This window comes from Salminus brasiliensis, chromosome 1 (genome assembly GCF_030463535.1).
Source record: "Salminus brasiliensis chromosome 1, fSalBra1.hap2, whole genome shotgun sequence".
Lineage (NCBI taxonomy): Eukaryota > Metazoa > Chordata > Actinopteri > Characiformes > Bryconidae > Salminus > Salminus brasiliensis.
Window position 1 is genome coordinate 21,762,809 of NC_132878.1, and position 131,364 is coordinate 21,894,172.

General features: G+C 40.3%; 8 protein-coding genes across 10 annotated transcripts; 5 read left to right on the forward strand and 3 right to left on the reverse strand.

Annotated features, from left to right (window-relative positions):
- Positions 1-2,974: 2,974 nt before the first annotated feature.
- mis12 (MIS12 kinetochore complex component) lies at positions 2,975-6,669 on the reverse strand. The gene is made up of 2 exons (XM_072693903.1): positions 6,438-6,669; positions 2,975-4,784 (listed from the first exon to the last, which is right to left on the reverse strand). The coding sequence occupies exons 1-2, from the start codon at positions 6,463-6,465 to the stop codon at positions 4,150-4,152; spliced, it is 663 nt and encodes a 220-aa protein (XP_072550004.1). The 5' UTR covers positions 6,466-6,669; the 3' UTR covers positions 2,975-4,149.
- Positions 6,670-7,382: 713 nt separating this feature from the next.
- Positions 7,383-12,085, forward strand: derl2 (derlin 2). Its single transcript, XM_072674375.1, has 7 exons — positions 7,383-7,523; positions 9,508-9,573; positions 9,665-9,738; positions 9,865-9,958; positions 10,567-10,762; positions 10,932-11,022; positions 11,612-12,085. The coding sequence occupies exons 1-7, from the start codon at positions 7,431-7,433 to the stop codon at positions 11,715-11,717; spliced, it is 720 nt and encodes a 239-aa protein (XP_072530476.1). The 5' UTR covers positions 7,383-7,430; the 3' UTR covers positions 11,718-12,085.
- A 95-nt stretch (positions 12,086-12,180) lies between these two features.
- Positions 12,181-23,184, reverse strand: LOC140574173 (uncharacterized). Of its 2 annotated transcripts, none has more exons than XM_072693925.1 (7): positions 23,081-23,184; positions 22,403-22,556; positions 22,200-22,309; positions 19,473-19,530; positions 17,569-17,645; positions 16,875-17,045; positions 12,181-14,191 (listed from the first exon to the last, which is right to left on the reverse strand). In XM_072693925.1, the coding sequence occupies exons 3-7, from the start codon at positions 22,306-22,308 to the stop codon at positions 14,010-14,012; spliced, it is 597 nt and encodes a 198-aa protein (XP_072550026.1). In that variant the 5' UTR covers position 22,309; positions 22,403-22,556; positions 23,081-23,184; the 3' UTR covers positions 12,181-14,009. The 2 variants fall into 2 exon arrangements, with proteins under 2 accessions (XP_072550026.1, XP_072550017.1); XM_072693916.1 differs by having other exon boundaries at positions 22,200-22,312.
- A 3,979-nt stretch (positions 23,185-27,163) lies between these two features.
- On the forward strand, positions 27,164-52,088 carry rabep1 (rabaptin, RAB GTPase binding effector protein 1). Of its 2 annotated transcripts, XM_072674388.1 has the most exons (19): positions 27,164-27,311; positions 33,553-33,681; positions 33,880-34,083; positions 34,691-34,851; positions 36,127-36,246; positions 36,791-36,926; positions 37,285-37,463; positions 38,303-38,413; positions 38,726-39,190; positions 40,061-40,165; positions 40,444-40,560; positions 41,125-41,223; positions 42,207-42,347; positions 43,937-44,126; positions 44,879-44,890; positions 46,256-46,311; positions 47,123-47,221; positions 47,888-48,004; positions 49,122-52,088. In XM_072674388.1, exons 1-19 carry the CDS (start codon positions 27,266-27,268, stop codon positions 49,221-49,223), a joined length of 2,589 nt encoding a protein of 862 aa, XP_072530489.1. In that variant the 5' UTR covers positions 27,164-27,265; the 3' UTR covers positions 49,224-52,088. The 2 variants fall into 2 exon arrangements, with proteins under 2 accessions (XP_072530489.1, XP_072530496.1); XM_072674395.1 differs by lacking the exon at positions 44,879-44,890.
- A 3,162-nt stretch (positions 52,089-55,250) lies between these two features.
- On the reverse strand, positions 55,251-68,838 carry nup88 (nucleoporin 88). The gene is made up of 17 exons (XM_072674406.1): positions 68,605-68,838; positions 66,975-67,144; positions 66,702-66,827; positions 65,774-65,860; positions 65,521-65,697; positions 64,317-64,497; positions 63,834-63,984; positions 62,714-62,812; positions 62,439-62,529; positions 62,085-62,189; positions 61,745-61,903; positions 61,356-61,481; positions 59,832-59,897; positions 58,375-58,455; positions 57,390-57,516; positions 56,925-57,046; positions 55,251-55,638 (listed from the first exon to the last, which is right to left on the reverse strand). Exons 1-17 carry the CDS (start codon positions 68,836-68,838, stop codon positions 55,575-55,577), a joined length of 2,166 nt encoding a protein of 721 aa, XP_072530507.1. The 3' UTR covers positions 55,251-55,574.
- Positions 68,839-70,962: 2,124 nt separating this feature from the next.
- vps37d (VPS37D subunit of ESCRT-I) lies at positions 70,963-95,856 on the forward strand. Its single transcript, XM_072674428.1, has 4 exons — positions 70,963-71,200; positions 80,885-81,056; positions 88,386-88,468; positions 94,150-95,856. Exons 1-4 carry the CDS (start codon positions 71,078-71,080, stop codon positions 94,648-94,650), a joined length of 879 nt encoding a protein of 292 aa, XP_072530529.1. The 5' UTR covers positions 70,963-71,077; the 3' UTR covers positions 94,651-95,856.
- Positions 95,857-108,918: 13,062 nt separating this feature from the next.
- On the forward strand, positions 108,919-111,750 carry prkrip1 (PRKR interacting protein 1). The gene is made up of 6 exons (XM_072693936.1): positions 108,919-109,087; positions 109,257-109,335; positions 109,738-109,838; positions 110,524-110,609; positions 111,212-111,276; positions 111,379-111,750. The coding sequence occupies exons 1-6, from the start codon at positions 108,956-108,958 to the stop codon at positions 111,471-111,473; spliced, it is 558 nt and encodes a 185-aa protein (XP_072550037.1). The 5' UTR covers positions 108,919-108,955; the 3' UTR covers positions 111,474-111,750.
- A 5,590-nt stretch (positions 111,751-117,340) lies between these two features.
- On the forward strand, positions 117,341-122,123 carry upk3b (uroplakin 3b). Its single transcript, XM_072693948.1, has 6 exons — positions 117,341-117,401; positions 119,346-119,510; positions 119,750-119,978; positions 120,134-120,216; positions 120,307-120,436; positions 121,168-122,123. The coding sequence occupies exons 1-6, from the start codon at positions 117,341-117,343 to the stop codon at positions 121,382-121,384; spliced, it is 885 nt and encodes a 294-aa protein (XP_072550049.1). The 3' UTR covers positions 121,385-122,123.
- The last annotated feature ends 9,241 nt before the right edge of the window (positions 122,124-131,364 follow it).

Sequence of the window (131,364 nt, forward strand, 5' to 3'; positions counted from 1 at the left end):
AAATTTGATGCTGCATTCATAACATTCAATACTTCAACTCTAATCTTCATCCTTCCCACCTCAAAGTGTTTACGAAACATGAACTGTTTGAAGTGAGGGGAAAAATGGATGCTCAGCCATTGTGGGCGTATAAAAAGCTCATAACAAGCTCAGTTCTATGTTATTAGTGTTTTGTTAATTTTAGAAGTGGATGCAGGCTAAGGCAGTTCACTGCTAATATAGCATGGTGAAATAACATGAAAGCAGTTTAATTACAAATCCTGCGCAGAACAACTTAAAGGGGCATTTATTCTTAAAAATTCAATTACCGAGATGTAAACAAAGTCGTTCAGAGTGGATTGGTGTGAAATGGCTAATTGTAGAGAAAAATACAGATTTGTTTGTTGGTGGTGAAGGTAATCATGGGTTTGCAATGGCCACAACACAAATACAGCCATTTTATGTGTTATCCAAAACCATCAATTAATCTATTTATATGAAGTATTGTAAAATTCAGCTACTTGTTTTTTTTCCTTCATGGTGGATTTCGCAGTGCTCTGGCCCCTGCAACAGCTCACAGCAACCACATTGTATAGCCTAGCTCTGTTTTTACCACTGTAACATTGTTTTTCAATTTGGCCCATTAAACCCATTATTCTCCCAAAGTGGTCGTTAAGTTACTGCTTTGCAGCTTGGACTGAGGCTAAAAAGGCTTTTGCTATCAGGGTGTATGTAAATATAGGAGGAGTAAGTATTAATGAGTCAAAACTGTTACGTAAGTCTAGGGGTTTTGGCATTGGCATGTTTTATAGCCCTGTTTTGGTTGCCAGATTTCTTTTCAATAAAGGGACAACAGTGTTTGAGGTTTAAGCTATGCCACCTCCATGTTTAACTATGCCAAGGTAAATACAGTTTTACATTCCAGGGCACCAGACGTCTGCGCCCCTTCACCACTGTGGACAATTCTGACTGGGTTATTGTCTCTAACATCGAGCATTTCACACCAAAACACAGTGTTAATGACTGTGTTTATATATGAACTGTTTAAAGTTGCAGAAAAGTACAGGAATATCTTTTTAAGCTCACAAATATATAACAATATAGGAATATTATAGGAATTCCTGTGCAATTAGTGATACCACACACACATACCATTTAAAGTACAGTACAAAAGAAACCTAAAAGTCTGCCTAAAAAGCTTTTAACGGGTCATTACTTATTGTATCATGGACGCCACACTGTTGACATTGCATCATGGAACTGGAACCTAGACAAGACAAAGCTGTTGTGAATGTCAGTCTGACCAAGTTTTAATTCTGAGTAAGAGGGTCGTTCAACTAGATTTCTCCAACATGAGTCGAAAACCAGTTCCCTCTTGGTGCATTCTGGCTTCGAGGTGGCTGCTAATCGTTTCAGCTGTGCTTTACTTTTGTCCATTTGTAGATAACAGTGTCAGAAACAACACAAACAGGACTGTGTCAGATTACGTGGCTAACTGACACTGTTCAAGACAATGATTTAGACAGGCAGTTTGCACAGTACAATTTACCAGTACAATTTATGTCCAAATGTTTGTGGACACCCCTTTGAATGGGTGCATTCAGCTACTTGTAAAGTTGTGTCCATTGCTGACACAGATGTGCAAATGTATATATACAGCTTGTCTAGTCCCTGTAGAGAAATATTGCAGAGAGAATAGGACTCTGGAGCAGATAAACATGAACCTATTGGCACCATGCCCAATGCCAGGCGTGGGCTAGAGGGGTATAAAGCCCCCCAGCATTAAGCTGTGGAGCACTGGAGCTGTGTTCATGGAATGATGATGGTGATCCAGCTAATATTTTTAGGAAGAGTTTCAGAGTTGGAGATGAGGTGGGATGGTGATCATCCAATATCCTGACCTCACTAATGTTCTCATCGCAGAATTCTTCAAAATCTAGTAGAAAGACCTAGACCTGGATACTCCAACAAAAGCATGATCAGCTATCTGTACTACCCTTGAATTTGCAAGAAACAATGAATGAGCAGGAGTCCCAATACGTTTGTCCACACAGCGTTTGATACAAGCTTTCGTCAGCATATGTAGCTTGTCAGCTTCCTTAGTCTTGCAGCTCCAGTGCAAATCTAAAGAAGCCACCTTCAGACACCAAACATATCTTGCCTTATGACCTACTTTTGGGGGAGAACTGATTTAAATCATCACACACCTACGCTAGCCACACTGTCCATCACCTCTGTCATCATCTATCTTAGCCCTCCCATCATCAGCCATGCTATTTTTAAGATCAACCCAAGCCCCTCGCTTGTAGCCCGCTAGTGATGTGACTGTGTGTGAAGATAAGAGTTCTTTATCGATGGACCTGACAGTGTGACTGAAGGTGGTGGCAGTTTGCACATGGTGTGTGTGTGTGAGAGTGTGTGTGTGCTTGGCATGCTGTCCGAACTGCGACACCTCTATCCAGAAAAGCTGGTACCAAGCAAGCCCCTGCTGTTCAGGCTGGGTCTTTAATGAGAGAGATGAAAGAGGAAGACAGACAGCCAGGCTGCTAACTGGGAAGGGGGGGGGGGGTTCTGTCATTCGCTCCACCCGACCCCTTACAGCGCCCACCCCCTTCCTTCCCCGCCCTCTCTAAGCCAGCCCAGCAAGTCCAAATTCACTGCTCGCCGTCTTCCATTGATCACAGTGTTACTCATTCTGTTTGTATTTAGCTCTTGATGTGAAGACATACCGGCCAGAAGCTATACATGCACTTCACTGTAGTGCAGGAGTCTTATCTGAATTACTAGAAACAGACTTCATTCATTCATTCCATCTCCTTTCATACGGTCTTCATGAACGTCCCGAATTGCAGCGCAGCTTCCAGCAGTAGTTGGAGTAGTTGGACACACTTGTCAGGTCATTTCACAAAATTTTATAAATTTTCACCCCAAACAATCAATTGGCAAACAGCCCACTCATTATTTTGATTTTGGAGAGCTGTGCTGCGGTTGCTTCTTACTTTTCATGTAGTGGTTTATTTGAATTCATGCTTGTTTCACAATGCATTGAAGGATTTAAAATGTCAGTTCATCCCATTAAAGAGCTAACAATGTTATTTACATGGCAACTTGTGCAATCTTAAGGTTTCAAAAAGATAAATTAATAATAAAAAAAAAAAAAGGTAATCAATTTTGGCCCTTAAAAAACTCTAATCAGTGAATCCCCATCTATGAATTTTTCCAATAAAATCGAGACGTTCCACATTTGAATAATACAGTCAAGGACATGCTTTAAAAAGCATTGTTTAGTAAAGGCACCAGTATTTAGTATTGCACCGGGCATTACGCTCATGACAACTCTAGGTTAAATGTTTACACGGTTACTTTCAATGATAAAGAAACTATGTATATGGTTCTTCACAGCACACTTTTAAAATAGGCCTATATATAACTAATAGAGTGTACCATGGTTTTCTAGTACAAGTTTCTAGTAGTATGTTTCCTAGTACAACAGCTACTACAGCACATGTCCAGTAGCCCCTAATAAAGGTATCCTAAACACACTTACATACACCCATTACAAATGATAAAACATTTTATTGGTTTAAGAATATGACAAGTGAATAACTACTGACTGTTAACTTAAATCATCCAATAAAAGTATGTTGCAGTACAAAATGCTTTCTCCTTCAGGCTACAGGAAAGGAACAGTCAAACAGAACTGACCCTTATTTACACCATGAGACCTCTGACCGTGAACAAGAAAGAGAGCCCATAGGTTTGGACTTTGGGAAATTTACTCTCATCCAGTGCAGAACTCATTGCGCTGAACTTCAAAGTAACAGAATCTATGAAGAGTGCGCACTCAGAATAGCCAATGAATGTATGTGTGTGTGTGTGTGTGTGTGCGGGGGTGAATTGCTTGACCGCATTTCAAATGCCAGCGAGGAATGCCATTGCTTACAAATGCGATGCTTTGCCATGGACAGCTCTCGGCATGTCGATGTCTGACTTCCAGTCTGAGAAGGTAACAAAAGCAGACTGCCCACTGGCTCCACCTTGTGGATGGACCATGCCACTACACAAACCAGCACAGTTTCAAAATCTCAAGATGAGCCAAGTGTGTACAACGCCTGTACAGACAATATGCGGCTTCTATCAACAACAAAGGCACAAGAGAATACACGATGCTCACACTTCGTCTAGAGATTTGCTCTTCTTCCTGATCTTCCCCATAATGCTCTGCAGTTGGTTCACAGTCTCAATCATATGCCGAAAACTCTCATGCACGCCTCCCATGCCTTCCTGTTTCCAGGACAAGCGCAGCTCCTCGATCCATCTCAGCACCTCGTCCAGCTGCTCCCGTGTCTGTCTCTGCTCCTCCAGTTCAGCCAGCAGCGCTTGTTTGGCGCACACTTCTGCCTGGTAAGAACGCTGCAGGTCTGTGATCGAAGCCTCCAGCTTTAAAAGCTGTTCCTTGCTCTGCGGATATTTCCTGTGGGGCTCATCTTCAGGCAGCAGGACGCTTTCAGGGACAGAGAGAACGCTGTTCACCAGCAGGGTTTCCATGCGACTGGACAGCTTCTTAAAGCGCTCCTGCAGGAACCGGAGCAGCTTCTGCGTGCATTCTCTGGTTTTAAGCTGAAGCTCCTCAGGTGGATCCTTCCCTTGGGACAGCTTCCGGACAAACACAGACTCCACGATCGCCAGCATCTCGTACATGCAGTCCTGGAAGGCGCTGTTCACCCTCATCATGCAGGTCTGCGGAGTGAAGCCAAAGAACTGTGCCTCGTACAGCTTGAGAGATTCAGAGGAAAAGGTCCCCACTGCGAAAGGAAAGGGAAATTGAAAAACACCATCTGATGTAACAGAAATAGAGGAAGCACTTTATTGGTGCTATATACAATCATCCACAAAAGGCTTTCCACTGATGTTAGGGACACCTTCCCCAGCCAATCTATTACCACGGTTCTATATGGGAGCAGTGCCTTTATTAAAGTACCCTTGAAGAACCACTTTGTGGATTTTGAAAACTAATAATAATAAAAAAAAGGAAAGTGACAATATATAACAATAAATATATTACCTAATGATCTTTATTTTAATTGACTCACATTAGATGTGAGATCATTTCATGATGAATGGACCAAGACAAACACTCCACAATTATTTCGATTTTTTTTTCTCAATAAGAGGAAATATTAGTTTTTGCTCTCTCCTGTAAAGATATCATCTGCCACAAAACATTCATTTCTGCAATGTGAATATTTATATAATTGTATTTTTAATATAGTTCTTAGTTACATATCTTATAGAATAAACAGTTAATGAACAGTTTCTACCCACAGGCTGTCAGGCTTCTGAAGATCTTCTTAGATTAACCTGCCTATATAAACATTTCTACATAATTGCCTCCTGTTTATGTGGTGTATATTTTTCTGTATGGCAGTATCTTTCAGTTATTTAGCTTATGTAAATATACCCACTATTTTATTTTTACAGATTTTATTTTGTTGTTATGTTTGCACTATTTTTACTACCCATATATATTATGCTTGCCCTCTGTAGAGTGATTATCTGAGCCTCACCCCAAGACATGATGTGCAAATGATCGATAAACTTGAAACTAGAAATCCGCTCCGCCCCAGTTGGTCCACCTTTTGCTCTGTGCCCATGCATTAGAGACCAGTATGACAACCAGTGCTTTAGCCAGCACGTGGCATTGTCCCATTCTACGAACAGGGCTTTCCCAAGGAGTTTATACAAGCTGTGTGCACAACTAAACACTGTCTCAGCAATGGGTGTAGCACCTTAAACTAGCTGAATTCATCAAGCAGAAGGAGGACCTGGTTACTTTTGGACAAAGTCCCCTTGTCCATACTCTCATGAAGAAAAGAGCTGTGCTTGGCCTCGTTTAACTGGAGGACATGGGCGTGGCTCCACAGGGAGAGTGGTTTCCCAGACCCAGGTTGAGCCAGGTTAAGCCTTCTCAAAAGAAAATAATAAAGTATGCTACTGCAGGGCATACAGATTGGGTAGAAATTGGTTCTTTGCAATTCCAGGCATTAAATAACCCGGAAAAATAACAGGACTGTTTGAATAAGATGATGAACGGAACAGCTGACTAACAAAGTTACTGAAAGAAACTGCTCTGCTCTGCACGTTTGGACCCAAACTAAGTTTTAAATGCACACATTAAAATAACAGCAAATAGCATTTCTAAAGCATTCTAATTCTCACAGACGTGTTTCTTCACACAGCAGTAATCTAGCTAGCTAAATCTTTGTGTATTTCAGTCTGTCAGAAAACCAGCTGAGAGAAGTGGTCCGGCGCCGCTGCTCTGTCAGCTCTCTGAGCAGTGAGGACCAGCAGGAAGACGCACCGCTCCTCGTATATGACTGTTATTGTCTAACACAGACACTGAACCGAGGAAAACACCAACATAACACCAACACAAACTAGTTAGTAAAGCTCCTCACCATCGCTACTACCTCCGTTCTCCGCCATTTCCAAAGCCCGCGCTCAAAGCTGTCTTTTTTTTCCTCCGGCACTGAAGAGGAGCACAGACAGGCTCCCTCTACTGGTCTGGAGGTTCACTACTCGCCTCATGGGCTGCATTTCAGCCCTAAGTAGGGCAGCACAGCAACTACATGCTCCCTATGTAGGGCACTACACAGCCCCAAGACTCAGCAAAAATACTTTTCAGGTCGTCAGTGCCCAGGGGTCAGTGTTTAACTGTGGTGATCCCCCCCCCACCCAAACTTGGGCCCTTTTTACATGAGCAGCGTTTACATGAGACTTCCGCCGCTGTGTGGAGCAGATGGCTCCGAACAATAACAACAGGACTTAGCTAGCTAGACCCCACAGTAGTGAGCATGCATGGCAAAATACAGTATTTTGCAGTAGTGTCAAACAACAAAAACACATTATCAGCCCCAAATCAAGGTTAGTAATCAGTACGAGACTCTTACAAAGATAACAAACAAACAAACATTGGGAACATTTCAGTGGTCAGCCCTGGACACACCGCTGTACACTATAGCTAGCTAGTTCACTGCGTAGTCTGCTTCCCCTTTAAGGGTGCATTCTTATCACCATAATAGTAACCTTTTTCATTTTAATTGAATTGAATTTTAATTATTTAATTTATTCCAACTCAGATTAAAACCCTTAACTACTTGCGTGATCGCCTGGTTAGTTTACTGAACACGCATTTTCTCCAAATGGGACACGCCCTATCAATCCCCAGTGTATTAAAAATAGGACTTTATATTTGAATATGTGAAACCACAAATGTACACATTTTCATATTTAAGGTGTACGCGGACCAATAGAAGAATGCCCTATTCCAGTTGTGCCCGGGCGAATCAGATTTTGACACTTCCAGGTTTAGCTAGGCGGTGCTGTCTGCGCTGCTCTGTGTAACGACGTGTCGCCCCAGTGCCGGAAGCCTCACCAGAGTCGGTCCAAAAATGGCTTACCAGACATTCCAGCAGGAATACTTACAGATTCCCGTGGTTACGAGGACATATACGACCGCCTGTGTGCTTACCACGGCGGCGGTGGTGAGTAAAAGACCAGCCTTGGTGAAATGTCTGACATTTGGTTCCAGCGTTAGTCGACGTTTCCAGTCGCTTTAGCTGTGCTAGGTTAGCTAGCGAGGGGAGGTTAGCTCGTAGCTCAGCAGTAAGCTGAGTTAGCTGTAAGTTGCAGCAGGACGGTGTGCCGCTGGGCTGGAGAAAGCCAGCTGTGTGTCACCTATTCAGTTAAAGCTAGGAGGGATTTGCTAAATTAGGAATAACCATTACACTGAGCTCCGCGCTGGGCTAGCCAGCTGTTGTTCCCCTTGACATTACGATGGCAAGCGAGCAGAGCTGCCGAGTCAGTGTGTTTACTGTTTAGCTATAGCTCAGCTGCCAGACAGGCAGACAGACATACAGCAGTTTATGGATGATTCTGGACTTCATCTGGGACATCACAGCTGCTGTGAGTAATTTAGAGGTTTATTTGAATGATTTAAAGTGAAAATAACTTGGACTGGACTGTACTTAGACCTGAGATGACATTGTTTACAGGTGTTAACTATTAGTTTTGCTCAGTTACATGTGCAGGACCACAGGTTCGATGGCTTTGTACCCTTCTCAGTGTCTCTGAATGATTCATTTGTTTGCTATTAGACCGGCCACTTCACCGTTTCTACAATCACTGTCTATTTTATCTGCTCAGCTTACCATACAGGAGCTCTGAGTAGTTCTACAATTACAGACTGTAGTCCATCTGTTTCTCTGCTTACTTTATTAGCCTCCTTTCACCCTGTTCTTCAATGGTCAGGACCCCACAGGGCCACCACAAAGCAGGTGTTAATTCTGTGGTGGGTCATTCTCAGCACTGCACTGCACGAGTGGACTGAGAAGAGTCCACCAACCAGCGATATCCAGCCAACAGCGTCCTGTGGGCAACGTCCCGTTATCACTGATGAAGGACTAGAGGATGACCAGCACAAACTGTGCAGCAACTTTACGTCTACCACCAGCGGATGCTCCATCAGTATCCAGGAGTACCAGCGCAGCACACACTAACACCTCACTACCACCATGTCAGCATCACTGCAGTGCTGAGAATGACCCACCACCCAAGTACTACCTGCTCTGTGGGGTCCTGACTATCAGGACAAGAACAAGGTGAAAAGAGGCTAACAAAGTATGCAGAAAAATAGATGGACCACAGACTGTAATTATAGAACTACAAAGTGGTCCAATATGGTCAGTGGAGCTGATATAATCGACAGTGTGTATAAGCTAGGAGGTGGTTTTAATAAACTGGCTGGTCGAGTGTGTATGTGAGGAAAATAATCTACATTATACTCAGTTACACTTTAGTCAGTAACATTTAGTTTCAGTTTCTCTCACCTCTCATATTGAAGCATCTTAGACCGAAAGGATCCAAAAGAGAAGACTGGAGCCTAATGAAGTCCCTATATATATATATATATATATATATATATATATATATATATATATATATATATATATATATATATATATATATATAGCTGTAGATCTTTAAGTTACTCAGTGTTATTCCACTCGTTTTAAATAAATCTTTACATGGACTTCAGTCATTTTGTCATTAGGATAGTAGTTTTTTGAGTATGAATGTGTTCTACTCTACGCAGATTCGATTATTTACTTGATTGTCTAGATTTTCCCCATTGAATCCAATGATGGATTTACACTGAGTATCTCTTACTATTCTGAGTATCTTTTACTATTTTATTTTAGACCAACAGATCCAAAAAGAACAGAGCCTAATACACTTAAGGTTTCTTTATGCTATAATAGACCTGCAGAAAAACTGCAGTAATGTTATTCAGAACTCTTTTACCCGATACTTTTGTAGCTAAGCCAGCCCTTATTTGCATCAACCTCGTCAGTCATATTTTCATTAGGTATCATTGCTGTGATTGGTTATGGATTTAGAACTCAGTATTTACTAAATTGATTCAAGAAGAATACCTGACTACCCTGTCCCACCCTTTCTTCCCCACAGCAATTAGAACTTATTACACCTTTCCAGCTGTACTTCAACCCAGATTTAATATTAAAGCACTACCAGGTAAGTGTGCCTCTATATCCAAAGATGAAAGTTTTTGCTAATTGATGTTAAATGACATTAAAGAACATGCCTCTTCTTCATTTCTTTGCAGGTATGGCGGCTTGTGACCAACTTTCTGTTTTTTGGTCCAGTTGGCTTCAATTTCTTATTCAATATGATATTTTTGTATCCTTCAAGAGCTGTCCAGATTAAATGAAGGAAGTTGCAGTCTTTCTTATGTATGCTTTCGGCTTTATATGTTTCATATTCAATATTTTGTGTTTGCCAGAGTCCTTGACTTTTCTCTCACAGATACCGATATTGTCGAATGCTGGAGGAAGGCTCTTTCAGAGGCAGAACCGCTGACTTTGTCTTCATGTTCCTCTTTGGTGGCCTTCTCATGACTGTATCCTTGATTTCCTCCAACCAGAAAGGATGTGGGTTTAATCCTTCAGTGCTGAAATCAGGCTTGCTTTACTAAAGGTGTGTCCAGCTTCAGTAGTAGATGGACAGATTACAGCATATTGTGTTGATTCCTAAACTCGAACACACCTCATTTAACTCAGTTGATTGTTACAAATATGCCAGTATCCATTCATTTATCCAATCATACCGTTACTGTCAAAGCATTACTAAATCTGTCCAGAATAGCAACTTTAAAGAAGAAGGGAATATATTCTACCTTTTAACTCTAAATTTGTTGATTAATTATACAAAGCCATTTAAATATCCACTTTGAGAGGGATGATAAAAATAAGCGTGTTTTCCAAAATGTATCAGCTGCAGACATATCATGTAAACCAGGTTTAATGGGAGTGTTTTTAAGCAGGGAAGTCTCAAAACATTGGCCCTCCAAGACCAGAACCTAACACTTCTAGTGTACTCTAGTGTGACTGAGGATTAAGCCATGTTGAAAGCCACTAGTGTACCTTATCTTCTTTTCCCTCTTGTCCCCTTACTCCAGTACATTTGCCCAAATGTTGTCCATATTTTTGTTTCTTAACGAATTTGTAGATATTTGGCATGTTTGTGAGCCTTGTGTTCCTGGGCCAGGCTTTCACCATCATGCTGGTGTACGTATGGAGCAGACGCAACCCCAACGTACGCATGAATTTCTTCGGCCTTCTTAACTTCCAAGCCCCTTTTCTGCCATGGGTACTCATGGGATTCTCTCTGCTGCTGGGCAACTCTATCATTGTGGACCTTTTAGGTATATATTCTAATGTTGTTACTGTCAAACTTGTTTATGCTGCTAGCCACAGTTTAACACTGACTGAAGTATTTTATTAATGATACACTTCATCCTGGTCTAAAACCATGATGTGACGTGTAATAATAATGATGTATAATAATAATATGCCATTCTTATATGCAAACAGGTATTGCAGTGGGACATGTGTATTTCTTCTTGGAGGATGTGTTTCCCAATCAGCCAGGTGGTGGCAGATGGCTAAGAACTCCTTCCTTTCTGTAAGTTGCTTTTAGTCTCAAAAGAGTTGCCAATTCTATGCCGGTTTATGTTGTCATTACAATCATTGGCCATTTTACCCAATATGCTTTCAATACAATGCACTTTAGGTACACAATTTCATTTTATAGGTTTCAGTTACATACAATAACCCACCTACTGCTGTCCTAGTCACTAATGGAAATGGCAGCCATATCCATTCAGAATGATAAAGTGTAGTTTATAATTTGTGGTTGTTTGTAGTCTGGATGCTAAATATTTGGATGTTAAAATCACTATGAACTTTTTTTTAATATACTTAGCTTTTAGTAGAAGTTGTGTTTAAAGGCTGAATCTTAAATGTTTGTGAATGTTAACACTCAAATTCAAATTAATAAATAAATTTCCATATTATGAAAAAAGATTTGACAACTTCTCTCCAAACTGCTTGTTAAAAGCACATATTCAAACATATTAAACCAGATAAAATATGGGATGAAATATGTGGGCTTTGGCATTTAAAAAAATAAATGATGAAAAGAAGGACACAGACTTGTGTTCTAGACTTAAAGCCTCAGCTCATTTGAACTTCAACCTGTATTCTTTCCACAGGAAAATGCTCTTTGACACACCAGAGGAAGATCCAAACTACAACCCACTCCCCGAAGAGCGTCCTGGTGGGTTTGCCTGGGGCGAGGGCCAGCGGCTTGGGGGCTAAACTTAACGCCTCTCCTCTATGGACACGCACTCAAAGAGCAAAAGGGGGGGTGAAGAGGACATTTTTCAACTCATTTCTCTCGTGCTGTAAGAAAAGACTGGCACACCATGGCAGTCCATTGTTCCCCTCCGGCTGCTCGCGACCCCCCCACCCCCCGGACTGAAGCTCGTACTGCGGATATAGGATTGGTACAGAACTGAACTTTTCAGCGCTGTTGCTCTTGCCCTTTTTTGTCGTGTTGTGCAACAGTGATCACTAATGTGGAGCTCGTGCAAAAAGAGCCTGATTGACAGAGACCAGGGCGAGTGTACTTTTACTTTTTTAAGAAATATATAATAAATGTATATAAAATGTGCAAGTATTTCAGACTGCTGGTTTTGGGTTTTTCTTTTCTTCTTCTTTCTGACGGAATATCCGCACTCTTAAAAATAAACGTTCTTGGCTGAAAGGGACGCAGAAACAGTTTTATGTTCATACATTTATTTATTTATTTTACTCTTTAAACCACAAAAGTAGTTTGTTCATGGCATTACAGAACTGTTTGGACATCTTTATTTCAATGCCTGTAGGGTTTCTTGCTGTCCATCAACAAGTAGTTTCAAGATGTTTATCAAGCATTAAGCTGTTGAATCAGAATAATGAATCAGAATCATTACATGTATGTCTGTAATTAGCATGTATCACAAGATTTATTACTTTAAATGCTAGTTCCTCCCTGGGTTCTTCCCAGGCCCATTTTCTTACGCAAACAAGCCATAAAACAACCGAGACCCAGAGTGAAAATGCAGCCCCATGGTGTAGTAACACATATTTACCCTTGGGGGAGCTGTCCAACCAGTTAATCACTCTACACAAGTCCTTCATTAAAGCAGACACATGGTGCAGAAAAGAAGCTCATGGCTACTACGTCCAAAAAGAGCATGAATCTCTGAACTGATCGTCTCGTATATTGGTTATATAGATGAATTTAAATTTTCCAGCATATGCTGGTAATACATTGTGGATAGGTTTGAGCAGAGCATTTCACACAAACTCATCAAGTCCCTGTCATTTATTTGAATGTGCTAAAGTGTAGCTTTGGTGCTGAGGAGATACATGCTTCTCAGCACAGTGTACATAAAAGAAGAAGCCAGATAAATACTTAAAAGCCTTGTCACATTTCTGAGATTATTCATCTCCAGTCAAAATGCTGCGTAGTCCGAGGAATGAATTAAACGGACTAGTCATCTAATTTACATTGGACTGGAAAAATCTTGACTAGGTTTTATTCCAGCTCCAACATTCCTAATGCCAAGTGTTGGCTGGAGGGGATATTCCCCCTTCCCCAGCATTGGGCTGTTTAGCAAGGGAACTGTAATCTCTGGAGTGATTGAGCTTCATCACATACCGTCAGGTTGAGCTGAAGTGGCATTTGTGCTGCAGTACTGACTTGACTAATACTTTTATGGTTGAATGCAATCAAAACCTCATGGCACCTCATGGCACCTCATGGCACCTCATGTTCCAGTGTTCTAGTGTAAATCCCTCCTGCAAGAGTAGAGGCTGTTACGGCAGTAAAGGGAGAGAAGTGAGCTGGGAACTTTGGGGAAAACGTTGGATGGGCAAGCGTCTTTTGGACGAGGGTTGTAGCTCTACCCAGCTGGGTTACAATCAAGACTATGTTCATTTCTGTTCTTCAAAAAGTGAGTCATTTCTCTTACATTGCATTACATACAAGCAATGACCCTCATTTCAATCACTGTAATCTCTATCCAGTCATTTTCAGTGTATCCTTACAATCCTTACAATTACCAACCCAATAATGCCCTATTCATTCAGTGCAACATAAGGTATATCCAGTCTGGCTACAAAAAAATGAAGTCCTGCACTGTCTTCATGTATCCTCTTCAGAAATAACATTGTTATATAACGATTTGCTTTTCGACACCCCCCCCCCCACACACACACACACTTCCCTTAACCACCTCTCAAAAATGTCCCATAGCTGAGAACCATTCCCTTCTTGATTGCGTTACCAAGGAGGCCTACGAGTGGCTTCATTACTATTTCTACCTCCCACCATGCTGCTCCTTCACTTGGTTCAGTGTATTTCATATAAAACTGCTCTGATTTGATGCATTTCAATAAGCAACTCAGTTCAAGCATGAAAAACATCCCAAAAATAAAACTGAGTATGCTGCAGTCTCATGGAAAGTCAAAGTTCAAAGTCAAAGTTCTGTGCAGGATCTTAAAATGATCAGTTTCTAGATGTGCAGATTTATTGTATGAAAGTGCAAAAAAAAGCTTCCTTTATCATCCCACATCATCGTAGTCCTCGCTGGCGTCTAGTTCGCCAATGTCGTCGTAGCTGGCCAGGCTTTCACGACTGCAGTTTGGAGTGTTGAGGAGTTCTGGCTGCTGCTGGAAGGCAGGTGGATCCTCATCAAGCTCCAGGTAATCGGGCAGAGACGCTACGTCCTCGTAACTCTGGGACTCTGTAAAAATGCATGAACAACAATGACCTATTATGTCCATCAACTACATTTAGCGTGACAAGCAAAAAATCCACAGAACCTGTTCTGATGAGTCTAATCCAGTGCTGGTTCATTTATTATCAAAATCATTGGACTCAAATTCTTATCCTGGGTCTAAACAGACTTTTTATTTTACCAGAGAACTACTTGGGTCTGTTTCCTGGACAGGTATCAAGTCTAGTCAGGAAAAGAGTTTTCCAATTTTCCTTGTCATGCAGATCTGACAAGCCCAGTCATTCATTTGAATGTGCTAAAGTGTAGCTACGGTACTGAGAAGAGACATGCTTCTCAGCACAGTGTGCATGAAAGAAGAAGCCAGAAAAATACTGCCTTGTCACATTTCTGAGGTTATGAATCCCCAGTGAAAATGCTGTGTAGCCCAGGTCACAAAATAAATGGACTAGTCATCCAATTTTCCTAGGATTGGAAAATCTCCAGTCTAAATGCTGTGTAGTCCAGGACTAGGCTTTATTCCAGTCTGGGAAACCAGCCGTACATCAGCCTATGATCAACAATCCCAGTGCCAGTTGTCAGCTGAAGGGGGTTTAACCCTCTCCCTTAGCGTCAGGCTGTTTAGGAACTGGAGTGATAGTGATAACAACTCCAATTCCATTCCCGTCAGGTTGAGTTGAAGTGGTATTTGTGATCCAGAACTGACTTTACTATTACTTCTATGGCTGCATGCAATCACAACTTCACAGCAATGTTCCAACATCTAGTCTAAAACCTTCCGACAAGAGTAGAGGCTGGTAACGCAGTAAAGGGGGTAAAAACTTTGGATGGGTAAGTGTCTATGTGTGTCTATTTACTGTGCTTTGTATAGTAGCTCTATCCAACATTCAGGCCTGTGGCTGTGTCCCAACTTCGTACTACACACTAGTACTGTTAGAGACATACTGTATACTCACCTTAATAGTGAGTTAGAGGTTGAGAGGTTAGTACACCAAGTATTAACGTACCAACCCATTTTCCACTAACAGGAAGTGATGGAGCTCTGCTAGTCCAACATATGTCACTGGAAGTTCTGCAGCTGCCGTCATTTTTTCTAACAATCGTTCCAGATGTGAGGCGCTCCTCCCTTTTAGTTTGGCATTGCATTGTGGGATAATAGTGTCCATCTTAAACACACTCATAAACTGACTGGTTCGGAGTATGTATGTTGAATATGTGAGTATACTCAACTTTGACTCTTTTAGCTATACTATTAGCAATAGAGATTAAGATAAGATAAGATAATTCTTTATTAGTCCCACAGTGGAGAAATTCTCAGTGTCACATCAGAAAGGGATAGCAAGACACTCAGTTACAAAAACGTAGATAAATAATTTATACTATATACACAATAGAAATGAGAATTAAAAAAGCAATAACAATATTATTTACAGATTATTGCAAATGATCTTGCACATGTGTGGGGGGGGGGTATTGCACATAGTATTTTTACATTGAGGGACCTCTGTTCCCTGAACATGTGTGTGTAGTTTAAATTAGTTTATGCAATTGGGATACACTCTATGTTCACTAATATTTCTTTAAAAAGTGAGCAACATCACTATCACACAAATGGTAAAGCAGTGTAGTGATGGATGGTAAAAAAAATGGTGCTTTGAATTTACATTAATTAAAGGACACTTCCACCACAGTAAGGTGAATTGGAATGAATATGTAGGAATATGTAAATACAACCACAGTCCAGCTCATATATGTAAACTAAGGCTCCCTTTTTACGCTTTAGGGCACTAATGAGTGTGTCGGCCATTTTTCTATGAGGGTCCTATTCGTAAAGTGGAATTCGAGTAAGATTTTGAGGACACTACAATATCCCACAATGCACTAGCAATGTATAGTAAACATCGAAACTCACATCAGCTGAATGTGGGTCAAGTCTCGTGGCTAAGAAACAGACAGTGGAGTGAAATGGAGCCACTAAATTTTGGACTTTCTTGTGTAGTTCGTTGATGGGTGGCTTATGTTTCTAAGCAACATCCAGGGCTTTAAACATGGCTCTTTACGCAAACTGTGCTGATGCATGTGGTAATGATGAGGAAGTGTCCGAATTCATTTGTGTTTCTACAGCTACGTGGTAAACGAAACAGTGCCTCCATACATAGCGCAACACTAATAAAGGGAATTCACTGTCAAAATCACTGTTCTGCCCAGCCCACTCTTAATGCAGTTTTTAGGAGTGTTTCAGTTCTGGGTGCTTTTTTTGAATGACACACAGGATAGAAAAGCCAATCAGAACAGAGGTCACTTACTCATATCTATATAAGGTCACTTTACCTTATAACACATAACCGGTTTACCTCAAGAACAAATATATAAAAAATAATGTTGGGGCCCTTTAAGATCATACTAATAGGCCTGGATTTATGATACATGTTCCCTGAATTTTATATAATGGTTATGAATTTTGCTACTAAACAACATCCTTAAATGATGTATTTAATCAAACCTAAAAAAAGGTAACAACAGTGTGAGCACACAGCTCTTTGTCACAGTAAACATCTACTCCCGACTGCAGAGCACAGTTTGTTTCTATTTGACTCAAATTCAGGGGTTCTCAACCAAGGGGACAAGGTGTCTTGCTGGGTTCTTTCTTTGCCAGCTAAAAAAGCATTCTGCACACACCATTGATCCTCACCGTTTTTGTTAAGCTCTTCAACGTCGTCATAGCTTTCACACACACTCTTCAATTCCTCTTGCTCAGACTGGATCTCACAGTGCTGGATTAAAGGCCGTGGTGGAGCTGAACTTTGAATTTCTACTTTCATGGGTTCCACTAATTTGTCCACCTCCTCATAACTGTTGGACACTGGAAAATCAGACAAGATAAGACAACAACAATTACAATAATAATAATTAGTAGTAGTAGTAGTGGTGTTATTTGTATTAATAATAACAATAATAATAATAACAAAATAACTACAATAAATGTAACTGATTATACAGAACAGCATTGATAACTGGAAATGGAAATGACTTCTGCATTCAGAACACAAGTTTGCATGCAGTCTGATTTCCCAGAACAAGCTCATGTACAACTCATCCTGTCATCATGCAATGTATATAAATATATCTTTCTAGAGCAATGAGGCGCTCTGCGAGTTGCTCTGGAGCTCCAGTTCAAAACTAAAGAAGAAAACTACGGATAACTTGGTCAGTTGAGTACGTTTTAGAAATGGGAAAGCTTGTGTCAGTGTAGATTCTCCAACCTTAAGTGAACTTGCCCAGAGGGCAAGAGGTTTCAGCTTAAACCTACAAGTGAAATGCAAGGTCAATCCAGGTTTAATCGCAATAGTTGACACCACAAGATATGCGTCAGCGTGAATCCTTACTTGACTCTGTGAGGAACTGGTCTCTTGAAGGTAGCGGGGGTGGCTTCTGCTCCACATCTGCATTTTCTGGAAACAGGCTGTGACGAAAAGATATATAAGATGTTTTTCTCATCTTTTAACGGCCAAATATCTTACCTTTTATTTTCCCCCTGATATCCAGGAATGCTATTTGTGTGCTTTTCACTCATAACTTTCCATGACTGTTTTCCAATCTTTCTTATTTGAAAAGGTTACTATTATGTTATTGTGCCTTTAAAGCAACAGTATGTAACATCTGTACATTAAAAAAACACCTTCAAAAGTAACACCTTAATATTTTGACGGTGCACTGACATATTTGGTCATATGACACTGGTCATATTTGTGTAAAGTCCGATAATATTACTTTGTCTCTCTCAGTATTTTGACTTCCAATGCTGGTTCTGTATCTCTTACTTAGCAAATGCTGAATTACACTCTCCAACCCTAAAAGATTGCACAATGCTGCTTTAAAAATGCTATATATAAATATCTCTGTTCTGATTGGCTGCCCTATATCACAGCTCATTCAAGAAGCAGTCTAAGCTGAAACCTTCTTTATAACTTGTGTGAATTTATAACACATTTTTACAAATATTTGTTGTCTTAGAGCAGTGTTGATGCTCGTACATCCACTCAGCTGCTTAACCCCTACATATTCAAAAGCTTCTGATCTGACTTTATTTAGAGGGATTTTAAAGCATTAACTCAGAATGGCTTTGAGTGAGACTCAGACAGTCAGATAGTAGCATTGGGCACTTAATTGTAAATAGTTATATATAATAGCAGCATTATGGAACATTGGTAGTTCTAGCAGATTAATTCAATTAAAGCCACCATTGTTGTAACTAGGAATAGGGAGTAAAGTTAGGACTAAGAAGGGCCTATGACTGACAGGAACCCTAAAAAATGTGAGCAAGTACATTTTGGCAGAAGTGTTAGAGCTGTGGACCCCAGTGTAATATTTTTTCATGCAGCCCAAAATCCCTGACAGCGCACCCTGAGTAGGAAGGATTTTTTGGAGGAATGCCATAGGTGAACTATTTCTGTGAAAGAGATGTAGTGTATGTTTGAAGAACCTCTTAAAGGTTTGCAGAAGTCCATTAAAAAGTTCTTTTTTAATGTAAGGGTTCTTCTTACTCTCATCTCTTTTACAAAAATGGTTTTTATATTGCATTGCTCAAAGAACCCTTTGTAGCATATTTACTTTTAAGTGTGTATGGTAAATTATCTGTTAACAGAAGTATCTACAGACAGAACATCTCCAACCTGTGGTGTTAAGCATCGATATATGCTATGTAGTGGATCTACACAGATAAGCACAACTGTAAAAGGTTTTACATGGTTTTTTTTTTTCTTTGTTATAATGCTGTTTACCTTACATGCATTATACATTCCTGGCTCGAGTGTTGCACAAGTGTACATAGCAAACAATAAAATAACTCACCTTAAATACCTTATCTTTACCCTGATAAAGTGATTTATGCCAATGTTTCTTAACCCTGGTCCTGGAGGCACCCTGCCCTGCACATATCAGCCGACTCCCTTCTTTAACACACTCCCTGGAAGTCTGAAAGGGCTTGTTAATGAGCAGATTAGTTGAATAAGGTGAGTTGGGAGTAGGGAAAGCACTAAAATGTACAGGGCAGGGTGCCTCCAGGACCATGGTTGAGAAACACTGATTTAGGCTATCCACACATATTGCCTATACTTCCTACTTTTAGCAATTCCAATATCCTACCTACAGCTACCTACAGTAGCTACAGCAGTTGTCTCTATAAATACACACTATGGTAGCACGCTTTGACAACTCAACAGAACGCTGGAAACCACAGTTGAAGAAAATGTTACATTAGTATGAGGGCACAGAGCTTTAACCAACTTACTTTTCATGACTTAAATTAGTTTGATTTGGTTTTGATCTTCGAGCACGTTGTCTAGCAACTGAAAGGGGAAGAAAAAGAAAGACAAAATTGAGTCCAGCTTCTGATACATCATGCAGTCTTGAATATAAATACACATCACAAGACCCACAAGTTCCCCTAAAATGCTTACTGCCCAAGAAGGAATTAGCGTTTATTAAATAAGTCTGTGGGTTGACATGTGGGTTGTTTTAAACAGGGCCGTTTGTTTCCAATAATAAGCACTCATCATCTACTATATCAGAAACGCCTACTTTGTACTTACACTCACTGACCTATTACAGATCCACTATTGTTGGTATACAATTACAGACTGTAGTCCTTCACAATCTGTTGTCCTTCACGGTTTGTCAGTCACCCTCTAGATTAACTTATAATTGGTCAGTTTTTGCTACAGGACCACCCGTTGACCAGATGTTAACACTGACCATTCTCAGCAGGCAGTGGTTGTGGTTGGTGCTGATGCAAATGACACAGCACTGTCTAGCACACATCAGTGTCACTGCTCATCTTGGTTAACTACCCAAAAATATCCATACCAAAACTCTGGGGGGCTCTGTGGTAAAACATTAACCATTGACAGGGCTGAGAATCACTGACACAAATTGTTAGATGAGCTGCAGGCTCATTGGTATGCAAAACACCATAAATGCCTACTTAGTACAGGCCATAATTAAGCGTGTGACCAATTGTGTGTTTTAATGAATCTGTTTTAGTTGTATTTAGTTGTATTCAGACACTTGCTGACTGAACAGTTCAAATTAAGCCAGTCTGCATCGCTTTTTACATGCATGCTTAACCTGTAAACTTTGCATATATAAATAAAAAAAAAATATATATATATACATCTGTGTGACTTCACATGTTTCAAATATACTATATAAATAGTCGTAAAAAAGTAAGAATCAGAAAAAAGGTCAGAAATACTGAAAAGCTGTAGACTGCAGAGTAAGAAAGCTGTGGAACAACAAGAATGCTGCTATAATAAACTGCAAAAGACTGACTTTGCCGTTTTAGCAATTTCCTTGTGGATGCTGTATTATCCCAGGTGGCTGCTAGGGTGTTGCCAGGGTGATTGGTTGACTGTTTCTTAACTAGTTGCTGCATTGTTGCTATGCAAGGGGCTTACAATGTGGTTGCTATGCTATCCCAATTGCTTGCTGTAACATCACACATGTTTGCAACCATGTCTTAAGAAAACTTGACTAATTCATATCCAGGCTGCCTAAGGTTTTTAAAGTGGTGATTAATCTTGAGACAGTAAATGTGAATGGCAATGATTTTAAACAAATGATTGCAATAAACAGTTTATCATTTTGCTGTTACTGACATTTAAACATGCTCTCTGTACGTTGACTACGTTGAAACCTTTTAACAGTGGTGTGCAAATCAGAATTATGAGAGGCATATTGTACCAGCCATGATTGATAAAAAGCCTACTGTCGAATTTAATTCCATTCAACTGTTTTTGTAATAGATTTTCTAACAAAGCAAAATGCTTTTTTCCAAATGCGTGTTTCTTTATGCTTTCATGTGGTAATCTATTGTATTTCCTGTTTCTCTTTTTAAAATACATGTCTATAATGCAACAGATAAAGGTGGAATACATGTAAAGTAAAGGTGCACGTATTTGTCACTGTACAGCGAAATGTGTAAATTTAACCCACCTGGTAGTGAACACACACTCACACACACACACGTGTTAGGGGCAGTGAGTACAGACACACACCCAGAGCGGTGGGCAGCCAACTCCAGCACCCGGGGAGCAGAGAGAGTAAAGGGCCTTGCTCAAGGGCCCAACAGTGGCATCTTGCCGAGCCCGGGAATTGAACCCACAACCCTGTTATTGACAGCCCGGCGCTCTAACCGCTGAGCCACCACTGCCCATGGGTAGGATTCATGCTTCAACAAGGCTGCTATTAGTGTTTTAAACTATGTTATGTCCATTTATTTAGATGACAGTGTTGGTTACAGTGTCAGAAACAATAAATCTATATGATGATTTAATCTTACAGCTTACACAGTTTGTGGCAAGTGTGTGCTGATTCAGGTATGAGCAGGTGGTCATGTTTATTACTGGTTAACTACATTAGCTACTAACAGGCATATTGCTTGAAAGTCTTACATTACTTGATGGCCAAATCTGAGGATGTCATGTCTTGTTTACTGGATGTATGCAAATATTAATATATTTAACAGCTGTGTGTGTAAATATTGCAAACCTGAATATGAGCAGTAAAAGCACCCCACTTATGTCTCAGACTTTTAATATAAGACATTTCATATCAAGATCAAATGCATTAAAATGTGTAGCTTATAGAATTTGTACATATTGTGTATTACTGTGCTATTTTATGTTTTTTTGTGCATAATATTAAGTTAAATATTACAATCAACAAACTAAAATATATATTTAAGATGTTTCCAAGCTATTATTCAATAGTTTATGAATTCTGTGTTAGTATTAACTGTGAATGATATACTGTAATTTACTATTACCTCATGATTTTTTATTTTAAAAAAAATTCTGGATACTAAAATTATTATATTTCATTCTTGATGTTCTACAACTTTTGTCATTCATTTTACATGATTCATTATCCTCTGCAGCTCTGTTCATTATTATAAATGCATTCTCAATATTTTTACACACAGGACTTATACTGAACATACCGAATAAACACCACTTACCTTGCTTACTAATACACACGTTGATTATGATGAATAGGAGGACTATTGTCAAGGTTGACACAAGTACCCCCACTATTACTAGCCAGAGGAAATTTGGTGCGTGTGCCATGCTGCTGATAAGCAAAAAAAAAAAAAAAGTACAGCTGATTACCAGCTTTCCATAAAACTTCTTAAAAACATTATCCTCATTTTACTGCACTTACCTTTATGGTCCTTCAAAGTCAGCAACCTCCATCGATAATAAGTGAGACCATTTACTGTTAGGTCTATCGCTGCTTCTATTAGTTCTCTTTTTCAGTGGTCGGCCAGTCAGCACATACTTCTCTGTGGTTTATTTTGTCCGATGAGCTGTATTTCCTGGGAGGAGAGAGCATTATGAACCTTCTTTAAAAATAGTTCTCTTTCTACAAAGCCAGTGGCAGAAACCCTGAAGTGAGTTCTGGGTATTATTTTTTTCTCAGTCATATCTCCTCTTGTGGTTTGAAAACCTCATTCTCAGTAAACCTGACACCTTACAGTCTTTCAAGTAAAATATATACTCGACAATTCAATCAAATATAGAATGCAGATTAAGCTCAAACAACGCAAAAACAGTTTTACTAAGCTTTAGTATTTTGCTTGTCTGTTGACAAGGGACACGCATGTAATACATCACTTAGGCTTTATTGTTAAGGGCCCAATCACAGTGCAGATTAGTACCAATGTACATTATAACATAATCATCTTAATGGCTAACCACAGTTAGATGATTCTAGAAAGTTAACTGTTTCACTTGTTTAGGGGATTCAGTAGACTCAGAGAGTAGACTCAGACAGTAGACTCAGAGATAGTAGAGACAGACAGTAGACACAGGCAGGTAAAAATGAAATATATGTTGTTACCTCAATATTCCGATTAAAAGTCCCCACAATCACATTTAGAAACGAGACCGCTGAGTTGATTGAGGAATCCAAGAGAACAGCAAATGAAGTTCTCTAAGTAGCTTCCCGTCAGTTTTCTTCTACTTCAACACCCACTGGCCCTCCCACGGCCTTCCTCACTGGAGGTCATTACACAGCAGAATGACCCTTGAAATCAAGTGTGTGATAGTGAAAAAGCAAATGAACGTGACAGAATGGGAGAGAGACAGAGAGACAGTACTTCTGACAAAAATAAGTGACTGTTGGCCATTGCTCAGTAACGTAACCCGGGTCCATGCTTCATACTGCACTTTACAAACACGCTTTCTAGACGGGCAGTGCATTTTTACAGAAGTGAAATTGTTGTCTTAAATGAGACACAACATGATCAGAAACATGAACTAACAAGGTACAAAAAGGTCCGTTTCCTTTCACATTAAACTGGTGTGACCCAAACACCATTCTGAAATAAACATTTTAGCCAACCAAACTGTCTGTTTTAGTTCCCCCATGTCATGCCAGGTTTATTATTTGTTCGACATGTAATTTAAATGTAAATCATATATTTTTAAACAGTGCAACTTTTCAGGGTAAAATGAAAATTGAAATATTTTTCAATCATATCAGTTACCTTTTATTTTATTATTTATAAATAATGTACAGTATTTAAGTTTGCAGTTGGAATCTATATAAGAATCTGGAGTAACTGTACTAAAAAGCAAGCAGTAAATTTGCATTTTTCTTTAAATTGTAGTCCCTAGTTTCTGTTTTGTGTATAAGTATAGTGAAACACTTGACATTTGACTATGCTTAATCTTTGTCCAGGAATCTGACACCTAAGAAAAATACTTTTGTCCTGTGCACATGTTCTCTTGAATGCCACTCGATCCTCACAGGACTGCCGAACTTAGACACGATTATACAGCTACTGACACGTAAGAAAACCACAGTAGGTTTTTGGTCTAAAATAAAATAATAAAGCTTAAAAGTGAGATGAGAGCACTGCAGGATTTTAGCATTTCTCAATAAAATGAATAGAATTTTCAAAGAAAAACAAAAATATTTTGTCCTGTAGACATATTCTCTTAAATGCCACTTGATCATCAAGAGTTAAATTATGAATAATGCTCGCAATGTATTGAAATATCCTCACAAAAATAAGATGACTGCTGAACTTAGGCACAGCTATACAGCTACTACATAAGCATATGTAAGCACTATGTAAGCATAGTGGCGACACAGTGAAGACACAACTTTAGTGATTCAGCGCTTTTCATGTACTTAAATTCTACAAATGCTGATTTGGAAAAAGGAAAATTGAGCTTCTTCTTTCTGGACTAGCATTACAGACACATGGAGCATTTCATTGTACAGTAAAATAATAAAATAATAAAAATGCAGACACTGTCTCATTAAATACATCGGCTTGAAATATCAGACAAATCTAAACATTTGTGTAATGCGGATAGTTAAATAGGTATATATGCACTAATATATCCCTGCACTAAAATATTATAAAACCAATATTTTGTAAGTGCATATATCTGTCAGCAAATATTTCCTTCATAAATATAACTCATTAAAGTGAGAAATGTGTTTTTACTAAAATGCTAACATACAGTTAAATAACTGATTTCACATCAGTGTTTGCTTCTAGACTTTATTCATTTATTTTTTTTATACTAGCATGAATATTTACAAAATTGTTCTGTTAAAGGTTGTAAAAGTGAAACAATTTATTTGCCTTTTTAATTTCTGTTACTTGTAAGACGCTAATGAGTTTAAATAAAAGAAGATCACCTTGTCATGTACGCTATTAAGGTTACTTCTCACTCTTGATAAATTAGTAAATGTTTATGTATACATGTTCTTTAACATAGCTGCATGGTTTTCAAGGTATTTAACTTCCTCCCACCATCACACAAACACACATTGCCATAGTCCTAAAACTTTGGCCTACTTAAAGGCCATTGGCCATAACATCCTAATCACTGTAGATGCCCATGTCTGCTCAGTGTCCTCTTTTTAAAAACCACAGTATAGCCACTCTTGATGTTGTATTGTATTGTTGTACTGTGTGGTAATATATATACAGTGAGTCCAAGAAGTATTTGATCCCTTGCTGATTTTCTTCGTTGGCCCACTAATAAAGACATGATCATTCTATACTTTTAATGGTAGATGTATTCTTACATGGAGAGACAGAATATTAAAAAGAAAATCCAGAAAATAAATCTAAGGAATATATATTAATTGATTTGTATTTCATGGAGTGAAATAAGTATTTGATCCCTTAGTATTCATTAGCAGTTCTGGCTTTTACAGACCAGTTAGACACTCCCAATCAACTTGTTACCTGACCTGAAGCCACCTGTTCTCACTAATCACTTGTGTGAAAAACACCTGTCCACAGAATCAGACAGATCACACAGATTTCAAGTCTCCAACATGGGTAAAACCAAAGAGCTGTCACAGGACCTCAGAGTCAGAATTGTTGACCTTCACAAAGCTGGAATGGGCTACAAAAAGATTAGTAAGGTGTTGGATGTGAAAGTAACAACTATTGGTGCAATTATCAGAAAGTTTAAAGAGTATAACATGACAATCAACAGACCTCGGCCCGGTGCTCCAAAGAAGATTTCGCCTCGTGGGGTGGCAATGATGCTGAGAACAGTCAGAAATCGTCCTGCAACCACTCGGCAGGAGTTAGCAAATGACCTGAAGGCAGCTGGGACCACAGTTTGCAAGGAAACAATTGGCAACACTTTGCGCAACAATGGATTCACATCCTGCAGTGCCCGAAAGGTACCCCTGCTGAAGAGAGCACATGTGGAGGCGCGCCTCAAGTATGCCAATGATCATTTGAAAGATGAACCAAGTTATTGGGAGAAGGTTTTGTGGTCAGACGAGACCAAAATTGAACTTTTTGGCCTCAACTCCACCCGCCATGTGTGGAGGAAGAAAAATGCTGCCTATGACCCCAAGAACACTGTGCCCACCGTCAAGCATGGAGGTGGAAGCATAATGTTTTGGGGGTGTTTCTCTGCCAAGGGTACAGGGCTACTTCACCGCATCACTGGGAAGATGGATGGAGCCATGTACCGCACAATCCTGAGGGACAACCTCCTCCCCTCTGCCAGGGATCTGAAAATGGGCCGTGGTTGGGTCTTCCAACATGATAACGACCCTAAACATACAGCAAAGGCAACAAAGGATTGGCTCAAGAAAAATCACATTAAGGTCATGGAGTGGCCCAGCCAGTCGCCAGACCTCAATCCGATCGAAAATCTATGGAGGGAGCTGAAGGTCAGAGTTGCCAAGCGACAGCCCACCAACCTTCATGATTTAGAGAGGATCTGCAAAGAAGAGTGGGCCAAAATTCCCCCTGGTGTGTGTGCTAAACTTGTGGTTAACTACAACAAACGTCTCACCGCTGTGCTTGCAAACAAAGGCTTTGCCACTAAGTATTGAGTGTGTTTGGCAAGAGGGATCAAATACTTATTTTCCTCATTGAAATACAAATTAATTAAAATATATTCTTTAAAATTATATTCTGGATTTTTGTCTTGATATTCTGTCTCTCCATGTTAGAATATATCTACCATTAAAAGTGCAGAAGGATAGTGTCTTTATTAGTGGGCCAACGAAGAAAATCAGCAAGGGATCAAATACTTCTTGGACTCACTGTATATATATATATATATATATATATATATATATATATATATATATATATATATATATATACATATATATATATATATATATATATATATATATATATATATATATATATATTCCTTGAACAATTCTGTAAATCTATTTTTTTTTGTAGTTTTTTATATTAAATTAAATTAATATAAATTTGATTAATTCTGTTATATGAATTACTTTCATTCACACATGTAAGTTTTATTCTATAAACGCAACTGCGTAAAAAAGCAGACTGCTGTTTCCAGCATTACACTTCTACACTCATGGTGTAAAGAGACACTAGCACTAGACACTTGACGAAGTCCTGAATGCGTAATACGCTCTGCGCATGCGCGCTCCATGCTGTCTCCACCATGACGTCGCGCAGTCGGCCGTAGCCCTGTTTTGTTTGGACCCTCCTTACAGCTTTTCTGCCACACAGCCGGCGAATTAAACCTCTGCCCCGGGGAAACCATGGCCGAAGAGGCCTCGGGATCCGCCCGGCCGCCTCAGCACGATGGTAAGTGGCTCTCTTAGTCGGAAGGGGTTTCATTTGGGAGGTTTTTGGCTCCTGTTTTTCACAGCTGTAGGCCCGCGGGGCCTGCGCATCCTCGGGCTCGGCGGCAACCTGCAGCCGGCTAGGAGTGAAGGTCCACTCCGCTCCCAAACGACACTTTTGTAGCACTCTTGTCACACGTTGAAGCAGTGTCCTCGCATATATAGGACATGCAGGCCTTAAATGCGGTATGCAGTGTGAAGAGGTTTGTCTGCAGTGAGCGACGTGGATTGACATGCCCCTCGTTCACATAGAGATATTAGCTGTAGCATCAGTTTGTACTGAACTGAGCATCTGGACTGAAGTGTGTGAGAGTTAGCCCGCATGCTAAAGGAGCGTCTGTACAAAAGATAGAGAGAGTAGTCAGTCAGTCAGTCAGTCAGTCCTGCTGGTGAACAGTATGGATTTTCCTGACCTAGTCGTGGTACGTGGCCGGGTTGTGTGCGTTGATGTGCTGAAGAGACTTTAGACTGATGGAGCCTGACAGGTCGAGTCACCCATGCATCACTCAGGCAAAACTAGCTAGCTATAGATATAGCTAGAGGATGTTGCTGTTTTACTCACGAGTTCTTGTGTACAACTGAGATGGGTTATACCTTAATCCGAGTGCATTTGTGTGGAAGTAAACCTGCTTTTTCCTCAGTTCAAGCAGAGTCCTTCATTTTCATTCCTCTTCATTATTTTAAAGGGTTGATCTACTGTTTCTTGGGCACCAGTATCACCAGTAGGGCTGCTGTGCTGTTGCTCTCACATCTCACTACTGTTAGCATTTGTGTAAACATTGTCTCCCAATGGTAGTAAACTGCAGTCATTGTAATTCTGTGAGTTGGGAACAGTTATACCTCATACAGGTACTTTAACTAATGTTCAAATGATTAATTCACTGTATTGTGAAAGGAAAAGCTTTAAGGCAGAGAGGTAATAAGATAAGGTACATCCCAATATGAAGAAAACAAATGTTATGTCCGCGAGAGGGACAGCTTGCTTTACTATTGATGGTGAGGATGTAGAAGTGGTGTACAGCCTTTCCCTGCTTGGTATCAATTATTAACAACAAAGCAGTCAAGAAATATGACACAGATCGGCAGTTGGCAGAGCAAAGAAGAAAGGGCTTGAGAAGATCTTTAATGGCAGCGCACTGTATCTGCAAACATACAGATATACAAAAAACTCTAGTTGTTTAGACTCATTTAGACTGTTTCTGTAGGTTATTTATGAATATGAAAACTGAACAAAAAGCAGGGCAGGGAAATGCTGACGCTGATAAAAGAATAATAATAATAGTAATACTTTTAAACATTTATATAGCACCTACCCTAGGATGATTTACAATCAGATCACTGTATGAATACCAAGATCTGTGCAGACACACCAAGTTAGAAAGAGTGACTTATTAACAGAAGACAGAAACGAAGACTAATGCATTATATTAAATAATTTAAGGGAAGGCCCTTTCAGACACAGAATGCAGTATACATAATCACAGACATTAACATAACAGATCAGGCTGAAAACCATGAAAGATTATGGAAGACTGAAGGTACTGGGAGAAAAGGAGCTGGTCTTTAAAATAAATAAAAGGAAAAATGTTCCAAAACATTGACACTGAAGGATCTCCCCATGCCCCTAAATTGGCAGTTTACAGAAGACCACAGTCAGTAAAAGGACAACAGAATGGATGGATGCAATCAAACATCCATGAGGGAGGGGGGGAGGGGAGGGGGGGGTGGAAAGAGGTCTAAGGAGTCAAGATACAGTCTCTTATATGCTCACCCGAGGTGACAACCAACTTGTTGGAACTAAATAATGGTCATAAATAGGGTGGATTTAGGCCACTCTGCACATCCATTGTTTGCTTGCAACCCAATGGCTGGTCACTTGTATTGCACAGCATACACAGCACAGAGTCTTGTACATTGCACTCTGTTATGGAGCTCATAAAGAATGCTGCTGATAGCAGTGTTTTGGTCCTGATAAGCATGACCTGCACATGTTAGGATAGCTTCTCCATGCTCATGGGGCTCACTGTCTTGACTTGCCCTTAACTTATTTTCATGTGATGCCAACGTGATGCTAGGTTTTACAACCTGTTGGATCGCAGAAAATCTGAAACCCAGCTTCTGCATGGTTTTTACTGAGCTGCCAATGCAGTCTACATGCAAGCGTGCAGCTACTGCATGTGTTTGGATTATAGGAGCCTCTTGTCAGCCTCTTATTGATGGGAACACTTTTATAAGGTAATATTAACACCTATGCTATTTAATGGTGAAACAAATGAGTGTTGTACGGTGTTTTATAATGATTTACAGTTTGATGCAAGTTTTGATACAGCAAAAGAAGACGTGCCTTATGTTAATTTTAATATTTACATTTTCATTTTGAGACCATTTAGCAATTTAAACACACTAGTAAATATATGTCTATATGTATACATGGGCTGAATGGTCTTCTTGTAAGGAAGTTGTGAACTAATCTTTAAAGAAAGAAAGGGGCGATTAGTGTCACTATTTTCCATGATTTGGATGTTGATATTGAAGGATCTAAAATTAAATTTTCTATTAGTGGTGTAACAATGCACTCAGTTTCAGTGCAACTCACTATGCTGGGTTTGCGACTTTAAATATTCTCATGACATTTTGAACAAAATTTGGATGAATAAAAAGTATGATGGTCAGTGTTGTTTAATTGATTAGTGAGACTAGAACTGAGAAATGAGAGAAGTGTGACACATAATTGGTGTGCGTTATTGGTGATGCTGGTTGACGCGGTGTTTGTACGCCCCTCGTATCAATATTTGATCATTCCTATACCATGGGAAAGGAAGATCTCCTGCAGTTGCTTTACAACAAATGCAATTATATGAAACAGCCAGCAGAAGGTTGCACACAAGTATATTTGTTGTCTTATTTTCACTCATACTAAAATATACTGAAAAAGGATTATACTAATTTCTTATTATTATGCTAATACAATGTTTTAAATGTGTCTTTGTCCTAATTACTTTCACTTGCTGTTTGCTTTCACTTTTGTCTTCGAATTTTGATTTTTTTCTGGTTCTTGTTATACTTTTATTACCTTGCCATCTACAGTTTGCACAGTTTTGCAAGTTGAACTTGATAAGAGCACCTTCTAAGTTGAAAAATGTAAATGTGGCCTAGTCTCAATGCAAATCTACAGCTGTGAAGGAGTGTGTGGATATGTTCCTTCCAGTTTTTGCCAAGGCTCAACCTACACCTGACCTAACAGATACCAGCCAGTGCTCATGGATGAGTGCTGCATGTGCTGCAGTATGTTGCTCTGTGAGCCCTGTTCTGTCACATTTTTACACAGACCTAACCCAGGTGTGTTTGGGTGTAGCCGTTTCAGTCCTGCATTTTAGATGGCAATTTTATGGTGTTGCATTGCCAGAGTGTACAGTATGGCAGTCACTCATTTCTGTAGTTTTAAATTGTTGATGCTTGACGATTTGTCTTGCACATATTGCTAATACATGCACCCTGTTTTGTGGGTTTATTTGTTTGTTTTTTTCCCTTCATGACAATAGTAAATACTGCTTCTAGAGTTAACCAAACACTAAAAACAGTGTTCTCAGCAAATACAGTAACTCTTTATACTCATACCGTTTTTCTTCATAACATAAATAAAAAATCTCTCTTCAGGTATTCTTTGGATTAGAATCGGGTTGTAGAAGCCATCTTTTCAGTTGGCTTTTTGTGGAATGCATTCTTCCCTCCACCCATACACATGCCAGTGCCACTGTCAACAACACAACTGCAAAGCATGGTAGATCCATTCCCATGCATTTGGCAAAATTAGGCAAAAACACAGTTCCTTTTTTTCCAAGTTCTATTTTGACTTCATCAGCCCTCAGCACCTGTTTTCAAAACTCATGTCTTCTCTAAATGTTCTGTAGCATGCAGACTTTTTGTGGGGTGGTTGCAGTTGAAGTTGAACTGTTTCTTTAAAGGCAATGCTGCATAGTGGAATGGTCCACTGCTCAACTAAACGCAGGTTTGGTCTTACCTGCAGTTCTCTAAGGAACTGTTCTTGACATTCCCCTGAATTGCCCTTTCTTAATATCATTACACGTAGAAACTTTGAGTCCGAGAGTTCACATAACTTTAATTGAACACATTTGATTCACCTGGCGGTTCTTAATTACTCCTGGTGACATGCCTCAGCCCTGATATACAGCAACACTTTTGCAGCAATAGGAGGTGTTTTTTGGGGGGCGGGGGGGCACATGCCACATGGATGACAAAACATTGTGATGCGTATATATTCTTATATTCACTATTTTGATTAAAAAGAAAAATGTGGATTGTCACACTAACTAACTTTCCTACACAGACAAACAGCGTTACCCACTGTAGTTTCAGTGCCTGCCAGCTGTTGCTCTACTGTAAAGAATTTTAGTGATTGAAATCAAAAGTTAACTGATGTTGGAGTTAAATAAAAATCAGGGGATTAGAATTTGAGTAACAAATCCTAGCTCATTTATTTTTTGCCAGTAACGATACTTTTAGAGCTAACTTTCAGAGAACTGCTAATGCATGAATGCACAATGTCGTTTACTGGCATGAAATTATGCTCATTTTCCACTACGCTCTGGGTTCACTTGATGGTCTCGCTAACAGGTGAAAGATTGTAAAAGTGAAAGTGCAATTGACTGAAAAAAAAACAAAAAAGTGCTATTTTTGTTCTTGTGATATTTCCTGTTTTTATGTCAGTACAGAGAAGCTGCTAACTGTACTCAATCATGATCACTAATGGGAGTTTAAGATATGAATATTCAGGAGAATATTTTGAAATTAATAATATATAATGAGTATATTTTTGACCCTGTATGTAAGGGTGTGCGAGCTTGACAGTTATATCCTGATATATTCTGGGATTCTGCCTATGCCGCCTTTTCATCCTTCAAAATGTGTTTGTAAAAGTCTTGCTCTGCGCTAGCTTGTTCTTCTTATTTATTTACTCAAAACTGAAGCATTCAAGTAAAAAAATAATTCAAAAACAACAGTGCAAGTGTTTTTTTCACATTAAATTGTAATTTAATATGAATGTATTTATATTACATTATTTTTTCATGTTATTTATCATTTGCAAAGGTAATATTTTCAAAAATTATATCATTTTACTTTATGTATGTTTAAACATCTTAACAAATTCAAGCTGTATTTCACTTAAACTGTAAATGGCTGCAGTGACTGCACTGTTTCTTATAGAAGTCTACAGGGGTCATACTTTCTGGCGCTGGCACATTTTGTCACATAATCTGATAATGGCTCTCTGTCAGAATATGTAACTGCACATAAGTAGAAATATCAGAAATTACACACTGAGCTCACAAAATACTCAGGTACGTAGGTCAAAGATTACGGTCCGGACAGGGACAGGTTTCAGCATATTGTGGGCCTTGGACTCCTGAAGTTTGTATAAATCTTTACAGAGGTTGGGTCACAGATAGTGAAATAAGTTTGTTGTCGAGCTGTTTTCAATTGCAACCGATTTTCGACATGGATTGCTGAAAGCAGTCTTTTGAGAAACAAGCCAAAACCACTTCCAAGCTAGCGAGGACTAGCCGGGTCTAGGTGTTGGTGCTTGTGTTTTGTTTTGTTTCTCTTGGCGCCGTTTGTTCTCTCCTTTTTAACTCCAGTCTTTCCTAGGCAGAACACTAGCTGTGAACTAGCTGTTGCTGTGAACTTGTAGGTTATGCTAGCGTGATGCATGCACTCCGTGCAAATGCACAGTAGTCTATCCTATCAGGCTAACGGGCGCAGTAAATACGGGAACTCTTAAGGTGTGTTTTTGAGTGGTTTCCGCAAACTGAGTGACATACTCAATAATGTCTCCTTGCACGTCGACGATACATATCGCACACTCCTACCCAACTGTGACTCTGTATTTCAGAACCACCACCCTCCCTGAAAACCTATGTATGCAATTCTTGTTTCTAAAAAAAAAAAAAAAAAAAAAAAAAGCTAACATTGCCATAATAACTGTATATACATACAAATTTACATTAGAACCATCAGTGGGACAACCATCGCATCTGCAATACTGTGTATTTGTAAAAAGAAGAAAAGTAGTTCTGTAGTTCTGGTCAAGGTCTGGTCTATGCCTCTTTTGTTGTTTTTTTATTTTTTTTTTATACCAGTGTGTATGATTGGGGCCTTAATATTGGGTACTGATGCTCGGACAGGGCTACTTCAGCAGCGTGTGGAGGCTCTGGAGCAGGAGCGGGCTGAGTTCCTGAAGCTCAAACAGCAGCTGGAGATGGAGTTCAATCAGAAACGGGCCAAGTTCAAGGAGCTCTACCTGTCTAAAGAAGGTGACTGTGTATGTCTGAGTGTTTGCCAAACTTTGTTGGATTGTCTGCCACTTATGACTAGTGACTGTTTTACTGTAATGTATACTTTACTCAGTACATTTAACTGTAGTATTGAGCTCTTGTGATCTAAGCAAATGGCTTAGGGCTGGTCTTTGGACATCTCCTTAATGCTTGTCTTTTGACCTCCTTTCCTCTCAGAGGAGCTGAAGCGGCAGGCTGCTTCTCTGGAGAATGCCCAGGCAGAGCTGAGCCATGTGCAGGCCCAGTTGGCTGAGGCTAAAGCTGAGATGGAGAACATCAAAGCTGTGGCCACCGTCTCTGAGAACACCAAGCAGGAAGCCATCGACCAGGTCAAGCAGCAGTGGCAGGAGGAGGTGGTCTCTTTACAGGCCATAATGAAAGGTAGGTTTGCGACTAAAGCCAGTTTCACATCAGGCGCAGTGTGGCGTGCTCTTTGCTGCTGCCATAATTATCATTTCACACCAGCTCGACACACATGCATTGCGAGGAGCACCAGTTTCAGTTTTATTTTCTGTATTGCTGAAATAAGCTTTATGTATTTAAGCATAGCTTTTTAAATTGGCTGTTAACAGGCTTTTGCGTGTCTTGCTTTTTTAGCTCTTTGTTTACAATATCAGGTGGCAAACAGTTTTTTGAATATAAAAATGCTTTCTTTTAACTCCAAAATGTCTTTTGTTAATGTGTTTATCCTTTTATGTTGTATATTTAGCAATAATACTGCATATATAACACTGCGTTTCGTACAGTTTCTGTCTATATACTGCTAGAATGTTGTGTAGTGCTATAGTGTAGTGAAGTGCAGCAGGTTTCTTTTATGTGGGTGGTTACTGAAATCACTCATTTTTGTGTGAAACAAGTCAAAGGTTTCAGCTTTGAGACTGGTATAGAACTCACATTGTCAGGGGACTTTGAATATTAGTTTAGACCTGGGTTTTCTCACACTGTGTGTATATATTTTTGTGATGTGTGCCTGTTTGTGTGTATCCAGACACGGTACGGGAGTATGAAGTGCAATTCCACCAGCGGATTGAGCAGGAGCGGGCCCAGTGGGCACAGTACCGTGAGGGCGCAGAGAGAGAGATCGCGGAACTCCGTCGTCGCCTGTCTGAGGGCCAGGAGGAGGAGAACCTTGAAAATGATATGAAAAAGGTCTGTCTTCTCATTCAGGTCTTAGAGATTGTTTTCTGGACACAATTTAAATAAAGCCAAAAGTTGGCCATAATCCAAAATGGATCATTCAGGGTCTACAAATTAACCTTCTAAAGCACACTTTGTCGGTGCATCCCAACAATTTACTAGTTTAATTCCGGACTCTACAGTCCGATCAGCTGTTTCCCCTGATGCTGATACTAGCTCCTCAAGTATGTGTGTATATTAAGTACTGATAAATGTTACCATTTTCCAACCTCTTTCTCTCTCACTCCTTCAGAATTAGAATTATATTCCTTTAGAATAGTTTTGTGGTGCTGCATTTCCTTAATTCATGGACAAATGACCCATGCATCTCCTAATAGAAAATCTTAAGGTTTAAACTTGTCAGATTTATATAAACCCTCATTAACCCCTGGACTAACAGTCATTGCCAACCTGGAAACCAAATCACCTAAATTATGATGAGGTTAAATCCATAGGACCTCCAGTTCATGCTTTAAAAAATGAATTGTTTGTCCAGATAAAAAGGGCAAGGTTTTATTTCTTCATGTTTTTATGTGTATTTATTGGTACACATGGCACATTCCCACAATATTAACAGTGATACTGCGATTCAAATAAAAAGTGAAAGGAAAAGAAAAATAATGAATAAATAAAATAAATCAAACTAGAATAAAGATCAAGATAAAATTGTAAGAAGTAGAACATATCCATAGACATAGCAGCACAAAGGGGCAGACTATAGAAAGTTTCATCCAGCAATTTAGAAGGGAAATTGTGGAAAAAAAACAGCTTTGGTGTCAAACCTAATGGTCAAGTACATTAATTAGGTACTCTGAAAAGGGTTTTTATATGTTTAAATGTTTTTACTACCAGACAGCATACGAGCCTCTGAATATGCAACATTTGCCTCTTTTTTAAGCCACATTTTATACATAGACAGGGTGTCTAAAAGTGCAATCTATGCCTAGGCTTTAGTGTTGGCTGAGAAACTGCCCTGAGAAAGTGTGATTTCTTGTGATATTTTTTCTTTTTTCCTTAAAACTTCTTTCTTGGGAAAGAAGGGTTTTTTTTTGCCTCTCTCTCTTTTTCTTTTCCACCACCTTATCCAAAACTCTATAATGGAGAGCTTGACCGATGTAAATTATTCCACTGAAAGCACTTTTTTAGAAATCAGTTTAACATTAGCCATATTTTTCTCAGAATAACACTGTCTTCAGTCAATGAAGAGTGATTTATTGGAAACCGCTTTGTGAATGTGTTTCCCCTAAGGCCCAGGAAGACGCAGAGAAGCTTCGTTCTGTGGTGATGCCAATGGAGCATGAAATCGCAGCGTTGAAGGCCAAGCTGACAAGCTCAGAGGACCGAGTAAAGGAACTGGAGGCCGCTAAGGTCTGCATAGCTGGCTGTGTAGAGGAACTGAAAGTCAGACTGCCTCTTTTCACAGTTTTATTATTAGATTTATTCTCTGGCTCGTTTGGTTTGTCTCGTCTTGGAGCACATGCTTGTTCTGGTGTTCTAGTGTTCTGAGAAACTTTTAAAAAATGTTCTGTTCAGTTGAAATGGGCTAATAGACAAAATGTAACTTTTGTTCAGTTCTGTGAAATGATGTACATGAATGACTGCAAGTCGATTACGAGTCTGTTGGAGTTAAGTAAAGCATTAAGCCAAACAAAGCTGTGTTCATGGATTTAAGTTGTGACAAAAGCACAGTATAATGCTCTTGATTACTGTGTGTGGATTGTAATTGGTTTTTTTGTGAAAGGCCAACTTAATTCAACATGATGATACATACCAAATTTTGGCATTCAGTATAGTTTAGCAATATTGGACAGAATTATCTAGAAACATAGCTTGGGCTATCGGTTTTATTTTTGTGATTTTTGATGATTGTAGAATATAACTGTTGGAGTATTCATGTCCTCTTCTATGACAGGTGAAGGAGCTCAACCATGTTCTGGAAGCGGAAAAGTCATGCCGGACTGACTTGGAGATGTACGTGGCTGTGCTCAATACCCAGAAATCTGTCCTCCAGGAGGATGCTGAAAAGCTACGGAAAGAGCTCCATGAAGGTACACAGCTGTTTCTTTGAAGATGCTTGCTGTTGTCTTCTTTCTTTTACCTATAATAATTAGTAAAACGATTAGTAGAAGCAATTCTAATTATTTTAGTTTAGTTAAGTATATTGTTGTTGAAATGCAGAATGCGAGTATATTCACACTAAAGCATCCTAATCTAGGTCCACCAGTTCCCAAAAGATTGGATCATAAGACCTAGCCTATAAAAATTCTGTCTATGCCTGTAATCAATTTAAAATAAGCTGCTGAATTCTAAATGCCAGGCAGCCCCAGTGCATCATAATCATCTGCAGATCAAATGTAGCTCATCCCCGGGTTTCCAGTTTGACCCAGTTGACGTGTCTCTGTACAGTTTGTCACATGCTGGAGCTGGAGAGGCAACAGCACAACCAGCTGAAGCATACCTGGCAGCGCGCCAATGACCAGTTCCTGGAGTCACAGCGACTCCTCATGCGGGACATGCAGCGCATCGAGAGCGTGCTGTCCTCTGAACAGCTGCGCCAGGTCGAGGAGATGAAGAAAAGGGACCAGGTACTGATGCCAAATGAGCTCTAACGGAGAAGAGATGATGAGGCTGATGGTGAAAGGGCACATTGAGAGGAAGCTGGGAGTATAAATAAACTGTAGCCCCTGTTTAGTGTGACACCAGCATAACCATAACAATACTTCAATTTCACAGAAACCAATATATTTACATATAGCCACTTGTTCATCTTACAGTAGTTTAGCCCTGCCCTTTCACATTGAAATTCTAATGAGTGCTTAAGACTGATCAGCTTTTTCAGTAAAACGCAATACAGGGCCATAAGGACAGAGGTTGTTTACATATATCTGTATCAAAAACAGCCTCTGTAATTCTGCAAAGTTGGAAAAAGGTCAAGTTTAAGGGAGGTTTTACTTTTGTCCTCCACACATAAAAAGCCAGTTTACATATCTGACAGTCATTTCTTTGAAACTATAAAATGTTTTGCTTTAAGCCAGTTTCATTGAATGGTGTAATTTTGAGTGGAAGCCCTATAATTGAATAATGTTCATTAATATGTAAGTATTTTCAGTTGTACCTACAGTCTGTTTCTCATATAAGAATATGCTTAAAAAGTTGCAGATGGCTGATAGATGTTCAAACGTGTCTGTTCAACAGAAAAGCTTGAATGGACTTAATGGATGCCTATTGGTAGTGTAATATACATTCTCAGATTTTAAGACTTTTGGGCAATGCTGCATTTAGTCTTTTATTTTAATGCAAGTGAACAAAGCAGCTCGCTTTTCCATGTAGTAAAGCCACACAAAAAACACAAAACCAGTCCATCACAAAGTCCTTTTCACTCACAAAAGTCACTAATTGGCATTAATAAAATGTGTTTCCAAAGGAGGAAGATGAGAAGCAGCGAATCAGTCAGGCTAAAGGAGCTGGTGAAGATGATGGACCAGAACACGCAGAGGCAGCAGAAGACTCACTTCTTGGTCTTTCCATAGAGGAGGTATCAGTTTTACACCGGTCAAACACACAAAAGTACTATTTCTGTTTGGTGTCCAAAGCTTGAAATCTTGCATAGCTAAAACGCTACCAGGAGCAATCTGGACGCTGAAAATGTCATTGTAATTTTGTCAGTTTTATAAATAAATGTCTTACAGTGTCTGAAATTAAATGCTATCTGAGACAACCAGAGTTCAGCAGAATACTAATATAAAATATGGAACAAGTGCAAAACGTAAAAAAGCCCCTCGAACATGTCTATGCTAAGCGATTATTCTTAAAACTTGCGTCCTCTGTATGTCTGTCTCACCGGCAGTCCCACCTCAACCACAGCATCCACAGCTCTTTACATTCGCTGGATGAGGACACCCCAGGCCGCCCAGACTCATCCGACCCCTACAAAGATGGTCTACGGCGTGTTCAGTCCACAGACAGCCTTGGCTCATCCGGCAGCGTCCTGCAAACCCAGGGCCTGGGTGGCCACAATCACAAAGCCAAGTCGGCCAGTAACCTGGACGAGTCCGACTTCGGCCCGCTGGTAGGGGCCGACTGTGGCGGCTTTGAGAGCCCTGACGTGTCCTCCATCACCTCACTGCAGCCCACACCCGGCCACTTTCTCCTCACAAAGGACCAGGAGAAAGCCATTAAGGCTATGACTCCGGAGCAGGAAGAGACAGCCTCCCTGCTTTCCAGCATCTCACAGTGTCCAGATTCGACATACCTGCCTCCATCTGGCTACCGCCTAGTCAGCGAGTCCGAGTGGAACCTGCTCCAGCAAGAGGTGGGGACCTTGATCTTAAGGGTGTAGAAATACATGTCTGTTCTGAAGGTTTGAGGGGGGTTATTCTTTGATTGTTACATGAAAGGTATGTGCTCCTTTCATATAAAAAAAATAATTGCTGTTTTAATGTTCAGTTAATGTTTTAATGTATAGTTATAAATAAATGAATATTTTGTATATTTTAGTATATTTATATTTATTTATTTAATTTGTAGTGTAATTTGTATATTCAGGTTTTACAAATAGTCCAACTGATAGAGTTGTTTCTTAAACTGTGAATTTCAAAGTTATGTTGTGTATTATTTTGGAACTGTATTGTTATTTAACTGTATGGTTTGTATTTTGAATTACCCCTGATCATTTTCATGTAATTACCACACAAAACATTGTTTTGCTTTTAAGGAGCATAAGGAGTCCAAATTTCACTTAGTAGTAAATCCTGTATGGACTGACAGGAACCAGTGAGATTTACAGTCATATTCATTTGTACATTCATGGTGCACACAGCCTATCACATAGTTGCCCATTAAAGCTTCAGTTTGTTTGTATTGGACTGTTTGTAGTTGCAGAAAACCACGGTGAAGGTACTATCTGCTGCTCCAGTTTGCATTTATCTTGTAATAACTTGTATATAATATAAATGATGAATGTATGGGTCCTGAGTCAGCTGTTTAAAACAATACTTGAAAGCCCTTTATTTGATGTGATTCTGCTACTAGTTGGTATACAAAAAGGTCTGACCTGCACTTGGCCTTTGTGGGCAGGACCACTAAAGTGTAAAGTGTAATCGGATAGAACAGATTTGAGCATTCTTAACTTGTCAGCTGTTTGGTTTCCCTAATGTGTGTGTGTTGTGGTTTTGGCAAGCAGCTGAAGAACGCGGGGAGGAAGTTAGGCCGACGGTGCGATATGTGTTCCAACTATGAGAAACAGCTTCAAGTCATCCAGGGGCAGGAGGCAGAGACACGAGATCAGGTCAGTCTCCTGCTTCTCTTTTGCTGGAAAAACATGCCTTTGTCCAGTAAGAGCTTCCATTTGTTTGTTTTGGACTGTTTGTAATTGCAGAGAAAAATACGGGAAAGGTAGCATCTGCAGCTCCTGTTTGCACACAGCTGTCTGCTGAACTTTTGAACATTTTTGGAAATAACTAATTTAATGACAAACAGTGGACAGAACATTTTATTATTGTTTTGCTGTTCTGTGTAAATGTCTCCATACTGGATCGAGTAACTCTGTGAGTTTTTCTGCTTTAGGTGAAGAAGTTGCAAGCTATGGTTCGACAGGTCAATGAGCAGTTGGAGAGAACGATGAAGGAGAAACAGGAGTTGGAAGACTCTGTGAAGCAGGGCAATGAGGAAACCAGTACTAAGGTATGAACAGTTTCAGCGGCTGCTGTGTGGCATCTAGTCTAAACACCAGCTCTAAGAAAAAAGATTGCACAATTGGACTGTGGGGACACATTTCCACCACTTTGTTTGTTTGCAGTGCTTTAAACCTCACAAACACACTAAACTGGAACAGACAGTCCTATTGTGTAACCCTTTTGAAGCTGGATGAGTTTTATCAGAGATTTCCACCGTTGTTTCACTACCTGCATGTTTTCCCTTTGCTTCCCCAAGATTAAAAGGCTACATAACAACTGCACTACTATCTATTGACAGGTTTTTTTTATTAATTTAGAATGCTTTGGGTCAGAACATATGTATGTCTGTAGTTACTGTAGGAATTCTAACTTTAGCCAATTACGCCCAATTACAGAAGGCCGTTCACTCAGAACTTGGTACAGTCAGACACTGTACATCACAGATTCGTACTGGATTAAAATAATGGCTCTGGGCAGAAATTTATTAAATTACACCCCTTAAGTAAAACTCAAGTAAACCTTTCAGCTCATATAAGCCTTTATTCACTCTAATTATTTTGTTGTTCTGCAGGTCACAGCACTAATGCAGAAAGTCCAGGAGTCAGAGTCTACACTGAGTGCTCTCCAGCAAGCCTTCAGCCAGGCCAAGAGGAACACTCAAGAACAGATGGTATATATGCAGACACACACACACACACACACACAAATCAAACAAATCAAACAAATCACAAAAGGAAATCTTATGGGAAACACCCTTAGTCATGCGGTGATGCCTTTTACTTTATAGCCCAATTGTCCCTGTTTGGTCATGTTTGGAGAACATGCATGATCTAATATAAATCATCCGACCTCCAGTTAGTCAGCACAGTGGACAATTGTTGGCTTTCAGTTTTTAGTAGTTCTCTTCTCTTTCTTCTGTTGTGTCTGATTGTAACCTTTAACTGTAAATGTGATTTGTGGTGTACTGGTGTACCACTGCTGTCAGTACATATTACAGACAAACACTTCTGTATAAATTCACAAAGTGCCTTTATAAAAGCAGATAGTAATAAAAGGGTTTTTTTTTTCAGACAGTAGGCTAGCTTATGTTAGCTACTAGTTTTTTTGTTTGTTTGTTTGTTTGTCCTACAAGTAGCTTTACTGCCAGCTAACATTAACCCCACCTTTTTGTTTTTGTTTTTTATCTGTTGGGCTATCTGCAAGAGAAATCCATTTATTTCCCAAATAGACCTCTGAAGACCATAGTTTAAATGCCACAAATACTATAATGGTTTTCCAAGTAATGCTTTGCCATTATAAACAGAATAAAAATAGAGTGACCGTCTCTGCTGCTGGGAGAGATACAAAATCAGCTAGGCCAGTGGAGCAAAACTTCAACTCCTTTATCCTGTAGTTTTGTTTCTTTGACAACATGTGTTGTTAGCTAACAACAGGAGAATTACAGTTATCTATGTGTAAAAGCCTGTGGATGCAGTGATATGCTTTTCATCACAGTTAAGTTCAACCTCGTGTTATGCAGAGGCAGTTGTGCGAAGACAGTTACATGCCTAAAATCAGTCACATGCCACTATTAAGGCTCTGTGACACTTTGCAATGGAAACATTTAAGTTAAAAGAAAAATGTGTGGGCTGATTGTGTATGGTTTGTTTGCAGGCTGTATTGCTGCAGTCTCGCGAACAGGTGGCTGAGGAGCTGAGCAGGCTGCAGAGGGACAATGATAGTCTACAGGGCAAACACAGGCTGCACCTCGCCCTGCAGCAACAAGAGGACTTTATCATGCCTACCACCATCCAGGTACTGCAGAACACCCCTAGAGGTAAAACTGTTTAGAGGAAGCTCTACTGCTAATCTGCAACGCATACTTTATTTTGCACTTATTTTGGCGGTTTCCAAGTTGTCGTTGTGACTTTAGTTATACCAGAGTGTCTGTTTTTATTGTGTTTCTTTATGTTTGATATATTTTTTTAATAATTATTTTTATTATTTTTTCCATGCTCGAAATATTGTTGATAAGCTGAGCCATTTTAATGCATGTCTGAAGTTTGCTTTATTATTTTTATAATGGTGTAATGACACTAATTTAGCTGACAAGTAATAGAAGCTTATAAGACATATGATCACATGCCTGCCTCAGACAATATTTTGTCCAATAATATAGTTTACTTTGATATGTCGTGCCACTGTATAAGCTAATATTATCTAAAATTTATGTGGAACATCAGCCTAATTATTAATGCCATCAACAAGTTCTAGGGCTGTCAGATGCTTGTAAAAATGTAATAAGAAAAGATAAAAAATAAAAAAGTAAATTGAGATCATTGGAATTAATCATGGTTATTTTCAATTGTTGTTGAAATTCTACCCCAAAAAAATATTTGTGCAGCCCAAACCCATTAAAAGGTAGACACAATAGTGGACACAATATGCTTCAATAACAAATTCATGTAACTGAAACAAGATAAGCATAAAAACATATTTATATTATTTCCTCACACACTTGGCATATGCAGTATGGAGCATATAATACACATTTGGGCTTGTATTGTAGAATAAGTGTAACACATTTAAGTAATGTAGTCCCATTCTGCAGTGTCCATGCATTGCTTTGAGAAGTCCTCAGAAAAATGTTCCACTGTTTATCAATATAATGGGCCGATGTAGCTGTTGGTTCTCTAGTAACGTCCAGTAAGCGCAATTGCCTTGTCAACGTTTTACAACCCGTGTCTCCTAGTGCCTGCTATGCCTCTGAAGAGAAACTATTGAGTTCTTAGAAACAATCCGATAGACAGTCGCATAGACCTTCAACCTCCACTATGCTGTGGCTGTCCGTTTAGCATTTTGCTTGAGGTTGACACCTCTATTATGTCAGTTTAGAGTATGTCAGTTTAGAGTATGTCTGTCATTATACCAGAGCTAACGCTGCTGGTGATAACTAAGCTCAGGCTGTCAGTAACTTCACACAGTCTATGCTTTTTTTGAGCAAGCTGTCTGGCAAAGTATTTAAAGTATTCAGATTCCAATTCACGAGGCCTGTCTGTCTCTAACACTATCTAACACTATCTAATTCATCTGAAGGCTAGAGTGGCATTCGTTAGCAGCTTAAACCACAAGTTAGTGCATCGGGTCTAAAATAGCTTGCATTAACAGCACTTTTTTTTTTTTTTTAACTGAGTAAAGTGAGATTGTGTCACTGCATTATGTTAACTTCAACAGCCCTAATAATTACCATTGACATTAGCTCCGGACCTGAATATGCCTTTACTTTAGGGTGAGGGAACATTTGGTCCAAAGTGTTTCTGTAAACAAGCGAACATCCTTCTAGATCAATACTTTGTTTGTCAGTAAATGAAATCCTGACAAATGAAATTTCTTTGGCTCTATAGGAACTACAGTCTTTGTTGCTGCAGTACCGGGAGGATATAGTAGCAGTGCGTACGGCAGCAGACCACCTTGAGGAGAAGCTGAAGGCAGAGATCTTGTTCTTGAAAGAGCAGATCCAAGCGGAGCAGTGTCTAAAAGAGAACATGGAGGACACACTACAGCTAGAGATTGAGGGATGCAAAGAGGAAATAGGTGAGCCATCGCCACCTTTATGTTCCTAAGCCAGGTGAGCAGGTTCTGCATCCCTGGGAGGGGGTAGTTCACATAATTATAGCCAGGTGAGATTCTAATCAGTGTGGACGTCATCTACACAGTTGTAAGGGTGGATATCCCTACCCAGAATGTTTAATTCTAAGAGATACATAGATGTCGGAAAATGGAAATGTTACATTTAATTATGGCTGTCTTTGACACAAAAACTACACAAAGGAAATAATGGGAGCTTATGAAAATTAATGAAATGTATTTTTTGGGCTGTTTACACATCTGACACATCTTGCTTTGGGAAATACCCCTCACATTAATGGATGCAGTTGTACTGAAAATGAGTAGAAGAACTACATGGACAGCTAGGGGTCTTCAAGAACTGTGCTGAAACCTTGGGCTATTACATACCCCCAAAAAACAGTTCCTATCTAGCTGAAGAGGAATGCCAGAAGCTTCAAAATCCAGTCAGAGCAAAAGGCAATGTTTGCATTGGCAGAGATGGAGAATTCCATAGTCTTGCAAAGAAAAACCTCCAGTCTTCTGGTTTTAGCTGGAGCCCAGTGTCTTCTATTGAGGTTGTGGTCAGGGTGGAGTTTGTTGAAAAGCTAAATGTTTTGTTTTGGGGTTTTTTTTGGTGCAAAAACCAAAGGAAGGATTACTTCCCTTCATCTGTTCTGATTCAAATAATTTTTTCCTCCTTTTCTCCCTCTATCTCCATTGGTTCCACTTGTGTTCAGACATCCTGGAAGGTATGATTCATTTGTGTCTAGGCTGTCTGTCTCCACTGGTAGTACTAATGCCATTTTAACCCCCACTGTAAACAGTGTAACAACATTCACGCCATGTGAGCACACTGCATTTGATAGCACCGCTTGCAATCACTGTGACCATTTACAGCTGTGTCAGTAGAAATGTACGTCTGTGTGTGTGTGTTTATAAACCATGCCTTAGTTTTTTGTTAAAACCTTGCACAGCATGTTCTCTGTTTGTGTGGTAGTCCGTCTGTCTGAATCAGTCGTGACACGGCACTGGAAACCTAAATCATTCTTCCTCAGTATGAGTAGATGTGATGGTGGCTTAATGACAGTTCCTGTGTGTGTCTAAGGATATGGTTTAAAGAAATAGATGAGCAGAAAATTCAAATATATTAAAAAATAAATTACCTCAGGTATAGTTGTTCAGCCAAGACTTTTTTTAGATTCATTTTTTAATGCTGGAGGTAATGCTAAAGGTACCTATGTCCCCTAAATTACACACGCTTGCCTCAAAATGAGCTGTTAAATAGGACCATGTCGTTCAGTGATTTTGGTGGGCATTCAGTCCTCAAACCCAGGATAAACATCCTGATTTTCTGTACAGTGGTGGCGATATGAACTATGTACACCATTTTATTTACTATTAAAAACCACCAATAAAACCTATGTGTTCTGAGTTTTGTATGTAATGGTGGTGAGAAAACGGTGATGAAGCCAGAAAAACAAGTTTTCTTTGGGTACTATTTTGCAGTCCACCATGAATGGACTTTAGGCCAACAAATGCTTTAGGCCAAAAGCTTAACTCAGAACAGTCATAAAACAGTGTCTCAGGCTTCAGGCAGCAAATTAGTAAACTATTCCTTTCTGTAACTTTGAGGAGCTTTAAATTCTTCAGACGCCTGGTTCATAACACCATCACTGTGAACAAGTCTGACTTTGTTTCTCGGAATGCTCTAAATGTCAAACAATTGAGGGACTTTTCCTTTTAAGTTATAAGACATAATTGTAAATCTTTTTATTTATTTATTTATTTATTAAAATGGACAAAAGATGCATATCTACATGTAGACTGATCGACTGCATTTGGGGTAAAGGGCAAATGTGTATAAGCTTGACTTTTCGCTGAACTAAGTCTTATGAAATGCTTAATTTCACTGTTAAATTTTACATTTTTGTGTGCCTAGGCAGCACTAACACTGAAATGTGCTAGTAAATTATTGAGTGTTGGAGAAAGGAGCTGAACCTTCTCTATCTTGAGTGCTAATGGCACTCGAAGGGAGTTCTGTGTCTACATGCTGAACATTTTGTCTGCTGTCCAATTACATCACATGCCTTTATGACTTCTGTCTCGTCCTCCAGCGTCGTTTTCTAGCCTGAAGACAGAATTGGAGCGAGTGAAGAGCGAAAAAGAACAGGTATGAAATCTTATGAAATAACTGAACTATTGTCCTCGCAAGCTGCCACATGAACTGTTGAAAGCTTGGGACAGGCTTCATGGGATCATAATTCACATAATGAGGAATAGTTGCTTGCAGGAGTTTAGAATGTGTCATTCATTTCAAATACTTATTTGATATGTGTATACAAGGTACACTGTTAAGATTAGGGATGTCCCAATCAGGTTTTTCTGCCCACCAAACTGATTTTCTTTGTGTATAGTCAATTGGCTTTATTTTTAGTAACTGTTTCTAAAATGAGAGATTTTGTACTAAAAAAAAAAAAATGTTCCACACTGCAAACCGCAAACTCTTATTTACTTTCTGTGAACGTCCTTACTGCTGCCGGCTGGGCAAAAATGTTAGTCAACGGTGCCTCGAGGATACCAGATGGCGCTCTGAACATAGTGGTTAAAACAAAGAATCAGGACTAGATTGGGATTTTAAAAAAAGCTGATACCTGATCCATTCAAATATTCCTGGATCATTATCCTGATCCACTGGATCAGATCGGGACATCCCTAAGCTAATTAGGCATATTTAATCAGCCTAGTTTAATCAGCCATATTTAACTTCAACAACATAGTCTAACAACATAGTCCATTTTCAGCTTGAAACTCAACATTGTGTAGCAACCTTAAACAAAGTATGCAAACAAAATCTCATTTGGTTGAGCAGAAACTTTGACAGCTTTTCCGGCCTCACTGCAGCTATTACAGAAGAAAGATGGCACAGTGGACAGTTGCACAGTTCTGTTTTAATTTGGCTGATCTCATGCCTTTCTGTACAGATGGAGAGCAGTTTGTCTGAGAAAAGCCAGGCATTAGAAAGTCTACAGAGCCTGAAGAGCAGCCTGGAGGAACAGCTCAAAGATGCACTCTCTAGCAAGGTATGACCAGGTGACGAGGGACCACATCAGTGTCAAGGATTGGCTCATATAATTTCACTGCAGTGATCATAGTCTGGTCCTGCTATGTAAAATTGGCTTTCTTTTGGGTTCTGTCTGTAGAGATTAGCATTTTTCATCTGATTTAAATTTAATTTTAAAATTTAAAATACATACTTATTAGCTCAGCTTGTTAAGTGGGGATTAACACTACAGTCTGCAGTGCTTTGGGTCAGTACTGGCATCTGACACATTCTTGTGTGTTGTACTCTGTCTTGCCATGATGGATATTGTTAATGTGGCTAATCATTAATAAATTTAACAAAAAAAACAGTTAACATGATTTCATTTGCATATTTCCAGCTGCCTGTTTAGTGTTTGCAGTGTTAGCTTCTTTAAATGAACTCCTTTACACTAGCTAGGTAATAATTAAGAATTTAGTGGAGTCAATAAAGCATTAAAGTAAGGGTTGTGTGTGTGTGTGTGTGTGTGTGTGTGTGTGTGTGTGTGTGTGTGTGTGTGTGTGTGTGTGTGTGTGTGTGTGTGCGTGTGTGTGCGTGGGTGCGTGTGTGCTGGGTCAACTTTCACCCTTAGGACCTGTTGTGCTAACTCCTGTCAAATTGTATGAGAAATGGATGTTAACTGGCTATGTTGTTATTGTTGCTGTAGAGCACTCTGGAGAGTCAGGTGTTCGATGAGAAGGATAAAGCACAGCGACTGCAGACGGAGCTGGATGTCAGTGAGCAGGTCCAAAGAGATTTTGTCAAGCTGTCCCAGACTCTCCAGGTAAATACGTTTATCAAACACAAGAAAATAAATGCTTTTCTGCTGGTAAACTCTGTCTTGAAACATACAGGGCTTAAAGGAATGGTTCAAACATGGAAATGGTGTAAATTTCCTTTTTTGGTGGTCCTTGAAGTTTGTTTCTTTACTATTGCACTGAAGTTTAAAGGCTTAAGAAAGTCATCAACGCTCTGCTGACTTAAGAACTTTCAGAGTTCCAGACCTCCTCTGGCATTAACATCAGCACAAAAACTCTGTACCTTGGGTTTCCACCTTGGGTGAGCAGCTGCATGCAAGCCTGTTATCACCAAGCACAGTGCCAAGCGTTGCATGAAGTGGTGTAAAGCACACCACCACTGGACTCTGGAGCAGTAGGAACGTGTTTTGTAGACTGATGAATCGTACTTCTCTATCTGGCAGTCTGCTAGATGAGTCTGCGTTTGGCGAAGGAGAACGTTACCTGCCTGACTGCATTGTGTACTGTAGAGTTTGGAGGATGAGGGATAATGCTCTGAGGTTGTTCAGGGGGTGGTTCAGGGGTTGGCCTACGCTCCTTAGTTCCAGACCAAGACATTTTGGACAACTGTATGCCTCAAACTTTGTGGAAACGTTTTTTCTGTTCCAACATGACTGTGCCCCATTGCACAAAGTGCAAAGTCAATGAGGGCATGGTTGGCTGAATCGCACATAGCCCTGACATCAATTTCACCGAACTTTGGGATGAACTAGAACAGAGATTTGGAAACCAGACCCTCTCATACATTAGTGGCTGACCTCACAAATGCTCTGGTTTCTAGATAAATGGGCAAAAATTCCCACAGACACAGCCTTCTCAGAAGAGTGAAAGCTGTTTTAGCTGGAAGGTGGAGATCAACAGTAATGGGATGTCCCAAAAGCTCCTGAAGGTGTAATGTGTCAGTGTCCCAGCACTTTTGTCCCATATATTGTAGCTAACAAGTAATGGAAGCTTGTGGTGACACAGATTCTTATTAGAAATCCTCATGAGGAAGATAGGGTAAAAAAAAAAAAACTCAAGAGGCTTACTGTTAGGTGATAGTACTGGTGTTAAGATGCAGACACATTAACAAGGACATGCTGTTTTTGTTTTTTTTCCTCTCAGGTCCAGTTGGAGAGGATCCGTCAGGCAGACTCTTTAGAAAGAATCCGGGCCATTCTTAATGACACCAACCTGACAGACATCAGCCAGCTTCCTGAGACATGATACTCTCACCTACTCTCCCTCCATTATAATTATTATTCTCTCACACACTCTCTCTTTTACACACACACACACACACACACACACACACACACACACACACACACACACACACAGTCATCCCTGCCCTTCCTCACCTCTGCAGTCCCAACACATCACAGCGTCTCCTCAGACCCTGTCGGACAGACTCTGGGACACTGGGAGTGGCCTGAGCTTTTTAAAAACACTCAATCTTTTCGCCCCAAGTGTGAATGAAGACCTGTGGCTGTGTGCCCTAGAGAAACACTACGACTATCTACTGCTGCTGTTGGAGGACATGACCTGACCATGAGTTTGACCTGAGAAATGGACAGATGTGTTTGGAGAAGCGTGGGGTGCAGCTCTTTGTTGGGGACCTTTGACAGCCTTTTAAAATTCTCCCGTTTCATTAATTTAATGAACTTAATCAGGTCAGTTGGGGTTCCATAGGTTTCATAGACGCCTAATGTTGTGACCCATTGTTGCCACAATACTTCTATTGTCTGTTTGTTTGGGGGGGTTTTGGTTGTTTTTTTTCCTTTCTGTACTTCCTCCCCCTCTCCTTGTTCCTGACCTACTTCATCACTTCCACTCCATCTGCTGAGCCTGAAGGCAGGGACTTAATGAAGGAGACAGATCCACTAGTATTTGTACATACTTTGTAAACAGAATATATATGTATATTGCATCAAGTTAAGTTAATTTGTTAAGTATGTGTGTTTCATGTCCCGACCCCCGACCCAACATTTACCTCTCCAGCCCCGTGTGCAGTCCGTGATTCATTTCATTGAAGTGTGAGTTCTTTGGCGGCGTGGTGTCAGTAATTTCTCCCTTGCCTCTGTTTCATTTTCCCTCTCTGGTGATTTTGTCTACATTCAGCAAAAATGGAGAGTGGTTCAAACCACACTGATTTCTTTACCAAGCCACTTTTTACACAAAGCAGTTGAGGATCTCTGCAAGATCTCGCTTGAAGTTGTGATTTCTTTTCTCTTATTTCAAGCAGTTGACTTGTCTTTACTGGTATTAAGTGCTGTTTTTGACAACATGGCTTTTTTTTGTTGTTTTTGCTACCTGTCTGTTTCTCCTGGGTGGTCCAGTGATATTTGGGACTACAGTCCGGTCTCGCTTTTTTGACGTCATTGACCCATGTGATGATGTTCAATGGATTTGCATTGATGCCATTGATCTCCACAATGACCAGAGAGAACTTGCTGTACGTCCGATGAGGGTACACTATGCGTTTAGCTAGCTGCTGCTATCTTCATGTCTTTTTAGTGTCCAGTGCTACTGTAAGGCTCATTGAGTTTACCATGGTAAAACAAAACAAACAAACAAAAAAAAAACAAACGTTAATCTGTGTATGTGTCTCGTGTGCAGTGCCGGATGAATGAAAACTGCATATGAAATCTTACTGAACCAAAGTTAAGTGATATGTTAACCTGAATTGTTCAGGGCAGCATATTTGAGTAGCAAAAAAAGGGTGACTGAGGGCAGTCCATTTTTGGGGGGAAATGTCAAAGACTGAAGAAGAAAAAAAAGGCAGTATGTATGTATGTGTCTTGTGGATTACGATTACTCAACATCATCTGGCTGCTTCTCAAAACACTTAACTCATGAGAAGATTTTTTTTTTTTTTTTTGGGAGAACTGAAGTGTTTTAGATTAGGTGCTATTAAATGTACTTTAGTTTCCTCAGTTTTCCTCACTGCAGTTCACATGAGGTGAAATGGCACATGGTTTTCTTACCCTGCTGATCTTGGCCAGACTGCTTAGTAATAATTTTTCCAATCTGGCAAAGTTTATTGGAAAGTCTTTTTGCATAGTGCTACTGATGTTTACTGGAAATGCAGTTGTGCTTGAAAACACAGCTGTACTTGTCCCAGAAGTGCACGGGACAACAGTTTAAAGGGCGATATTCCACTGAAAACTTTATAGTGTGGTATGTTTTTGGCTAGGGATAATGCAGCAACACTTAAAGCCAGCCACAGGTTTTCTGGAAGCATCTTTAGTGGTAATATGCTTTGTACGAATTCATGCTCTGCCCACAAGTGTACTTCTTTTAAATGAACAATTCATTGATTGGCAAGAAATCCCATTCAACCAAATGATAAACTGTAGCTCACAAGTTTTTTTTTCTGTCAAAACGAATCACTACAATGTTTAATTTCACTACAGAACATTGCGTTTGCAGTTAAAAATGCTTCACCAATACGCTTTTTTTATGTTAGGAAAGATTTCTTCATTTAAATGTTAATCGGTAGATTTTAACTGGCTTGGTGTTTTGAATATTTGCAAGAATAAAACTAAATTTAGTGTGCGCTTGCTGATTCATCCCTTAAAACCTAGACAACTAGGTAGTTATGTTTGGTTTCAGTTCTAGTCTGTGTAAACCGCATGGAATTATCAGTCATGGGAAAATGGATGAAAACGGGTCAGGTATTTATTCCACTGGATGATCATACAGATCAGATAGATTATTAGATTTCTTTGCATTTTAAGCAGTCAGGTCAAAAGTTTGAGAAACCTTTACTCTGAATGATTTTGTTGCTAAACGTTGTGTGCGCTATAATTTCTTATTCGGTCACATGGGATGTTCTAAAAGCTTGTCTAACATTGCAACCAACACTTCATTCCCAAATAACAGTTGTGGACGGAGCTTATTTCAGTCAGCTGTGATATGTGAAATTTTAACAGCTGCACAATATCAACATTGTCAGCATTGGACAGCTGTTACAGTTTGACTGATATTACAAACAGATATGTGATGTAGTGTTTCTTTAAGTCCAGAATGGCAGAATCCCTAACTGATACTGGACTACTGTACTTAATAAAACATGTTTTATTTATTTTACTCAATTGGAATCCCTTCAGAAATGTTGGATTTTCCTGTAATTTCTGTGTTGGTATTGGTGGATATATACATACAAAATATCTTATTGTAATTGGCCCACATCAGTCTATCCATATTTTGTAACCCAGTGGCCCCTAAACTGCCCTAGCCTGTGTGTTCAAGTGAAAGCTAGAATCAGCAGAGTTTATTGATGTATTGCTAATGAACATGGTGAGACGTTAAATAAGAGAGTGCAGATGTAAATAACTTTAACCCTGAGAAGCACAGAATCGGTCATCAATACTTCATTCAATGCTGCTGCTACTGCTAGTCTAAAATGGATGAATTGCTGCTGGAAAAAGATGATGTTAGCAGTGTTGTGCAACGAGGTTAAGCACTATGTGCCATTTCACCAGTTGTCTTGTTCATTTTGACCTCTACATGTGACCTTCAGGGTCAGCCTGCTCATTTTTCATCATTCGTGACACTTACAAGCACCATCTACAACCACATACATAGTCGTTTGATCGGTGGAAGTGCTGCATCTGAAAGGAGGAGCATCAGCACAAGACAATGAGTTTTTGTTTTTAACTACACTTTTCAGAACCTCCGAATACTAATGGAACTCTAAACTACATAACAGCAGAAGGTGTAGTTCTGCACATCCTCCAAGTCCTCTCCTGCAGTATAATTTACATTACAATCGACTCCATTGTACTAGCATTGTGGAGAATCTTCATCGAAACAGACCACATTAACAGTTCAGATTCCGTTCGCATGCTGTGTCGCAAATTCAGAAGCCCTTGGAAGTTTATATACTGTATTGTGTACATATCTCTGTATATATCTAATAAACCAAATTGTACTTAAAGCAGAACTGTTGTACAAATCTGTGAGACTGAATTCATTGCCAAGCTTGGTTGGGCCACATTGCTAGACAGCACCTCGAATGAGACCTCTAATAAACCAAACTTACTTAAAACAGAAGTGTTGGTTGATTCAAAGTACATAGTGGTTTTGGTTGGGCTGGTTAGAGAACAATATAGTTTATGTAGTCTCAATATACTGATGATAAAAATATATAAATAAAAAATGTCCCCTCTAAAAGTAGGGTGACCAGACGTTCTCTTTTCAGGGTGTGAGCATCAGCATTCATTTCTACAGCTGTCACACGCTGTGTGTGTGTGTGTTTGTATGTATTACAGCTTTAAACAGGCCAGAAAAAAGGTCACATCTGACATCATTCCACTCAGAATCCAGAAATGGAGATTAAATCATCTTTTCTTCATTTAAACTGGTTGAACGTGTGATTTCTACATCACCAGCACCTGTTACTGTTGCCAAATGCAAGTGCAAACTAAAGAAGCATCACAAACTCAGTGGTTTCTTACCATTTTCAAAAGGTAACATTTTGTCCAGTCAATTTCTGGAGTTTTCTCAGCTTTTTTCATGTTGTTCCAATGCAAACAAAAAATGTAAATAGCAAAGCATTTGTAATTACAACAACGAGGGTGGAGGGGTGTTAAAATTTGTGGCCATCATTGTGTGATTTGTATGGTTGTACTTTATCAGTCCCTTATAATAATAGTAAAAGATTCCCCACGATTTCATGACAGCCTTCCCTAAAATTGGATCTTTAATAAACCAAATTTTGCCTAAAGCAGAAGCTTTGGGTCGATTTTGCTCATTGTGGTCTTGGTTGGGCCAGGTCACTAGAATTGGGCAGAGGAAAAAGGGGGTGTTTATATATATATATATATATATATATATATATATATATAAGAAAAACAGACTGTTTGTATCTAAATATAAACATATGCATGCAATGGCTGAAACCACACAGCTACCTGAAGGCAGACGTAAAGGGCTATTGCAGATACTTCTGTAACAGCCCTACATGATGTTCAGCCGACATCCATGTCTGACCACATCCTGTCTCAAGAATGCTCACTCTTCTTGTGATGAGCAATGACAGTCCCTTAAGCTAAAGTAATTAACTCCACTCACTAAACACTAGAAGTTGTTACTGGTGTTCATGTAACTCGCTCTCTACTCCCTCTGTCCAGCACTACCTACAGCTTAGTAAAATAAAATCTGTCAAACTGAGCCATTCTGGATTTAGTCCTCGATACAAAAAAAAAGACTAAATGGAACCCTCCTAATAGTAACTCCACAAATAACATATCACATGATTAGATAATACATTGACCGCAAAGAATCCGGTGATAGAACAGATCTGCATAAAAGTACTTCCTTGATCGCAGTTGTAGGAAGCATCACCCTTCTGTTTTCCAAATTGCCTGTTTTATTCTCGATATGATGCCCATAAAGATTTTGAATTCTATTTAAGTTCTCTTTTCCTTGAAGACCAGGTCTTTACAGTAATGATCTGTGGACTGATGAGTCAAAACCTTGAATGCTGCAAAGAACACCTCCGTCACTGGCTGCTATCGGCATAAAAGGAGAGAAACTCATGGTGTGGTCACCATCCTCTGACCTGAACCCTATTGAGAACCTTCAGAGTATCCTCAAGTAAAAGATCTATAAAAGGTGGGAGGCAGTTCAAAACATTAAAAAAAAAAACAGCAGCTCTGGGAGTCCTTTGTTAACATGTAACTTGGCCTGATAAGATGTTTTAATTGAAATAGCTTTTGATTTCAGTAAATGTGACTCTTAATGCTCCTATTTCCACAATGACCATTTTCAGTTCTTTACAACCTATCACGTTTTAAAACCCTGTACTGCATGAGCATTTGGAACAGTGCATTTTGAGTTTATTAAATAAATAAAATCAATTTGTTACATTTATTGGAATTTAGTTGGAATAGTTTAGTGTTTAGATTTAAACAGTTGATCACCTGAAAATTATGCTGCCTGTCATTTGCATTAAGCATTTAGGAATGTCTGAGAAAAATATAATTTGCATAATAATTTGAAACACGTTGTAAGCTCAAAATAGGGAGACGCAGCTTACAAGTTACTAGACAGCCTGACACCAATAACAAACTCTTGAATTTAACTAACAATTTCTTAAAATGTTTTTTTTAAAGATTTTCTAAAGCACTATAGCAGCAGCAGCCAATACTCCGTATTTCAGTATTTGCACTGGAATGGAAACCATGATATCATGCCATAGCTAATAACAGCAGTCGTCCACCAATAATCCACAAACGACCACAAATAAAGCGTCCACAAATATACAAAACATTTTATTCTCCAAAGAGATGCACGCTTGTACACAAAACATAAAAGTTTCCTTAGACTGCTTGTTTAGAAAAGTGTCAGCTCTCCTTTTACCCTCGGATATCACCCCTAGCCACCTCCTTGCCAGTGCAAGGTAAGACACTGTGTCTTACAGCAAATTACTGTACGCTTATCAGACCACACTAGACCAAATACACATAAGCAAAATATATTTGGCAAAAGGTTCTTATATGGTCATTATAGCACAGATCTGTAATAATTTCATGAATTTAGCAAAACTTGCCAGTGATGGCTGCTGACTTTTCAGAAACTGAAATGGTTCTTGATGTCCTTGATTTGTTTCATCATATCGCCGATGTGCTCACCCCTGTTAGAGAAGGGAAAGATAGAGCGAGGTAAACACCAGAGCCACAACCACACTAACAATTTAAATAAGCAGACTGTGTACAGCATGAAAATGAACTCAATTAGTGAAAAAGCAGCTGTGCTGAACATTGACTAATTAAATGATTCGTTTTCAACCATACAGTAGAGCAGCAAGTGTCAGCAGCACAAAATTAAAATACATTCTCCTGAATTTTTTACGAGCTGGGAGGCTTTCTTTTTGGGAGGCTTCATTCTAACACTTACTACTAACCCCACTGGGTGGAGGCTGTCTTTACTTTAGCCTGGCGGTCTCTGGGAGTTTGTCATCTGCTTTAAAACTGTGATCATAACCAAGAGAGAAATTAAAATACTAAAAGTGGGCATTCCCGAATTGGTGGTCAAACATTTAATCCACAAGAGCCCAGACCCAGTTTTTATATATTGATTCAGACTAATCAATTCAGAAAAATTAACAGAGCAACTCATTGTTTCTTATTGTGACAGAGGTCACAACTACTTCAGTAAATAATTAGGTTTAATTATATTCTTATAAATAATAATAAGGTTCAAATCCAGATGTAAAATCGGGTCACAACAACAATTTCATATATGTAATATCTGATATTTTGATATTTGATTGAGGAGTTTATTAAATGAGTTGGAACAGACCTTTAGAAGCAAAAAATCTTAAGAGCTAATCAAGCACACCAACACTGTGAACATGAGGTCATGTACACACGTTCACAAACCGTCCTGTGACGCATCCAGGATGTTCGGTATGGGTCACGCAGACACTTCATAAGTTAAAGTGAAGGACAAAATGCTGTAAGAAACTTTCCACATCTTTTAAACAGTCTTTGACACATATAGGCTCTTATGGGTTAAGACAAAAATGATACAAATGATGATTTTTGTGGTAAATCTCAAGAAATACCATTCTGTGGATAGACCTTTCACTATAACCCGTTAAATTCATTTAAAATATTAATGCTACATTTTTATTTTATGCCCTGCTCTCCACACATCATTTCCATATCAAAGAAATCTTGTCTTCCAGTTTACTGGTTCTGGCACAGTTTTAACTAGAACTGTGTTGATGTAGTATATTATTATTCATGTGGAAAAGAGATGCTAATTTGAATGAAGCAAAATTCAATGCACTGCTGTCAGTGCAGCTCCTTGTCATCACAGCCTGAAAAGGACATGTTTCACTGCAAATGAATGGGGTTTATGATGGAGGTGTGTCAAGAGTAGCTGAGATTAGAATACTGATTGGAGTGCACTCACTGCTCCTTCAAGACACCCTGAATACACTTTCTCTGGTGGGCGTTCAGCGTGATGGTAGCTCGAGCCGGAGACAGGAGGCCTTTATCCATCTGCTTCGTCTGGTACTCCTTCTTCATATTGACCTACAATTCAGTACAGGAAATGTGAGGTCATGCGTTGTCTGACTGTCAAGTACTACATACTTAAAAATAACCACTGACGCTTCTTCTGGTACAAAGATAAGTTCCTCACAGACTCAGATCTTTGTACCAGTGAGAAGAGTGTGAAGAACATTTTTAAAGAATTTCCATATAATAAAACGTTTTAGGTAGAACCCTTAGAACAACAAAACCTTTACACTGTGTAGAGGTTCTTTATGGAACCAAAAATGGTTTAAGGAACGCATTGTGGCACCTTCTTTTAAGAGTGTGGAGCTGGGAAACACACAGGAAGAAAATCAACTCTCAAATGTCTAGGGCAGCTGACCTGTGTGATGGTGTTGTCTAGGTGACGGAGCTGGTCATTGATGGTCTGCAGCTCTTTCTTCATCTCCTTCTCGCTGTCGGACAGCACAGGAAGCTGATTGCGCAAGCTACCTAGCACCTGCTTCATCCTATAAAAACACAGAAACATTTTTGTTTTCCTACATAATTGCCAATTCTTACCCACTAGCTTAGACTCTCCCCATTACACAGTGCGACCATTGCGGAGAAGGAGAAGCCTTCCTCCAAGACAAGGTGTGTGGGTGTGTTTGAAGGGATCTGGTTCTTCCTTTTTTGGTGGAGAACCACAAACATAACAACCCAGCAACAAGACGCCACAACATTCAAGAGAGAAGTGAGGTAATTCTGTTGTTCTCAGAGACAACACAATCACTATATTCATGTTGGGAAAGGAAGATGCAGATGTGTTACTATGTGAAGCAAATGATGGGAGTGTGTCATCAGTGAGTTGAGTTAGGTTAGTTGTCAGCAGTTGTTTATTCTGTCAGGGTATTTTATCATTTCTTGAACACAACTTTTATTTACTTTCTGTTCTTTATAGCTTCACATTACCTTTTCTTGCAAGACCTTTTTTTCCTGGACAATTGAAGGGGATGCATTAATGCAGTATTATTATTAGTATTATTAGTATTAGTATTATTGTTATTATTATTACTACTACATTAATATACAGATAGGTATACAGAAAGATATATCGATAGATAGAGAGATAAGCTATGACTGACTGTTAGTCAGGTTAGCATTCTTAACATAATCTTCACTGAAACATAAGCTAGTTAATAATTCTGTGCAATAGGCGTGCCAAGTGATCAGCTAACTATTTTAAATTCAAAGGCGTTAAAGGGTACAGAAAGAATTAGTTCCAATAAATAAACAAACAAACAAACAAACAAACTTAATACTGAAAATGAAACACTGCAGACATTTATTTTTAGAGACATTATTTGTAAAAAGCACAAATATGGGACCTGTTCATGATGGCTTCCTGTCGATATTTGGCATCTTCATACTTATCAGCCAGCCGCTCTGCTGCCTCCCTCAGGCTCTTTCTGTAAAAAAATAAATAAACATAGCACAACATGAGCTAAACACCGCTGCGGGACTGCTGCTGGAAACACAAGACAAACGCTGGGTGAAGCAGCTCTGATGACTGCATTAAAACCAAGTGCAGTCATGCAATTTTTTTGTTTACTGCACGGTAAATGACCCACTTATTAAAAAGACCCCTGCAGCACATCAGCTTTTTATTTTTAGTTCAGTCACGTTTCTTTACACTTAGTGAAATTAGAGCATTAGACAAAAAGAGAATAGGTTATTAAAACTGAACTCATTGCTGTTACTATATGCCAACACTGACTACTTGGCCCATATGCTCTATTTGTTTGCATTATTTTATCCACGGATTAGGTCACCTTCAACTCATCCACTCACAATAGTGAGGATTTTTAAATTATAAAATAAATTTGTTTTATTAATTAAACAGGCTGCTTCATTGGCTGTGCAGTACTGAGGCTCATTCAACCTTCAGTGGGAGCTGAAAAACCTAACAGGTTTCTCCTAATTGGACAGTGTCACTGTCACACAAAAATGTCAACATTACACTTAAACTTATATAAATGAATATATAAAATCTAAATGAAATACCTGAATTCAATGATGAATAGGTGTGTCCCGATACTTTTGTCCATATGGTGTACATAAACTGTATGTTCATTGTGTGAAAACTGTTTATATATTATACACAATAATCATGCTGTTTTTGCAGATTAGTTTCCATTAATGAACTTAATGGCACCTGTTTGCTAAACAGGCCATTATGTGATTATAGCTGAGAAACCAAATGCTTCTTCTCTCCATGCTGTAGATGCAGCTCACATCTAGCCATCTAGATCATCTTGCATCTGAAGCACTTAAAGTAGATGGACATTTTTACACAACTTCAAGAAAAATAATCAAATATACCCAAAGGACATTAGTTATTGTCCCTTCAGTGAGAGCAGCTTAGATGATAGAGGTTTTATATGAATAATATGATAGTTTCCATATGGCAACAGCAAGCAACAATGGAACTGCAAGCTAAAATGAATGAAATAGCAGTAGATGAATAAACTGCAACTGCGCACCATTTCAATAACTCAAGTTGACGATTGATTTGGTCAATATCATATTTTCCACAACTTTCTGTAGTGTAAAAAGACTTGAGTTTTGAATTGTAAAAAACAGCCAATTGCAGTGTAGTAGTTTAGATTCATTGTGTGCACTGCAGATTGCAGTTTCATTATTGCATTCTCGCAGTTCCAGTAATGCATTCAACACCCCCACACGCAACACACACACACTTTTAATCATTTAGCATTTAATATGCAGGCCACTGTCTCATAGAACAATCATTGAACACATTTGTCCATGTGTATTTCGTGCCTACCGCTCCTCTCTGCACAGTGCCAGGTCCTCCAGCTGCTTGTTCTTCTGACCAGTCAGCAGTTTTACTCTGTGGCACAATCAGACAAGCATGGGCACATTAACACACGGCCATCAGAGCAACACCAAAGCAATGAGGCTTATAATTCCAACCCTGCTGTACTGAGGCTAAACAACAACAGCAGGGAAAAGCAAAACATCTGGCATTCCCAGCAAGAACAGAACCTCAATGAAACACTTTTTTCAAGCAGCATTGTTTTTAAGCAGCTTGGTGATCTCGCATGGAACGGAAATACGTATAGAATTGTATGAAATTGTGTGAAGTCAGTTGTGCTGCCTATGCCCCAGCGCATTCATCTGGACAACTGTTTTGCAGTACCTTCCTGTTTAAGGAGAGAAACAGCTAAATGCAGCATTTGGAGATCCCAAGTAACTCTGAGTTTTAAATCTTGTGTGCAGGGATTATCCATTATGCTTTCACTGCACTCATTTACACTGTGCTTTGCTCTTCAGTCCGTCAGAGTGTAAGGAAATTAATATCGCAATATATATTTATATATATTTAGCAACACAGTACAGATATTTAATAAATAGTTTACATGTCAAGATTGGTGGCAGACATTGTCTCATTTTGTGTTGTATTTAAACTCTGACCGCCAGATGGCAGTGTTGTACTCTGCCATCAGATTGCACTGTTCAGATCTGATTGGATAAAAAGTAAAACATTATGCATTGTGAATCCTACTGCCAATACACAGCCCTACAGTCCATTCGGACAGACTTTCTTTTGATACTACAATTTTGAAGTCAATGATGCTACCATTACTAGAAGTGTGAAGGCTAGCCTGTGCCTCCTCCCAGTCACATGAACCACCCCTACATCTTTTTGAACTGCTGCGAACTCAATGCCATCAGACAGTTCAACATGACTGGAAGAGAACACTAACTGTCACTTCTGTTACATCAGCTAACAGATGCCCATGTCTGATAGAATCACGCTGGGCTGTGAGAACAGGGGGTCATCTCCCGGTCTTGAATCTTCCATGGACAGGGCCAATGCTTCGACAGTGGCACTACTTGGAAGCCCTTGGGAAAATTGCAACTCGGAACGCACACCAAATTCAAAGTCCCGGTAAAGTTTCTACAGCGCTACAGCTGCACAAGACCTAGCAGAAACTGGTAAATTAGCAGAAAATACAGAGACGTGCAGATTTCAGCCGGCAAAGCTTTTGTTTTTACAGTTGTGTTTTTATCTAGACACCACAGGAGTACATTTTGCATACGATTTTAGAGCAGGCGTGGGGAACCAAGAGCTGGGGTCCAGCACGGTTTACTGGCTTCCCTGCTCTAACACACAGACTGAATCAGGTTATGCTGAAGCAGGACAATCTGGCTCATGGGTGTATATTGGAAGCAAGTTTTAAAGAGCCAAGTTTAACATTTGTAATTTGCCCTGGCAGTAATGCAGTCATAGTGCATCTTTAAACTGTACTCGGAACGCAAACATGCCAACTATTTAAGGGTGTACCTTCTCTGCATTTCTTCACGGGCCAGGTCCAGCTTGAGGATGTATTCCTCGCGGAAGACCTGTGTGGCTCTGCTCAGCAGCTGCAGACACTCTGGAGTGGGCGATGAGGTGTCTTTATCCCCTGCCCTGAAACAAACACACATTGGTCAGTGGCCTAATTTACACATTGTGGCATAAATATCGCTAAAGCCAAAATTATGATACTAATTAACAAATGACACTGAGCAGCCCAAATGTGGAACACTATGAAAATGCCATACCTGAGACAAATACAAAACATGACTTTAGGTACCTTTAGTAACTTGTAGCAGCACTTTTAAAATGAGGAGGCTGCAGGTAGTTGTATGCTATTCATTTGGAGTTTGGAGTATTTATACGTGCTGTCTTACCTCATCATCAGTGGATTGGTGGAGCTACGAGCCAGTATATTGCGGATATGCTGCTCAAATGAGTCATCAGCAAGTCCACGCAGGGGGGAGTTCCCAGACCCCTCGAGCGTCCCCACCCGGGAACACAACAGAGGAGGAGAGGGAGGACGAATGGAACTTCTGCAGAGAATCAAAACACCAGCATTTAATCCTGGTGTTATACCAAGCCCAATGCTTTTCAATTACTCTCCCATCACATTTCACGTGACCTCAGACTAATGACAATACACAATGAGATTCACAATGATATTTCTCAGATGTAATACAGAACGGATGTTGGGCTAGCATTCAGCTCACGTACAGCAGAGGGAGAAGGAGACACTCATAAGTGCTGGTGATACAGATCATGGTGGCGCCCAGAGAAAGATCAGACACGATCCAGAAACCCCGCACTGGAGCTGGCAAACTGACACACAAAAACAAGGTTGAACAAAGGTATACAAACCTTTGCACTGTGTAAAGGACAATGATCAGATTCACATTATGTCAAAAAGGGGAGATAAAACTGACTAGGTCCATTAAACGTTTGTCCTCTTTATTTCTCTAGCTTATAGGAAGTACTTTTTATGCATATTAAAAATAATACATATGTAATGTAAATATTACATTACAAGATACAATGTTATTTTATGACTACATTGTACTTCAAATCTACCTGCTGGTGAGGGGTCTGGTGCAGAGAATGTGTTCCACTATGCAGCGCTGCTCAGCTGCCAGCTCCTGCAGACTGTCTTTATCCTCCTCATCTACACATGTAAACACACACACACACAAACACCAACAATTACACAGCGCACGCATTTATGCTGACTACAGCAATTTTTCAGATTGTCTCAATAATCGTTCATCATAAAAGCAAGCCCAAACACACAGCCTTCAACAAAACCTACACCTCTACCAATCAGAATGTGTAAATAAAACAGCACTGACCTGACTGCAGAAATTTGTGGAGTTTGTTAAACCATGCCAGTCCCACGCTGTGAACGCCCGCCTCATGTGTACAGTGATACCTGTGCTGACACAGTGGATCTGGAACGCAGAAGAAACATGCAGTCAGTGGTGTGAGGACTAACATGTTTAGGGGTATTATTACTGAGTAATGGTTAAAATAAACAAATACCTTAATATTTTTGAGGGTTTTTTTTTTTTTTTTTTAGGAATTGAGCATTTTTTAAAAATTAAAGAAAAAAAAAAGATTTGTCTCAATATCACCATGTCACTGCTGCATGCATGTGCTCTGGCGTTTTTGACTCCAGTCATTGGTCAACTCTATTCAAAGCTGCAGTTTTAAAAATGTATTGCCACTGCAACTGATCCGGCTTAATAGCGAAAGACATTTATAAAAGTGCCCTAAAACCTAAAGAACGGTAAAAAGGTGGTTTTATACTGTGCAAAGCGCCAATGGCCTACCACAGCAGCACTAGCGTGATGTACGCGCACCTGAGCAGAGAACACACAGGTGCTATTTCTGGATGATGGACCGCCAGAAACAACAAAGCCAATTAACAAACAAGTGTTTTCTACTCATGTTTGTTAACCATTATTCAGAAACATTTATAAAATATGTAGTCCTTTTAGCTGCTAAATACAACAATTATTAAGCCATAAAGTCATTTGTCTGGTACCCTTATTCTACGTGGATTGAGAATGTCAGTATGAACATTTGTGTATTGGGCTTTGTGAGGCATGCACCTTCTTTAATTATTTAATCTCTGCCATTATTAAGAACATTCCTTTGGGAATGCCCTAAATATAGTGGATCACGCTTTGTTCAATTCAACTATTCAAGACTTAAAAACAAATAAAAATAAAAATCTATTTACATTTTATTTTGTGCACCCTTATACAATGACATATAGTGTCTTATTTAAAAAACACTAGAAAAAACACTTTTTTTGAAAATGTAATACTTTAGATTAACTGGCTAATCTCAAAAATTCATCAACCGAAAAATAGTTGTTGGTGGCAGCACTCAAATAAATAAATAAATACATATTAATAAATAAAAAGCATAAAAGAGCCTTGCGGTAAAATTTCCAGTATAACTGACCTCTGTGTAACCTGATGGGGCAGGTGAAGTCAGACTCTACAAGATCTTCCTCCTCTCCAGCAGGCAGTTTGAGAGTGAGCTCCAGCTCCACACACTCAAACACATAAAGGGAAGGCACAGTCTCTGAGCCCCGGGACCACCTCTCTACAGTCTACAAACACACACAGCATTCCAACTCAAGTATATGTAGAAAACACAGACACTACATACCCTCCTACATAATACCTTGGTTACATTAGATCCAACACAATGCTTTGTAACACCACATTATATCAGTATGATAACTCTTTATGGTCCGCTATAGATGTAAACCTCTTGAATTAATCTTGATAGTCTGATGATTTTCTAAAGGGAACCATCAAAATCAAGGGTGACCAGCAGGACAGCAGAGAATGAGGGTATAGCTGATTACAATAACCTGAATTTCACATGATAGGATAACATTTGATCAAAATGACAGAATGAGAGTAGGTGGTTACTCACTCCACCATCATCCTCTTCCTCTGCCTCCAGCACCACACAGTGATACAGCATGCCAGTCTCTGTGGCAATGACCAGGATGTTGGGCACGGAGGGCAGACAGAGCACAGCGCAGGCATCGTAGCCGTAGTTATCCTCAGCAGCCGGGTACATGGGGAGAGGACCCAGCAGCTTCCCCAGAATGCTGCCACACACAGACAAACAAACACAAACTATGCTAACTGATGGGTATAAGCATTAAGCAGAAGATTGAAAAGCAACAATATATACAACACACTAAATGGACAAAAGTATTGGGACACACCTCTTCATCATTGAATTAAGGTGTTTTATTCAGTCCCTTTGTCACAGGTGTATAACATCAACCACCAACCAAAGCATCCTGTCTTTAGGAACATTTGTGAAAGAGTGGTTTGTTCTAAACAACTCACTAAATTCCAGCATGTTACCATAATAGGATGCCAATTTAGCAACAAGTCAGTTTGCAAAACCTCTTGCCTTCTTGATATTCCACAAAAAAAACTGAGTGTTATTATTTAAAAGTAAAACCTACCTACTTAAACCATGTAAAGTTACAGAGCGGGGTCACCTGTGTGCTGAAGCAGACAGTGCATAAAAATTACCAACACTCTGCTGCCTCTCAGTTCCACTGTTTCTGTATCACAGAATGCCAGGGGAGTTCCCCTGGCATCAACATCAGCACAAAAACTATGTGCTGAGAGCTCTACTGCATGCAAGCCTTACATCACTAAGCACAATGCCAAGCACTGAACAGAGTGATGTAAAGCACACCACCACTGGACTCTGGAGCAGTGGAAACATTCTACGTTCTGTAGACTGATGAATCACGCTTCTCTATCTGACAGTCTGATAGACCAATCTGGGTCTGGCGAAGGAGGACAGTACCTACCTGTACCCTGCCAACTGTAAAGTTTGGCAGAGAATGGATAATGCTATAGGGTTGTTTTACAGAGGTTGGCCTAAGCCTCCTATTAATGTAAATTGATTTAGAATGGGATATCAAAGGCTATTGTGGGTGTCCCAATACTTTTGTCATTATAGTGCATGTCCAAACATTGTAGGCATATGCAGATCAAAAACTGTAAAATTCCACTAGGGATGTCTGAATACTTTTGAACATGTAGAATTGTAAAAAGAATAAGGTAAACAACAAAGCCTGTGTGTTACAGTAGATTGGTGGCATTACGTGTGTGTAAGAGAGGTGTAGCTCAAAAACGTCTCTCCATTCTCATAGAGGATGTATAAGGGGTACACCAGGAGGTCATCCTTGGGCCGCTGGCGAGCGAGCTGGCGAGGAGCGTCGACCAGCGGGCCAAAGTCAAACGCCACAGCGATCTCACCCAGAGAGGCTGCATACGAGCGCCTGGGGGAAGAGCATCACCCAAATTAGAATTTGTGCTAAGACACAACAGCAAGACAAGAACAGCTGGAATTCTCACCCTCTTGTGTGGACACTGCTGTCCTCCTCTGACTGAGACACTGGAAGCACTCGAGCAGGAGTCTGAGGCTCTTTAAGACTGTAGAATCTACAGGCCAATGTGACATTACAACCATCATTCACTGTAATACTGAACATTACACAATTCCATACATTACATATATCAATCTTGGCTGATTGCTATATACATTTTGATTGCTCCTCTTGTTGTGTGATTCTTAGGTGAACTTATGTCTCAATGTTATATCCAGGATATAGATATATCACAGTGTGTTTTTTAAAATACCTTTATTATTATTATTATTAATAATAATAATAATAATAATAATAACAACAACAACAACAAGTTATTTTAAAGTATTGCTTTTATAATTTTATTATAATGCATAATAATGCATTTATTATTGACATTCATATCTATCGAACTTAACGGTAACACTTCCTTGTTATAACCATGGAAACAAAGACTGAAAGTCATTACAGAAAATTTACATTCTGATGTCTGGAAAAGTGAGTAAAATAAAAATGCATGCCTCCTGATCTTGGAGTACATTTAAGCAGCATTATTACCATTTATACCATTACAGCAATATTTCATGGATGAAAAAATATATATAATGCTCAAATTATGTTTATGTATTGAATGTGAACTGTATGTATTTAAATAGAGCAATAGAGAAAGTGCAGCCCTCTAGAGAATAATGGGAAAAAAGGGAACCCTTTGAAAAGACCTGGATTTCCACACTACACCTTTCAGCAAATAAACAATGTATTAGTTCTATATAAGCCCAGTCTTGGCAATCCCTCTGCCCTTCCTCTAAAGCATGTAAACGTGGTCTTGACATGATTAAAGCAACATTATTGCTTATTTCACTTTCCAAAAGTTAACTTGGTAAAAATAACCCCCAATTAAAGAACCACCATGTTACCTAATGGTGTTGTCTGAGGTCAGAAGCACCAGGTGAGGCTCCTCTGTCTCACTGGGGAACCAAGCAGCCTGCCGCAGGGTCACAGAGGTCGAGCTGGTGAAGAAGCGTTCAGCCACAGGAATAGTCCTGATAGGAGAGAAACACATATCCTATTAAGAAGTACAGCACCAAGGTCAACATAACCATACTATTCAACCTTGAGAGTTTAATCCAAGATCCCTCAACAACACAACCCCATGAACCTCCTTATCCTATAAGGTCAACATGACTCACTTGCAGTTTATTTCCTGACGTCCACCTTCAAACTCAGACTTCTTGCCCCATCGCTGTGGTAATTCAAATACTGTGGCCCCACGCTGACCGATGAGAGCCACGTGGTACTGAGTGGGGCTGAGCACAACCTGACACACTTCAAACAGGGGTGGGTTGATACACAGCAAAGTCTGAAAAGAGGGATAGAACAGGATATTTAAACGCTTGGGACATGCTGTGTTATTGTTACTTACACTGGACATTGCAGATGTTCTAGGTGACTGAGAATACCAATTCAGGAAGGTAATCAGACTGTGAGCGACAAAAGGTCCTTTTTTATAAAGTAGCCATTTAAGAGTTCTGTGTGACAAGGCCGATTCCAGGATGTCAGTGTGCCCATCCACAGGGAACAAGGGATCACTAAAAAGTTTAACGAGGATGTAAATTATGTAAATCATATGCGATGAAGTCGCAGTCACAAGTTTTTGGACTGACATATCAGACAGTGCTCACCACCATCACCAACATCACATAAACTGAAGGAATGTCTCTTCACATTTACATTTACGGCATTTAGCAGACACTCTTATCCAGAGCGACTTACAAAGTGCTTTGCTATTTACCCAAGAAAAGCCTTAGCTAGTTAGAATTGACCAATAGTTCAAAGATACCTCTAAGCTTAGACATTACTAAACGCAAGACAATAAGGTGACCATAGTACTCTAATCGTCCACAAGTACAAATGGTGTTCTTCCTGCCAGTACACTTCTAGAGACTAGAGAAATCGATGTCAAGCACAGCTGGGAAATATGGTAATATTTTTTCTACCGCTGTAACAACATGCATAACAGTGCATCACAATAGGCCTTTCTGAGCATATCATAGACATCATTAGTGCCTTCAGAACACCTGACCTACAGTCTTCATTACAAATAAAGCAGAATGTGTCCGGCTTAATATGATTCAGGGTAGCACAGTGAGGAGAGGAAATATCTGTGATATGTATATGGGTCCCTTTTACATTACAGATAGCAGAAAAGACACAATGTCAAACATGGCAGATCATAAAGAATACTGATATAATAATACCATATCAACCAAACCTACGCTGAAACTAAGGCACACTGACATTTTGTCTGGTATTATTTGTTTTCCTTGTTTGTTTGCCTTTTTTTTACATACATTTATGGCAATTAGAAGATGCTTGTACACAGCATGCTTAGCTGTCAGAAAATATCTAGTGTGAATAGGCCAGTGATACAGTTAAGCTTAGATCATGTCACATATATTAAAGCCCAAATGGACAGCTATATGTATACAAACGAGGCACAACACCCCACACCTAGATACAGTACTACATTGTCAGAATGCCCTCAAAGTAAGTAATTTAATCCCAATTAGAGGCTTTAATAAGTAATTATTAGTGCTGAATTAAGGTCTTCCTTTGTTATTAGTCTGTAAGTTATAGCTATATGAATAAACACAATCACATAGTCTGACTTATGTCCTGCATGTCTATAAGTATCTTTTTATTACTATTTATAAGTGTAATTCTCCCTCTGGACACTTTAAGAACAAACCCGAGACAGATTTGTGTGTGTGTGTGTGTGTGTGTGTGTGTGTGTGTGTGTGTGTGTGTGTGTGTGTGAACCTGATATTTCGAGTCCAGCGCCTCCTCCAGGTTGAGCTGTCGGAGGTTTGTTGTGTAAAACACACTCTCTACATTATCCCATATGAAAAAGTCTCCGTTCAGACAGAAGGTGAGGTTCTTCGCTATCCTCCTGCTGGTCCCCTGGGGCTCCAAATGAAGCCTCTCTTGTAGTTTTTTAATCATTTCATGGCCGGGCAGTCCTTCCCTCCAACGTTCCCCAGACAGCGCCGCCATGTTTCTCTACTGGGCGGTCGCCGGCCGATGACTGTCGGAAATTCCACCAATTAGCGACGCGCTCGCGGTTTCGCGCCAAGTGCGCAGCACCATGGGAAATGTCGTTTTTTAAACGTTTAATCGTTTGGGAACGTAGTACAGATGAACAGAGTCTGAGAGGAATAGCGTCAGGCTCGATTTTACGCCATCTTAAAATAATAATAATAATAATAATAATAATGTCTTAAAGTACTAATAAAATATACCAATTATTTTATTACGGAATTCTTACTTAATTAGTCCCAAAATTGACACAGTTAAACTAGTTCTAGCTAGTCTGAGAGGAATAGCGTCAGGCTCGATTTTACGCCATCTTAAAATAATACTACTACTACTACTAATAATAATAATAATAATAATGTCTTAAAGTACTAATAAAATATACCAATTATTTTATTACGGAATTCTTACTTAATTAGTCCCAATTCGACACAGTTAAACTAGTTCTAGCTACCTCTTGTAACGTTACTGTCACTTTTCCAAATGTATTCAGACTCATTTATAATTTATATATAAATTAATGATGTATTTTTCCCTTACTGAATTTAATTTAATTTGTACACAGTGTGTATATTCTCCCTACAAACGCATGCCAACAGAAGGGGGCGCTATGGAGCAGCTGCACATGTGCCTAAGATCCCCATGCCCAATGTCAACTGTCATCTATAGAGGTATAAAACCTGAGCAGTGGTGTAGAAATACCTTTGAAATGAGTGTGGCGTTTGTTATCCAGGCCTCATCATCTGATAGCAGAACCTGACCTCACTAATGCTTTTATAAGCCTAGCTGAATGCAATCAAATTCTCACAGCACATTAGCTGTTCCTGCAGTTAACAGGGGAGAAGAAATGTTGGATGAGCAGGTGCCTATATGAACCTTTTAAATTTAATAGGCTACATAAGCTTCGTTTCATTCCTGGGCCCCTGAGCAGTGCTCTTATATTCCCTACACACTGTGTTCGGGGTGGCAGATCACTCTGCTGGTGTTATGTGCTGGTGTGCACTTCCTTGTACAGATTTAATTTGGATACACTATACTTAAATACTTAAATGAACACTGCGTGTTATTTTGCTGAACATCAGCATTTTACCATGCTGATGTTCCACTGTCTTTTAATAGGGAGAGGATTATTGTTATCATTGCTACTCTGGGCTCTGCATCCTGCTAACTGCACTCTGGTGTAACTCTAGTGAAGGGTGTAGGTCATTGCTTGTGAGAATTGCATCTTGTGGTGTAACTCGAGACATACAGTATTTCTGTACAGTACAGTAGTCCTGTAATATTACATAAGTCCACATGCTTCTTTCTGCATCTCTTCGCTTGTCCAGAAATGTGTGTGTTTAATGAGTGGCTCAAAGCACAAATTACACGCGCCGACTGCAGGGGGAGCCCAGGAGCAAGAAATGCCACTTCTTGCATAAAGTTGCTTTAATGAGCAATTGCGCACTTTTTTATTAAATGTACAAACCCACAAACAGCAAGTGAGGACTTTGGGCCACAGTTTAACAGTCCTGTAACATCCTGTAACATAAACTATCTGATGTTAACTTTAAATTAACCACCATTTTATTTTGGCATACTTAATTATAATTTAGGTGTGAAATAGTTCCTTGCAGAGAAGTGTGTAGTTCTTACAGTGATGGTGATCGTCTACACTTTAAATATAGCCCTTTTTTTTTTTACTATCCAGAATGAACAGAATGAACAGTGAACCTCAGGACACGTCTTCTGAGTTTATATATGTTGTTAAAAGCAAAATTGGGAAGAAAAAACGTAAACAAATGAAATATTACATTAAAATATTATCTCAAAGTTTTTACCCATTTTATTAGCCATGCATAAGCTTTCTGTGATGTAGCTTTTAGTGGCAATTAGATCTTCAAACCACTTTATTTTAATGACTTTGTCTACATCCTACTGGAGCGACTGGAATACACCCCCAGTTCCCAGCGCAGGTTACTGTGACTGTCACATAAAGTTGTCGGTGACTGACTGCGCCCACTCGTGGTCACGGCGGGTACTGCACCAGTGGAAACGTGCTGTAGCTGTTTCTTGCATTGTCCCTCAAACAGCGGTGCGCCTTCACAGCGGCCAGACGTCCTCCTCCAGCTCTGCTCTTCAGCTCGGTTACAAGGACCGACATGGCACTGTGCTGGCCGGCAAACGGAGTAGTTTGAGGCGTTTTTTGCGGGGGACTACCATGTCCCAAAAACGGGAGGCAAACTCTTGCCCTGACGGGTACAGGGTGCTCAACACCAGCGAACTACGGGAGCTTCTTCAGGATGAGGAGAAAATGGATCAGATCGTGAGACTCAACGAGAAGGTATTATTTTTTTTATTTTGTCTTTTGGAATTTGCCTGCAGGGTGTTGTCAGGAATGTGTCTTTCCTCCATCTTTTGCTTGTTTTTTTCTCTTCTTCATTCACATGTGCTTCTTTTCTTTAGAGTGGCCAAATGCTGGATCTGTTCCCTTTTTGCTTTTTTCCCACCACTGTGCTTTTCCACAGTGGTGCCACGCTTGCCTCATGTTGTGTGATTTGTGCGTCCATACTGTGTGGAGAACCGCATAGCTCAAGCTTAGCTTACAGCCACTCGCCTCCTCCAGTATCCCGTGCAGCCACAAATGCCATAACCATAACCCTACACCCTTTCCACCCACCCCCTTCTCCCCACCAGGGCATTTTATCTCAGTGGCGCCTTTCATTGCCCAAATGAACACAGCGGTCTCCTTCTTATCAGCTGGATCTCATGTTCTCTCTGAGAGAGAGAGAGAGAGAGAGAGGCAGGCAGGATATTGCTGAGTACTCCCGTGTTTTCCCTGTTTTCACCACGCGTTAATAAAGTGTAGTGGAAGCTCAGGGGTTACTGCAACACACTGTAGATCAGTACTGATGGAAGTCTGGACCACACCGAGAGCTTCAGCTGGAAGTTCTCGCTACAGCAGCGAACCCGCTTCATTAATGAATGAAAGGAGGGCTATGAGTAAACCTGCTTCAGGGGGTTTACTCTGCTTAGTCATTTGCAGCAGAGCAGTGTGGGCTTTCGGTTCACAAACAGTGGCAAAGCCATTCATTTCTCAGCTGAGAAACAAAAAAAGGCTTATTTGCAGTCAACTGCAGTCCTGCCCGAGCATTCACATCACCATCCAAGGCTTCAGATTATATGTAGTCTATGTACAAACAGGCTAGGCTAGTTAATGGGCCCATATTTCCATTTTTTGTATCAGTATGTCGTCACTGGCTCACAAAAACCTTGCGCCTCAGTGTTTGCATACTTTAAATCGGCCAGTTGTTCTTTACGTTGAGTCCCTTATTCTGCAAACTTGCCTTTTTTTGGAGATAATAAGATTATGCAGGGTTGTGGGTTCGATACCCGGGCTCAGCAAGCTGCCACTGTTGGGCCCTTGAGCAAGGCCTTTCACCCTGGGCTGGGAATGTGTGCTCAGAGTGTTCACTGCACGGATCTGTGTCCAAGAATAATGGTGAATATGGTTGATGTGTCTTGTCTTATGCATATGATTTGTTGTACAATTTGACTATTACGCAACCTTTCCTTGTCCTGTAGAATTGGGCTGGTTTTGGTACTGTACATTTAAGACAGCTTGTGTTGCGGCTGACCACTCCTTATTGCGTCCCATCAAAAAGCAACGCTGCTTATAACTTCAGGAGAAATGGACTGGCTGAGCTCATGGGTGTGTTTGGTTTTTTGTGACATTACAATAACATTGCATTCAAATGCAGCGCAGTTTCCATGCTGCCAGGTTCCAGGTTTGAAGCATGTGTTTGTATTTACAACATCCAACTCCAACTTATTTCAACAACCACACAACAAAAAGAGCTCTTTAAGTTGTAAATGTTCGCCTGGGCCTCGTCTACACCCATTAATAACCAAATTGCATCACATGGGGGGGAAAAAACAGTGTTTTTAAAATAGACAGAACGTGTGTCCACAAGCGGACAACACATAGAACGATCAGTAGTTTCCTGTATATAATCTGCGAGGGTGTTGCCTCTTCCCTCCCTTCACTGCTAAAGTTTATCATTCATTCCCAGCCGTGGCTGACCCCGGTCACGTGAGGGGGGGGGGTCTCCAAGGGCAACCGCTCCGAGAGGGTCATTGGTGTTGTATGGCGAATGAGTGTGCCTCAGCCTTTATGGGTTTTGGCATCTATTGTCTTGGTTGTGTTCAACAGGTCTGGTGTTTTGGTCTGAGGCAGTGTTGCTGTGGAAAGCTTCCCATCCAGACTCTTCTCTCTCGGATGATCTTCATTTATTTTATGACGTTGATGGATGGATGAGAGGAATGTGCCAGAGAAGAGAGGCTGGCTTCTTTCTCTCAACCATCATCCAACTTGCTAAGCGGACATTCTCAAAACACCAGCATCTCTTCCAGCTTTTCCAGTGGACAGTGCTAAAGACGATACAGGTGTTTCCACTGAAACACCATAGGCAGTCTGACTGTACTCAGTCACTATAAATGATCAGACTGTATTGGAACAGTATAAACTATCAGACAGTACTAAAACACAATGGGTGAGCTGACTGACTGACTGCTGACTATTAAAACAGCATAGATAAAGTGACTATTAAAAACCCTGAGATGATTGACTGTACCTAAACGCCATTAGTGATCCAGTGCTCAAAGAACACCTTAAATAATCTGACTATACTAAAACACCATAGATGAGTCCACTGTACTAAAACAGTATAGATTACTGTAGTACTAAAAGACCATATGTAATCTAACTGTACTAAAACACTAAGTATATTCTGACTGTACTAAAAGACCACAGATGCTCTGACTGTACTAAAAACCTCATGTAATATGGCTGTACTAAAAGACCATGAATTCTCTGACTGTACTAAAAGATCATAAGTATAACTGTACTAATACACCATGTATATTCCGACTGTACCAAAAGACCACGGATGCTCTGACTGTACTAAAACACCTCATATAATCTGGCTGTACTAAAAGACCATGGATTCTCTGACTGTACTAAAAGACCATGAATTCTCTGACTGTACTAAAAACCTCATAATCTGGCTGTAATAAAAACCATGGATTCTCTGACTGTACTAAAAGACCACGGATGCTCTGACTATACTAACACATCTTATATAATCTGGCTGTACTAATAGACCATGGATTCTCTGACTGTACTAAAAGAACATAAGTAATCTAACTGTACTAAAACAGCATGTATAATCCAGCTGTACTAAAATGCCACAGATGCTCTGACTGTACTAAAAGACCATGGATGCCCTGACTGTACTAAAACACTATAGAAGATCTGACTGTACTAACTCATTTATCAAGAATAGAATAATGTCCTGTGGTGCATGGATTTGGTGTACCAGGCTAGGGTTTGGGTTTATGCAGTGTAGATGTGGAATGCTTCTATTTCTTCTTTGTTTAGAAGTGGAGGGAGATAAGAGGAAAGAGTCTGGATGCACTGAAACACTGCACATGATCTTACTACATTTGGCAGGCCAACCCCACTTTCTCAAACTGTATAAAAGAATCTCCATTTGATGTTTGCCATGAAGAAAAAAAGGATAAATTATCCAAGTCGGAGCTTACATATTCCTAGCGAAGGCGTGGGTAATATGTATATTACAAAAATACAGACTGAACTGATGAATCTGAACATAAAGCACATCATCATTATGAGAATAACAGAAACATAATGAATATATGATTATAACTAAAGATGAATTATAGGTTATTAACAGAAATAAAAACTACAAAGAATTCTGGGCAACTCTGCTCCTAGTGTTATGATATTAATTGTTTAATACTGTGAGTTTAAGACATGACAATTGAGTACAACCAATAGGTTACAAGAATTTCTGCACTGAGTACCAGTATATGTGGTCTGATTGTTATCCGAGTCAGAGTTATAGACAGCTTTGTCTTCTATTGAGCACATTGAGTATATCCATCCATAGTGCAGACTGAAAAATAAGTGAACATCCATGTTAATGACTTCTCCCAGAGCTAATTTGCAAAAGGTGTTTCAATTAAGAATGTGGAATTGGAAGTTTCACGGCTGTTTTACCCAGTAAATAAAGGCACACAACGTCTGCATACTGACAAATCTGTTCTTCTCAAGGAAGATGGGGTTAGTGCTAAAGACCTCGGTGTACATCAGTCCACAATTAGACACATTATTTACTAAATAAGACAATTCAGGACTGTTTCTACTCTCCCTGGAGTGGGTATCTTGTTAAAATCACTCCAAGAGCACAACAGAAAAGCCTGAATGCCAAATGTAACACTAAAAAAAAAGACTATCTAATCTACAAACTATAGAAACCTCAGCTGATGCATCTACCATCAGAATACTGAACAAGACTGAAATGAAGCCGCTGCTGTTCAAAATACATTCACACTGTTCTCATTTTTCATGACAAATCGACCAAAGAAAGAACCTATCTGCCCAATTTCGTTTATTTTACTCCTCTCTTGGATACACAGAGATCAATGGTAATATTATTACATGTTGGATCATTGACTTCTGGAGGTATCTGGTAAATGCCTGTGTTTTTAATATCTCAACATATATCACAGAACAACAAAATGTCACTGTTTTTTTTTCTAACATCATGCAGCCCTACACAATGCTCTGACAGTAAGCATGTGTTTTGGAATGGCCAAACCAGAGTCCTGGCCTTAACCCTACCGAGATGCTGTGTCATGAAGGGCTGTGCACACAAGGCATCCCAGAAATATTGATGAACACATTTGAGGAATAAACCAGAAATAATCATGTACTGTTTTTTACTTGACTCTAGGTAACTCTGCTAGTGCTACAGTATATATTGTTTAATACATACTGTATTGTCAATTGTTTTAAGTAGTAACAATCGAGTATCTACAATCATATTGGCCAGTAAAGCACTAAGGTAAAACTATTAAACTGTAAAATAAAAATCTAAAAATAAAATTACATCAGGAGTTATTTTTTAGGACGAGCTTTACTGGCTACTATGTAGGTTTCCATTTGACCTTTACTTAGAGGTCAGGTTTGTTTCATATATTAACCAACCACTTGCTCACTGGAAAACAGGACCAGCTTTCAGTTAAAGTTTAGTCACATATTTCAGGTCCTTTTGCTCATACAGCTTTTTTATTAGGTTTGTCAGTTTGCATGTTTTACTTGATCTTGTTTTTTTCACCCCAAACAATGCACAGAAAATTCATTTAGAAGCATGCAGCATTTAAAAACCCAGACAAAATGCAGCTCATTTAAAAACTTCATTATCCAACCGATGCAGAGTACATCATCAACTTCATTATCTCGCACCCAAAGCACACGACTTCAAAGTGTGTCTCCAGACTGTTTGGTCTGTGAAGCTCGCTGCAGTAACCCAAATAGCATGGCTTATTAGTTTTGCTGGTTTGGATGTTTGAAGAATGTTCTCTTGGCTGTTACAGGCAGCCTACTGAGGGCAGAGTTTTACAGTCACTGATGCCCTGTCAATCATTTGCGACGAAAAAGGTGGACTGTAATTTTGTTTTCTCCCTCTCAATCTGTAACTGTAAACATTGCCCTATTTGTTTTACGGGCTGTGTATCATCCCAATCCGCAAAGTCCCTGGAGGCCCTGCATCCACAAGAAGCCTAAACAGAGATTGAGGCAACTGCAGGAGGAAATGGACCGTCTGTGTCGATTCCTGTTTAGGGAAAACGTTAGGCATTCTGAATATGCTGGGCTGGAATTCGCTCTCTTGTCTGAATCAGAGAGAGAACTGGGAAATGGAGGGAGGGAAAGAGAGAGAGAACGGATGCAGCGGTAAGTCTAAGCCCACGGTGTCTTCTGACAGCAGGCCAAATGCTTGAGATTCCAAAGACTCTGGCACGGCGGCTGCCTTTGTCATCCATCCTTTTGCAGTTCCAACCCTGCCTCGCATCATATTCTTGTGTATTTTCTATTAAAGATGTATACAGTTGAATGTATTAGAGGCCTAATATGAGAGACTGGGGTTTGATTTCCTGCCTGGGCAAGAACACAGCACTATGCCAATATTTTGCTTGCCTGTGCAACAGGAAGTAATTCATGATAACGGCACCTGCCAAATGCTCTTAATGTAAATGCGAAATATTAAATAAAGAGATCAAATTTGCACAAAAGGCGCATGCAGCCACTCAGTTCAGTTAAAGCAGATATATATATATATATAGCAGATATATATATATATATATATATATGTATGTGTGTGTGTGTGTGTCTGCAAGGGAAAGAGTGAGCAGGGGGGATTTCTTCAGTCTGCAAGACTCTGTGTTACATGCTTAAGGATGTGGTGTAGGCCATGTGCAAGTTTTTCCTGGTAATATGTGTGGTATAGTGCAAGCCACATCCTTCACCAAAGATGCTAATGCTATAGGTTTAAGTGTGAGGAGGTAGTCCAAAATTCCCTTGGTTGTGATTTGGTCTGTTGACAGTTGCGTAAAGTATAAAAAAAGTGAAAGATTATTTCCATAACATAGCTGTTCGAGTACAGCATGGACTCATTATTTCGATTTTTTTCTTTCTCATTTAATTTGGATCTAGTGTGCTGGAATGTGTTTGAGGGCGAAATGCCACATCTAGAGAAGAAGAAACAGCAGAAGAGTTTACATCCAAAGCAGAAAGAGCCTTTGAACAGTGGCTTAATTAAAACCCTATTCCGAGTGCTGCTCTGCAAACAGGAGGAATTAGCATGCAGGTTCAGATGAACTGGAGCGCTTGCGATATTACTTGTTGCGCCAAAATCCTGTCCTAATTGAATCTGATTGTATTAGATGTGCAGTAACCAGTGAGCTACACTGCTTTTAAGTGAGCTTAAATGTACTTAAGAGAACGCTCATTTTCATTAGCTTAAGTAAGTGGTGAGCGATGTTTGCTGAGCAGTCAGAATGGACACATTCAGAGTCCCTGAGGTGGTGTAATTTAAGAGTGTTTAAGACAGATAAGATTTGCAGCTGCAATGATGATGATGATGATGATGATGTTGGTAGCTCCACTCCTACAGAAGTCAGACTCGTTTTCCCCGTCAGGATTCCGAGCGAAACGCTGCGGAAAACATGCTTGAGATCACATCTCCTTCATTACCCAATCCATTTGTCATTGTGTCATCTGGATGCCCCGAAAAGGATCAGTAGACGTTTAAACCATCCATCAGTATGTGAAGTCTATCTTTGCTCACACACCCGTTTAGCGGTTTACAACATATGTATTATCTCTAAGTGGTTGGAGAATCAGGGTGGGATTCCATGAGACCAGTTCTGGCTTTTATCTTGGCTGTGAAACTGGAAATAGAAGGAAATAAGAACCGCTCCCAATGGATACGCACGCAGAATTGTCCCACGCTAATGTTCGACACCAACATTCTGAGAATTGAAGGGTTCTAAAACCTCTTTGTTTCCACGGTCATGGTCCCAGCCATAACAAAACAATATCATTTTGTCTGAGGTGATTATGTTCTTGGATTAGTCAGAAACGAGCAAGCACAGCCTGGTGCTTCTCTGTGTTACCTCTTCATTTGTGTCCTAGAAAAGCTTGTTCCACACACACTGTGACAATTTCCACACAGTGTTTTGCACCTTAAGCTTCAAGCCATAAAAGACTGGAAATTGAGCATCTCATTTGCAATCACTCCACGCTCTAGGACAGTGAATAGTACCATGTGATTCCGCCTGTCTTTGATATAAAAAAAAAAGCCCATCCTTTCCATGTGTTAATTGTGTTGATTAGATTGATCGATTACTTGTCTTGAAGGGTTCAGCTGTTTTTTAAGCAGGCAGGTCTTTAAATGGAAGAAAAAAATAAATATACACATACATATGGTCATCCTCTCTATTTCAGAGGTGCAGTGCATGTTGTAAAAATCTTGACCTTTCACACGTGTGCTCACTCAGAGCATTGTGGTGTTAAAAGTGGAACTCCTTAAGACAGGATAATTAGCTACTGCGTGTTATAGTAGTGCCTGCACAATGAGGCAGGAAATTTATGAAAGCGGTATGTGGCCCTGAGGTGTTAAAAAGTTTGAAGCTAGAAGTTGTCTCAACAAAAAAGGAACCTTACGTAACCCCAGAGAGAGAGCTGCCTTGAATAAAACAACCTTTTCTTATCAGTCATGCTCTTTTAAGTCATCCTAAGCAGCTCAAATATGACAGGTTTTTTCGCAAGCACCCAGAAAAACGGTGGCTTAACCAGGAGGGACTTGCTTTCTCACTTTTCCTCTCAGCGGATACCAAAATGGATATATCTCCAGTGGGAATAGCAGCTGCTGTGTTTGGAGTCACACAGAGGAATAACAAGAAAGGCACAGTTCTCATTTTCATTGATCAAATAAAGCATTCATTCTCTTACATTCTCTGCTAAGCTCACTAAGGATCTGTAATATTAGAGTTTTGAAACATATGAAACTGGCAGTTAAGGCCACCTCCCAAATTCATCTTAATATTCCTGGCATGCACGGCAGGGGTATTAAAAAAAAAAAAAAAAAAAAAAAGCAATGAATTCCAAAGCGACCCATACCCCGTACTCTGCCACGGACAATTACGGTTAAAGTTAAGGGACTGTGGTTTCTCGAGATGTCTGAGCTTCTTGCGAATGCTTTCCATTAGGACCGTTGGTTTGGACTTGTCTCTGCCATTCCCTGAATGACTAGAGTTAGTGGTCTTGGTTCGTGTCATGGAGGACAGACAGTACACACGATGTCCTGTTTTATGAGGTGGTGGAACCGTTGACCAGCCTATCAAGCACGGGATTATTCCGTCATGTGACTGAACATTTTTTAACTAGGTCTAGGCTACAGTAACACGTGGCAGACTGAAGCAGTTGGTCCATTAAACGCTGTCTCCACCACAGCCTCAGGCCTTGGCCCTGCTTATGCAGACAAACACAGCATATCAAATGAAGTATTCCCATTGTCTTGCATATGGAAGACATTAAGTTGCGTCCACAGCAATACATTGGAATATCAGCATTGATCACATTCATGCAGGGGATCTTGTTTCATTACTACAGAGGTATGTAGTATATTCAGTGAATTCATTGATGATTCCGTGCAGCTGTTCTCCTTGCTCGAGTTATGTACTGTACATCCAGGTTCCATGAATCCATGGGGGGAAAAAAATCAAAACTCTAAAATGTGAGCTAAGCAGAATCCCACTCCACTCAAGTTGGTGCCAAGGTTTAGCTGCAGGCAGCTATATAGTTCTTTGCCAGACCCTCTAAAGCGTTCACCCTGGTCCTATGAAACACGAGCATTGCTGTAGCCTTGACCTGGAATTCAAGCCCACTGCCCATCATGGTGGATAGAAGCTCTGGTATGAAAAGGCCTGAACCTTGTAAAGGCTCATGGGTGGTCTACAGTCACGTGTACCCTCATTGTGTGCAGGTTTTCGAATTCCATCACCACGTTCTCACAGCCACTTTACATTTGCACTCACTGGGTTGAATTCATGCAGATTCTCCTCATACTGATTCTCTTCAATGCCATCCGAACTACTCGTACACATGAATAAAACCCAAGCACCGTGGTTGCCGCAGTACTTCCTGCCTGCTAAAATGAGGCCTTGAGTGTTCTCATGTGACGAACTGCACTTAGCCATCTTTGCAGGTTTGTTGGCCCATAGTAAATCAGAAGAATTGGAGATGGACATGCTTACATGGCTTGCAAGGATATGGTCAGTGGGGAAAGGATGGACGTTGCTGTTGACTAGTTATATTGTTTATGTTCACGTAGGCCCCTCAACACAGTGGGTGGACCCCCTTTGCGCTTGAGCTTGATTAGGCATTTGTGCATGAGGCATAGTCCTTCATGTTCAGTGGATCCAGACTTTGATTTCCCTTCCTTTGTGTCCAGCCTTTGAGTCTAGCCAGTCTCTCTTTTTTCTTTGTTTCTAGCCTTAGAATTTGACTCAGGCCTTTGAATTTTTTTGCCGTCTGTCCAATTCTAACATCTGGCTGGTTGTTGTTTCTGGCCTTTAGGTTTGATTGGGTGTTTGTATTCAGTTTCAGGAGCTGCAGGTGGACAGGGAGACCTTACTAGCAACCAATCGAAGTCTTGCAGAAGAGAGCCTTGCACGCCGCCCCCGCCTCCAGAATGGCAAGCTGCAATTGGCTTCTAAATACGATGAGCTCGCGAAGCTGACCGCTGCCTGTAGAGAAAAGCAAAGCCGGCTTGGTAAGTACACCTTTGCTGTGTAGATGCTGAGAATGACAATTACGCCTAAAATCAGGAGATTTTAAAGAGCACTTCCCTCAAACCCTGACATGGCTGGCAGTGTAGTTCAGTTGATCCAACGGTTAACTCAATGCTCACTAGTCCCTAAAAGCAACAATAGCATTGTACAGTAAAGCAGACCTTTCAGTGTTTCTAGTCCAGCATAGAAATGCTGCTCACTGAAGCGAGGCTAGCACTAGGAACACTATAGCCCATACCCTCCCCCATTCGTACCTACATACCCAGGACACGCTCCAAAGGAAAACAAAGTGAATGGGCAATGAGTGGTGTAGTGCACTGTTGCTCCCAGCGCTGCCTGAATTCGCTCAGAGTTTGAAAAGTCTGAGCTGTCCAAAATCAATTCAGCCAAAATCCATCAGAACTGAACATCTTTTCTAGAAGATTTCAGTATCATTTGAACACCTAATGGTGTCATGGTTTTCTTTAACTCCAGTTTTAATATCTGTTCCATGGATTGTTCTATTTTGGATTTTGCATGAAAGCCAGGATTAAAAATAGCATTTGGACTCTCTCGACTTGTGCGTTTGCCGGTGATATTTTTTATCATCGCCAGGCAACCTTGTTCCATAACAACACACCCTAATATCCAGTGCGCCTGGACCGGTGATCCAGCTGCCTTACAAAGGGAACCAATGGTGGTGGCTCAGCACAGAAGCTGGTCCACCTCCTATACCCTCTCCCAGTGTGGAAGGTCTGATGGGGTCCCAAAGGGTGAGCTGAGGCCATAAGGTCTCCACCTGGCTTTCCCACCCACCTTTTCAACACCAGCCAGGAATAACTGCTGTTACCCAGTGCAGACCTACTTAAGGTGCTCAAGTTTCACTCTGCTAACCCTAAAACCTTGTGGTATTAAGGGAGAAGTTCACATTTGTTTTCCATTTTTCCGAGAGTAGCCTGGATAAAAGAAATATTATTCCTCCTCCTTCTTACTCTCCTGGCTCAAAACATGGTTTGACTCGTTTCTCACGGCCCATCATTTTTCAGAGGGCTGTGATGATCTCTTGTCCATTATCAGCTAATATAAATTTAAGCTTGAGGGCCGTGGAGATTTGTTTTATTAAGTAAACGGCAGATGAGACGATGGGATTTAGATGTAAATTGCGAACAAGCTGACCTCGATTGCGAAGAACAAGGCCAAGTCAAATGAAGCCGAACCCGCAGGATCAGCGGGTAAGTTCAAACCACACGGATTTGCGACTCTTGGTCTGATCGGGATGGCTGCCCCGCTCGCCTGGCCTGGTGTTTGCTGAAAAACAAAAGGCTGTAATTAGAACAGCCCTGCTGGGACCTCAGAGGAAGATCTGTCTCTCTCGCCCACTCTCCCTCCCTCCCATCTTACGTCTGTTTGTTCTGTTCACACTCTCCGTTTACTGCAGCCTGCATGAATGATTTAGATGTATGGTGGTTGTGATGTAAAGGCTTTTGAGTGGGCTTGTATTTCCCCCCTCTAACTAGCTGCCTTAATTCACATGGAGTGGGGGTGGAGCTCAGGTGCCTAAGTAGCAGACCACCATGATAATTAAATTGAATAGGAGGGGGGTTACAGTGAATGATGTTGATCAAGACAGGTCCGGTGTGCAGAATTTAAACTATGGGGCCAGTGTGGTTTCTGACACTGTATAACTTGTTACAATGTCCTAAATGCGTGCACTCACCAAATGTGCAAATATTCATATGATTCTTATTCTGATTCTAAAATGGATGGAAAATAGTGGTGCAACGACTACTAGACGTAGTCGACTAAAATTGCTGACCAAATTAAAATGTTATTAATTAATTAATTCACAGTTTAATTGTTGAATAGCTTGTGAAGTCATCACACATATTTCTTGCGCTAACTAGGAACAGTTCAGGACACACCTGAACTGCGGATTAATCACCAAGGTTTAACCATAACAGTGTGGCATACAGTTTTACTGCCGCTGTGGGACTTTCATATGGACATGGGTTAAGTGTAAAAAAGAGAAATCGTCAAGTAAGAGATGAGGAAACCCTTCACTGGTTTAAATATGAATGGTTACCATATTGAGTGATTCATTATCCGAATAATCGATTAGCCATTTCAATATTCGATAGATTATTCGACAACATTAAAACAGTTGTTGGTTGCAGCCTGAATGGGAAATGAACAAAATTCCACCTTCAGGAAGGCTGTTGCTCCTGTTTATAGGCAACATGCTTTTGTGCTTTTTTTAGAACTAACCAAATACCATCCACCTCAGCCAACCCACCACAAACACCTCACTGTCCCTCCCTCCCTAAACACACCCCATCCCCATTTCAGTGAGCCTGCATTTCAGCTCAGAGAACCCGGCATGGCCACTATGAATTATTTGTTGACTTTTTTCCTTGGCGCCACCCCTCCATTGTTTGGGCTCAACTGGTGATGCAAATACATATGAAAGGGCTTTTGTCTAGCCCACCACCTCCAGCATCGTTCAAAGAAAAAGGGCCCAAAATTCACACGATTGTCAAAAGGCTTGACCCTTAGGCCCACGCCTTGCCCCACAACTTTGTTTGTGTCTTAAGAACGGATGTAAGAAAGATGGACGGCCTGGGCGTGGAGGTGTTAATGGGTGTGAGGGACTTCTTCAGGATTCCACTGGACAAAACATCAGCAGGAGGATGTCTGCTAGCCTGCTTACATGCTCTGCCGGTGCTGTGCAGTGCCCCGTGTCGGAAGTCTCCATCAGCATTGCGTGAAGCTTAGTCCACGTGGCCGTGAATGCTGTTCCTGCAACAGAGTCTGCCTCTGTTCTCCTCTCTCCCACCCATAGCACAAGCAGCAGCTGGCCAGTGACGGAAGGAGGGTGGAATGTTCACCTTCCTGTCACCATGTTGCACATGCAGACCCCTGTTCCCCAGCTGCAGCCTGGGGCAGGATGGGCGGGAGAGAGAGATCCTTCCTCCAACCCTAAACATCTGATTCTCATTCTGCCAAGGCTGAAGAAAAGCATGCGAGAAAGAGAGAGAAACGGGGTGAAAAATGACTGGATTTCTCTGCAAGACAAGGCTCAAGATTTAAGGGAAAATCCTTGTCTTGCGGCGCAGAGCTGTTACGTAATCAGGTTCAGACGCCGGAGATGTCATGGGGGAGTAACAGCTATGAACGCTTGCAGTAGAGGTTCAGCTCAGTTTTGGGCTGTCTGGGAAGTCTTAACCTTTCAAGTCGACTCTCCTAAGTGTTTTGTAGCGTTTTCCGTGTCTCCTCACTCGTCTCGGTAATTGTTGTGCAGTCACACTCCATTGCTGCCGATGCATTCGCCAAGTGCACAGAAGAAACTTCCGCCAAAGTCTTTTAACGCCGTTGTTCTTTCGCTGCTGTCTCACATGTTTCCAATAGCACATTCTTGGCCTGCATTTTTCTCTGGAGTGCGACAGAGCTTTAGTATGTCTTAGATTATCCACTCTTGCTTCCAGTGCAGGCGGCAGGGCTAGTGGTTGAAGTATTGTAATAAGACTTGGCAGTATGTTTAGGGTAGGTGTGCTTAACAGTTTGGCGATTGCTGTAACTTGCTGCTGAGTTAAATCAGGTGTTTTTGATTAGGAAAATCACCAAACTGGAGGTCCAAAGCTGGACCCCCCCTGATTTACTGCCTGACCTTCTGCTCTGGCACAAAAGGACACTTGCTGTTGACCTTGCAAGCCCACCACCCTGTGGCATTTCACCCTGTAGGTCAATCACTCCTCACAACCCCATTTTTCAAAAGGCAGGACAGGCCTGCATACCCATCTGGAGCCATTAAAATAAAAAAAAAAACCCTGAGGTGAAAGTGTGAAAAGGGCACCTCCTTCAGAAAGTGCCACTAAATCAAATAGTTAAATGGAGCACTCTGGAGACCTAGGATCTTCACAGTAGACTGTTACAGTTCTCACTGGTGGGAGAGTTTGTAATTAACAGGATGTGAATCACCCCCCCCCCCCCAGCCCCAACCCCCCCAACCCCCTCCTGCCTCTCAGTGTTTGGAATGGGAGGGGGTGGTTATCAAAGTCGGATTAAGACTATTGAGCTACCCCACACCCTGGCTTAGCCTCTCAGTAGGAGAATGGGGGCCTCTTGCAGCCTTTTGAAATCCATCCCCTGAGAATCCAACCAAATCTGGCAAACCAGCGGCAAAAGCCCCCAGAATAATATACTTGATACACTATTTCAACAACGCCAGGGTCAGACCAGTTCACCAGGGTTCAAGCATGTTATGCTTGAAAGGCGATGAAAAGGAACACAGACAATTCAGCGCTGGCTAACCAATTCTTGGCCACCTGTTTCCATATAACAGACCTCGTTCTACATCAATATGCATGTACAGTACTTCTACTAGACGCTCTGTGGTTGCTTAGGGTGTGCTTGTATTATGACTTAATGATTTAAGAAGGGGAAATTGAAAGCCGTTAGTTAATACGATTATATGCAGCATGCATTTAAGGAAATGTAATGCCAAGTTCATTTAATAAAATGACAACGTAGCTAGCTAATAAATGTGTCATATTGTTGTTTCAGAAGGCTCTAAGACACAGCACTGGCATAGACAGTAGCCACATTTCCTTAGGCAACCCCTCCGGCATCTCCTTCTTTCCTTCCTCAGTGATTGGACATGTATCTCTTATTGTGCTTTGGGATCCGAGGAAGCACGTCCAAAATTGCCCCCCGAGCAGCCGCCTCAACACAGTGCCTGTGCTCATTGCCTTCAGTTCTGCTGGTATCCATAACGCTTTCATGAGGTTGAGCTGAGGAATTTACCGAGCCGTAGCGCCGCAGATGTCGGCTCAATGCTTTTGTCAGGAAGGCGGTGAATGCGAGAGCAGAAGGAGATGACACCTTCTAGAGAGCTTTGAGCCTGATGCCAATCAAACTGCTTTTAGCGTCATTGGGTTTTAGTTTTTTTTTTTTTTGCTTTTTTCTTCTGAGAGCAAATCAGTCGGTGGTATTTATCTGCTAAGACCACAAGAACACCCACTGCTGTGGTGTTTTGACAGGATGTGTATATATGTGTGTGTGTGTGTGTGTTCATGCAGTTGTGTGTAAAGAGAAGATAAAATTGTTCCTGTGTAGAAGAGCTTGTATATTAGACTGCACTGACTTTTTCTCTTTCTTTTACCAAAATCAAACAAAGTCATTGTGGAATGTGTAAACTATTTGGATTGACCATTCTTGAGCCACTCATCATGCACTCTTTAGCTAATCAAACAAAGAGCAGTGGCCTATCAACTCAGCTGACCTGAACCTATGGCTGTCAGTCCAGTCGTTCATAGAAAGACTGAGAGTATGCAAAACTGAACATGTGAGGTCAGTTCTGAACACGTGGAGGAAAACACAGTATATTATGCAATGACCAGAGAAAAAGGAGCTGCTAGATAAATAATGCACTGGATAAAGGGGAGGTAAATCTCAAGCGCAGTGTTCGCTCCTCCCAGTCTTCTATTGCAGGTTCTGTATGTGTCCTATTAGAACCATTTATTTGCAGGGCTGGGAATGTGTAATTTAGTCTGTCAGAAGCCTCTTTCCTCTCCAGGATTTCCACAACACCCCTAAATAATCTCATTAGCACCACAACATTTTGCCAATCTCGTTGCAAGCATGGGTTCTTGCCTTTCAATACTTATTGATGGATCTTAATGAACTAATTGCGTAAGTGGGTAACTGGTAAGCGGTTATGTTCAGGGCAGTTTGCCAGTGGTATTTACATGAAAGTCATGATATTGGACGGATGTTGAACAGGCCTTTTGTGATCTTTGGTATAGGGAATCTATAAGAATGTGCTTATTTTATCATCTATAAAAGTACAGAACACTTTCAGGCTGTGTTCTCTAAATACAAATACTAGTTCATTAAACTCCTTACTCTACAAACTATGCGTTACCGTCGACCTCAGCACAGAGCCTTTTGTTGTTTTTTGTTTGTTGCAAACCGATTGTGGCTCAGTTTGCATGATCAGTCACCGTTATGAATTGGAGCATTGGAACCTCTGTGTTCATATTGATTTGTAAAGCTTAGTCTAGTGTGGAAAACCACTTAATCCCACCTCCCCCTCTTTGGTTTTGTTCGGTCCTAATGTGACGAGGTGAGGACATCTAGTCATGTTTTCGTGACAGCTTTGCTAGGACAGCCTCTGTGGGCCTCACTTCTTCGGGCCACACTGGCCTCTGGGTTGTATCGTTAATGTCCACCCCCACCAACCCATGTGGAGTGTCCAGGACACAGCTAGCACTGGAGCCCCGGGGGGGCGCTGGGCGAGGTCTTCTCAGTATGTAGGTCGCCCACATCTGCTCCCCAAGTGTTTGTTTGGCTTTGCCTGTCACCTTCCATTGCCGCATCTCGGCTAGCGGGGTCATGCTTGTGGCACGGCCTTCATACTCTCTTCCTGGCCGCGTGCTTCACTGGGTAGTGATTCGTGAGGTACGTGAATTCATGCTTTGGGTGAAAGGCAGAGCATGTACAGGGAGGGTTAAGTCGAGGCTTACTGTGGTGCGTGTTTATCAGCCACCTGCCAAAAAAGCGCTGTTGGAACACTGGCATTTCTCCACTGTCATGACAAGGCGAATTAGATGCCGGGCGCTTCCTGTGGTGGAAGTCTGCCTTCCCAGAGAATGTCTCTAAAGCTAAATTGGACGTTTGAATGTTGCGTGTTGGTACTCACTGCATTCGCAGCTGTAGGCCAAGCCTTGATATGCATCCGCCATCTTGAATTTACTCAAAACGAAGGAGAGGCTTTGATTTGTTAGACCCTGAATGGGAGGAGGGGGCATGGTACTGACCTCCCCTTGCGCTGGATGGCCACTAGCACAGCTCCTCTCCACTCGGCCTAACCTCCCAACCCCCCCCAGATTCATGTGCATTAGCTTAATGACTTGTTGCCATAGTTACCCTAGAACAACAGCCTCGAAGGGACTAGGCCCCCTATGCTCCCATCAGTAGAGACGAACTAACAGAAAGTGATTGCTTCCTCTGTACTCCTTCAGGGCCTCTCATGACACTGCAAACAGAGCTGGGGTGCAGCTGTGGACTCGTAAAGACTAGTAAGTTGGTGCTAAGCTTCCCCCTCAGCGCAGGACTGACTGGAAGGGACTCTTTTGTGGTGCTCTTTTGTCTCAGCTGTATATTTTACACCCACTCTCTAAGCCACCTCATATTCCTACCACAGCTACTGAGCTCAGAGTCAACACGTGGACTTTCAGTGCTCTAGCTGTCACCCGGGTGCCTTTAGATAGGAATGTGTCATTTTTGACAGAAACCTGAAACAAAATCTTACATCAAGTCTATTTCTGTTTTAGAGGGGCACATGAAGAAACACAGTCCACAGACGGCTCAGAATCTACTTCAAGAGGAGGTAGCACGTGCTGAGGAGCAGTCTGAGGTAAATATGATTTGGCCTTTCTTTGTCAATGTTCTCATCTTGCCTCTTCACCAATGCTTCAGTGGTCAGGGTTTATTTGGCTGGAAGAAAAATCAAACACCCAGCAGATCTCTAGTTACACTTACCAAAAAAAACCCCAAACACTTCAGACATATTGTTCACAAGCAACAGTACCAAAATCACTCCTTTTAGTGTTCTAACTCGCATCGCCTGGAGGAACAATCATGTGCTGGTAAGCGCAGCGGAGTGGAATTGAACTTGAAAGGGCTTGAAAAGAAAAAGCACTTGTGCTGAGTGGGTACGCTTTTCAGGGCAACCTAGGAAAACATGCTCTTAAAAGAGCCAGTTTGTGGTGTTCTTGTACGTCAAAGGTCTCACAAATAAGAGTAGGGAGGGTCCATTGAACTCCTGAATTCCGAGATGCGAGCAGTCACAAATTTAATAGTAAGGCCAGGTAATGAAACGACTGGTCTTGTGTCTTCTTTTACTATTGCTTCCTCAACCAACAAGCCCACATATCTGATTAAGAACGCTCCATCCTCCACCTGCTGGCTTGTCATGCCAATGAGCAACGTGTCAGCCACTCTATATAGGCAGCAATGGCATTACTTATGAAATGTCCAATCTCCACATTGTGAATCCCCCAGGTCAAAACACAGAGGAGTGCAGCGCGAGCATTTGATATGCAATTACTGTAAAGCTAATGCTATTATGTTGACCATAATTCAGTAACGGACTGGATAAAAAGCACACAATGGGTATGGTGTAACTTAATAATGTTGCTTTTGCTGAGCAGCCTGAAAATTAGTGTCACTTTTGCTCACGTGACATAAACTGATGAGCCAACTTAAAGACCACCTGCCTAATAAGTTGTTGATCCTCCATATGCCACCATAAGGTGCCCTGTAGGGTCTAGCACTAAGACGCTCAGCGGATTCTATGTTTTATGCAGCATAGATCAGACTTGTTGTTTTATCGTGTCTCACAGGTAAACAGAGTGCACACACTTGGCTGTCCATGTGGCATGAAACGAAAACATCAGACCAGCATTGATGGACTTTTTCCATTGCACCAAAATCCAATCCAGATGTTCATGTGCCAGTAGTACATAAACGGTCACTTTGTACATCACTTAGCATGGTTACTTTGATCATTCTACGGCTACACAGCCTTTTACACACTTACCTCAGTTCAACCAGATGAGGCCTTCATTGACCTCGTTCATCAGTGACAACAGGGTGTTGGGTGTCCAAGGCTCACAGTTTGGACCACTGTCTGTAGGTACTCATCATAAGGGACAGGGAGCACCCGACAAGCTTGGCCGTTTTGGAGATGCTCTGAATCAGTTGTCTGGTCATTATGATTTGGCCGGCTCGTCGGAGTCACTCAGGTCTTCAGCCCTGTGAATTTCCCCCACATCCAATACATCGGCTACGAGAACCAGCAGCTCAGTTACTGTATAACATATATCCATTGACGGGTGTTATTGTAACAATATAATTCATGTTATTTACTTCACCTGTCAGTAGATTTAATGTTATGGCTGATTGGTTTATAACTGAATTTAAAGCGAGTCTCATTAATGCGAATCAAATTAACATACATTTATCCATTAGCGTGTTTTTTTTTTTTCTTTCACCAGGTCTATTAAAATCTAATTTAGGAACTGAGACTGCTCAATAGGAGTTAAACCCTTAACCTTTATAGAAGCTATAATTTACTTTATTTTCTTAATTGGATATTGGATAACAACAGTAATTGTGTATTAAATTGTACATACGTGTGTCCTGTGTAGAGGATGTATACTTATTTTCACTTAATGGCTATAACTAAAAGCCAGTTTGCATTGCTTTGCATGTGACAACAGTGAGGGGGGAAAAGCCAGGAACCACCAGTGGTTCCAAAGAGTTTAAGAGGTTAATCTTAAGGACATTTTGATAAACACAAACACTATGTATGTATGAAATGTCCATTTTACATAAATTGTAATATATGATATAACTTATATTTAAGTTTTTGGACACTGTATGCATCTTATTTTCATACTTCTTAAGCATGACATATTTCTAGACTTTAGAAAGAATGATGTCTAAACTAAAACCACTTGGGTGCAATTCACAATGTGGATTCCAGATTTTATATTCTCGCAATATTTCCAACAAATCTGAATAAAGAAAAATTATGACTAAATTCTGTTTTTTTCTGAATTCAGCATAATCACCTAATTTAGCTGGGAGGTGGGAGGAGGGTGGGTCACTATGTGAACATATTGGAGTCTGTGGTACATTAGATATAGGTAACACAACGCCTGTTCTCCACTATACACCCCAACAATACACCCCACTACAGTCTAAACACTTGACTGTTACTATAAGTGAGGACACCATGGGGTTACTATTAAAAAGCCTGAGTAACAAGGGGATCATATGCTAACCCTGTATTCTTCTTTATGTTGTGACCCTGGGAAAATCCTACTGTGTACAGCTGAAATAGTCCATATTTAATGTAGATGGAGCCCTTCCCCCATATGTTTCCATGCTGTCAGCTCCATTCCCTGGACCTTTGTGCCCACATCTGATGAATCAACCCAGGTCCACACCCAATTAATTGAGGGTTTGCGCCTTAAGGTCATAAATAAGAGTCAGGTCTTTCCCCCCATGCAGGCTTGATCGATAGCACTGTGACATTGAGTCGTTAGTTCGTTCTGGTCTGATTAATGGCTGGCCCCAATGGACAGCCACACTGTGCTATACGAGTGCTGCGCTAAGCCAGGTATGAACAAACCGTGTTACTACAGTGGCAAACGACTGTGTGACCCATTCGTTTATTGCTAGCATTAAAGCAATCGATTTCCCACAGGAACTGCACATTGCATTAGTCCCACTGTGCTGTGCCAGACGTGCTTTGTATACCACCATGTCTTTGTATAGAAGCACGAAAATCAGCAGTGCATAATTATTTAAAGCATGAATAAAATTATGTGTATATGAAGGTATTTCTTTTGCTACAGTAATTTTAATGAATTTTCTTGATGTCTTCATAACCTATGCAAATCATATTTCGCTCTTAAATACATAATTGGTCTGTACAAACCAGTGCATATATCTACAAATATTTTGCTTATACTCTATTGTACTCACAATGTGTTTATATTATGTATTATATTAACAATGTAAGACTTCAGAAAACCTACCAAAACACGTCCATAACTGTGATGATGAGTGTAAAACTGTCAAATTGTTCTGCAAATTACTGAAATTATGCCGTGATCTGGGTATTTGAAATGCACATTCTGAGTCCATGTAATGTTTTTTTTAACAGGCAATATTCAGAATTCCACTACTGCTTTAATTTTGAGAAGAATACATTTAGAATACAAGGAAAAACATACAAGAGCAAAGGCACTTGCCCTGCACAAGATCTTACTATACTGTCTTACTTGTAGGCTCTTGCAAAAGTCTTTCCTTTAAGCGAAAAACACTTTACACTTTACCTGGCAAACAGTGCTTAACAGTATTCCATTGTTTATCATAAATAACTAACAGAACACAATACAAGAATATGTGACCTTCATGTGGGTCTTCTGGTGCATTAACTAAAAAAGTGTCCTGCTCAGGGATTATGAGAGCAGCAGTGGACTGAACCAGGTGATGAGAGCAAAACACATAATAGGTGACATTATGTATGTAGTATATTAGCAGAAGAACTACAGGAATCAAGTGAACAACCAGTAGCAGTGAGGAACAGTTTGAATGAATTAAAAATAAAAAACACATCCTTATAAAGACGTATCATTCTGTTAATTACTAGATTTCGCAGGTGTGTTTGAGCAGGGAAATCATCACCAATGTAGCCCCACAAAACATGAGAGGATAAGGAGGTTAGAGGAGATAAAGGGTTGAAAATGAGTTCATGGGCTTTTCGTGCTTTTAAAGGTTAATTCTATAGGCAGTTTATGCTCTGAGCTGTAAATTTGTAATGATGTAATAAAATAATAATAAGGTGATTAGACCGCTGATTTAATCAGACATGATCCAAATGAACTAGTCTCCTTATGTGGGCAGATGGCAGAAGCCAATGATCTCTGGGTTGCCAGGGGCAGTTCCTTGATGGGGGTTATATTGTTTTTTTCAGGGTGGAAATTTGGGGGAGTGGGCCAGTGCAGACGCTACAGTCATCAATAATTCAGGTACCCCATCCTGAGGTAGATGGGGTCCTGCCACCTGCTCCCTAGACTGTAGTCTCCTGTAGACACATTAAGATCATGTTAAATTTATACATGCACCATGCTCGCTCAACTGTTTTATTTGTATAGACATGTTAAGTGTATTCAGTCTAGGTCAGGAAGTCTGGGAGTGTACCAATCCAAGTACTGGACACAAACAATGAAAGAGAGTCAAAGCAATATATTGGCTACGAGCAGAGTGTGAATTATGCAGTGACAGTTGGTGGTGGGTTGTCTTTTGTCCATAGATTTTTATGTATAAAACATCAGCAATAGCGTTGGTACAGCTGCAGCTAGCCTGCTTTTATATAGAATTATTGAATTTAATATGTGTATTTTATTTATTGTTACTCACAGTACCACAGATGACACAAAACGCTTAGCTACAGATGAGATGGTGAGAGTGGTAAAACTACCTTAATGCCTAGCTAGATAAATCGGTTAGCTTAGCAGGACAACCAGCATCATACATTAATGCAACACTAGTAACTTAAACTGACATAAGTCAACTGCTTATGCGGTTGAATTCATTGGACGTTTCACTCAGATAATCATATTACTGTTTTCTTTTCACAATGAGTAAATATATAATGTAAGGGACGTAAGGGATTATTTTAAACCCTTCATTATATTTATTGATGCTTTTCTGAACAACTGTATCTTTTCACACATATAAGCTGGCTGTTTCAGACCATGTTAAAAGTAAAATGTAAAATTCATTACAAAAAAATCTAACATTGCCAATGCTCAAATTGCTTAAGGAGATGACAGAGTACAATCGAATTCAGTTTAAATAGCCTCTGTTGGTTAGCTGAAGTAATTTAGTTAGCATCTAAAATGGGCTTGCTATTGTCAGCTATGATTAAACTGAAATCTTGTGCCCCTGAATAGCAACTGATGAATTCTTTTGATCTCTCTTCAAAAGTTTATCAGTGAAAGATTAATCAGATAACAGCAGCCTCTGATCAAAAGGTTAACATTAATGCAGTAACGTTTATTTTTGCTGGATCTCCTTGCTGTATTTAATTTTTCTTTTTAGAATTAGCTCTTGAAATCAATCAATTCCCATCATAAGTCCAATTTTTTTAGACAGCTCTATGGTTCGCTGTAGTGATATAAAAATTTGTCATTCAGAGAATGTAGTTTTCTAGAACTCCTTCTACCTTTTGTCTTTACTTCCTTTGAGGGAGTAATGCTCTTAATTAGACCTTCCTAAACCCCCTCTATAATTCACTCCCTGGCCACAATTGATCCTTGTGACTGTTTCTGTTTACATGAAATCCTCAACTTTTAACTGGAATTATGTGGTTGTTGTTAAAGTGCTCAAAATAGCCGAAACCCGTTTTGGAACAGGATGAGTCAGGCGTTCAGGATATTTGAGCACTAAATGCTTGTGAATCCTGTTTGACTTCCCGCTCTCTGATACCTGTTTTGTTTGCTGCTTGGGTTTCCACAGGCGCTTCTGGATAGGTTCATGGAGGGCCAGGTCCCATTGGAAGGCTTCCTGGACTCCTTCCAGAGCTTCAGGAAGACGTACCATATCCGCCGTGCGCAGGCAGAGAAGATCCAAGAGCTCAACCGGACTGAGAGGAAGCAGAGGAAGCGCTTGGAGGAGGAGGAGGTGCGGAAGAAGGAGGAGGTGCCAAAGGAACCCCGTCCTAATGGAATTACTGCCCACGGCCCACCTCGTGTCTTTCAGCTCCGATATGGCCTCACGCCGGCCATCCTAGTGCCGCTCTCCACGTCTTCCGCTGCCGCTTCCGCTGCTAGCTTGTCTCCTTTGGACTCGTGCTCAAGCCAGCCTCAGGCTTCGGGGCCGAGCGCCCCTCACTCCTGCCCCGGGCAGCCCGTAGGCCTAAGAGTGATAGGACAGTTGCCAGGCTGGCCAGCCAGACCAGTCCGGTTACAGCAGCTGTACAGGCCCAGTCCACACCAGCACGAACCTCCGTATCGATAACGTCTAAACACTGTGGATTCAACATGAGAAAGACGAACCCAAGGTCATCAGCGAAGGCCTCTTTAAGCTTTGGGTCAATGTAAAAAATATGAGTGGCCACCACAAAAGCCAATTTCACATGTCTAAAAGGGATAAGATTGGAAAGCCATAAAATGTTTCGTCTTTGTCGTGAACAAGCCTGTCGATTACACAACTCCAGAGAGGTATTACACAAAGCAAAGACGGATCTCTGTGTAAGCCAGAGAGGTCATGCTTCGCTTGCTACTATGTTGGAAACATTCACCTCGGTGCTCCACCTTGCTGGGGTTCAGTTCTACAGCCCATTTGCAGGTGCACAGTTTTTGTCATCCAACCTCTATCCTTTCATTAGTGATCAGTTTTCTGAACATAGAGATGCTCACATGGATATTTACACTGTTGACTGATACACTAATGTACCATGACCACACGTTACCATGCCACCGATGAATTGGATATATTTTTAAATAAAGGGTCCTTTGGTAAAGACAATGGTTCTTTATAGAACCCTGACAGTCCTTTGAAGGATTGTACAAGAACCCTTTGAATGCCTAAACAGTTCTTAGCCTTCTTCGAGGGTTCCATGGGTTGGTACAAGTCAAAGAACCCTTGTCCAGCACCATATAGAACCCTTTTTGCTTAGAGTGTAGAGGGCGGCTGATGAATTTTGAATGACAACAGATGGGCTGATGTTTAACTGTACACCTCTATAGAAGACATAAGGTAGGTGGGCATCGTAAAGGTAAGGGTTTCTGATGAAGCAGACGACGGGCGTAAACGAAATAGTCAAGCTTGTCCAGTAGGAGGAGAGGTCAGGACAATGCCTATCCTCACTTTGAGCTGTGGTTATCCAGCTAAACTGAGAGAGCCTGCTTTGTGAAATATCCACAAGGACTAGGTATGTGTTGTTGTTGTTGCTTGTTTTGTTGTTTTCTTTGTGTCCCTTTGTGGGCATACTGCAGATTCCATGCTGCTGCTTTTGTGAGGGAAGAGAAGAATCGTTAAGACACTGCTTTCTGACTGGAAGGACTTTTTGTTTTTGTTTGTTTTGGTTTTTTTTGCCATTGATAATCTGAGAAATGCCAGGCTTGTGATATGCCTTCTTGTAATGGTGACGATGATCAATAAAGTCCAGTTATGATGTTTATTATAAATAAATATTGGAGCCATTATGAAACTCATCTTTAATCCCCTCATGGTTTTCATTGAGCTGGTCAAATGCCCTCTGGTGTTATAACTGTGAGTAATCTAATGCTTAATAGAAAAAAAAGTAGTAGCACTAGTACCAACTCTGAATGACTTTCCCTGTCATAGACTTTGCTTTGAAATGTGATTTCTTACAGATGGTCCAGCATTCTAGTATTTATTCAGTGCGATACTCTAGCAGTGATGGTGTTTGTCCAGGCTTTGCATAAGAGTTTGTTGTTTCAAGTGGTTTTTTTTTTTTTTTTTTCCCTGTTACTGTCTATTATATAGCAGTCGGTTCGTGCTGTTGGCATGGGATACTGCTGTCAAAGAGGTGCGGGTTTGTTCCCCAGTTACAGACAGTTTTATTGGCCCAAGTCTATCACGCCTTTCCAAATAAATTGGGAGTAGCCTCAAAAGCGAAAGAGAGTGAGTTCCAGCAATAACGACACTGGAAGTCATATCAAAGAAAGCGGAGACTGCTTATTTATGGTAATCCTGTTTAAAATGGAGCGCCTCGCACAGACATCAAATGGCTCTGATTTACCGTGACTAACGAGAACGGTTTTATATCCAGGCACGGAATATTTTTCTTGCTCCATGTAGACAAAGATGATCTGTTATATCCATATCTTTGTGACGATCGACTTGCCGAAGGATGTAGGACGGTGGATTAAGTCGAGAATTGTGATGAAAGATGTGAGGGTGCTGTGGTGTTTTGTGGTCTGCTTGATCATGAAGGGCAGTCTTAGAGGCGCAGCAGAAATTGAATGTATGTCAAGTCATAAATGGTAGTTACAGAGTAAGTAATTACCATATTCCACATTATAGCATATGATATCTGCCTGTGCGATGCTTGACATGGACCACATGAGGGTGGGTGATATGGCAAGAATTTAACATTGTGATACTAATTTTATAGGCATTGCAGTTTTTCTGAAGTTTGTGAACAGATTTAAACAGGCCATATGCAGCAGAAATACTTTATGAAATGCAAAAGGCTTTTTATTTATGTGTTTATTTTTTGGAATGTAAAAGTACTATTTAAGTAAGAACAGGGAATACAACTTGGGGAAAAAAAAATAAAATAAAATAATATGGGCAATATAGGCATGCTGGGTTGTTTACAGGCAGCCTATAACTGGTCGAAATCTTATGTACAAATGATATCCAATTAACATTTTGCATATTTTGATGATTTGGCACTCTCAGTCTTTATATTGCCCACTGCTAGTGGACACTGCATCATCTTTACTAAGTTCCATGCTTTGGACACAGTAACTTCTAATCCAGAGCGCACATTGAATATATACTGGTTTACCTCAAAGGCCAACTGATAAATTATTACTAGATTGGGCGAAAATGTCTTATCAATGTCTGTTCCTGGCATAGACGATATAGGCAAATGTCCCTACAGTGCGTCCAAACAAATTCAACCTGAATCTGTGCACGTCTTTCACTGCACTGCTCTCCCTCCTCCCTCTACTACTGCAATCTCTTCACCAGCGACAAGCCCAAGATGGGTGATAGGTGCACCATGACAGACAGCTCTCTCAAACTCTCAAACTGCACTGCTCAGTGACACTACATCTAACAAAATGACATCATATTTCAACACTTGCCTCAAATGCATACCTCTGGGATGTCATAGACCGAGAGCTCTACTCTGTCCATTTTTCTTTCAGACAAGCAACGAAATATCAAAATCTAAAAAGAAGAACCACTGTATTGTTTTGGTGCTGAAAACAGAAGGTTTTTGCAGTTCTACACTATCAGGACCAGTTGGTAAGTCCATTATCATTAAATACACAGGCCAAAGGCTAACAACCCAAAACCCCTAAACCTTCATTTAAGGCTTTAACACACAAGCACATGGAATAGTACCTCAGAAACTAATATACTGAAGTGAGCCCTGCAATTTCATCTGATTTATAAGGGGGAAATGAAATCATGAAAATTACATTGTGCCATCTTAATTTGGTCTTTGAACATGAGCCTTGATTGAAGGGAGTCTGGTCAATCACTTGACCACACCTACTTGATTATGCATGAAGTTATGAACTCTGATATCCCCCCAAAAAAATCTCATTCTGTCATCTGGAGCTCACTTTAGGGAAAAAAAACAGAGCAAGTGGAGAAAAGCTGAAGATAAAGGTTGTGTCATATCATAAGAATTTTGTAATGTACCATTGGTTAGCTATTACGTCAAAATTCTGTGCTTTTGACGTTTTCGGATAGCTAGTTAAGGTCGGCTAATGTTACATAAACCTGTGGTTTGCAAACTGTAGTATACTAAAATCATATGAGACACATTCACTGTCCTCAGGTGATCCTTATTTCACTAGCACCACACACCTGGACCACTGTTGGATTAGGTTAGCCACTTTAAAGAGGGTGTAGAATGTAGGCTGGGTGGAGGGTGTAGTTTTCACTTTCACTTTAGAAGATTTTTTTTTCTAAATTCTTCAACAAAAAAAAAATTTTACTGACCATAAAACATTTAAGAGGGTAAACACTTTTGACAGGCAATGCATGAGAGCTGGGATAAATAAAGTGTAAGTGTTGTAAATATGAAGTGGCCTTCCATGTTTCACTTCAGGTATAAAACAAGCTTGCTCTAGCCTTTTCAAACAACAGTGACCAGAGTACAAAAGAACTGGCATGAATCAGAGCAAAATCTAAATAAGATCTGTAACGTTCAGCTAAATAAAGTTTTCATGTGTTTATACTTAATACAGGACAAATAAGTGCCTTTTTCATTTCACAGTTGCGAGAAAAACACTAGCTCGACTTCAAACACTACCGCCACTGTGTTTTACTCTGATAATCTGCAGATCTCTGCAGAGAAAGCTGCATGACACTATAACAACCCAAGACGGCCCAACACAGGAAACAGACTGCGACAGGGGGAAGCTCAGTTTGTAAAAAATGTAGCTGCCAGTCTGCTAAATTAAAAGCAATATTCTCACCATGCTGTCGTGGATCTTCCACTCCGCATCTCTGGGAAAGAGCATCATCAAAATGTGACAAACTCTCACTAGACTTTGTCAAACGCAATAATACACCATGAACTGAGACAGGCCTTAAATGAATGTTCAATCAATACTGTAGACAGGTAGCCATTACAACGCAATTTAGGCCTCACCCTGCCTTGTCTAGGGCTCTTCCTAGAAATCATTTGTCCCTGATACTATCAGCCCATTGGGACTCAGGGTTCTCGTGTGTTATCCCCTCAGCAAGCCCTGACCATGCAAGTAGCCTTAAATGTAAACATTCTCACTCAGAATCCAGATTTCTTATGACTTCCCCTATCTACGACACATCAAGGCTCTTTGGGAACCTGTGTAATCCCACCATGAATAGATCAAGGCGCAGACGGGAAATCCCTGAAAGGCTTTTGTTTACCAGGCTTTAAGTCATACAGGCATGCAGTGGCATCTCTCTTTCTGGCATGCACTATCATGGTGGAGATCAGTGTTTAGACCCTGAATACAAAACTAATTTCTGATTACTACAGAGGTTCCACACAAGGTGTATTACAATTCACAAATGTAGTGCTCTATAATCTAGATGGGTCTAATGTTTTGTACACTTGGGAATACTGCCATTTCATGTTTGAGACAAAATGCTTTTACAGTAAACAGAAGATAAAGTCAAGCCAGTGAAACAAATCACCCAACCCATATCAGGGCTTCCCAGTAAAAGGCTGACTTCATTTCTGAATCTCAGGTTTCCTACTTCCTATTCAGTACGGCATATACAGTGAGAGACTGCAGTCTGGTCTGGTGATGTACAGTTTTTGATAGCCACCCTTTGGATATTCATTGATGGTGGCCACAGAGACAGTTAAGACCCACTCTGCAACTACAGTTTCACTCTTAAACAGAGGTGCTTCCAATGATTCTTTGAGTGATGTCATAAAGGGACCAAGGAAACAAGGTCTGAAGAACATTCACTTGATGAAGTCTTTGTTTTACCAATTTACAGGTTCTTAACACTTCTCTATTACGAACATGGCTCTTTATGGACCCAAACATGGTTCTTCGATGGCAATACTAATATTGTTACATGCCAGCCATTGCTGCTGACAGTAAGCTATACCAAAGTAAATGCAGCTATAGTGGTCGTATCATATGTGCTTTGTGATCTTTCTTCAAGGATGACCACAGAAGTATTAAAGGAGGTGAAAACCAGTCTGGTCATGTTGAGCAGTGTAGCTTTAGTGCAGGTCAACTTGTAGGACTTGTCACAGCATGTTTCAGTGAGTATTAGATAAAGAACAGATAACTGTATCATAACATACATTACTGCCCAGCTGAAAAAAAACAAGCTCAAGGCCAGCTTTTGGTTTTAGGTGGTCTAAATTGGTCCTTGATTGTCAAGGCAGTTGAAAGCTGGTCATCCAGGAGAACATGCACCCTAGGCCAATAAACTTGCTAATACCACTCTACTACCACACAGGTGAGGCATGCTGGTCTGTGCAGTTGTTTAAGAGGCTGTCGGTTTAACAATGTCAGTTCAGTGGGCAGTAGTATTAGCTTACATGTAGCATTATTAATATTTTAATTGTCTCTTTAATGACTTTGTAATCCAGAAATGTACAGGGGGAGAAATGTACACAGAACAGAATGTATCTGGTTCTGAACCTATTTATTTATTTGTCGAAAACCCCCATTGAAAATCCAGCTTTGACCTAGAATATGGGCCTGATGTAAACTACTGAATGCTGCACGACTTCAGTGGTCTATAGTTGACATGTAATTTAGATAAATACTTTAAACTATACCCATTGAGTGGAGATACAAGGTATATATTTTAAATATAGAGGATGGTTCACCTATGTTCGGTAGAGAACCCTGCAAGATTCAAGGCCTGAATTCTGGAGCTAATCGTCCTCATTGGCCTGTGATGCATTTCAATAGCACTGTCTCTTGATTAGATGAAGTTTGGGTTAAATGTAAATTAGCCCAAGGCAGGGGTTTTATGGGGAAATGTCAATTTGTATGGCTGTGTGGACACAGAACTACATAAATATTCTCTCAGGCAGAGCCTACGCTCCTGCATTTACAAAGACATGCTAACGATAATAGTACACCTACACCATTTGCTGTTTGCTCCTTGACTCATCCTCAAATCGAATCGTGCTTGTTTTTCCGATCTGAGGCAAAATCTGATGTTTCTCTTCAGCACCTTCTCCATCTTGTGTGTCTGTACTGTTCTCCAACCGTCTGGGAGAACATTGGGGCCTGACAGGACGGCCATTTTCTGCTTGACATGATGCCCTCGGGAGGAAGATGAAGGGTTACGACCCTCCACTCCGGTCTCCTCTCCCCTCCCCCCAACTTCGTGCTCCGGGCTGTGTGTGGACTAGCCAAATGAACCCCTTGTAGCAAGGCTAATGGAGTACAGGAGGCGCACAGCAGGGATTTGAGGCCATTGGCTTTGAATGGCAGAGGCTTTTCATCTTCCCAAAACGGTTTTGCATGCAAATGTGAGCCAGCGCCGGACAACAGTACCCTCTGCAACTGATCTCTGTGAGCCAAACTTTTCAGAAAGGCACAGGCTACTGACTGGACTTCTTATCTGGCTAATTAAAAGCTTAGCGTAGCGACAACAAGGTTGGGATTTTGCAGCTTTCACAGGGGAAGGCTACAGTTTGTGCATGAAACCCTACTATAATTTGATTACCATACAGACCCTATAAATATCGACTCCGCCGCTGGCTGACATAATGGAGCGTTGCCCGTAAAATTTATAATTCACTATGTGAGGTAATACAGGATTTAATATGTAGTATCTGTGCCAGGGGAATGTTGGCTGAATTCCTCTGAACCATCCTCATGGTGTCATATATTAGACTGTGGATTTGGTGCACTCTATTAAAGTTGGCCTTCACAATCAAGGAACTGCCTCACAACCCCATGCTGGTCAAGCAGAAACCCTTTTCTGTCCATGAAAAAGCAGTGAACACTAACATAGCCTGCAGATTGATTGGCTTGCCTGTGGGCTCTCTGAAGGGTGGGCTTAATTTTTGCTCTAATCCTATGCCTGTAAGACACACTTGGAACTCCTTGGACTCTGCTGCATTTCCAGAAGTTTAAAGATGGATGGGCTCTGTTAAAGCGGATTGCTTCCCTCTTTGTCATGTCAGGGCCTTAGTGTAATGTGCATTTGGGTTTGATGCTTAATTGGAGCAGAGATATTTAAATTCAGGCAAATCCCCTGGCACTTTTTTGTGTCTAAGGGTGGAGTCTGGGACTGAATGAAGACTATTAGGTCCATCATATTCTTGGGATGATTTTTTTTTTTTTGCTGTTGTGAAAGGGTTACTGAAGCTGCCGGTGGTGTTGGAGAGGTGGGAGGTTTGAGGTGGCTCTTCCAAAGGCAAGGGCAACTAAAAGGAGTGAATAGAGAAAGGGGGGAGATGCATTGCTTGGCCCCCTTTAGGCTTTGATCTTTTACTGCTGTCAAGGGAATGGCAGAGGCCCATTGGATGAGGTAGGGAACTTGAGGCGACTATGTGTGTGTGTGTCTCCGTGTGTGTGGCTAGGTGATCAATTTAAAACCCCCAGGGTCATATCAAATGCGCATCAGCTACTGCATTGCACATTCTGATTACTCTATCTGCTGCAGACTCACCACATCCTCTGCGGTCTAGGCCAGAAATGCTTATTTTGGGATATCCTCTGACTCATCTCATAAAGATGTTCTCTGCTAATGTCCCCCTTCTTCTTCTTCTTGCAGTGCAAGTGTCGTGTTACATAACAAAGCAGCCCCCGTCATACATTACCCCACACTGTTCACTTCACAGAATCAAACCATATCGACAGAAGTGCTGACCGCACAAAGGGACGCGGCTCTGAGAGGAGACACCAGGGGGCTGAGGGACCTGGAGAGAGGCCGCGGAATGAATCAGAGCCTGGGCGTGCGTGAGGATTGCTGCCACAGCCTATTAACATGCACACCACTGTTAATGAAGCAAGCCTGCAAGTTCTTAGAAGCAGCTCAAGCAGGATTCAGCACCCACACTAGCGCCAACACACATATGAAGATGTGCTTGTGTGTAGGACACACAACACACACATTCATGCAGTACTTTTCTTCCTGTACATGATGTGCATGCTCTACCCTTCAGGAATTGCAGTTGTGCTCTCATTTGCCTGACTGACTGGCTGGCTTTAAAGATGCTTGGTTTCTCAAGCTGTGCACATAAATAGCACTGCCCACCTTAAGACCAATGGACTTAATTCCTCAACCGTTTTTTAAAGAAAAAAAATCTTCTTAAAACCCACTTGCACACACAGAATTCTGACATTCACCAATGTTTGTTCGATGGAGAAAAAAGGAATCCATCCTTATAAGAGCATGGCTGCCAACAAATCTGTGGTTTAAAAAAACAGATCAGATGAATCTGATGTAGATTTGTTGACTTTTCTCAGGACTTTTCTTAGAAAGATATTGGAGAATGAGGCCCACTGTCCATTGACAGCAAAGCAAATCTATATCAGTGTTTGAGTTTAGCATGATGTCTAATCCTACACACAGTTAGAGGAAATAAACTGGAGGAGCTGTCCCTTTTGTAGCTCAGAAAACAGCCACTTTAGAAGGGGTCCTACCCGGAGTAAGAAACCCCCTAGTGAATCTTGCAACAGGATTTATCATTTATATGGCAAATAATTTCTAGTCTTTGCATGTAATTAATCAAAGTGCAACACTATAAATATTGTTTTAAAGAGAAATAGGGCCATCAGTTGGTTTATTCTATTGATTCAACATCATTATTATAAGCTCTGACAAAAGACACATAACAGAAAAATAAAACTCTTCTAATCAAGCCATTATTATTATTATTATTATTAGTAGTAGTAGTAGTAGTAGTAGTATAGGTTAATTATGCAATAATAGGTACATTCATGAATGGTCTTATTTTTGTTATGATTATCATTATTATGGGAATATTAATCAGTTAAAAGTTATTGCATTCAACATTGGTAAATGTAAACAACTTACTCAACAATCATGTTAATGTAACTCTGCTGAGCTGCTCAGACAATCTCATTTCCATTAAAAAATTTCTGATCAAATTCTTAAATCCGAATTCTAGCTGTCGTTTGTTTCATGTTGACATGTTAATGCCAGCTAGCCAGTAAAATTCCATTGAACAGCTTTGTACCACTATGATGAATTACACATCTGGTTAAATGATGTATATATTTTTCTATTACATTTCATTTTCTCTTCACGCTTCAGTGTAAGTTCATAGCGCACTATTATTCAATGAGATCAACTGACCCCAAAAAGGTTTTAATGAAATGAAAATCCCAGGACTGTTTCAGAATTTTGATGTAGGAAAGCCATTCAGTAAAAGTATTAAGATACAATTGAATTTGATATAAAGGGGGACATCATATCCTAAAAAGCTTTCCCCCCAAACTACCTTATCATTTGGATCCTTGTATGTATTCATCCACTTTTGCTTTAGCAAACAAATCAAGTTTATATAATTTTTTTTTTTTTTTTTTACCATTGTTCAACTGTATGTATCATCAAAACATCACAATCTCAGATAGTCTTGCTTGTGTGGTTTCTGACACTGTAAGACACACTGTAATCTATACAAAGTGAAAAACAAACGTATATAGCAGAGCTAAAAATGCTTTCTCATTGCAGTACCCATCTTTAATCCTGAATTTTGTCCATCTTTATAAAAAGACCCGTGTGTCATACAGGTTATTCGGGTAAGTGTGTGACAGTTTAGCCACACAGCTTCCTCAGTGCCTATCTGAGCTTCATTACTTGTTAGCTACATTGGCCTTGTAGCTCTGGAGCAAAACTAAAGAAGCAAGCTTCACCCATCAAACGTGTTTTCAGTGATGGACTACGTTTAGAGTAAAGGGGATTAAGGGAAAATGTGTGTAAATAAAGGTTTTATAAAGGTAAATAAAGGTTTTATTACTGACCTTCACTTAAACATGAACACACCATTTATATCATTGCTTTTGTGAGACGAGCTGCAGTGATCATTCAGTGAACGCACACTGTGTACAGTCTCTGTGTGCCTTCTAACATATGCCTGTTTCATTTATTCAGGGCTAAGGGGTCCGTGGCCCCCTTGTACAGCATTACGTTTCACGGCAGTGCCTGACAAGCTAACACAAGGGAGCTTCTCTCCCGTTTTAATGGCTGACTCTGTGTGACAGGCATTTCAATGCTTCTCGCTTTAGCACAGCACATTCCTTTTCCTATGAGGCCCACCAGATAAAGAGGAAAAAAAGAAAGAAAGGAAAAGAAGGAGCGAGCAGAAAGAGGAGAATCTATTGTCACCTGGGGCGACAGCCTCTGGTTTGCTCCGTACACACAGAAAGGATTACACCATACATGTGGAATGTAAGGCAAAACATGAGACGTCATACGGCCAAATGTGTGCGAGGTGTGTGAGAGAGGGCCTTTGCCAAGTGATGAATTTAAACTGTCTAAGTGCATAAGAAAGTGTGTGTGTGTGTTGCGTGTGCATATCTAAGAGCATATACATATTTGCCATAACATTAAAACCACTGAGAGAAAAAGTGAAAAACATTGATTATCTCGTTAAAATGGCATTTGTGAAAGGGTGGGATATATTGGGCAGCAAGTGATACAAAGTCAGTTCTTGAAGTTTGGATCAGGAAAAATGGACAGGCATAAAGATCTGAGCTACAAAGGCTTTGTGATAACTGGATGACTGGGTCAGAGCTTCTCCAAAACGACAGGCCTCATGGGGTGTTTCCACTTTCTGACAAAAGTGCTCGGAGGCAGAACAACCAGTGAATCGACGAGAGGCTCACTGATGCGACCCATGGAGGTCACACCTCATTCACAACTTAGGACCAGCTGCTAATGTATCAGTGCCAGATACCACAGGACGCATTCAAAGGTCTTGTGGAGTCCATGCCTTGATGAGTATAAGCTGTTTTGGTGGCACAAGGGGGATCTATACAATATTAGTCAGGTGGTTTTAATGTTAGGGCTGATCACTGTACAGTCGTATGCAAAGGTTTGGATAGCCCTGTATATACACCCAGTGAGTGGACATATAAGGTAGGTGTTTCTAATAAAGTGGCCAGTTGGGTGGAAGTATAAGGTATGTGTTTCTAATAAAGTAGCCAGTGAGTGAAAGTACAAGATGGGTGTTTCTAATAAAATGACCAGTGAGTGTTAGCTTGTCAGCAAAAAAATCATTTATATATATATTATATATATAATTATATATATTATATATTATATTATATATATTTTTTGTTGCTGGATTTACATATTAAGGAAAAAGAAAAATGATCTATGCAATAATCGTTGTGTGTTCATTATTTTTGTATATGCGCTTACTCTGTGTAGTCACACACTCACATTTAGCAGTCTGAAGATTCTCCACAAGGGGCTCCTATCAGTACTCGAATAGCTTTTGGTGCCTTGGATCAATGACACTGAGTGTACTTGTTTCCCCAGTATGTTCAATTTACTCTCTAAAGGATTTGTACATTAACAAAATACAATGTAACATTTGGACATTTGATTAGTTTGTCATTTGCTCAACACTGTAGAATCAGTTGAAAATCTGTAGACAGAGTTGCCGAATTCCCCTGTAAAATGTATGTAGAAGCGTTTTCGTAAATACTCCAGTTAAAGGTATTTGTAAATAAATAATACATCTCTATAATTAGTTCTCTCAGAGATGGGCAGAGGGAAGAATTGGTGGTAAATTGTTACCTGATTGCACACAGATAACAGAAAACCTTGGGGGAACCTTTTTACTGTGTTGTTCTGTGTTTGACCACTGGGTAAAACATCATTCTTTGTATCATCCTAAAGGCTGTACTGCTGAAGTGTAATGGTTGTAATATGCATTATATGGTGAATAGGGTGTTTTAGAGTCAAAAAGTGGTCAGTTCTTTGTATATGGGCAAATGTACTGAAATCACATCACTGTCCATGGTAAGAAACAGTGCTGTACTGATGTGGCAGATAGATACAGTGATGTGAAAAGGTCTATTTTTATTTAGGTCTCTTTTTCAGGAAGCTGCTGAGTCAGTGTAAAGATAAGAGACTATAGTGGACACATGCAGCTGTGCATTGTCCTGGTTAACTTCCTCGCTGATGTCCACAAAATGCATGCATATGATAATACAGACCTACTTCTGAAAGTTGCTGATTTTTCCCCAATTCACTGTGGCTAAAAAACACAATCTCAAATAGCACCCTGCTCCCTATTAAACACACTACACAGTCCCCTTACGTAGCTTCTTCTTGCTGGTGTAGAGTTAGAGACTGTTAGACTACTGTTATTTTTATTTAGACAAAAAAAAAGGTTTCTAATAAAGTGGCCAATGAGTGAACATTCAATGTCTGTGTTTTTTAATAAAATGCTCAGTAAGTGAAAGAACAAGATGGGTGTTTCTAATAAAATGGCCACTGAGAGGATATATATATAAGGTAGGTGTTTCTAATAAAATGACCAGTGAGTGGAAGTATAAGGTAGGGATTTCTAATAAAGTGGCCAGTGAGTGAAAAAATAAGATAGGTGTTTCTAATAGTGGCGAGTTGGGTGGAAGTATAAAGGTATGTGTTTCTAATAAAGTGGCCAGTGAGTAAAAGTATAAGGTAGGTATTTCTAATAAAGTGGCCAGTTGGGTACATTTACATTTACATTTATGGCATTTAGCAGACGCTCTTATCCAGAGCGACTTACAAAGTGCTTTGCTATTTACCCAAGAAAAGCCTTAGCTAGTTAGAATAGACCAATAGTTCAAAGGATACCTCTAAGCTTTAGACACTACTAAACACTAGATAATAAGGTGACCATAGTACTCTATTCGTCCAAGTACTCTCTGAAGAGGTGGGCCTTCAGTCTGCGTTTGAAGACAGCGAGCGACTCGGCCGTTCGGTCACCCAGGGGAAGCTCGTTCCACCACTTTGGTGCCAGGACAGAAAAGAGCCTGGACGCTTGTCTTCCGTGGATTTTGAGGGATGGCGGGTCGAGCCGAGCCGTACTTGAAGCTCAAAGGGTTCTTGGTGCGGATCGGCTTTTGACCATTGCCATCAAGTACGGAGGGGCTGGTCCGTTCTTGGCTTTGTAGGCCAGCGTCAGGGTTTTAAATCTGATGCGGGCAGCTACAGGAAGCCAGTGGAGAGAACGCAGCAGTGGAGTGACATGGCTGAATTTAGGGACTTTAAAGACGACCCGTGCCGCTGCATTCTGGATGAGTTGCAGGGGCCTGATGGTGCGCAGAGGGAGACCAGCCAGAAGAGAGTTGCAGTAGTCAAGTCTTGAAGTGACGATCATCCATGACTACACCAAGGCTTTGAGCTTCTGTAAAAGGAGTGACCAGTGAGTTCTCAAAAGAGATGGCAAGATTTTTGGTCCAGCAGCTCCGTCTTGCTGGGGTTGAGTTTGAGGTGGTGAGCAGTCATCCAAGAAGAGACGTCGGCGAGGCATGCTGAGATGCGGGCAGAAACCTGTGTGTCAGACGGTGGGAAAGAGAGCATGAGTTGAGTGTCATCGGCGTAACAGTGGTAAGAGAATCCATGAGAGGATATCACTTTGCCAAGAGAGCTGGTGTAGAGTGAGAAAAGAAGAGGACCAAGAACCGAGCCTTGTGGAACGCCAGTGGAAAAGTAAAAGTAAAAAGCAAGCACCCTGATTTCTGAGTGGCTCCACACCTAATTTATCAAGATTGGAGGCACTTGGCTCCTCCTCTGCAATTCACACTTCTAGCTGGCCTGAAACTACACCTGAATCAGCACCTCAATCAACTAGAGAGCACCAAGCTTCTGTGTTAACCTTAAGACAAGAGTGTTAGCAGAATCTAGTTAGAAGGATATTTAAAACCAGCCTACCTTACAAGCTAAAGATGACCCCAAGTAAAAAGCAAGCACACAGGGTAGAAGTACAGGGTGGGTGTTTCTAATAAAGTGGCCAGTGGGTGGAAGTACAAGGTAGAAGTTAAATGGGACACATAAGGAACTGAAGCACAGGGCTCTGGTCGCATGGTAGAGGGCAGCACCTATGCTAAACGTCTGTTTACCCGAAGAAGAAGAAGAAGAAGGAGGAGGCTGGCGAACGTGAAACATGGCGGTTCCTCAGAAAGATGCTAACGTTAAACCAGGGAAACCTGGGGGAAAGGAGTCACAGCCTCTGGTTATTGCCAAATCCCCGGCAGAGGAGCAACGGCTCAAATTGGAGAGGTTAATGCGAAACCCAGTGAGTGTTTTAACGTGTCACCCTGACGAGCTGTTCAGTGTTTACTACTTGCAGCTCGTTAGCCACAGTAGCTATAGCTAGCTAATATTGCACGGTGGCTTCGGTTGTCTGTGGAGACGTTATCGTTAGTTTTAAAGTTAAACGTGTAAATAAAAGTGTTGTTTCACAGGACAAGCCTGCACCCATACCTGAACGACCGAAAGAGTGGAATCCACGGGCTCCTCCAGAGTTTGTGCGGGATGTTATGGGTAAGCGTTGAGGCGAGCTGATGAGAACTGTCCAGACATTGTTCAGGTAGCTCTGCATGGTCAAAGTGCGTTTTTACTGCAGAATAAACCTAATAAAAAACGTTGGTTAAACGTCCAACAATTTGAGATTCAATTTAAAATGATAATAAGTAGCTAATCAAATACCAGTTCTGTTATGCTAAGACTTATGTGGCCTACATTAGTCTTATAGTCTTATATACAACCTTTTTCCTCCTTTCCATTGGCTGTTTGAGGTAGTGTGATTTTATTATTATTTATCTATTTATTTATATTTTATTATTTAGCTGTTACTTTAATGCAGTGTCCGCTCCTTTGAAGGCCGCTATTAACCAATAAATCATTTATTTTTTCGTCATTTTAACAAATGCCATTTCTTGGCAGGCTCAAGTGCCGGAGCAGGCAGTGGGGAATTTCATGTGTACAGACACTTGAGAAGGCGTGAGTATCAGAGACAAGACTTCTTGGACCGGATATCAGAAAAGGTAAGTGAAAGTACTGACCCCTGCTAATCTATGGGGAAGGGTTGTAGGTTTGGTGTAGGTTTGGTTACACCAGGGGTAGTGGTAGCTCAGCGGTTAGAGCACCGGGTTATCGATAACAGGGTTGTGGGTTCGATTCCCGGGCTCGGCAAGCTGCCACTGTTGGGCCCTTGAGCAAGGCCCTTTACCCTCTCTGCTCCCCGGGCGCTGGAGTTGGCTACCCACCGCTCTGGGTGTGTGTGTACTCACTGCCCCTAGCTCACTAGTGTGTGTGTGAGTGTGTTCACTACCACAGATGGGTTAAATGCGGAGGACCCATTTCGCTGTACAGTGCACAGTTCGAGGTTTCTGAAAGTTGATACTTTTCTGATCAGTAGACATTCGGGTTTGTGATTTGAGTGCCCAGCTTTAAAGAGTATAAATAATAGAAAACAAAATGTACTTTATTGGAAGGGAATTGGAATTTGGGATAAGATATGAAAAAGTAAAACCAATAAAAAGTGAAACGCTATAAATGTCAGGATTTCTAGTCATCTATCGAGTGTTTAAGAGTTGGTATCTGTACTCTATCAGCAGATAAAGATAAAGTGGTATCTGTGCATCCCTAATTTAAAGTGAACAAGATGCTTGTGTTAACTTTTTGAATTAACTGTTAATTTTTATTACTATTAATATTTCTCAACTACAGCAAAAGCTCGATGAAGACTATCTTCAGAAAGTGAAGGATAACCAAAATGCTGCTGAGGAGAGGACAGCCAAAAGGAGGAAGAAGAGGTACATACTTAACGTGGCCATTTTTTCCTTCTGGATTTTTTTTAAAGAAAAAAAATATATAAAATTATAAAACAGTATATAGCTGAATATATTTGTCTATGTATAGTGTTATGCGAATTATTGCGCACAATTGGCCCAGTTTTATTTATTTATTTGGCATTTATTATATATATATATATATATATATATATATATATATATATATATATATATATATATATATAATGACTCATCTCTTCATTAGGTATGCCACCTGGATCTTTTTTTTTTTATTATTTTTTTACATTTTTTCATACATTCTGTGAATCTTCAAACTATCTTAACACTCATGGGCTACTCAAACTCTGAAACAAAACTAATTGATGGCATCCAGAAGGGGAAGACTATATTTTATCAGGCCACACCTGTAGCTGTACATAGAATTGTTCAAATATTATGTTTAATCAACTTCAGAGTCTGTGCTTGCTACTTTTCAGTAAACAAGAACAATTGTCATTGAGCCAAGTGTGCCCAAACTTTTGCAAAAGACATGTATATATGACCTGAAGACACTGACTGTTTTGACTAAGGCATACCTTTGTGATTTGGTCCTTGTTCTTTAGAGAAAAGCTTAAACTGAAGAAGCAGATGGCAAAGAAAGTCAAATTGGAAAGCCAAAAAGAATCAGGTATGACTCACTTATTTATATTGCTTATGATCTGCTTTGCTGGTATTAACCCTGTGCAGCCAGAGCAGGGAGTTATAACTTTTGTCTGTCTATTATCCCCAGATAAGGAAGAGTCTTCAGCAAGTTCTAATGAGTCTGAGGAGCGAGAAGCGGAAGATGATGCAGAGGTGCCCAGCTTTGTCATGGGAAAGAGGTGATGCTTGAGGAGGAATGGCAATAGGATGTCGGCTGTAAAAGCATCAGCCATGATTATCGAGGCTCAAGTCCTGTAGCATTGTAAACCATCAATAGACTTTCAAATGTGAAATTTAAAAAGCAAAAAACCTTTTCCTGATATGGCCACATTTTTAAAACACTTGTATTGAGTGAAGGTAAATGTACAAGACATCAAGATCAACAAGATTTGCCTACCAGATCTATTATTATTTTTTTTTTACTGTACATATTTTTAATAAACAACCACTAAAAGTTTAACCTTGTGGACTTTATAGTAGATCTTTTGAAATATGCAGAGCATCAAAATATTTCTCCCATATAAAATATATATATATATATATATATATATATATATATATATACACACACACACACACACACACACACAAGCAGACAGATGAAATGGGTAAAAATGGCCTGATTTAAAAAACAAAACAAAAAAAAACATTTATTTTAAGGAAGATTATTTATTTATTTGCCAATTTATAGAGTTTTAAAAGCAACACTCTTCTGTGTGCATCTCATATTGGGCCGTGGTTACTGATTATGGTGTGAAGGGGGCTGTACAGAGATACTGACACTTAAAATGCCTCTCAGGGTCAATTCTAACTATGGTATGCATATATATTTGTCAATCTCAAGGCAGATAAAGGAACAGAAATATCTTACTTGATTATGATATACACTGCCTGGCCAAAAAAAGGTCACCTCCTGGATTTAACTAAGTAAATAGGTTAGAGCCTCCCATTAGATAGTTATTGCCTGGGTTATTGTTTCAGCTAGCAACAAGATTAGGTTCAGCAACATTATTTGCTCAAAGAATGAGGTCAGCTGACTACCTCAATATACTGAAGGACCAGGTTATTCCATGGCACTGGCATATTCCAAGAGGACAATGCCAGGATTCATAGGGCTCAAATTGTTAGAGTGGGTCAGGTAGGCGTCATTTCTCCCACTTAAAAAGATGAGAGGCCTGTAATTGACATCATAGGTAGACCTCAACTATGAAAGACAAAATGAGAAAAAAATTCTGAAAATCACATTGTCTGATTTTTAAAGAATTTATTTGCAAATAATGGTGGAAAATAAGTATTTGGTCAATAACAAAAGTTCATCTCAATACTTATATCTTTTGTTGGCAATGACAGAGGTCAAATGTTTTCTGTAAGTCTTCACAAGGTTGGCACATACCGTTGCTGGTATGTTGGCCCATTCCTCCATGCAGATCTCCTCTAGAGCAGTGATGTTTTGGGGCTGTCGGCAGGCAACACAGACTTTCAACTCCCTCCAAAGGTTTTCTATGGGGTTGAGATCTGGAGACTGGCTAGGCCACTCCAGGACCTTGAAATGCTTCTTACGAAGCCACTCCTTTGTTGCCCTGGCAGTGTGCTTGGGATCATTGTCATGCTGAAAGACCCAGCCACGTTTCACTTTCAATGCCCTTGCTGATGGAAGGAGGTTTCCACTCAAAATCTCACAATACATGGCCCCATTCATTCTTTCATGTACACGGACCAGAACAGTTCTACTTTGGTTTATCTGACCATAAGACATTCTCCCAGTACTCTTCCGGAACATCCAAATGCTCTCTAGCAAACTTCAGACGCGCCCGGATATGTACTGGCTTTAGCAGGGGAACACGTCTGGCACTGCAAGATATGAGTCCCTGGCGGCGCAGTGTGTTACTGACGGTAGCCTTTGTAACGTTGGTCCCAGCTTTCTGCAGGTCATTCACTAGGTCCCCCCGTGTGGTTCTGGGATTTTTGCTCACCGTTCTTGTGATCATTTTGACCCCACGGGCTGAGATCTTGTGTGGAGCCCCTGATCGAGGGAGATTAGCAGTGGTCTTGTAGGTCCCCCATTTTCTGATTATTGCTCCCACAGTAGATTTCTTCACACCAAGCTGCTTGCCCATTGCAGATTCAGTCTTCCCAGCCTGGTGCAGGTCTACCATTTTGTTTCTGGTGTCCTTCGAAAGCTCTTTGGACTTCACCATAGTGGAGTTTGGAGTGTGACTGTTTGAGGTTGTGGGCAGGTGTCTTTTATGCTGTTAACGAGTTCAAACAGGTGTCATTAATACAGGCAATGAGTGGAGGACAGAGAAACCTCTTAAAGAAGAAGTTACAGGTCTGTGACAGCCAGAAATCTTGCTTGTTTGTAGGTGACCAAATACTTATTTTCCACCATTATTTGCAAATAAATTCTTTAAAAATCAGACAATGTGCCCCATAGTTGAGGTCTACCTATGATGTCAATTTCAGGCCTCTCTCATCTTTTTAAGTGGGATAACTTGCACAATTGGTGACTGACTAAATGCTTTTTTCCCCACTGTATATTTGCCACCACAGAGTCCAGAGCTGAACCCCATTGAAATTCTTTGGGATGTACTGGAGAAGACTTTGGGCAGTGGTCCAAATCTCCCACCTTGGGGAAAATGTATGTAACTCTGAACACATATACACATTGATGTTGCAGAAGCTTGTGGAAACAATGCCACTGCAAATGTGTGCTGTAATCAAAGCTAAAGGTGGTCCAGCGAAATATTAGGAAATATTTTAATTTGGGGGGGGGGGCTGCCTGAAGCCCCTCCTCCCTAGACTAATGTCCTATAAATTCCATCCTTACCTTGTTCACATGTCTACAACAAGTTTGCGCCACTTCTTGCCCCCCTTTTAACCCGGTCATCTCTCATTCCTGGCTCCACGTATCAGAGGAAGGACCGGCCTTCTTACCACAAGCAGAAGCCACCCGAACTTCAGCCTAAACCCTTCTCCTCCCTCTCTCACAGTCTTCTCCCAAATCATCTAAATCTGTTAATAGGATTTGTGACACTGATTATTATTTGATTATTTATTTATTTGGTAACATTGAACTTTTTAACATTTAAAATTTTATAAGCAAAATTTTTTAATTTTTGAATCAACTTTTGCACAGTAGTATATTTAACAGAGTAACACTAGAGAATGTATTTACATATTCTTCTCCAGCTCTGAGGAGATAATGTCTAAAGAATGTTCACAATTTGAGTGCCTGTCATGAAAAAAAAAAAAGAGTTGTATCTTTTATCTTTTAGAAATATAATAAGATTTGTTCCCTGTAGCAGAATATGAGACGATTCAACAGTAGCATCACAAGAAATTCTTATATCATGTAGACAGCAAGGTGAAAAACGTACGGCTTACTAACGGCTTAATATTCCTGAACCATATTTAATTCATTTAATGAATTGCCAGAGGACGTAAAGGAGTGTCTGCAGTGGCTTTGTATTTAAGCCTAGTAAGGACTTGCCACAAAAAATGTTGTTGCTCTATTAATCTCTCATTGGACCTTAGAGAGATTAAATATGAAAGTTGTAATAGTATCAATTACTTTAGTTCACAGTGTTGGGTGACCTGCTGTAAAGAGTGCGCGGTGGGTGTTCATTGCGCAGAGCTGAAAGTGACAGTACAGCAACATTTTCTGCTTCACACTCTCATGCAGTCTCAAATAGACCTGCTAATGTGGTTTCAGACACTGTGTGAAACACTTATCTATGATGACTGGCAAGAGCATGTTGCATAGTTAAGCAGAAGTAGCAGCCTAGTATAGAATAGTTTGGCAAAAACTGATCCCAGATGCAGTCGATCAACCAAAACCAAAGATTGATATCTGGTGTGAGACTCTGTAGTTCAGAATGGGAGATGCTAGGCTATTATTGCTAACAAACACTGGACTACATGATTGTCCATGCTTTCAAACTGGACCAAAATGCACAGAATGATAGCACATGCTATGCTGGGGTATAAGGCTTCTGGCTGGGTGCAGTTTAAGCAGGTTGAGAGATATTTTTGGGCGTGTCTTTACAAAGATGAAATTGGTGACCGCCTATTTGTCAGCTCACGTTGGCTGTCATTGGCTGTCTCTGCGGATCGACTGTACCTGGGATCAGTGCCACATCGCTCATCTGATTTGAACTTTAGGTTTTGTCCACATTGTATATAACACTGTCATACTCATATCAGAAACCACATCAGCAAGTTTATTTCAGATAGATTTGAGGCTTCTGTGTGATGATTTTAAGAGTGTGTTTGCATGATGCTGGAGACCTTAGTGGAGACCTGCAAAACTGAATGAGCACATTTTTTCGAACACTTGTAAATATAAATACATGTGAGGTGAGGGACACATTTTGGAAAATCACTTTCTGTGTGTCTCTTCAAGAGGTTCGACCAGCCCCCACATTTGTCCACCTTGTATCATTGTCATGTCTTTATCTGAAGGCTTTCTATGCAGATCTGAGTCATTAGAAACACCCTTTTCGTGTCATTGCAGGCCCTGGTTGAGCTGGTTTTTGCCAAGCCCATTAAAGGGCAGTACAGCTGATTTGGAAAGCCTGATCTAGCATGTAGAGATGTGGAATTCTAACAGAAGAAACATCCAGAAAGTAATATTATAAATAGCCAGAGTTACACTGCTGGTACAGGTGTGGTCAGTGCGTGGTGTGCTGTCACAGCTGGACGTCTGTCCTGAACTGTGAATTATTTTCATAGAAAGGTTCAATCTACAGAGAAGTTTCATCAAACTATTGGAACCAGTGGTGCATTTTCATCTGTAGTTCTAAGAAGAGCCAACTGGTTTTTGGATTTTGTGCTATGTAAAACCATATGAAAAGATTTTCCACAAATGCAAAGAACACGTTCACCATTTGGACTTGAGTTGACTTTTTTTAATTGTTCTTTGTAGAACTATTGCCTTTACTAAGGGACCCTGGATGTATTTATGTAGGACTGGGCGATAAGGTAAAAATACTATATCATGATATTTAAAGACATTTTTCACGATACACTATATTAATCACGATACATGTAAACACAGACTAAATCAGTTGTGACACATTCTTATAAACTACTATTCAAACACTCTCCCGTACTGAGCACAGTGATTTTTATTCAACATCTGCTGCTCTTCATCTAATTAAACCAGTGTAATTACACTGTAAGTAATGAAACCTGCAGCTAATCAGTGTTTATTAAGCACTAACAGTCTCCTCTAACATTATCAAGATACGGTAAAATATCTTATTGTCTAGCTCTATATTTAACGGATGGTTAAAACATCCAGTTTAAGCCAAATATGTGTGGTTTTATGTGCAGTTAATGCAAAACAAGTGAAAGTCCTGTCCTGCTTGTAATTATAAAAATGAACCTTTTCCCAGTGCATTTACTGAATGAAACTGAATGGAAGGGTTATCCTGTTCCATAGTGATGCATAGGCCGCTAAACCATTTTACACTTGACATTGGATATAATGTGGAAATGATCATTTATGTTCACCTAGTTTGAATAAGATGCTCCAAGTTGCCCCACCCCACTTGTAAGACCAAATTTGCCTTGCTGTCACCAACATACAGGAAGTTTTAGGACAGCATGCACTAACAACTGGAAAGTTGTTGACTGTGTAGGTTTTAGGTTTATTTTCCACTCTGGTGTCAAATATCTTGTTCACACGGTGCAAAACACGTCCTGTTTTGATGATGCAGAAAGTCGGTCTCCTACGTTAAGAGTTTAAGCTGTTAGTTGGCCTAAAGTTACTGAAGGTAGAAAATATTCTTGCAACACAATAGCAGCTAAACCAGCAATTGATTTGTCTTTTGATTTGTTTGGAGCACCTCCCGGTTTCCACTAGGTGTGCATACACACACACACACATAAATGGGCTGAACTCCACTCCCTTCAACTGCTGTATTCTCCTATAAGGGGTGGGAGGATATTTGTCAGGGACGCTTTTAAGTGGCAAAACCTGCCAGGTTTCATCCACACAGCGTATTATTAGAAAGGAACACATTGTGTCCTCGTCATTTGATTCCAAAATGGAAGTCTACATAGTTGTCTGCTTTATATGTATGCTACCTGTTGGAATCCATGCACAAAGTAAGTACTTTTTCTTTCATCGTTTCATAATATTTAGTGCCTTTATGACTATAAACCTTAGTGGTAATGTTGGCATTCTGTATATGGGTATGTTTCCTTATGTTTACAGTAAATAAAACAAAAGGCTAGATTAAAAATCTCACAGTAATGCCCAACATTTTCTAAAATTACTCATAGTTTCTCCAATGACAAACTGTACGTTTTCTCCAATAATGTAGGATCCTCATTTTGATAATATTACACTAATACAGAAAAGTAGGTTTAAGAATTTAGCAAAATTGCAGATTATTTGCTGTGTTTATGTAGTATCTGTCAACACTCATAAAAATAAAGGTGCCACGCCCTTAAACAGGGTTCTGTTGTAATGTTCAAGAAACATTTCAATGCATAAATGGTTCTTTATTTATTTACATAAAAGAACTTTTGCAAAAGGGTTCCACTATTGTTACATGTTAAAAACCATTTCTCTTAGAGTGTAAAACATCCACTTTTGTCAAGATATATACATTGCAGGGTTCTTTTGTGAATCAAACTGGTTCCTTTATCCCAAAACCCAGTTCAGCAACTTTCTTTTCAAGCATTAATGCTCCTATCAGTTGTAGCCACTCTTTAAAATCTATATGTCTCTTGTACCTCACATATAATACGGAACCTTGAGCACCTTGACCTGTGCTTCTTTACTTTGAGTAACATTAGTTTTCTACTAACAGCCACTAACAGCTGACTCTTTTCAGCAAAGCAACATTTCTATAATCAGTTAAAGGTGTCTTCAGTCATTTCCTGACTTACACAGGCTCTGTAGCTTGCCACGTCCTATTTATTCATACACCTGTTTTAAGCACTGCAAAGAAAAGGTTTCAGTCTGGCAAAGTGCCAGCTAATCTTGTCTTTTCTTCATCACTAAATCCCATAAACCAGCAATTTTCATCACAACAAGAACACCTGCCATCAGTCGAAAATGGTGAGTTGGGTAAGCCTAAACAGTAAAGCAGGAGTGCCGAACCCCAGTCACTGCTTGTGCGCTCCCGGGGAGAAGCCGTTGCGATGGTACGCACACAGAAACTTTCAGACAAGACTGGACTCGTTTTCCGATACTTCGCATCCACATAGCGGCCCTGTTCTCATTGCGCAACGAGCAGATACCTCAGCAGGTGTAAATGCAACAGGTGGAATGTAACAGCTACAGTAGTAAAAAGGGTCCAGATACTACACGGTTCTTGATTTTGCACCTATGACCTCTGTGTGGGTGTCAGTCATTATAGTCTGTAATTTCACTTTTCCAACCTCTCTTTATCTTCTGGAATTAATCAGGGCTCCTTGTTACTATGCTAAGGTGTCATATGTAAATGATATCTGTTCTCATTGGCTGTGCTGTATTGTACATAATTTATAAAGCATTCCAGGCTGAAACACTCATTGTAATGACAATGTTAATGGGCAGGGCCAACTGCTGTAGGCTGATTCATGATGGTTAATTGTACAGTCAGTTGCATTTCCATGCATTGTACATATCGTTGCTGTCTGAACAAAACCTTGGATCTCCATAACAGAAACTTTACAAGATGAGCAAAAAACTTTCCTAACTTTCAATGGAAGTCATTGGATCAAAGGATTTTATTTCATGTCATTTTGGAGCATTTCTGTAGATCCATTCATGACTTTTAGGCACATGCAAAGAACAGCTGCCAGATTCAAATATATACTTAGAGTTTATTATCAAAAAGTGAAAAATGGAGATACAAGGTTTTGAGTGACAATATGCAAGTTATGCACAACAATAGGTCTTCATCAAATCCAAGTTTCAAATGATCAACAATTATAACATGGTTTGTTATTGCTAGTGACTTCTAAGAGTTCATTAATTAGGTAAAACCGCAGTGCAAAAAGGTTGATAATGGGAACAGCCTTGACCATCAGCCTAATCATGCTTATTTAATCCAACAGGCACAACCGTTAACTGCAAGCCAGGCATTAATCAGGCTTTGGCAGCAAGCATCACCACCAACACTGTGATCCTGCTGCAGCCAGGTTGTTGCTTTGATAACCTCACAAATCTGCTTTGCACATCTAACACCTGTGAGATATGGCTGGTGCCTGCAGTGGATACAGGTGACCTTTTTTTTTTCTTTACCTAAATTGAACAATTCACCAAAAAAAAAAATGCAACACGAATTAAATTTACACCCGTATACAACACATCGACAAATCACCTAGAAATGCCAGGGCTTGAAAGCTTAGCATCTTGCTGACTGTGCCCTAATAGCCTCTCTGGCTACATTAATGTTGTTGAAATATTAAAATATTTGTTTAATGACCATTATGCTATTACATATTTGTTTCCTTTGTAGGGGTCAGCAAGTTTGATGCAAACAAAAACAGACCAGATTTTCTCAGCCTGTCTCCATACCCTTCAGCTTTCACTGGCAACAGCCCTGGGAATTACTTTTTGACCAAAGTTGGTGTTCAGAATGATTTTCCCTGCCCCCCTTCTGCAAGCAACTACTTCAGAGTGGGAGCAGATGGTGCTTGCTCCACCACTAACTGCAATGGGGTATTACCTGAGGGGTCATCTCCAAGGTACCATGCAGCACGTTCATGTTCGAGTGCAAATAAAGCATCTTACCTTTCTGCTGTGTTCCTGAGTTGACTGAAAGTAGTGTAAGCTTGTGAACATTAATTTGTTTCTATTCTGTGAAGTGTGATTGCTTGCCATCATTTTTGTGGCTTTTCAGTTTCAAGTATCTTCTCATTGAGCCAGTTAAAAAGACACTTCTTGGAGAGACACAATGGTCTGACAACATCCCTCTGCGCATTTGTAAGAAATGTTCAATGGCAGGTTTATTTAGTTGCTTAATTAAAGCTTGACTGTAGCTTTGCAATTTATCCGACATGTCTGTTCCCTTAGTAAAAGACCCTGGCACTCTTGGTGACGGTTTTGCGGGAAGGTCTGGTGCTATGGTTGTCATCACAACGATTCTGTGTGTTGCTATGGCTCTGCTTTTGCTATTCCTCATCGTTGTCCTAGCACTGTGCTGGTAGGTATATCTAGACCTATTTATCTTAATTAGTTAGTGTTGCTGTCAAATGATCGGTTCAGAGATATGCTTTTTAATCATATCTTTTACAGTTTGTGAACATTGCCTGTAGAAATGATTGGCCTAGAATTACTTTGATTAAGATCTTGTTAGATCTTTGTATGATACCAAAATCCTGTAAGGTTACCCTTTTGTAGATACAAGTTTCTTACAAAAGAGGTATGTGTAGAAAATCAAGATAATCAATAGACTATAAAGATAAATAAAGATAAAAAACCCAGACTGTGAGCCAGCTTTGGATTGTTTTTGTTTATCATAGGATGTGATAGCAATTTTCAAAAATCCTGTTCATCAAATCCAGCTTATAATCCTTATATAGACATTAAACTGACTACAGAATAATGATACAAGGTCTGTGCAAGCATGGTGGTGGTAGTGTTTCTGAAATAGGAAATATGAGCCACCTTGTATCTGCACTAAAATTACAGTAGGTGTGCAGATTAACTTCAACATTAAAATTAAACTTAAACTTAAAACCCTAAAAAAACATTTCTTACTTTGGTAAGAACATACTCTTAGTTTCTTACTTAATTGTTTTTTTTCTTTACAGGGATTCGTTTCAGAAACACTGCTTGGTTGTTGTTGGTCAAAAAGCAGACTTGATAGGGAATCCTGCATACATTTCTGCAGAATTCAATTTCAAAATCTAACAGAAATGTTTTCTCTTCCAGCTGTGGAGATAAAAGCAGCAAAGGACCTGGTTCAGTGGTGGGATCATTTCGCATCCCCCACTATGACACACACCACCTGAAGGACCCCTCCCCATACGACAACCCCGCGTACGAGAGAGAGAGGAAGTACACCACACAAGACACCTTGCCCAAGTCTAAAGCCACCTCTGCTGTAAATCCTGCCACACAGGATACCATTAAAATGCAGAAGATATGAGCACAGAGAACTCTGCATTAGGGCACAGAAATGGAAGAGTGAGATCACACATGCTAATGTGGCTAACAATGAGTGGAAGGTAGCAGAGAACTGAAACATAGTGTTGACTGTTGTTTATAGCTTTCATTCATTACTTAGGGTAAGAAATATTAGTTAGGATGTCATGATACCCTTTTCTGTGCATCATGGGTGTTACCGGTTCTTAAACCACTAATGTACACTGATCCCGCCATAACACTATAATCATTTAGTACTGCTTAATATTGTGTAGGCCCCCCTTGTGCCACCAAAACAGATCTGACCTGTTAAGACATGGACTCTACAAGACCTCAGATGTTACAGCAGGTCTTTGTAGAGGTACGTCTACCATGGATTCATTTTGCTATGAGGGCAGTTTCTGTAGAGTGTGTCGGTTTGAAGCCAGGCGGCTTGGAGTCCAAGAGTCGGTTCTGACTGAATAGATTGTTGATGGAGTTGATTTTAGACAAAGCATTTGAGAAGAAAGAAAGGAGAGATAGTGGTCGATAGTTGCGGATGCCTGAACTGTCTAGTGTTGCTTTTTTAGGATTGAAACAACCTGACAGTCTTGGAACCATGACATGATGGTGCAGGGTCTGATGATGGGCTGTTTAGGTTGACAGTACTCTACACTAACAAAACATTGGTTCTGTAGTAAAGGCACTTATTTTGTATAAAACCACAACCACTCAAAGATTTATTCATCATAGAGAAAAAACATTTAAACCATTTTATTAAAGAGTGTTATCAGATATTACTCTCAATCAACAAGAAAAAAATGGTTTAAATAGTGTTTCCAAACTTACAATAAAGTATAATAAAAAAAGTACATATTAAAGATTGTAATTTGGTTTTTTTTGTGTTTTTTTTTGCCATATTGTCCATTCTTAATTTTTAGCTACAGTAGCATTTTGATTAAACTAGTCCTTTCATTTACAACCAAGGTTCTATTCAGTAAAGTCACTATTTTGTGTGCTCCAAATCTTGAATTGAATTTGAATTTGAATTTGAATTTGATCTGAATTTACTAAAGATTTCCTAAAACATAATTTTCCTCATCCCTTTTTATTATTTTCAAGTATATAGTGATATTGACAAGTGACTTTAAAAGCACAATCCTGTTACTCCAGTTATAGATTAAAAGTGATTAGTCATTAATTATGCATAAATGCAAGTAAACAAAAGTTTGTTTTTGTTAACCTTAATTAATTCATGCTGCTTGCCAACAGCAGCCAGAGTCAGAGATAGCACAATTGGCCCTGCTCTCTCTCGGGGTTAGGTTGATGGCACTCCCTCCCCACACTCCTAGTGTGACGTTGGTCAGCACAGGCGTCTGTTAGCTCTGGGAAGCCGTGCTTTCCTTAGAGCGTGCTGGCTACCTGGCATGCTGCATCAGCAGAAGTTCGAAAAAGAGGCAGTGACTAGCTTCACAATGTGTCAGAGGAGATATGTGCTAGTCTTTACCCTCCTAGTTTTGGGAGCATTGGTGATAGTGGGAGTTCACATAAATGGGGATTGGGTAATTTGCCTTCTACGTTTGAGTGGAAAATGGGATAAAATTAGAAATAAATGATAAAAAAACATAAATAAATAACCCTTACCATGTTACGTTTAACCCACGTTACTAATGTGAGCTATTGTCAGATACCTTGTACAAATAAAATGCCATTCCTGAGATGGTCTAGCACAATTATGAAGGGTTAAATGCATTTTTTCTTAGATTTCTTAAATGACAACTGTGGAATTACCCAGTGGGTCAGGGCAGAAATGGCCTGCATTACAAGAGAAGTACAAGCTCAGTACAATCAAGTTTATTCAGGTTCAGTGAAGTAGAAAATTGCCAAAGGAAAGTAGAAATACATCAAACACAATGTACATTACACAACGCGTCATTACTTCTGCTGCAGACGTTCTGTAATATAATCATGTACCGAACCAACTGTGATTATTCAGATATGCACACATTCCAGTATTGTCGGTACTTACAAAAACAAAATTGCAAAAAGATTTAGTACGGGATGCGATCCTGTGCTCATGTGGTCTGTGTAGATGAAATGAAATAAAAACTGCAATTACTGCAATTAATGTGTAATGAACCGTGATGTTCACTAGGTGGAGCTGCTTGACACAAAGCTCAATTCCACTTTGTATCTGTTAGAGTGCTGCAGTACGGGGCTTGCGGATGATTTACAAGGTGTCAAAAATGATTAGAGGCAAAAGGGCAAAAATGTTCCTCAAATAACCCTGTAAGTGTAATAAATCAGGTCCAGGACTATGGGCACAGCACAGTTTGATGATTTCCCTACTCTAACACACTTACTTAACCTGGCCATTAACAGATGACTTGGATCAGGTGTATGATTTAGGGAATTACAACCCTGTACTGGATACTGGCCATCCAGAAGCCAAGGTAAAGAGTCCAGCGGTAAGGATTACCTATGGTTGCTGGCCTAAAAAAAAACATCTTCTCATTTTTACTTTTTTAATGTTGCACTTATGGAGTGGCAGGTACAGTCCAGTTTTATAGTAAAACAATGACAATTTAAGGCTTTCTAATAAACAGACAATACATAATAAGAAACAGACAATAAATAATTGTACATTAAAAAAACAGTTTTAAATATAGTTCGAGGGGGGACGCCATATTTGCCAAAAACATACATTTAGAAATGGCCCCTGAAGAGAAGACCAATTAGTACAATACACTTCGTTCCTATGAAGACCAATTAAGTAAAGTGCTGTCTTAATTGTGAATCAAAAATAGCCTTAAGCTGATCATTCAGTGTATATTTACATTTACATGTATGGCAGTTAGCAGTGCTTCGCTGAGTATAGAATATAATACAGAGAATATAATACAGGACGTGTTTAAACTGCATATTAAAAATATAAAAAGCATCTTCAGAAGGATAACTGTATACAGGATAAAGGGACATGAGATTAAATGAGACTAAATTACCTACGTTTCACTAAATAAAATGACCTAACATTAGTGCAAACATCTAGAAAGTTGAACATTATTATACACTATTCATACTCTACTGTAATAACAAAATTATATATAAATATTGACTTGATTTAAGATGTTTTCACTAGCCAAAATAATGTTTACAGCAGTGTTTAAATTAAAGTAATATGGCAAGAGCTCTAGCCTTATCTTACTATCAGAGGCAATCATGAAGACTTCAGGAAATGCAGTTTAATTGAACATCTGTTATGTTTTTAGACTCAGGTATTTTAGCACCTCATTCAACAAGCGCACAAAAACAATCATCTTATTTAATTAACTGATAACTAACTAAAATCTTAGCACACTATAAGTGATGTAATCTTGTTTATCTAAGTGAATGTTTGATTAGCAGTAGTCAGAGTTCAACCAACAGAGTTCTTCAAAGGTTCTTTAGTAAAGTCAGTGTTCTTTACAGAACCATGACAACCATGTGTCACAAGTCGTTCGTTGTCTGGTTGAATGGTTCTTTTCTATAAAGGGAAAATTCTTGTTCCAGGTTCTTTAAGGCCATGGTTCTGAGGACCTCCAGGGGTCCATGATCTATTTCCAATGTAAACTTTAACATAAGCCAAAAGAAACAAGTAGTTACTCAGAGTGGATGCCTTAGTGTTACCTAGCATTTCCTATAGTATCCAAGGAGGATGCTATGGGATTGCTATGGCATCACCAAGTGGTTGCTAAGGTATTTTCAATATGCAATCACTCACAAATCTGTGGAGGTTAAGGACTTGTTACACACATAAAACGGGGTCCTTGACACCAAAAAGTTTGACAACCCTAGCACTTCAAGACACACTTAAATTTAGAGCATCCTGGTTATTTCAGTGTACAAAAGCATGTTCAGTCTAATTATTGCTGATCAGTGGTAAGAGCATTCGAAATTAACTTACGAAAAGAGTTTATCCTGCTTTTTTTCTTCTGGAGTATCTGTCTCTACTGTCCAGGGAAGACTTTCTACTAGGTTATGGGGCATTGCGTTAGGGAGGTCAGGATGTTGGATTATCACCACCCCACCTCATCCCCAACTCCCCAACTCACCCCAAACATATTGGATGGAGTGTCATCCATCATTCCAGAGAACACAGTTCCACTGCTCCACAGCTCAATGCTGGGAGGCTTTACACCCCTCTACCCCATGCCTGACATTAGGCATGGTGCCAACAGGTTCATGTCTGTCTACTCCAGAGAGTCCTGTTCTATTAGTTTTCAAAGACAGTAAGATTCAAGAACAGTGGCTATATAGAAAAATCTAATTCTTATAAATTTCACCTGAATAAGCAGGGCAATCAGGCAGACTATATTGATATATGTAAATACATTGATGTTTGGGACAGTTTTGTTTGACATAGACCCTTTGAGTATAACAAAAATGTAATTAACAGAAGCAAATCCCCCTCTGCTGCCTTTAGAAGCTATGCATGGTGCCGTTTTTCTTTAAGCTTGTCATGCCAGGTTGATTTACAGGTATGCTCTGTGATATTAGCTTCACAGGCTAGTGACCCTGACACTTGATTTCCTTTAAAGCCTGAGGGAAGGGGTTAGCAGTGTTGGAGTATGCACACTTATGAGCAGTGGGTTCTATGAAAAAATGATTCTCAGAAAACGAACTCCAAAATCTGTCATTTCCTGGGATTGTGGGTCCATTTTAATTTAAAGTCAGTTTTTCCATCACTGACCTCATCTGTTAGACCGGTGAGTCACGGAAAAGCCCACATAGGCTGCCATATCAACTCCCCTGGCGACTACTCTAGAGGTAGAGGCTCTCAACTGTATTCCTGATTGAGTGACTCACCCAAGCCCACACAGACCACCACAGTTGCCTAGGGATTATTCAGTCCCATGAAAGGAACCCCTTTATTTAAAAAGAAACCACAAAGGAGCCAAATCCTAAGTAGGGCCCTATTTACTTGTCCTAGGGCTAATGAATCAGAATCAGAATCAGAATCTCTTTATTTCACCAAGTATGTTACACATACAAGGAATTTGTCTTGGTGAGAGCAACACGTATGACAAGTAACAAAAACACAGAACACAGGTTATTTACAGTATTGAACTAAAGGAAAATTACACTAAACAATAAATAGGGTAGGGGATAAATTAAAAATATAAAAAGTACTAGAGGTAATAAAGAGACGAAGAAGCTGAGAGATTTAGTTGAAAAATATTATATATAGAAAGTTACAGATGACCTGAATATTTACAGAAAGAGAACATCTGTACAGGTGTGCAAATAGGCAGAGTGCAAATAGCTGTTCAGTCCAGTTTGGTACAGTTCAGTTGTATGTAGTTAATGACTATATTGAGTGACTATTATTTTGGCAGTTAACCTAGTTATTAGTTTTAAGGCTTCATAAATGCCATGAATAAAAGATGGAATTGAAGATGGAGTCTGAAGTCTAGGGACCACCAATATTCAACCACTCAGGACAAGGAAATGTCATTCAAATGTAGCTAGTGAGATTATAACATGATCTGGTAGTATCAAGTGGTTGGTTTTTCAAAAAAAAAAATTAAAAAATGCCACTACCTTCAATGCTCATATTATAAACTATGCTTATTATCAACAGTCAGTGTGTGTCAGGTTGCCCAATTTTGCAGGTTATCTACTTAGAACATTTATTAGTGATGTTCTGATCCAGGCATATTTAATGTATTGGCTATTATACTGGTCCAGTTCTAATGCTTTGTTTTATCACTGCATCACTATATTCAGCATCCTCTGGAGTCCTCCATCATAATCAGATATTATTCACAGCCTTCAGCAGAGAGGCACATTTTTAGAAGGTAGCAGTTTAGAGCAGTTTACACTACCTGGCAAAAAATGTTGCACAGCAGTAACACCCTGACACCCTAGTAACAACCTATTTTAATTTCTTTTAGGCAAATGTGCTGTCTGAGACTTTCAGTTTCAAAGTTTTAAGTCACTAACATTTCAAAGAGACTTTTTATAAGTACTTTGATGGAACATTAGGAAACTGCACAGATATATAATTAAACTGCCTAACAACATGTTGCAATGGTAAGAGGTGGGACACATACAAAACTGCCAACACACGGTTGTGCAACCAAAGCTCATACATTTGTGAAGACAACAAAGACTATCCCATCTGGGCGTAACCAACAAAGAGACTGTGTCAGTCTCAGACTTGTCTCAGATTTGTAATGATAGTTTACAACACACTGTGCATCACACCCTGCTGTGTAGCTGTAGACCAGTCAGAAGTGCCCATGCTAACCCCTGTCCACCATCAAATGTGCCTGCACTGGGCACACAAGTGTTTGGACTGAGACTTGGAGCAGTGGAAGAAGATCTCAAAGGCTCCTTCATAGGTCTTGTAGAATGAGCTGTTTTGGTGATATACAGATAATCACCCGCATATTATGCAGGTGGTCTTAAAGTTTTGGCTCATTTGTGTATATGGATTTGAACTCTAATACACTAGCACTAAAAATAAGACAAGACTTGTGTCTTTTATATATCTATCAGTAGTTAAGACTTTTTTTAAGCGGAATATGGGCTTTTTAAAAATATCATTATGCAAAATCAAGAACACATATAATATAATGATGAAGTTCTCTTCACTGGCTACATGTAGCTGCCCTCATCAGATTCATAACCTTGACCCTGGCCTACTAAGCCCAGAAAGGACCAGCCCCTTCGTACTTGATGGCAATGGTCAAAAGGCGATCCGCACCAAAAGCCCTTCCAGCTTCAAGTATGGCTTGGCTCGACCCGCCATCCCTCAAAATCCACGGAAGACAAGCGTCCAGGCTTTTTTCTGTCCTGGCACCAAAGTGGTGGAACGAGCTGCCCCTGGGTGTCTGAACAGCAGAGTTGCTCGCTGTCTTCAAACGCAGACTGAAGACCCACCTCTTCAGAGAGTACTTGGGCGAATAGTAGAGTACTATGGTCACCTTATTGACTTGTGTTTAGTAATGTCTAAACTTAGAGGTATCTTTGAACTATTAGTCTATTCAAACTAGCTGAGGTTTTTCTTGAGTAAATAGCAAAGCACTTTTGTAAGTCGATCTGGAGAAGAGTGTCTGCTAAATGCTGTAAATGTAAATGTAAATAACACACTGCCATTATTCCTACCTGGAAAAGATAATATTTCACAGACCAGCCACTGTATTTCCAGCAGTGCTTCTGAGGTAGGCAGCTGGCCTTTCATAAAGCCCTGGGTAGACCTGCCCTGTAAGTGACCCTTTCAGTGTTTTTTTTGCACTCCAACATCCTCGGAAAACCCCTCCACCGCCACAAGGAATGAGTCACTCCTCATTCTTGTTGTGATGAAGGTAGACGTCTTGAGAAGCCTCAACTTTAATCCCTTTGTGATTGGCCTGTTGTTTTCAAGCCTTCCTCAGAGCTCTTTCATTTGAACAGTGATATGGAGGTCCAGTAAACAGTTGTTTTCCTTGCAGGCTTGCAGACTTCTTATTTTTTTGACGTCTAAAAACAAGTGACATTGTCATGTTTGTCCTCAACACATGATGTTTTCTCAGGGAGAGTAAGGCTCAATTCAGTGATCCCTTGAGGTCTTATCTTTTGTGCAGCCATATGGTTGAGCTGATTAGGCTTTTATATCAGCTTTTTTATGTATGAAAAACATTTGACCTTTCTTTTGCCATACTTACTATCAGCGGTCTTACCACATACAGTGAGTCCAAGAAGTATTTGATCCCTTGCTGATTTTCTTTGTTTGCCCACTAATAAAGACACTATCCTTCTGCACTTTTAATGGTAGATATATTCTAACATGGAGAGACAGAATATCAAGACAAAAATCCAGAATATAATTTTAAAGAATATATTTTAATTAATTTGTATTTCAATGAGGAAAATAAGTATTTGATCCCTCTTGCCAAACACACTCAATACTTAGTGGCAAAGCCTTTGTTTGCAAGTACAGCGGTGAGACGTTTGTTGTAGTTAACCACAAGTTTAGCACACACACCAGGGGGAATTTTGGCCCACTCTTCTTTGCAGATCCTCTCTAAATCATGAAGGTTGGTGGGCTGTCGCTTGGCAACTCTGACCTTCAGCTCCCTCCATAGATTTTCGATCGGATTGAGGTCTGGCGACTGGCTGGGCCACTCCATGACCTTAATGTGATTTTTCTTGAGCCAATCCTTTGTTGCCTTTGCTGTATGTTTAGGGTCGTTATCATGTTGGAAGACCCAACCACGGCCCATTTTCAGATCCCTGGCAGAGGGGAGGAGGTTGTCCCTCAGGATTGTGCGGTACATGGCTCCATCCATCTTCCCAGTGATGCGGTGAAGTAGCCCTGTACCCTTGGCAGAGAAACACCCCCAAAACATTATGCTTCCACCTCCATGCTTGACGGTGGGCACAGTGTTCTTGGGGTCATAGGCAGCATTTTTCTTCCTCCACACATGGCGGGTGGAGTTGAGGCCAAAAAGTTCAATTTTGGTCTCGTCTGACCACAAAACCTTCTCCCAATAACTTGGTTCATCTTTCAAATGATCATTGGCATACTTGAGGCGCGCCTCCACATGTGCTCTCTTCAGCAGGGGTACCTTTCGGGCACTGCAGGATGTGAATCCATTGTTGCGCAAAGTGTTGCCAATTGTTTCCTTGCAAACTGTGGTCCCAGCTGCCTTCAGGTCATTTGCTAACTCCTGCCGAGTGGTTGCAGGACGATTTCTGACTGTTCTCAGCATCATTGCCACCCCACGAGGCGAAATCTTCTTTGGAGCACCGGGCCGAGGTCTGTTGATTGTCATGTTATACTCTTTAAACTTTCTGATAATTGCACCAATAGTTGTTACTTTCACATCCAACACCTTACTAATCTTTTTGTAGCCCATTCCAGCTTTGTGAAGGTCAACAATTCTGACTCTGAGGTCCTGTGACAGCTCTTTGGTTTTACCCATGTTGGAGACTTGAAATCTGTGTGATCTGTCTGATTCTGTGGACAGGTGTTTTTCACACAAGTGATTAGTGAGAACAGGTGGCTTCAGGTCAGGTAACAAGTTGATTGGGAGTGTCTAACTGGTCTGTAAAAGCCAGAACTGCTAATGAATACTAAGGGATCAAATACTTATTTCACTCCATGAAATACAAATCAATTAATATATATTCCTTAGATTTATTTTCTGGATTTTCTTTTTAATATTCTGTCTCTCCATGTAAGAATACATCTACCATTAAAAGTATAGAATGATCATGTCTTTATTAGTGGGCCAACGAAGAAAATCAGCAAGGGATCAAATACTTCTTGGACTCACTGTACTATACAGTAGGAATTTATTTTTTTTAACCCTCATTGCAAATTAGGTTAATTATCACACAAAGTTTCTGAATGATTCAACCCCCTGAAGAGAATCTGGCATAAGAGCACACATTTGCAAATCAGGTGGCAAATCAAAGGCTTTATTAGTTGCATCAGTGGTTTTGTTCACTGTGACACTGTGTAAAGGTAAAAAAGGTAAAGGTGCACGTATTTGTCACTGCACAGTGTACACTGTACAGCAAAATATGGCCTCCGCATTTAACCCACTCTGTGGTAGTAAACACACTCACACACACTAGTGAGCTAGGGGCAGTGAGTACACACACACACCCAGAGCGGTGGGCAGCCAACTCCAGCGCCCGGGGAGCAGAGAGGGTAAAGGGCCTTGCTCAAGGGCCCAAAAGTGGCAGCTTGCCAAGCCCGGGAATCGAACCCACAACCCTGTTATCGATAGTTAGAGACACTAACTAAAGGAACACTGGCTACACTACCTGGATGTAGCAGAAAGAGAAAACTATCACCGACTGCCACCAGATTCCTGAGTAGGCAGATCGTCAAAAATCCTGCATAAAATCTGCAGCAAAATTTGGTGGCAGCAGCCACTGAGGTTTCAGTTTGCACAGTAAGGCACACACTAAACAGTGACTGAATAAGTCTCCATGTCTGTACACCTCCACTGGCTCTAATGCACAAGAACA

What these genes read in the sequence shown, in the direction of transcription:
- mis12 (XM_072693903.1), bottom strand. Translation starts at nt 6,465, where the DNA reads ATGGCGGAGAACGGAGGTAGTAGCGATG. An exon ending in GAACGGAGGTAGTAGCGATG is followed by an intron (nt 4,785 to 6,437) that starts GTGAGGAGCTTT and finishes TTCCTTTCGCAG; the next exon opens with TGGGGACCTTTTCCTCTGAA.
- derl2 (XM_072674375.1), top strand. Translation starts at nt 7,431, where the DNA reads ATGGCTTACCAGACATTCCAGCAGGAATACTTACAGATTCCCGTGGTT. An exon ending in TAATATTAAAGCACTACCAG is followed by an intron (nt 9,574 to 9,664) that starts GTAAGTGTGCCT and finishes ATTTCTTTGCAG; the next exon opens with GTATGGCGGCTTGTGACCAA. An exon ending in CTAAGAACTCCTTCCTTTCT is followed by an intron (nt 11,023 to 11,611) that starts GTAAGTTGCTTT and finishes TTCTTTCCACAG; the next exon opens with GAAAATGCTCTTTGACACAC.
- LOC140574173 (XM_072693925.1), bottom strand. Translation starts at nt 22,308, where the DNA reads ATGGCACACGCACCAAATTTCCTCTGGCTAGTAATAGTGGGGGTACTT. An exon ending in CGTGTGTATTAGTAAGCAAG is followed by an intron (nt 19,531 to 22,199) that starts GTAAGTGGTGTT and finishes TTCCCCTTTCAG; the next exon opens with TTGCTAGACAACGTGCTCGA. An exon ending in ACTAATTTAAGTCATGAAAA is followed by an intron (nt 17,646 to 19,472) that starts GTAAGTTGGTTA and finishes TTTTCGTCACAG; the next exon opens with CCTGTTTCCAGAAAATGCAG.
- rabep1 (XM_072674388.1), top strand. Translation starts at nt 27,266, where the DNA reads ATGGCCGAAGAGGCCTCGGGATCCGCCCGGCCGCCTCAGCACGATG. An exon ending in AGATGAAGAAAAGGGACCAG is followed by an intron (nt 37,464 to 38,302) that starts GTACTGATGCCA and finishes GTGTTTCCAAAG; the next exon opens with GAGGAAGATGAGAAGCAGCG. An exon ending in TTGGTCTTTCCATAGAGGAG is followed by an intron (nt 38,414 to 38,725) that starts GTATCAGTTTTA and finishes TCTCACCGGCAG; the next exon opens with TCCCACCTCAACCACAGCAT.
- nup88 (XM_072674406.1), bottom strand. Translation starts at nt 68,838, where the DNA reads ATGGCGGCGCTGTCTGGGGAACGTTGGAGGGAAGGACTGCCCGGCCAT. An exon ending in AGGAAGAGGATGATGGTGGA is followed by an intron (nt 63,985 to 64,316) that starts GTGAGTAACCAC and finishes GTGTGTTTGTAG; the next exon opens with ACTGTAGAGAGGTGGTCCCG. An exon ending in TAGACAACACCATCACACAG is followed by an intron (nt 57,047 to 57,389) that starts GTCAGCTGCCCT and finishes ACTGAATTGTAG; the next exon opens with GTCAATATGAAGAAGGAGTA.
- vps37d (XM_072674428.1), top strand. Translation starts at nt 71,078, where the DNA reads ATGTCCCAAAAACGGGAGGCAAACTCTTGCCCTGACGGGTACAGGGTG. An exon ending in TCGTGAGACTCAACGAGAAG is followed by an intron (nt 71,201 to 80,884) that starts GTATTATTTTTT and finishes GTTTGTATTCAG; the next exon opens with TTTCAGGAGCTGCAGGTGGA. An exon ending in GTGCTGAGGAGCAGTCTGAG is followed by an intron (nt 88,469 to 94,149) that starts GTAAATATGATT and finishes GGGTTTCCACAG; the next exon opens with GCGCTTCTGGATAGGTTCAT.
- prkrip1 (XM_072693936.1), top strand. Translation starts at nt 108,956, where the DNA reads ATGGCGGTTCCTCAGAAAGATGCTAACGTTAAACCAGGGAAACCTGGG. An exon ending in AGAGGTTAATGCGAAACCCA is followed by an intron (nt 109,088 to 109,256) that starts GTGAGTGTTTTA and finishes GTTGTTTCACAG; the next exon opens with GACAAGCCTGCACCCATACC. An exon ending in GGAAAGCCAAAAAGAATCAG is followed by an intron (nt 111,277 to 111,378) that starts GTATGACTCACT and finishes TATTATCCCCAG; the next exon opens with ATAAGGAAGAGTCTTCAGCA.
- upk3b (XM_072693948.1), top strand. Translation starts at nt 117,341, where the DNA reads ATGGAAGTCTACATAGTTGTCTGCTTTATATGTATGCTACCTGTTGGA. An exon ending in CCTGAGGGGTCATCTCCAAG is followed by an intron (nt 119,979 to 120,133) that starts GTACCATGCAGC and finishes GTGGCTTTTCAG; the next exon opens with TTTCAAGTATCTTCTCATTG. An exon ending in GTTGTCCTAGCACTGTGCTG is followed by an intron (nt 120,437 to 121,167) that starts GTAGGTATATCT and finishes TTTCTCTTCCAG; the next exon opens with CTGTGGAGATAAAAGCAGCA.